Consider the following 141,393-nt stretch of genomic DNA (forward strand, 5'->3'; position numbering starts at 1 on the left):
GGTGACTGGCAAGGACTAAAATGTTAGCCTCCCTGAGTCTCTGATGTGAATTGCAATTCTTTTTTGCTTCCATCCCCATGGGATATTGTTTCACTCTGGCTGGGGTCGTGGTAGTAGTAGCTGAACTACTATTGGGGCTTGGTGTTTTGCCAGTCCAGGTGGATTTGTTTCTGCCCACACCCCTGGAATCACTGCTTGTAATTCAGCCAGATGTGAGATGGATCCCAGTTGGGCTAGGGATGGCTTGGACAGTAACTGGTATTCTTCTACAATTGGACAAGTAACTAGAATTCTAGTGGGGAGTTTGTAATCTAATTCTGACCTGTCTTCCTTAAAAGTGATAGTGGCCTGTGGTTTGTGTAATGGTCTTGGCCTAGTATGGGGTAGAGGCAGCCTGGCATAACCAGGGACATATGGGTGATGATGCCCCTTCCAAAGTCCACAACCTGATTACTTGTCCCAGAGTAATCCCTGGATCCCCCATCATACCTTGGACTTTTATTTAATTTCTTTTTGCCAGGGGTCCATTGGGTTTCTTTAGGACTGAAAAAGTTGTCCCAGTGTCTACCAGGAAGTTGACTGACTGGCTTGCCCTCCCCCACTCTCAAGGTAAGCCTGGGCTCATGGGGGCTTAATGGGACCAAGCCCTGGCTCCATCAGGCGGTTTCAGTTTCTAATTGGAGCATTTTTGCCTCAGGCGTGCCAACCCCCTGGTTTGGACATCATTTTTCCAATACCCTTCTTTTTTACAATATGCACATTGATTTAGGGGTAGAGTGGGTCTGAGTGGTCTTGATGCATCTCCAGTCACCTCTGTAGGCTTCATTCATTACCTTCTGGCAGATCATCCATCCCTGTTTCTCAGCAGTAGCACGGTTGCCTTTGCTAACCCTCTGCCTGCCTATCTTCTGGCAAGTTTCTGGTATTAAAGACTCTACTCTGACAACACCTCTCCTTCAAATCCCCCTAGCCTCTGGAGAGTGCTTCTTCTACCAGGGCTGACAGGTGACAGAGGCTGTGATAGCCATGCAGCTGTTCTCTGGGGCTTCCAGATCAGTGGGTGTACAGGTCGGGAGGCATCCAGCAGCGATTGTAGAAACTTGGCAGAGGTTCCAGCCTTGCAAAACTTCACTTACCTTAGAAAATCTGTCACCTTCTGTGCAGCATCCCAGAGACCCTCAGAGTATGGCGACAGGTATCAAGAGCCCCCTTACCTTGTTCAGTGATGGGGTCCCATTGAGATCTGGTAGACTTGTTTATCCAAGATAATGTTAGCACCTAAGTTTTTCCTAAGAATGCCTTCATGAGATGGTGTTAAGGGCAGTTCAGTGGCCCACTACAGTTGTGATGCTGAAGCCTGGATTTTGTTGAAGACCCTAAGATACTGGAGATGCCAGAGCTGTGGGATATCTGAAGACAGGGTATGGAGCCAGCCCAAGAGAGAAAAGTGTGTTGCAGTGAGCAAAGCTGGAAGGAGCTGGAGGTCTTGAGAGCCCTTTAATATGGGACGTGGAGATGCCGAGTTTGGAGTTTGCACTGCTGGGTTTTGGTCTTGTTTGACCCAGTATTTCCTAACTACCCCCCTTTGCTTCCTTTGGGAATGGTAATATATATTCTGTGCCATTCCATATTTAAGGTATGTGCCTTACAGTAGAGACTGCCTTGAGTCTCAGAAGAGACCCTGGACTTTTAAACGGTTTGAGACTGATAGACTATGGGGACTCTTGAAGTTGGACTCAATGCATTTTGCTTTGTGATGTAACTACAAGCCTATGGGGAGCAGGGAGTAGAATATGGTGGTTTGAATAGGAATGGCCCCCAAAGGCTCATATCTTTGAATATTTGGTTTCCTGTTGGTGGATGCGGCCTTGTTGGACGAGGTGTGTCACTGGGAGTGGGCTTTGGAGTTTTAAAAGCCTGGGCCAAGCCCATCTTCCCCCCTCCTCTCCTTGCTGCTTTCAGATCAGGCTGTGAGCTCGCAGCCACTGTCCAGCGCCATGCCTGCCTGCCTGCCTGCTTCCATGTCCCCACCATGATGGTTAGGGACTAACCCTCTGAAACTGTAAGCAAGCACCAATTAACTGTTTTCTTCCATAAGTTTCTTGGCTATGGTGTCTCTCCATAGCACTAGAACAGTAAATAAGACACAAACACTAAACGTTCATTTGTGAATCCCTTCCCACCCCACACCATCCTTACTAAAGCCTACACTGGACTATCTTCCATCTCTCCATTGCTCAGAAGGTGATGGGCCCAGGCCATAGTGAAAGCCCTTCCTAAGACAGCCAAGTTTACACAACACCAGCACAGCACAGCATGTGCTATGATGCTACACCTGCAGGTGCTATACCTGTATGACTGAGAGAGCTTTTTACCAAACGTCAGTGATGTGCCAGGCACCTTAACACACCAACAAACTCTCCCCCAGTTACTCTGCTATTATTCACACTTCACAACCATGGGCTCAGTGGAAGAGCACTTGTCCAGTGTGTGTGAGGCTCTGGGTTTGATCTCCAGCAAAACGAAATTTTAAAAAATGTTTAAAAGAAAGAAAAATCATGAAGGTGAAGTAGCTTGTCCAGATTCCTCCAGAAAGAGAATTTGAGCCCAGGTCTCCACCTCTTCCTACTCACCCAGTACTCTACCAACCCAGGGCCTGGCACTGCCCCTTCCCTCCCCCTCCAGTCCCCTCACGCTCCCCTGACCATCTTCTCCACCACAGGACACCTGACTGTGCTGCCAGCTGCAGCGCCCTTCCTCCTGTGGCCTCTGCCGCACATGGGAACCCACTGTCCTCAAAACTTGCACTGAGACCTCCTCCCCGACACCCACCTCCTCCTAGGTACCCAGCTACCTGGAGCTTTGTTTGCCCTCCTCCCCACACTACCCACTGGCACACAGTTTTGAGTGACACTCTGTTTACTGCACACAGACCCATCATGGACCCAAACAGGATGCAAGCATGATAAAGTACCTCTACCATGTCACCATACCACCTGCTCTGCCTGGGTGTGATGGCTGAGCCTTCTCCATAGCACCTGCCCGAGTGATCAATGTGGCCCAACAAGCTGAAGGACAGGGAGGGACACGTGACAGGTCTCTGTAGCCAGCCCTGTGCTCTCCCTGGGAGCTGCCCCACCTCACTCCAGAGAAGGGATTTGATAAGCATGACCCTGTGCCAGGTGCTGCATGAGACACTGTACGTCACTTCCCTCTCCACACAGCCCAGGAAAAGGGGACTCATTAGCCCACAGCTTCGTGATCAGAGTGGTTCCGGTCCATCACTACTGGCAGGTTCCGAGTAAGAGGCGTCACTTGGACCGTGCAGTGCCAGGGGAGAAGAGGCAGGAGCTCTGCACGTAGGTATGCCGAGTCTGCAGTGCGCTCCAGTGTGTGTATCCCAGCTGCTCCCTGGTCTTTGAGACAGGGCGTGCCCTTCTACTGTGAGGGTTTTTTCCTTGCACAGAGGGTCAACATTCCATGACTAAAAGAATATGCCTCTGGCAATAGAATTTGCCTTTCAGACTGTTAGGCAACTCTAGGACAAACCTACCACTTTTATTTTTTTACTATTATAATTTTTTTGTAAAAAAAAATTTTTTTTTTGAGATAGGGTTTCTCTGTGTAGCTCTGGCTGTTCTGGAACTCACTCTGTAGACCAGGCTGGCCTCAAACGCAGAGATCCACCTGCCTCTACCTCCTGAGTGCTGGGATTAAAGGTACGAGCCACTACTGCTGGCTTCCCTAGCCACTTTTTAAACTGAGCCTATTTACACATCACATTACACGTCTGTCTCTTAGTAGACTCGCATGTGCCCACATTCTGGAGCTGGCCCTTCCTAATCCTCTCTGGTGTTTCCTAATCCACACCTCAGCCTGAAGAGAGCTTAATCTCCACAGGGCATGAATGCACCTACTGCAGTCAGGACTCCCTCCTGCATATTCCTATTCCTCCATACAGTGTCCTCAAGTAGGACCCATGCACCACAACTCTATCAGCTCAAAGGCTGGAGAGGGAATAGTCAGCACAAGGCACACATCCACCTGACTCGCTTCCCATTTGATGTGGTAAACGGCGTCCCCCTCACCCCACTTCACATGCTCCAGAGACACCTGCAAAACAACAACAAGGAACCAGTTTGTAGCAGAGGCCTGTTGTCCTTTGGGTTACACTATAATCTTAACTGTTTTTTAGAATGGTTTGTACTTGATTTGGATATTATTCTCCAAGCCATGTGTTGAAAACTTGGTACCCAGACAAAAAAAAGAAAGAAAGGAAGAAAGAAAGAAAGAAAGAAAGAAAGAAAGAAAGAAAGAAAGAAAGAAAGAAAGAAAGAAAGAAAGAAAGAAAGAAAGAAAGAAAGAAAAAAGAAAAAAGAAAAAGAAACACTTGATGCCCATATGGCAATGTTAAGAGATGGTGGACCCTAAAGATGAGTGTTGTTGTATATCAGGTGTGGGTGTTCACGTGGGTCCATGGAATCATAAGACACAGGCACTTCAAGGATGATTTTAGCCTTTCCCAGCTGCATTGTCTATGGACTGACCTGCTGCTGTAGCTTAGCAAAGGGCCCTTTTATTGTTATACAGTTCACAACTTTAGCAAGTCAATTCTGTAACCAAAACTTCTTATCTGAGCCCCTCAGAGGGACAATGCCAAATGCAAGTTCTCAGAAAAGGAATACCCCAGTGTCCTGGGTTGTCCCTAACTAAGTTTGCATGGGAAACTCAGATAAGACCTCAAACAGAAGGCAGCAATCACAAAAGGCAGATCAAAGCTAGGTGCTAACACTCTGTAATCAAACCAGCTGTAGCTCTGTGGGAATTCTCCCATCAGGTGTGGTGACACCAGCCTACAATTCCAGCCTTTAGGAGATAGAGGCAGGAGGGTCAGGGATTCAAGGTCATCCTATGCTACATAGTATGCTTGAGGCCAACCTGGGATATATGTCTCAATCCTTTTTCCCAATCAAAGTAAATAGTGGGCCTTTCAAAAGTAGGGCTTAAGCTGAGTAGAGTGACCAACATCAGTAATGCCAGGACTCAAGGAGGCCAAAAAAGGAAGACTCTGAGTTGGAGGCTACTCCAGGCTGTATAGTAAGACCCTGATGCAAAAATAAAAAGTGTGGCGTAGTAGAAGGTCACTGGGGGACAGCATCCTCAGAGGAAACTGATGTAGAACAGCCCTGGTCAGTTCTTCCAAGATTAAAGAACCCTAGTCCCTGAGTCCTTCCATGGCCTCTGGTCTCACCACGTGGTCCTTGTTGCAGTCACTGCCACCAAGTCGCCTCTGTGGTGGGACGATGCAGGCTCCTCAGTGGAGCTAGTGCTGTGCCATCAGTTTGGGCTCTCCATCCCAGAAGTGTGAGCTAAAACCCCTCTTCTTTATAAGTTACTGGGTAAGTCCGTTATTTCATTATGGCAATGGAAAATGTGCTGATACAGATCTCCCTATAATCAACAGTGATACAACTTGGCACAGCCTGGGCTTTGGCCATTCCAACTCAATTACTGGTCCATAACTGACCTCTCCCTCCTGCCTTGCTTACTACCTACCAGTTAAGAAGAACTGCACAATACATCTGCACTGATAAATTAATAATTGACCAAACTATGAAGCTGTGAGTCCCAATCACTACATGTCACTTCCCTGGCATAGCTTCAAAGCTCATTTTCCTGGCCCTTTCCAGTGGGGCTGACTGGCCAGTGAGCCCCATGGTCCTTTCTTCTCAGGTCTTGCTCCCCAGCACTTAGGTTACAGGCATGCCCTGCCATGCTCAGCTTTTATGTGGGTAGTAGGGATCCGAGCTCAAGTCCTCCCACCTGTGCAGTACGCCTGCTCACCCACTGAACCAATCCCCAGCCTGTGTTTATCTTCTTAAGAATTAGCTGACTTGTCTCTGTCTTCACTTTGCCACCAAGTTCAATTGGGTAAGTTTCACTGGGGTGACTTACAGAAGTATAGGTGAGGGGAACTCACAGGAGTGGGGGTGACCCAAAGGCAGCTGCATCACCAAGGCCCACCCCAGCAAGGTGACAGTTCACAAAGCTGAGAACCATGGAGCACACTGCACAGCCTTCTGAACACCCCTGTTCAAAGCCAAAGTTTCAATTCAAGCATTGAATTATGCCTTAAGTCTTGCAAAGGTCTCTCCAGTCTCTTCTCTGGTACCAGTTTGTGTATCTAGTCTAACTTGTATCTGTCTTGTCTTGATTTTGTCTTGTTTACATATATCCATTTTTGCAGCGTTTTATCCTACATTTCACAGATTTCTTGATTACTACAGGGATGATAGAATTATAGTCTTGAAACTATATTGATGAGATTTTTTTTCCCCATGCAAAAAAACAATATCGCCTTGGAATTCTCTCTCTCTCTCTCTCTCTCTCTCTCTCTCTCTCTCTCTCTCTCTCTCTCTCTCTCTCACTCTGTGTGTGTGTGTGTGTGGTGTAGAGAGAGAGATGATAGATAGATAGATAGATAGATAGATAGATAGATAGATAGATAGATAGATAGATGATAATTATGTGACTTTTGGTGGGATATGTAAAATTAATATCAGCTCCCTTTCTGGGATGGTACCAATGGCTGAAGGAATAATTTATTCAGGTTCATCTTGATGAATAAAGTGAACTTCTTATACTTATGGATGCTGAATAACTACAGCCACTTGTATTTTCCCAAAGTCACCAACCTTCTGCCTACCAAGCTGTTTTGTAACATTATATTAGTTAGGGTTCTCTAGAAGAACAAAATTTAAAGGTGTGTGTGTGTGTGTGTGTGTGTGTGTGTGTGTGTGTGTGTGTGTGTGTATGTGTGTGTGTGTGTGTAAAATTTATTAGAATGGCTTATAGGCTGTGGTCCACCTAGTCTAACAATGGCTATCTACTAACATAAAGTCCAAGAATCCAGTGATTTTGTTCAATCCATTAGGCTGAATGTCTCAGTACACTCCAGACTCCCAAAGAAGCAGGCTCTAATGCCAATGAAGGAATGGATTTTCTAGTAGAGCAAGAGCAAGTACAAAGACAGAACAAGCTTCCTCTTCTATGTCTTTTACATAGGCTGTAGAAGGTGTGGTCTAAACTAAAAGTGGCTCTTCCCACCTCAAAAAATCTGGATTAAAGGTGGCTCTTCCCACCCCAAAGATCCAGATTAGAAGTGGGTCTTCCTCAGAAAAATCTCTCACAAGGGTGTCCAGTCCTTTGGGTTTTAGTTAATTCTAGATGCAGTTAAGTTCACATCCGAGAATAGCCATCATAGCTTCCTCTGAGACATTGAATGGGAAGGTCAACAACTCAGAACAACTTCAGCAAGTCCTTGAAACTGACCAGATTTACTAGGCCCTTCCTGCTAGAGTAAGCAAAAAATCTGAGTGCCTCCCCGGAGGGCAGAGCTGAGCTGCAAAGAAGACTCTAGAAGAAGTGGAAACCACTTAGAAAGGACACTCTCCAACCTGTTGATCTGTCTGAAGGCTGTGCAGTGTGCTCTGCATTTCCCAGCTTTGTGAGCTGTCACCATGCTGGGGTGGGCCTTGGTGATACAGCTGCCTTTGAGTCACCCCCGCTCCTGTAAGTTCCCCTCACCCATTCTCCTGTAAGTCACTGGCTTACGAAATTCAACTTGGTGGTATCCATACTCTGGTTTGTCAAGGGATCCCTCTCTGAGGTGAGTAAACGTGTGTTGAGTCTCCCCAGGAAGATTTTTGTCACATAGCACAAGCTCCTATTTACATGGCTCTACATCTACAACAGACTTGACGTAAACCTGGTTTTAGAGCACGCCTAGTGTTACAGCAGCCAGGGTGACAACAGCTCAGATATCAGAGCACAGACACAACTGGCCTTTACCCTACTGGGTACCATGCTGCTCATCAACACAGACCAAACATGACTTACAACAAAGGAATGGTACAGAGACAAATAAACAGTAGCTTGCTGCAAGGTGAATTACTCTGGTAAGATTTGGAAGTTCTCTCCCTCTCTCCTCTCTCCCTCTCTCCTCCTCTCCTCCCTCCCCCCCCCCCTCTCTCTCTCTTTCTCTTTCTCTCTCTCTCTCTCTCTCCTGTGTATGTGCATACATACCACAGTTATATATTTTTTTTGTTTGTTGAGACAGGTTCTCTCTACATAGCTCTGGCTGTCCTGGAACTCATCATGTAGACCAAACTGGCTTTGAATTCACAGAGATCCACCTGCCTCTGCCTCCCCCCAGTACTGTGATTTTTAAAAGTGTATACAACCACACCTGGCCACACAATTATATACATTTTAACTATTAAAATCTCCACCATCTTGGGGCTGGAGAGATGCCTCAAAGGTTAAGAGCATTGGCTGCTCTTACAGAGGACCCAGATTATAGAGTCCCAGCACCCGAATTACAGCTCACAACTCCAGCTCCAGGGGACCTGATGCCCTCTTCTGGCTTCAGGGGATCTGATGCCCTCTTCTGGCTTCTGAGAGCACTTCACTCATGCGGTGCAAAACTGTAGGCAAAACCTTTTTACTACTCCACTGAATTTTGATAGTGCATCAGCAGGATCAAAAAGCTTGTCAAAAACTGCAGAGGAAAAGGCATGTGACTGACATTATCCACAACATGGTATCTTATGGCTGCCCGGGAATCTGTAGTTGTGATGTGGACTCTCTGGAAAGCAGATGGAGCCACAAAGCTTTATACAGATCATAAATTCCTGTGGGAAGAGATTAGAGGAACTGACAAAGCAATCTCACAGAGCCCTGGGGCAAAACCTCAAAGGCCCTCAAGCAGCCAGAGAATCAATTGCTAAAGCTAGAGTAGATTTTTTTCTGGCGTTCCTAAGGGCGGGGGAGGGTATGGGGGGGGGGTCATGAATGATTAGGGCTTCCTCAGCCTTGGAGGAATGGAAGGCTATGGTTTCCTATTGTTGGAAATCATAGTCAAACAGTCAATTTACAAATCTCCGTGAGGCTCACCACCTCCCAGAAGAGAGACCTCAGCAATCACAGGAAGCTGGCTTCTGCCGCCTCTCCCTACATTAGGTCTGCTTCCCATCATTCTCTTTTTTGTCATCTTGGTCAGCAGAAGCAGGCGTCAACAGAGGCCTTCAGATGTGACAACTCATGCTAAGGTCAGGGATTCCCCTCTCTCCAGGCTGTCTTCACAGAAACCAATACTGTCCTTCACGGCATGATGACACTGCTTTCCGTGGTGGGACCTTGCACAACTGTGGCTGTACCGCACAGCATAGGAAGGAGAAGCAGCAGAAGGTTTTGAAGCAAATGGGTTCAACTTGGCTCAGAAGCCATGCACTCCCACCCTGATGCCCAGGAGCCTTGGCAGTGTTGGTAAGTTAACAAACTCCTCTTGCTAATGTCCTCAAAGTTTGTGTGATCCAATGAATGGGAACTCTCATTCTTGGATGCCTGACCAGGAAGTAATGCACTGGTTTACGAAAACAATGGGGGAGTCAGGCAGTGGTGGCACACGCCTTTAATTTAATCCCGGCACCACTCAGGAGGTAGAGGCAGGTGGATCTCTGTGAGTTCAAAGATCAGCCTTGTCTACACAGTGAGTTCCAGGACAGCCAGGGCAATAATAATAATAATGAGACTATGTCTCAAAATAACAAAAACCCATATATGTTAAGTGAAATGAGTATTAACAGATCAAACACCTAGCTGTCCTGTTACTGCAAGTCTCTAAGACTGATGTGCATACAGTGGAGACAGAACTCCGTCATTTGTGGAGGAGCTTTTGTTTTGGAAAGAAGAAACAAATCAATTGACATTTCACATGATTGAAAACAAACCAGCTGACAGCAAATGTTTGCCTACTTTGTTTTGCCTGTCAGTAATGTGGATGAAAGAAATGACCGTTTGGGTAATTATGTTTGCAAGATAGTGTTCATAACTTCAATCCTCAGTTAACTCAAGGCACACCTCCTGCTGCTCAAAACTGCCCCAAGTGTTCTTGAAATGTCAAGTTGAATACAATGTCATCTTCAATAAATCATGTCGAACAAAAAAGTGGCTTTGTGGTCATTAGTGCAATTGGCCCTGAATTGGCATCCAAATTCATTACTATTCAGATCAGAAATGCAAAACTATTTTACTCTGTATTTCATACTGTACTCAAATACAAAGAAATGTGAGTAGTCTAGCCTCCTCCAAATCAGCCTAAATTCTTTTAGTTTAATGTATTGTTTTGTGTACAGGTTCTTTAGAGCTCTGCTCACTGACTTGAGTCCCTAAGTGGCTCAATGCTGGAATTACATGGCCAACAAATACTCCACAATTTGGACCATTACTCATATAATATTGTTTTAAAGTATAAGTAACTCAACTTCAAATTAGTATTTATTTCTACCTCTAAAAATCTAATTTGAAGGATGGCAAGAAAAACCAATATACTTAAATGATTTAGAATGGGTTTATCATAGTTTTAATACCAACATCCTCTTGAAATTGTCTTTTTCTTTTAAACCTATAGTTTACATACAGACTGGGGGGTGGGGTGGGTGTTAAGTGCTCAAATGGAGAAGATGATTTGGGACTTTATCATCAGTTAGCCTGCTAGTTCTCCCACTCAAAAATGATTGGCTTTGTGGTTAGGAACAACTGTTTACTTCCTCTTTATTATAGGCTACACCCCAATTTGGACCATTACCCCATCTAGATAAATAATTAAACTTCAAATTAGTATTTATGCCCACCTCTAAAAATCTAATTTGAGATATTCGCCCATGGTGGAAAGAAAGCCCAGTACACTTACAGCTGCACAGTACTCCTGTAAACCAGTGTTTGTTATATGGTGACTATTGAATAAGTTATCTAAGCAACATAATACTTTCTTTAATACCTGCTAGCTAGTCACATAAATGCCATTGATTGTTACTGGAAAGGGTCATTAGCCTGGGGAGCAGTATCTATGAAAGCTGCAAAGAAAAAACTACAGATGACAGTGCATGTTTAAAAGCACTTCTTCCTCACCCATAGTAAAGCAGATGTGAGTCAGAACAAGATGCCAGACTTTATTACTTGACTGGAACTAGAGAACGAGATAACCGTCATGTGGGGGCTGGAAAATGGAGCACTCTCAAACTTTTTTGTTGGAATACTATTTGGCACAGACTTTATGGATGACAATTTGGAATTTATCAACAAGGATGACATACACATATCCTCTAGCCTGGTTGCCAAGTTGTAGGAACTTCCCAGTGGCTGCACTGGCAAGACTTAGTAAGAAAAGCACAGTTTTGTGGGAGCCCACACCTTTGATCCTAGCACTCAGGGGACAGAGGCAGGCAGATTTCTGTGAATTTGAAAGCATATTGGTCTACAATGTAGACTCTACATAGTGAGTTCCAGGCCAATCTGGACTATACAGTGAATTCCAGGCTAGTCTGGCTTACATAGTAAGTTCATGCCCAGGACTACATAGTGAATACCTGTGCCTGTCAGGTCCAAAGAAACTCCTTTTCCCAAATTCTGGCAATTAGACAAAAGCCAGCATTCGCTCAGGGATTTGGGAAACTAGTACCCACTTGCCAAAAGGAGTCATTCTCCTTATTGCTAACAAAAGGGACATATGGCTCTCCCATTAGCACGTGCCTGTGGTGCCTATGAGCATATCTAGGTCCGAGCTGGCTCACAGGCCCCCTCAGTTTGGACTCACAAGTTATACACTTCAAATCCCTGACCCCAGTTCACTGGCTCTCTTCCTGCCAGGTACCCATTCCTTTATAACCCTGAAGATCCAGCCCCCCACACCACCACCACCCACTGCCCTTGCCTTGGCTGTTTAGAATAAACTTTTCCCTTTTCATCTACAGACTGGCATTTCAGTTTCTTTACCACACCCCTCACATTCAGTCTCAAAAAAAAAAAAAAGTTCTTGAAACATTATTGGCAATAGTAAAAAACTAAACAAATAAACACACAAAAGCCAAAAATGTAGAAACAAACAGAATACCTACCACAGGAACTGCTTAAATAAATTGCGAAGCGTCCTTTTACAGTGACTTTTGAATATAGTCATCAAAAAGAGAAAGATCAGCCAATGTAAACACTACCCGATGGATAATAGTACACTTTTTGTATTTACATTGGGGGGGGCAGACAGGTGGAAGTCAGGGAACAACTTCTGGGAGTTGACTCTCGCTTTCACCTTGTGGGTTCAGAGAACTGAACTCAGGTTGCCAGGCAGCAATTGTCTTTACTCACTGACCTACCTTGCCAGACAACTATCTACAGCTTTTAACTACCAGTCTTTCCCTTTTGTAACTGGGTGAAGCAAGCCTTTTCTGGTCTCATAGACATGTTTCTTTAAACTTTAAAGACTTCTGCAGGACTTTTCTGGGAGACATGAACACACATGACTTCACACCAGGTAAGGAACAAAGAGACAGAAGAAAAATTCCGCCAAGTGCAGCTTTGGGTGAATGATGAGTGTCACTGGGGTTACTTACAGGCTATGGGCAGCTTAAAAGCAGCTATACCACTGAAGAGTCTCCCCACCAGCAACCGTGAAGGGCTTAAATGTTCTGAGGAGGGGCAGGGCATGTTAGCCTAGTTAGCCCACGCCTCCTCGTCTTCCATGAGGGGATGTTAGTGGATCAGTCTTGTAAGGACTCTGGTGTAAAAAATCAGCAGCCATGTCAGTCATGTCAAGACCAGACAACAGAGTTCTATAACACTGTTCAATTTCAGATACGGGGGATGGGAGAAGTGCTCATTGGTGTTTTTGTGTGGCTTATTTTGCTTAGCCCAATGACTTCAAAGTTCATCCATTTGTTGCATACATCAGAACTTTATTACTTTTTATAGCGGAATTATCTGTTATATGCACATCTGCAATACCAGAATTCCTGGGATTAAGATGGGGTGATTATAAGCTGGAGGCCATTCTGAGCTACATAACAAGTTCAAGGTTAGCTTGGTTTATGAAGGAATAATATCTCTCAAAAAAAAAAAAAAAACTTAGCTACGTAGTGGTGGCACACAGCTTTGATCCCAGCACTCAGGAGGCAGAGGCACTCGGATCTCTGAGTTTGAGGCCAGCCTGGTCTACAGAGTGAATTCCAGGACAGCCAGCAGGACTACACAGGGAAGCACTGTCTCAAAAAAATAAATAAACAAAACAAACAATAATCTTAATGGGTATTAAGTAGTATCTAATTGTGGTTTCAATTTGAATTTTATAGTTTTTCCAAGTTTAATTTTCAACTTAATTAAGACTTATTACTATATTTTTAGACCTATTTATTTATTATGTATACAGTGTTCTGTCTGCATATATCCCTGCAGGCCAGAAGAGGGCACCAGATCTCATTACAGATGGTTGTGAGCCACCATGTGGTTGCTGGGAATTGAACTCAGGACCTTTGGAAGAACAAGCAGTACTCTTAACCTCTGAGCCATCTCTCCAGCCCTTATTACTATATTTTAAAGTACAGGAATGGAACATTTTTTTTGGTAGGGGGAGGGGTAGGTTTGAGACAGTGTTTCTCTCTGTGTAGCCCTGGCTGTCCAGGAACCAGCTCTCTAGACCAGGCTGACCTTGAACTCACAGAGATCTGCCAGCCTCTGCCGGGATTAAGGCGTGTGCCACCAGCACCCAGCATTGGGGGAGAGGGTTTCTTTTCTTCATTACAAACCAAGGATACCGCCTCAGCTGCAATGCTTTGGATAAGGCAATAGCTGCCTTACTGCCTACATGTTTCAGTTTGTTTGTTTGTTGTTGAGACAGGGTGTCACCATGTAGCACTGACTGGCTTGGGACTACCCTTGTAGACCAGGATGGCCTCAAATTTATAGTGATCTTCCTACCCCAGCCACCTGTGTACTAGGATGACAGATTACATCGCTACACCCCAATTGCTTATTGCTTTGGCCCTGGCTTCTTCCATGGTACTTGGCACACAACAGGTACTCAATAAAGAATATATAAATAATGCCGGGCGGCAGTGGTGCAAACCTTAAATTCCAGCACTCAGGAGGCAGAGGCAGGTAGATCTCTAAGACCAATCTGGTCTTCAGAGTAGTTCAGGGATAGCCAGGGCTACACAGAGAAACCCTGTCTTGAAAACAATACAACAACAAGAAAAAGAATATATAAATATTCTTACTAAGTACAAAAGACTACACTGGCTGCTATGAGATTATTTTACTATCTAAGGGAGTAAATCTATGTAGAAGTGACACAGAGTGTATGCAAGTACACACATACACACTTCTGAAAAGACTCATCGTTTTTGAAGTCTTAGTTAAACAAGTTGTTTCAGGACTAACCCAGGATGACCAAGAAACCATTAGTCATGTGACTTACAGTTAAGGGAAGTAACTCCAGGGCCGATATTCATCCCATCTGGTTGACAAGGTGTTCTTCAGAAATTCTCAGATGATGTAGTCAGGGACTCTGTGTTTACCAAGTTTTAGGCAGGATCGCTGAAGAGAAAGATATATACAATCAGAACACTGCTGTACCCCTACAGTTATATGACCAATTTCATGCTTGAAAGTCATCTATTAATAGTAATTTTATCATAAACTCTTTAGCAAAACTGGACATTTGAAATTTTCCAATTAGTTGTTCCTTACCAGATGACAAGCCATTACTTCCTCCCAGCTGAAGGAAATGGGGGCTGTTCTGCCTTTTCCATTCACTTCCCACAGAGTAAGGCTAAACAAGGTGTTCCTCACTCCTTTCCCCAAGCTAAGAACTTGTCTGAATTTACTGACTCGTCGATTGACCTGAACGAGTCTCTGATACTCACGAGAGTAAAGGGCTGGTAATAAAGAGGGGCACTAAGGTGGGAGCTTCCTGCATTCCCATCCTCCTTGAACTATGCTAAGTTCTCCGTGTTTGTGAGTCCCTTGCACAGCTCAGAAGGTGGCTGGCATTTCTTGAGAAGCTCCTCTGGATCCCTCAACAATAAAAGATTGTTAGATGTCCCTGGAAGACATTGGTGGGAGTATCCAGGAGAAAGAGGCTGAGCCTGCAATCTCTTAACTTGGGAGCCCCAGAAGGCAACAGTGTTCACACAACACAGGTGACAGAGCCAACATTACACAATGGGAGAGCTGTTACTCAAGAAAGCAGAGTGACAACTGCCACTTCTTCAAGGACAGTCTTGCAAAGAACATTCTTTCTCCTTTGTTTTTCTTACTTGAGAAGAGAAGGGGGAGAGAAAAGTAGGAGACATCATCAACCCTTCTAGAGAGAGCAACTGTAGGCACAAATTAACCTGTACTAGAACAGAAAAAGCTGTGCATTAAATAGAAGATGAAATATTTTAAGGGGTCAGGCTGAAGTTTTAACACCTGGAACATGAATCACTCCTTTGAAAGTGGCTACAGTACTCTCCTTGGGAAAGTCGCTACCCAGAAAGCAAAAGGATTCCAGAGACAGTGGTAGTGGCTATTGGGGGAAAATTAAACTGTTTTATATTATGATTCACAGGTTGACACCTCTCACCATGACTGTAGTCTTACCAGGATTTTCTAATCTGTTCCCCTTAAAGTGAAACCAGGTCCAAGGCACTCTGTTGGCATAGCTTTTGAGTGAGTAAATACATTTACTCTATCTAGCTTAAGAAGTACTAAATATTTATATGAACTAAAAACATATAGTAAGATATGTTTGTCTTTATATTTAGTTCACAATGTGTTTGGGGACTGAATGTTTGCATTTTCTCCAGACTCAGACATTGAATCCTTAACCCTCAGTGTTCTGGTCTTTGGAGCTGGAGCACTTGGGAGGTGACCTAGTTTGCTTTCTGCTGCTTTGGTAAATACCATAACCCAAAGCAACTTGGGGAGGGAAGGGTTTATTTTATCTTACAATTTCCAGGTAACAGTCCATCCCTGAGAGAATTCAGGGCAGGGATTCAAGGAAGCAACCTGGAGTCAGGGACTGAAGCAGAGGCCATGGAGGAGTGCTGCTTACTGACTTGCTCTCTATGGCTTGCTCAAGCTGCTTTCTTATACAGCCCAGAACCACCCACCCAGAGGTAGCACTGTCCACAGTAAAGTCCTCCTACAGCAATTATTAAACAATAAAATACCGTCGTTCCCCGCCCCCCCCCGACGGATGTGCTACAGGAAGGGACAATTCCTCTGCTGAGGTTCCCCTCTTCCTCGGGGGCTCTAGTTTGTGTCAAGTTGTCAAAAACTGAGCAGCACAGGAGGCCTGATTTAGTGGGATTGGCGGCTTTGCAAAGGAAAAGGGGGGAGCTCTTTCTCCTCCCAGGAGACCCAAATAGGCCATGTGAGGACATAGTGATAAGTTCGCCATGTGCAACACAAGAGAGAAAATCCTCACCAGGAACCGAACCTTCATCTTGGAGAAATAAATGTCTGCTTAAACCAGACAGTCTGAGGTATTTTATTATGGCAGGTAGAGTTAAGACCAAGTTGAAAGAAAGTGGCTGAAGGAAAAATGATGTATTCATCCTGTTTGTTTGTTTGGGACAGAGTCTTGCTGTGGCGCCCAGACTCGTCTCAGACTGTGGTCCTGCCTCCGTTTCCCCAGCACCAGCTATGTGACACCCTTTCTGAGAGACTCCTTTGGCTGAGTGAGCAAAAAGGAGTGGAAGGCAAGAAGCTTTAGGAAGACTGGGCCAGCGGTGACAGTAACCTGGCTAGAATCACATTAGCAGAAGCCAAAAAAAAAAAGTGAATGAATGCAAAAGATAGTTAGGAATTAAAATAAGACTTGAAGTAGAAATCAAGCAGGTTGCTCATGTGAACAATTGCTGGCTGATGATTTCACCATCCACTCATACTAAATACTAATATTTAGAAAATACTTAAAGAAAGCAAGTAGGGTTTTTTGGGTTTTTTGTTGTTGTTTTGTTTTTAAGAGAAAATAGCTTCTGTGGGGAGAACAGAGGTGGGTTCAGATGCCTAGAAATGTCAATATCCATTTGGAGATTTGCAAATGGAACTTTAAGGACAGGCTGGGCTAGGGATACACATGTTGGGTGTTACTAGCATTAAGATGGTCACTGAAGTCACAGGAATAGTTGAGGAGAAAGTGACGTTCAGAAGTGGCCCATGTCAAAACACTAAGGAGCATTAAGATTTAAGGACTGGAAGCTGGAGAGATTGCTCAGCGGTGAAGAGAATTTGTTGTTATTGCAAAGGACCCACGTTCAGTTCCTAGCACCCACATGACTCAAAACCATCCACAACTCCAGTTCCAGGGGATTCAATGCCTGCTTCTGACCTCTTGAAGCCACCAGGCGTCCATGTAGTGCACATACATACATACATACACACATACAAGCAAAATGCTCATAGAAATTAAAATTAAAAATCTAAAAAAACTTTTTAAAAACAAGAAACTTAAAATTTTTTTTAAGCTGGGCAGTGGTAGCACACACCTTGATCCCAGCACTCAGGAGGCAGAGGCAGGTGGATCTCTGAGTTTGAGGCCAGCCTGATGTATAGAGCAAGTTCTGTAATGGCCAAGGTTACACACAGAGAAACCCTGTCTCGAAAAACCAAAAGAAAAAAAAATTAAGGTCTGAGTAAAGGGACAGGAGTCAGCAAGAGACAGAAAGAAGTGATAAGAGAAATGCAGCCACAAAGCCTAAAAAACACAATGTTTCAAAAAAAGGGACTTTAGCCAGAGAGCCAGGGATATAGCTTCACCTGTACAGCATCCTAGATTCGATCCCCAGTGTGCAGGTGTGTGTGAGTTAAGATGATGTTTGATAGCAATACAGGGAACTCAACTTACTGATCCCTTTAACAATTCACCTACTGGACCAAAACAACTGAAATCTGTGGGTCCTAAAGTACTTGCCCACCTGTAGGGGCCCACAGAGGTTTCCTAGTGAGACCTGAGCTTGCTTTACCCAGCAGGGCTGCTTAAGGGGATGGCTTGACCACGTGTGTGGGTACCAAGTGTTTGGGAGGGTCTGCACTTGGCTGTGCTAGGGGGAGGTCATTGGCACCACCCCTTGGCATTCCTTTAAAAAGTCCTTTAGAAGAGACAGGAGGGGCGGGTAGATAAGGATCCAGGCCCTCCTGAGGCGATCTTGTGTTTCTATCTCTCTCCTCCATATTTCTATCTAAATCTCTAGTCCCTCTCTCCTCAAGAGTACCTTGGGGGAAAAAGTGGGGGCGGGTCCCCCACACCCACCAGGCCAGTGATCTGTCTCCTTCATTTCCCTCTGTCTCATTTTCTTCCTCTTCCTCCTTTTTGGTCTTTTTTTTTTTTTTTCTTAAGATTTATTTATTTATTATGTATACAATGTTTTGCCTGCATGTATGCCTGCAGGCCAGGAGAGGGCACCAGATCTGGTTACAGATGGTTGTGAGCACCATGTGGATGCTGGGAATTGAACTCAGGACCTCTGGAAGAACAGCCAGTGTTCTTAACCACTGAGCCACCACTCAAGCCCCCCCCCCCTTTTTTTTTTTCTCTTTTCTCTCACCCTGGCTGACCTCAGCCTTCAAGTACTAGGATTTAAGGCATGTCTGGCTCAGACCAGCAAGTCTCAAAGTGTGTTTACCAGACTTTAAGCAATGTCAGAATCACCTAGGAGCCTGAAAGAAATACCAATTTGGGGGCCTCACTCACAAAAATTCAGTTTCTCAGTTGAACATGCTGGTGTGTGGTCTTGCAGTCTTTATTATCACCTCCTCTGGCTGATTCAGAAGTTCACCTAAGGATTAAAAACCACTGCACTGGACACTGCTTACAGCACCCAACAGCTATTCCTGTAGGAAAAACCTCTGTTGGCTAAAGACATTTTAATTTGAATGTATTACTCTATTTTTCAAAGTTATTTTAGCCCAAGCAGCAGGATTTTGTCAATACCCGACATTTTAAAAATAACCATGGGCCCTGTTTTTATTTTAATACCCCTGCCATACAACGAACCAACCAAAGATCCACTACTTACCAACATTTCCCTCTGTTGGGGATACAGTTTTTTTCCTTATAGCGTCTGCTTGGTCACAGCAGCGGAGTGTACATGTACTGTGGGACCTCACAGCTCTACGTGTGTGCCTCTTCGGCGTTTCAGTCAGCCAGCAACTCAGTAACTTACCTATGACAGTTTAAATTCCTGAGACGCATGTTGTTGGTGAGACTCAAATTGGTACAACTTAGGGTAATTTTGACAGTGTTTGCCAAAGAACAACAACAAAAAAACCCACATAGATTTGATCCAATAATCCCACCTCTGGAATTTAACATACGCATCTACCTGCACATACGAAGACGTGGGGCTTCTCCCCTGCCTCAGCCAGCAGTCAGGCCCCCTTCTAATCAGCTGGCTCTGCTGCCCCAGTCAGTAAGACACCAAGTTCAGGTAAGAACCCTTCGGAGCCCCTCGCGGCCTCCTCAGCCTGTGGAGTCACCCACCGTCAGGCAGGTGGAGGCCCCGTCAGAGGCCAGGTCAGCCCACCTCCCGGGCCCGCTCCCGCTGTGAATTAGGCTGGCTGGTCACACTCCTCACACCTGCCCCGGGGCCCGGGGTCAGTTGAGAGCCGCGGCGGACACCCCCTCAGCACCAACGTCTTCCTTGGCCCGCGAACCGCACGGCCCAGCCTCTCGGGTCTCTCCCTCCCCTCCCCCGCCCCCTCCCTCCCTCCTTTCCCTCCTTTCCCTCCCTTTCTCGGAGGAAAAGGGAGCCGGGCGCCTCCGGGGCTCCACGACAGCGCCCTTGCCCTCGCGCCGCGGCCCCGTGGTGGGCGGGGCCCGGGGCGGGGCGGGGCAATGGAGGGGGCGGGGCCGGCGGGGTACTAACCCCAGTGTGGGCGACGCGGTCGCTGCAGTCGCTTCAGCAGCTGGAACCGGAGTCGCAGTCGCCGGGGGTCGGTCGCTGGCCGCCGCCGGCGCGTGGCTCGGCCGGGCCCGTAGCCATGGAGGACTTCATCGTGATCTCCGACGACAGCGGCTCCGAGAGCTCGGCCGGGACCCGCTCGGGCAGGGCGCGGAGGCTGCGCCGGGCCCTGTCCCGGACCCCCGGCGCGCTGCCCCGCCGAACCGTGGTGAGTGAGCGGGCTGCCGCTCGCCACGCCCCACGGGCGCCGGGCGTTGCGACCCCGGTTCCCCGCCGCCGTGTCTTCCCGCCTTTGGCGGCCTCGGGCCTCGAGGAGCGCGGCGGCGCCGCCGGGACGGCAGGCCTCGGGCTGGCCAGCGCACAGCCCCACCAGGGCTGCGCCGCCGAGCGGGCCGAGCACATGGGCGGGCGACACACGGAGCACCAGGGCGGACTGCCATGCAGCGGCCGCCGGTGGCCTCCGGCCCGGGGTGGCACCAGAGCTTTTGGCAGCGGGGAGGAGGTGGGGATCCCGGCCAGGCCGCAGCCGCCACCGGACCTCGAGGCGGGCGCGCGGGAGCGCGTAATTGTTCGGCTGGTGATGGGCACAGATGTGTGCAGGGAGGTAACAGGAGCCCCGGCTGCGAGCGAGGGGAGCGCCGCCCTTGGCACGGAGGCGGCTGCGCTCCAGGGCCTACTTTCCGAGCCAGGGGCCCGATTTTTGAGTTGTGGGGAAGGACGGTTTATTTCGCTTTGCAGATACGAATCACGTACAAAGCCCGGGGGCGGGGCACTTACACCTTTGTTTTTCCTCAAGATCCTTCATCTTTGTCCTTACTCCTGAAGTGGTGAATAAAAAGAGCTCTGCCTTTCTAGAACCCTCCACAGAAATCTAGTGAACCCCTACCATGCTCCAGATGCTGTGGCTTCTATTAGTCCAGGAGTCGTTCTCTGTTCTTCCTAATATATGTACTAAATCAAGGTCAGCTACTACATAAGCCTGTAAATCACTTGTGGAGTGCTCATTCATTCTAGGTTGCCTTTGGAGGTTCTTCCTACACCCAAAGGTAGGTGTCTGAGTTAGGGATACCATTGCTGTGAAGAAACACCATGACTAACAGCAACTTCGGGAGGAAAGGGCTTATTTAGCTTACACTTCCACATCACTGTTTATCATCGAAAGAAGATGGGACAGGACTCCAATGGGGCAGGAACCTGGAGGCAGGCGCTGATGCAGAGGCCGTGAGGAGTGACGCATTCCGGTTTGCTCAGCCTGCTTTCTTTCTTTTTTCAAGATTTATTTATTTATTACGAATACAGGGTTCTGTCTGCATATATTCCTGCATGCTGGAAGAGGGCACCAGATCTCATTATAGATGGTTGTGAGCCACTATGTGGTTGCTGGGAATTGAACTCAGGACCTCTGGAAGAGCAATCAGTGCTCTTATCCTCTGAGCCATCTCTCCAGCCCATCAGTTTCTTACAGAACCCAGGACCACCAGCCCAGGTGTGGCCCCACTCACAATGGACTGGGCTTCCCCCATCAATCACCAATTAAGAAAATACCCTACAGTCTTGCCTACAGCCTGATCTTATATATTTTCTCAATTGAAGTTCCTTTCTCGCAGATCACTCTAGAGTGACAAGTTGACATAAAACTAGCCAGCACAGTAGGTGTTCTCTCTCTTAGGAGAGGAACTTAATTTGTATTTTTGTATTATCCAGATTACAAATATGTCTTTATTCTAGTGCATCTTTTAAAAATACCTTTATGATATGATCCCACATAATAAAATCCATCCATACAATACCTTGGATTGAACAGCCATCATAGCTAATAAATAATTTACTTCACCGTAAAGGGAAAACTTATTGCTGTTCTTAAGGTCCACAATCATCTTTGGAAAAATGAATTTTCACCACTTTAGATTATAAATATAATTTTAAGGAGAGGTAAGAAATTCAAGATTGTAAGCAATGATAAACCATTTCCACTGTCTGGAGAGCTACAGTTTTTTGTGTGTATTACTTACAGAAAAATTTCCCTATATGGATGCACAGATGTTTTTAAGTATCTAATTCTTTTCTAATAGACTTTTGAGGCAGGGTCTCCTTTAGCTCAGGCTAGCCTCAAATTTCCTGTGTAGCTGAGGATGACCTTCTGCTTCCCCCATTACACTTCCTGAATATTGAGCTTGTAGGCGTGTATGACTGTACTTGGTTTATGGGGTGCTGGGGATCAAACCTAGGGCTTCATGTCTCTTAGGCAGACATGATACAAACTGGGATATATCCCCAGCTCTGAGATTGTAGTAACTTTTTAAAAGCTCATAATAATTTTAGGCATTTAAATTGAACTTCTCTACCTCATTCAGATTATAGACAATATTGTTGATATTGTTATTCCCTGTATATAATATGGATCCTGGTACACAGTTCTTTATCAGCTTATGCTATTCTGACATAAAAATGATTCAACTGGGCCAGGCGGTGGTGTTGCACACCTTTAATTCCAGCACTCGGGAGGCAGAGGCAGGTGGATCTCTGTGAGTTTGAGGCCAGCCTGGTCTACAGAGCGAGATCCAGGACAGGCACCAAAACTACACAGAGAATCTCTTACTTTTGCTATTGAAGACTATGATAGGATGTTTGTAGGATGAGTTCTTTACAGTGGAATGTATGCTACCCATTTTTTTTTATTGGATTGTTTTCTTGATATCTAGTTTTTTTAGTTTTTTATGTATTGTGGATATTAGCCCTCTATTGGATATGTAGTTGGTAAAAATCTTTTCCCATTCTGTTGGCTGCCACTTTGTCTGAATGGTGATGTCTTGCTGTGCAGAAGCTTTTCAGTTTCATGAGGTCTCAATTATTAATTATTGATCTTAGTGCCTGTGCTAACGGTGTTCTGTTCAAAGTCTTTTCCTATGCCAATGAGTTCAAGGCTATTTCCTACTTTCTCTTCTATTAGGTTCAGTGTATCTGGTTTTATATTGAGATCTTTGATCCATTTGGAGTTGAGTTTTGTGCAAGGTGATAAGTGTGAATGGATCTATTTGGATTCTTCTACATGCAGTCGTCCAGTTTGACCAGCACCATATGTTGAAGAGGCTGTCTTTTTTCCAGTATGTATTTCTGGTGTCTTTGTCAAAAACCAGGTGTCCATAGTATGTGGATTTATGTCTGGGTCTTCAGTTCAGTTACACTGATCAATGTGTGTCTGTTTCTGTATCAAAGCCATGTGGCTTTTATTACCATAGCTCTGAAATATAACTTGAAATCAGGGATGGTGACACCTCCAGCAGTTCTTTTATCGTTCAGGATTGTTTTAGCTATCTTTGGTTTTTGTTTTTCCATATGAAGTTGAGAATTGTCCTTTCAAGGTCTGTAAAGAATTGTGTTGAAATTGTGAAAGGAATTGCACTGAATCTGTAGATTGCTTTTAGTAGGTTGTCCAGTTTTACTATGTTAAACCTACTGATCCATGAGCATGGAAGATCTTTCCATCTTTTGATAGCTTCTGATACGTGTTGGAGTTGGGGGCTGCTTCTCTGGCTGGAGATGCCTACAGGTTCCCAGGGGGTGCCTGCTGGGGTTGGAGGCTGGGATGAAGCAATGAGTGGGGGAGGGAATTTAGGAGGGAAGATCTGTAGGATCCACTGGAGATGGGGGCATGGTGGGTAGGAAGCTGAAGCAGGTTGTCTGCTACAAAACTGAGGGGCTGGATTTGGAGGAGGGGAGGGAGAGGTAAAGATCTGCCATAACTGAATGTTTTTTAAATATACTAAATGAGCTCATCAGAAAATGGAAAATAGTGACAGAGCAAACAGGGAAGTTCAAGACAAATATAGAAATCACCAAGTTCAAAAACAGAATGGACAGGGAGATTAATAAAACTCAATAACTACATAGTTATGCAGGGTACCAAAATGTGTATAAAGGAGTCTTAAAGGAGCAGGGATAGATGAGAGAAATGTTTTTGAAAAAACAACTGATGAAATTGATCAGATTTGATTGGGGGAGACCAATGTACAGACCCAAAAAATAAGAAACATGGAAGAATAAACAAAGAGAACTTTTTTTAAATCTACACAGAGAAAATTTACATGTTACACATAGAAAACAGTTATACATCTTGTAATTGTGGAGGCCAAAAGACTCAGATTGACATGTTCAAATAATGGAAGAAAGAAACTTTTCAGTTGAGAATTCTGTGTCTACAGAATTACCTCCAAGAGTGAAAGCAAAATAAAAACATTTTTAAATATAAACTGAACTTTTCACTAGAACCCCTGCACTACAAGATATTTAGGCTGAAAATAAATGACATCAAGTGGAAATGCATATTTCCACAAAGAAATGAAGAGCATCAGAAATTCTAAATATAGGCTTAAAAACTAACACTTTAAGAGATAGGAGTTGGAACGATGGTTCTGTGGTTAAGAGCACTGCCTTCTTTTCCAGATGTCCCACCTGGCAGCTCATAACCATCTGTAACCACAATCCCAGGGGATCCGAGGGCATCAGGACACACATGCATACAGAACACTCACACAATAATATAACTTTTTTTGTTGTTGTTGTTTGTTTGTTTGTTTGTTTGTTTGTTTTTCGAGACAGGGTTTCTCTGTGTAGTTTTCGTGCCTGTCCTGGGTCTTGCTCTGTAGACCAGGCTGGCCTCAAACTCACAGAGATCCTCCTGGCTCTGCCTCCCGAGTGCTGGGATTAAAGGTGTATGCCACCACTGCCCGGCTATAACTTTTTCTAAGATACTAGAACATAGTGAATTTCCAGACTCTAGTCCCCAAGTCAGCCACTGAAAATATAATTAAAAGATGTATAACTAAAAAAACAAAAGGAATTCAAGAGAGATAGTTAGAAAATCAATAAAGTGACCATAGTCACTGCAGGTAAGAGAAAGAACAGACACAAACAAAAGATTCTTGAGAAATTTAGCACATTTGGGGGTGCACCATGTGTTAAGGAATAGACAGTACTAGGCTTATGATGTAGAACCTTTATGAATCTTGCTAAGGCATTTGACTTTAATCCTGAAGTTCATGTCAAACTGATGATGGTTGAAAATGGGAGTGACATGTGATGTGTATGTATGTATGTGTCTGTTGCTGGGGATTGAGTCCAGGGTCTTTTGCAAGGAAGTACTCTAACACTGAGCTATACCCCCCAACCTGGTAATGTTGCATTTTAGCAGTTGGCTGTGGGAGGCGAGTTAAATTCAGACCTTTGGAGTAGACTTTTAGCTCTGTATGTTCAACTGGCTGTTGAGTATTATCAAAGGTACCAATGCAGTGTGGTCCTTTCCTAGAAACTGAGGCTTTTGATTTTGCCAAACAATTCCTATTCCAGGACTAGATACATACCAGACTTGTACTTGACCCACTCAGAACTCCTTATCTTTGAATCTGTTGACAATGGTGACCTTCATATCTATTAGGAGAAACAGCGTGAAAGCAGAGGGAAAGGAGTGGGGGAGATGAAGAAAGCCATTCATGACCACCAAGAAGGCAAACATTTGTAAAGAAGTATCATAAACACTTTGTATGCTAACTAAAATAACAATAATAACATTTAAAAGTGAGAGAAATTGTATGCTGGCTATGGTGGCAATAGTTAGCATGGCCAGACCATAATATGCCAATGGTGATGGTACCCAGTCAGGTGAGAAGACACCTGGAGACTAACACAGTGTTATTTCAGGCTCATGGCACAACAGGTGGTGACAGTATCTCTGGCTGGCATCATCAACTCTATAATTTGTTTGATCAACCTGCTGAGGAATGGGATTGAAGATTAGTGTGTAGCTAGAGTTTTCCTGCCTTGCCCACAGTCAGGACAAATCTTTGTCACCCGCCAGTCCCACAGCCGCTCAGACCCAACCAAGTAAACACAGAACATCCCACAGTATTGGTGGTTTTCCATTAGTTAAAATTCAGACCATTGCTTTTATACCTACCCCTTATTGTTTTAAAAACAATCTTTAAACCTGATTACAGGGTAGGTGTAGTGGCGCATACCTTTAATCCCAGCACTCAGGAGGATGAAGCAAGTGGATGTCTGTCAGTTCAAGACCAGCCTGGTCTGCATAGTGAGTTCCAGGACAGCCAGAGCTACAAAGTGAGATCCTGTCTCCAAAAAGGAAAGATGGGGTCTGGAGAGATGGTTTAGAGTAGTTAAAAGCACTGACTGTTCTTCCAGAGGACCCAGGTTCAATTTCTAGCACCCACATGGCAGCTCACAACTGTCTAGAACTCCAGTTCTAGGGGATATGACATTCTCACACAGACAGATGAGCAGGCAAAATACCAATGCATAAAATAAATAAGTCACTTAAAAAGAAAAGACAAAGACAATAAAGCTGATTGCATATTGGAAAAAGTTATGCATCCCTAGGCCCTCAACAGGAAAGGCAGACAGTTGGATTTGAATGTCTGCTCCTATTACTTAGCTGTATAATCCTTAGTAAGTAACCTGGTCCCGCAAAACTAATTTTTGCATGTATATAATGGAGATGGCAATACTATCCTGCAGTATCATTGTGAAAATTTAAGAAATCAGAAAAAATGACATGAGTAATCAGGGAGACAAGATAATGGGATGTAAATATTTTTAATTTTATTTTATATGTATGAGTGTTTTGCCTGTGTCTGTGTCTGTTTATCAGCTATGTGTCTTACATCCATGGAGACCAGAAGAGGGTATCCAGTCCCCTGGGACTGAAGCTACAGATGCTTGTAAACCATCTTATGGATGCTGGGAGTCTAACCCAGTCCTCTGAGAAGAGTAGCCAATGCTCTTAACTACTGAGCCATCTCTCTAGCCCCATTGGATGTAAATTTAACCTGTGATGGTCATGGCTTCATCCAGATACAGACTGCACAGCATCCTGCTATTATAGTTAGCTGTGCTCTATTGGAGATTCAGAGACCCCAAAGCCCCGTCATTTCTTTAGCATTTCATTATAACTGTACTTTCACATAGATGCTGCCTTTGACATTTTGTGTTTAGTCAAACCTCTCCTCTGAGTCTCAAAATGTCCTCCCAATTTCCAGAAAAAATTTACACTTGCATATGCATAATGTTATGGAGGATTTTCCTCTAGCCCTTAAAAGCTCAATTATCCAGTTGCCTATTATCTAAGTTGCCTACTTTTCTCTCCCTTTTAAGAGTGTACTTTTGAAATTTTCCCCTAATAAATTTTTTCCTATTTACATATCCATCCTCAAGAGCCTTCTCTGGTGAGACTAGGAATCTTTGGGAATCCTGAATGCAGTAACAAACACTTAATGTGTTCTTAGTACTTAGTACTCATATTAACTTACCATCTTGCTTAGCTTCTGTTGCAGATTATCCTGGAAATTTGCTTTTCAAGCAAAGGTTGCTTTCTCTTTGTGAAGAATGCAATATTCTCTACTATTTATCTGTCTTTCTTGGATCAGAAAAACAAAACAAAACAAAACAACCCATTGCATTCTCACATACATCTGGCATTTAGATAGTTTATAAATGTATAGAAATTGACAGCTTTGGGCTGGGCGGTGGTGGCGCACGCCTTTAATCCCAGCACTCGGGAGACAGAGGCAGGCTGATCTCTGTGAGTTCGAGGCCAGCCTGGGCTACCAAGTGAGTCCCAGGAAAGGCGCAAAACTACACAGAGAAACCCTGTCTCGGGGGAGGAAAAAAAAAAAAAAAAGAAGTTGTTGACAGCTTTTACTAGGCTTTCTTTTCGGGCCACCAGCCGGCTCCCAAGTCATGACACAGAGACTTATTAGTTATGAATGCTCAGCCTTATCTTAGCTCTTATTTTAATCCGTTTCTCTTATATATATTTGGCTTCAGGGCTTTTTATCTTCCTCCCTCCCTCCCTCCCTCCCTCCCTCCCTCCCTCCCTCCCTCCCTCCCTCCCTCCCTCCCTCCCTCCTTTCTTTCTTTCTTTCTTTCTTTCTTTCTTTCTATATATCTTACTTTCCTGCTGTCTCCATGTCTGGCTGTTGGCTGCCTGACTTCTGGCCCTGGGCATGTCCCTCTCTTTTTCCCTCCTTCTCTTCCCCTTCTTCTCTCTGGAGCCTAGATTCTCCTCCTACTTATTCTCTCTGCCCGCCAGCCCCGCCTATCCCTCTCCTGCTTAGCTATTGGCTGTTCAGCTTTTTATTAGACCCATCAGGTGCAAACAAGGTAAAACAAATGAAACATACTTTACGTAGTTAAACATGCAGCACAAACGTAACACACCTTTACACAATTAAAGTAATATTCTGCAGCATAAACAACGTTAACACATCTTTGCCTAGTTAAAATAATATTCTACCACACATTAGCAAAATGTTAACTAAAGAAAATAAAACTAATACTTATGTTATAGAAGATATATAGGAAGCTAGAGAGATAGCTCAGAGGTAGAGCATTTACCCAGCATGTACAAGGCTCTGGGTTCAATCACTAGCACTGCAGATATGTATAGAATATCAATGAGATTTAAAAAAAAAAGTAAAGAGATGTTTATCTTTAAGAGCTAAAACCTCAGCCCTCTCAAAGTTAATGTGCCCTTCTCTATTCTTGTCATAATCTTTAATAGGACTTCATTGACCTAACTAGAGAGACCAGAACAAGGGCAAAAGATCGTAATGGACTCTGTGTGATTGATCTGACAAGAAGTGAGGAAGAAAATAGACCTATTGCCACTCTTGATTTGACTTTGGAACCTGTCGCTTCCTCTCAGAAGGAGCCACCCAGTCTTCAGACATGTCCCAGTCTTTCAGGCAAAGAGGTGATGGAAGCCCAGGGAGATAGAGGCTCTCAGCCTACAGCACAGAGAATGGTCAACAATGATCCTGTGGATTTGGATTTGTTGGAGGAAAACATGTTTGAAGGTTCTCGACCCCCTACAGCTATCAGCCAGGACTCTGTTTATCCATCAGAGCCAAACTGTAGCTCAATCACGTACAAAGGTGGCCTCAGCTTCTTGACAAGCCTACATCTCTCTTCAGATGTTAGCTCCTTCTCCTCAACAAGCAATAACAGTAGCAGCAGCAATCAGAGGGCCTCTTTGCCATGCCCACAGCAAGATGTGCCTTGCCAACCACAAGGCTTGCTATGCCCGCTACAAGCCTTATCATGCCCACTAAGAGCTTCACCATGTCCACCACGCGCTTCCTCGTGTCCACCACAAGCCTTGTCAGGTCCACCACAAGCCTTGTCATGTCCATCACAAACTTTGTCATGTCCATCAAAAACTGTGCAGTGCCAACTCCAAGCTTTGCCTCATCCACCTCAAGAAGTGCCATGCCCTCCTCAAGATGTGCCATGCCCTCAGCAGAATATACCAAGCACACGTCAAAATTTATCATGGCATCCTCATCAACACCCACTATACCCACCCCAAGACACTCTGGGCCTACCTCAAGATGCGCCAGGTCGACCTCAAAACCTGTCCTATCCACAAGATGTGACACAACTGCAAGACATGCCATGGTCACTGCAAGACATGCCACTGTCACTACAGGATGTGCTGCAGTCACTGCAAGATGTGCCACCACTGCTGAGAGATGTGCCACAGTCATCAGAAGTGATGCAGTTACCCGGTGGTGTGATACGGTCATCAGGAGGTGTAACACAGTCACTAGGAGGTGTGATGCAGTCATCAGGAGATGCAATACACTCACTAGGAGGTGTAACACAGTCACTGGGAGGTGTGATGCAGTCACCAGGAAGTGTGATGAAGTCACCAGGTGTGCCACAGTCATCAGGAGATGTGATGCAGTCACCAGGTGTGCCACAGTTACCAGATGTGATGCAGTCACCAGGTGTGTCACAGTCATCAGGAGATGTGATGCAGTCACCAGATGTGCCACAGTTACCAGATGTGATGCAGTCACCAGGTGTGCCACAGTCATCAGATGTGATGCAGTCACCAGGTGTGCCACAGTTACCAGATGTGATGCAGTCACCAGGTGTGCCACAGTCATCAGGAGATGTGATACAGTCACCAGGTGTGCCACAGTCATCAGGAGATGTGATGCAGTCACCAGGTGTGCCACAGTCATCAGGAGATGTGATACAGTCACCAGGTGTGCCACAGTCATCAGGAGATGTGATGCAGTCACCAGGTGTGCCACAGTCATCAGGAGATGTGATGCAGTCACCAGGTGTGCCACAGTCATCAGGAGATGTGATGCAGTCACCAGATGTGCCACAGTTATCAGATGTGATACAGTCACCAGGTGTGCCACAGTCAGTTAGAGATGCACCACACTTACCAGGAGATGTGTCGCACTCACCACAAGGGTTATTGGACTTAGCAAGAGACAAGCCAAAATCTGCCCCAGATAATGTGCAGAATCGTGACACTCCTATGGATATCTCAGCTCCGTCCTCTCCAAGTTGCTCTGCCAGCCCACTGTCTCCACAGTCTGAATTTTCCTTAGAAAAAGTTCCTTGGCTCTCTGTCACAGACAGCTTAGCCAGAAAAGAGAGATCATTTCCACAGCTTACCAACCCTGGGTCTGCCCAGATACAAGGACAAATACCACAAGTTGGGGTGTACAATAGACCTTGCCTGCATAGACTGAAATACTTCTTACGACCACCAGTACATCATCTCTTCTTCCAGACATTAATACCAGATAAAGACACACGGGAGGTAAGCTAAGTATACTCACCCCTTGGGGATTATGTCTCCTTCCTATAGGTCCTGGATAAAGTTACATTGACTTGTGTGATATTTTGTTTGTGTTCTAACAAATAATTTTGCCTGAAGATCAGAGGGCAGAGCTGCCACTAGTTAATCATAGAGGCCAGGCGGTGGTAGCTCACACCTTTAGTCCCAGCACACAGGAGGCAGAGAGAGGAAGTAATAAGGTGGTGGAGCAGAGACAGGCTCTTGGCCCCATTTGGTCTGAGGATTTGTAGAGGTAAGAAGTCACTGGTGGCTACTCCTTTGCTTCTCTGATCTTTCAGGTTATTACCCCAATATCTGACTCCTGGTTTTTATTGATAAGATTAATTAGATTTGTGCTACAATGACTAGAGTCCATGCATTAGAGAATGGACCAAATATAAATGAAATTTTTATCTTTCTCCCACTTGAAGGTGGAGTTAGGTCTGTGTTCAGATCTCAGCCCACACTTTAAAAACCAGCACTGTGCATTGTCATTTCCTTTGTGAGCCTCATCATTGGCCTTCGTCAGTTCTTGTCTTCCATTCCTTTATTCTCTCTTCCTGATACCCACACAGTCCCTATATCACAGAAGACTCGTCAATTAGTGCCTCAAATCATCCTTAGACTTTGGGAGTAGAAACTAAATTTTAAAACTTTAATGTGAATATTATTTCCCATTTGTCTTCATTGACCTATGAGAACTAAATTAGATATATATGGACAAAAATGTGACAATCTCACAGCATGAAACCTTTTTGTTATCCAAAACCACACCCTCAACCTTAAGAGAAGTTTCAAGTACTCAGTGGTGGTGGGGGGCATGCCTTTAATCGCAATACTCAGGAGGTAGAGGCACGCAGATCTCTGAGTTTGAGGACAGCCAGGGCTATACAGAGAAACCCTGTCTTGAAAAAACAAACAAAGTCAAAAGGTAGGCAGTCTGGCAAAATGGCTCAGTAGGTAAAGGCACTTGCTGCCAAACCTGGCAACTTGTATTCTATATATAGACTGAACCCACATGGTAGAAGTAGAGGACTGGCTCCTATAAATTGTCCTCTGACCCCCACATTTGCACTGTGGTATACACTTGTGCTCATAAACACATGTGCATGCACACATGTGTGCGCGTACACACACACACACACACACACAGATAGACAGACAGACAGATAAATGAAATGTGATTTTTAAAAGTCAAAAAGGCAGGGCTGGAAGATAGCTCAGTGCTTAATAATGTCTACTACTTTTCCAGAGGAACAGGTTCAGTTCCTAGCACCCATATAGGGTGGGTCAGAACCTCCTGAACTTCCAGCTCCAGGGCACTCACGTGTACAAATCCACACCTAGACATACATGCATATATAAAATTGAAAATAAAAATAAATCTTTTTTAAAAAAATTTTTTAAAAAGTATTTTTTAAAAAACAATGTGTTTAAACTCACTCATAGTGTTATCAGACATTTATTATGAATAATTCCATGTATTCCCTTCCCAGTTAACTTTTATACGTAACCATTTCAATTTTTAAAGTAATTGGTATTTTTTTTAAACATATGTATTTGTGCCAGGTGATTGTGGCGCACACCTTTAATCCCAGCACTTAGGAGGCAGAGGCAGGCAGATCTCTATGAGTTCAAGGCCAGCCTGGTCTACAGAATGAGTTCCAGGACAGGCTCCAAAGCTACACAGAAAACGCTATTTCAAAAAAACAAAAACAAACAAAAAACAAACAATATATATATGCATTTGTTATTGTTTTGTTTATAGAATGTAATGGTTAAAAACCATGCATGGTGATACAGGCCTGTAATGCTAGTACTTGGGAGATAGAGGCAGGAGGATCAGGAGTTCAAGGCCAGTACTGATGCAAACCTGGGCCCTCTCAAAAAGAAAAGAGAAAGATTGGGAGGAGGAGGAAGAAAGTGGTATTCATTCTTCTAGCAACACAATGGGCTCAAGTCTTTTTATGTCTTTTTCATGTATATGAGTGCTCTATCTGCATGTACAACTTTATGCCAGAAGAAGGCATCAGATCCCACTATAGATGGTTGTGAGCCACCATGTGGGTGCTGGGAATTGATCTCAGGACCTCTGGAAGAACAGCCAGTGCTCTTTATTTTCTTTTAATTTATTTATTTTTATTATTTTATGTGCATTGGTGTTTTGCCTACATCTATGTCTGTGTACAGACAGTTGTTAGCTGCCATGTGGTGCTGGGAACTGAACCCGGGTCCTCTGGAAGAGCAGTCAGTGCTCTTAACCGCTAAGCCATCTCTCCAGCCCCACTCAAGTCTTATCTATCTCTCTTTTTTTTTTTTTTTTTTTTTTTTTTCTTTTTTTTTTTTCAGAGCTGAGGACCGAACTCAGGGCCTTGCACTTGGTAGGCAAGTGCTCTACCACTGAGCTGAATCTCCAACCTCCTTCTTATCTCTATTAAAGTGTCTACTATACCTTTGTCACTACCCTATAATCTTAGCACTTAGAAGATGGAGGCAGGAAGATTAGGAACTCAAAGCCAGTCTCTGACTGCTCGTGGCTCTTTGGTATTTGTGTTTCTGTTACTTCTGTTGTTTTTTGTTTTTTGAGACAGGGCTTCTCTGTGTAGCCTTGGCTATCCTGGAACTCACTCTATAGACCAGGCTGGCTTCAAACTCAGAGATCCACCTGCCTCTGCCTCCCGAGTGCTGGGATTAAAGGCATGCACCATACCCAGCTTTCTGTTACATTTTAATATAGATGAAATCATGTTGTATTTAGAATTCTTGTCTTTTAACTTCTCTACATCCATCATTAAGAGGTTTTTTTTTTGTTTTGTTTTTTAAATAGAGCTTTCTTGTCTCTTTAATAAAATATTTCAAATGCATAGAAAACTTTGCTGTTTTCAACCTGTTGCAGAACCTCTTGCTTTTAGGAAGTGTAGAGTCCATCCTGATGTCTGTCTATCTCTTTGTCTCTACAGAGCAAGGGTCAGAAATTAGAGCCCATCCCTCATCGAAGACTAAGAATGGTGACAAACACTATTGAAGAAAACTTTCCTTTGGGGACTGTGCAGTTCTTAATGGACTTTGTTTCACCCCAGCATTACCCACCCAGAGAAATTGTGGCTCACATCATCCAGAAAATCCTGCTCAGTGGCTCTGAGACTGTGGATGTCCTCAAGGAGGCCTACATGCTTCTCATGAAAATTCAACAGTATGAATCATTACCACTGGCTGACCAAGTCTTCTAGGGATTGTACACTCAGGGCATAGCTTCCCTTATCTAAGCTTTATTCAGCTGACCTGGGGAGGGTTCTTAATAATGTTGGTTGTAAGGGACAGGAAACCCACTCAAAACTGGCTTCAATTGCTGGTAAAGGAATTTAATAACTTATTTTCACTGGAAACCTGGGAATAAGATGTTATTTGATACTGTTTTCCTAAGTGGCTGCTGGGACCCAGCTTTTAACTCTGCCTTGGTTCTAGCTTTGGGGCTCTACACTGTAGTCTTCAGCTTTAGATTTTTATGGTACTTTGAGTTAGAAAATCAACTTCCGTAATTACATAACAATTCTGAAACTGAGTCATTATAGTTGGCTTAACATAACACGAGTCCATTTTTGAGACAATCACAGTGAATGATAGAATATTGTAATTAACTCAGCAAATCACATACTTCTTGTAGTCCTGGTAGGTAAAGCTCAATGGCTATGAGCTGGCCAGAGACTGACACAGTGTGGTACTGGAGGGTAGGCCAGAGTGCTCAGGGTGAGAAGATGCTTTGTCTCCTGTCCTCGTACAGACCCTATCCCTTCTGCCACTAAATTCCCCAGAATTCTGATTGATGTCACTTGACTTTCAGGCTGCATCCAGCCAATGCCAAGACCGTGGAATGGGACTGGAAACTGCTCACCTATGTCATGGAAGAAGAGGTAACATAAATTATGAAGATACATCTTTTGCAGAGGAATTTTTTTTTAAGATTTATATATTTATTATGTATACAGTGTTCTGTCTGCATATACACCTGCAGGCCAGAAGAAGGCACCAGATCTGGTTACAGATGGTTGTGAGCCACCATGTGGTTGCTGGGAATTGAACTGAGTACCTCTGGAAGAGCAGCCAGTGCTCTTAACCGCTGAGCCATCTCTCCAGCCCTTGCAGAGGAATTTTTAAATTACATTTATTTGTGAGTGTGTGTGTGTGTGTGTGTGTGTGTGTGTGTGTGTGTGTGTGTGTGTGTGTATTTGAAAACACCATGTTGTGTGTGGAAGTCAGAAAACAGCTTGCAGGAATTGGTTCTCTCCTTCCATCCTGTGGGTCTTGGGGATTGAACTCATTGTCAGGTTTGGCAGCAATTGCCTTTACCCACTGAGCCATTATTTCCTGCTGACAGTCCTACCCTACCAAAAAATTACTGTTAAAAAAAATGTGGTCTTGCCGGGCGGTGGTGGCGCATGCCTTTAATCCCAGCACTCAGGAGGCAGAGCCAGGCGGATCTCTGTGAGTTCGAGGCCAGCCTGGGCTACCAAGTGAGTTCCAGGAAAAGCACAAAGCTACACAAGAGAAACCCTGTCTCGAAAAACCAAAAAAAAAAAAAAAAAGTGGTCTCCCAACTCAGATATTAATATATTCATGTCTTCTCTCCTTGAAACCAAACTGAGAATATTACTGGGAGGGTTGGTGACACAGCTCAGTGGTGGAGCACTTGCCTGCCATGCATGAGACCCTGAATCTAGTCCCTAGTACTGCAGACAAGTAAACATTAATGCTAGTAAATAAATGGATAAAGGAAGCCGGGCACCGTTGACGCACGCCTTTAATCCCACCACTGGGAGGCAGAGGCAGGCGGATCTCTGAGAGTTTGAGGCTAGCCTAGTCTACAGAGTGAGTCCCAGGAAAGGCGCAAAGCTACACAGAGAAACTCTGTCTTGAAAAACCAAAAGAAAGAATGAAAGAAGAAAGTCATACTCCATAGCTGTGAAAAATAGAGGAAAGTGAGTCAAGATTCAAGCAGTCTAAGGAAGAAGACATTAGGGTGATGAGTCATGAGGCTGGTCAGAGACAGCCAGGAGCTAGAACACTTGTAGAAGAGACCGTAGCCAGGGAAGAAAATCTTCACTTTAGAGCACCAAAGGAGTTTCCCACTCAGAAATGCAATATATATGCTGAGCAGGATGAATGAATCCAGTACAGGAATAGTGAGTATCTGCTGAAAATCATTACATGGAGCTGTCAGCTACTACATTCTGAAACATAGTAGGCAAAAAAGTCTAACGAAACGGCATGAACCATCTGTAATAAGCAAAAGCAGATGCTATAAAGTTAGTAATAAAAAAAAAATTCCATGTTCTCTCTTTAATGACATCCAACTTTAACTGCTGGAGTTTTTAATCTCCTCATGTCTTTCACACAAGCTAGCTCCAACATTTAAATTTCCTGGGATGCTGCTCTTGTCAAACTGGACATTTTGTATTTCTTCCTGCCCCCACTTGCCTTTCATCATTGTAGACTTAAATAGAGTAATAACCACAACATAGAGTGAATATTGGACTGTCTTGGAATGTTTTCCAAGGAAACTAATACTTCATAACTTGACCTTAGGCAAATTCTTAGGACAAGGTCAAAAAGCAGCCATGTTCTTTGCCAGAATATCACAAGAACAGTCTTTAGCCCAGCTGCAAATATTGTTCCCCTGAAACCTCTGAATGGGCCTCCAAAGTCCACATGGCTCTGCACTATCTGCCAGGCTCCTACTAGGTTGGCCCATTAAATTTACAGCATTTAGTCACTTTTTTAGTTGAAAATTTCAAAGTTGTCCACATTCATCTAAAAACACTACATAGTCAGAGTCGGGGAGAGGTCTCTGCATACACCAAGGCCAGCAGAATGTGGATCCAGGGGAGGCAAGAAGGAAATTTGGTTCAACATGACTCAATTTCTGGCATTGTTTCAAACTTTGAGAGTCTGGCACCTGGTAGTTAGGCATATTTAAGCAGAACACAACCTTGGAGGAAAGTTTCCTGGTGATAATTAACTCAATCCCATGTGCACAATAAAGCTTAAGACATGACCACATCAAAACTCTTGTAAGGTACGAGTGACTTTTGGTTCCAGAGAGTTAGAGTCCATGATAACCGAGCAAAGTCATGATGGCAGGAACATCTGATAGCTCACATCTTGAAAACCTCAAGTCCACCCCTAGTGACACACCTCCTCCAAGGCCTTCCCAAACAACCACCAACTAGGGACCAAGTATCCAAATGCCTGAGACTTACGGGGACATCTCATTCAAACCACCAGACAACATATGGACTACAAGACTTGTGAGGACTTCAGAGACTGTAGAGTAGCTGCAGAGTACAGTCTAACTCATGACCATGAAGGTGCTCCATCAATAGAGGTAGCCATTTCCTAGTGTTTACCATGCTCAGGTACTTCCCTTTACTCAATGTAACAAGCTACATCCAGAAAGAAACCACTCATTCCCAGCTCCTCCTTAGAAACAGATTTACCATACCCCAAGTGTGCCGGTTTGTCTGGGAGCTGCTAGAGATTAGTTTTTGTCCTGCCTGCGTCAGAGCGTGGCGAAAACAATAGAATGGTTTGAAAACAGGCAGTAATGTCAAGTATTAGAACTACTGATAGTGTCTGCAATTCCATAGACAGACACCAGGGGAAGCAAGAGAGCGCTGAGAGAAGCAAGCCACTTGGGGAGATTAGGACAGTCAAAAGTACACTACTTGGAGGCTAGCAAAATAGTTCAGCGGGTAACATCGTGACGTCCTGAACCTATGTTAAAAATTCATTGCGGTTTGCAAATCTGTAATCCCAGCACTCCTGTAGTGAGCATAGTGAGTTGAGAGAAGGAGACCGCATCCCCTAAGAGATGGCAGGTTAGGTATGCTGGAATAAACAGTAAAACAGATCAACAAGAAAGAACCCATTTCAGGCTGAGTGTGGTGGTGAAAGCCTTTAATCCCAGCACTCGGGAGGCACAGACAGGCAGATTTCTGTAAGTTCGAGGCCAGCCTGGCCTACAAAGAGAATTCTAGGACAGCCAGGGCCGTTACACAGCGAAATCCTGTCTTGAAAAACCAAAAAGAGAGAACCTGTTTCAACAAAGTGGAAGAGAAGAAAGGACTCTTAAGTTATCCTCTGACCTTTAACTGCCACATATAGATCATGGAATGCTAAATATGCACTTAAAAGCATGGTATATGGGGACCAGCGTGATGGCTCACCAGGGAAAGGGACTTGGTGTCAAGGCTGACAGCCTGAGTTTAATCCCCTGAACCCACACGGCAGAAGAGAACTAATTTCCACAGATGTGTAGATATGTGCATGTGTGCATGCATAGACACTCATATAAATATGATTAATATTTAAACAATAAGGTTTGGTTTGGCTGTCCTGGAACTGGCTCCATAGACCAGGCTGACCTTGAACTCAGAAATCTGCCTGCCTCTGCCTCCTGAGTGCTTGGATCAAAGGCGTGCACCACCACCACCCAGCACAAAAATTTTTTTAAATATAGTGCAAGAGGCTGGGAAGAAGGCTCAGTCAGTAAGAGTACTTACTGTGCAAGCTTGAGTCCCTGAATTCAAATCCCCTGAATCCATGTAAAAAGATGGGTGTACTATATAAACCTGTAACCCTGGCACTGTGGGGGCAGAGACAAGAGGATTACTGTGACTTATATGCCATCAGCCTGCTTCTAAGTTAAGTGAGAGACCATGGGGATCAGACAACGTGATAGAGCAAGGCACCTGATGTCTTCCTCTGCCCTCCCTGCAAGTGCATGGGTACACATACAAACACCACATATACAAAACAGAATGCCTAAAGTGGGTATTACTAGAAAAGGGACAGGTCCAGAATTTCAAGCCATACTGATTGCTAAATGTCTTACCTTAAATAAATCCAATCTGTACATACTAGAAAAGGTACTTTCTTCAAATACCTAATTCCAAAAAAAGGTCACAACCTAAGAGTTCATTCTCTAAAAATTACAAAAATAAAGCTGTTAGCTAGACTTAAGAAAAAGGAGATAAACAGAGATCATTAGAGGAGCCGGGGATGGTGGCACACACCTTTGATCCCAACATTGGGGGGGGGGGGGGGCGGAGAGGCAGAAGCAAGCTGGTCTCTGTGAATTCGAGGACATCCTAGTCTACTGTAGGAGACCAGCCCCCACATTTATTTACCCCAGAAACTCTTGAAAAATGAGGGATAAGAGACTTAGTTTAAAATAGAGAGAGAAAACACAGGATAGACTTGGGTGGGCCTGGATCCTTATCCAAATGGGCCCAGAACTTTATTCCAAAGATCTGTTTATAACAATGCCAGGGGATGGATCAAAAGACCTCCCTCTTGCTGGTTAGACCTTGGAAACACCTGGTACCCAGGCCCATGGTCCAACAGTTTACAAAGTGATTTCAAGGACAACCAGGGCTGTTACACAGAGAAACCCTGTCTCAACAAACCAAAAAAAAAAGAACGAAAGATTAGAGATTAAACAACTGTATACAAAAAAAAGATAATATATAAGAAATGGATAAATTTTTAGACATGTATATCTTGCCATGAGTAAATCATGAAAATTTATGTGTGTGTGTGTGTGTGTGTGTGTGTGTGTATAAAACTACCACCTCCTCACATGTTAAAGGCTTTGTCCCCAGCTTGTAGATAAAAGGTGACTGAATAGAGGACAGAGGTGGTGTGTATCTTTAATCCCAGCATTGGGGAGGCAGGTGGATCTTTGAGTTCAAGGCTAGCCTGGTCTACAGAGTGAGTTCCAGGACAGCAATACACAGAAACCCTGTATCAAAACAAAACAAAGGGTGACTGAATGAGGGCTTTTAGTCCATTGGTGGTTTCATAGTGGATGGCATTAGAGGAGGTTGGTACTAGTTGGAGGAAGTTGGATACTAAAGGCATTCTGGGACATTCCATTGAAGAATTTTTATCTCAGTGCAGCTCCATTTTGCAGGATGACCGATTTTTGGATCCTTGTGCATGACTATGAATAAGCTGCTAGTGTATCAGGATTGTCCTCACAGTGACAAATACTTGAAAGAATTTTAAAGGGCAGATTTATTTGGGCTTTTGGTCTCAAATTTCAGTCCAAACTGTAATGAGTCAAACATCCCAGTAGAAGGGTGGCAGTGAAGGGAAATCATTTCACTTAAAAGCATTCAAACAGCAGGAGAAAGGGCTGGGTCAAGATGCGTCCTTTCAAGGCATGCTCCCAGTGACCTGTTTCAATCCACCTAGGCCTCATCTCCTAAGGTGCCAAAGCTCCTAAAAGAACACCAGCTGAGGTGTTATCCTCCAAAACATGAGCCTGTAGAGGACACACATTCAAACTCTAGCACTATTTTAAAAGGGCTAAGATAGAAATTTGATATAGTATCTATTTTACATTTTTAGGCAAGACTGTGAGGAATGAGTCTGTGTCGTTGCTGGTGAGAATGCAAATGGTCCAGCACTCTACAAAGCAGTTGGTAGTTTCTATTGCTGTGACTCAGAGTACCTGCTGTCTCCCACAACCCTCTCTTTGATAGACAGACTTTCTGACTCATGGCATTTTCTTGGACTTTGGGTTATGACAGCCTATGGTTTCCTTTCTTCAAGAGACTGAGAAGCAAGCCTGACTTACTCATTCTTCCACAGGGACAGACTCTGCCAGGACGAATCCTCTTTCTACGTTATGTAGTACAAACCCTGGAAGATGACTTCCAGCAGATCTTGAGGAGACAGCGGCAGCACCTCCAGCAATCCATTGCAAACACTGTTCTTTCGTGTGACAAACAGCCCCACAATGTCAGGTAATGAGCTGTTAGCCCTCTGATATGACAAGAACAGGGACTGTAGTGTGTGACAGATGTGTTAGTTCATCACTGACAGTGTGTGAAAAGTCAAGGAAAGGGGATTTATTTAAGGTCATCACTTTGGGGGTTTTCATCTGTCGTAGCAGGAGCTATTCAACTCATGGCAGCCAGGAAGCAAAGGAGATTAGTAAAGGAAGGGGCCAAAGCAGCATGCATTCCCAAGTCCCTATCCCCAGTGATGCACTTTTCCAGCTAGGCTCTCCCCTTCCACAGTTTGACTTTCTCCCAACAGTCTACTCAGATTTTGAATTCATCAGTAGATTGGACCAACATTAGAGAAGAGCTTTTGTGACGGTGAGGCATAGTTGTTTTAGGAAGTTCTCTCTACTAGTGTTCTCAGTCACTCATGAACCCAGAGACTACAAGGGCATGAGATTTTCCTCATTGCTAAATACCATAAATTGGATCAATAACAAAACTGTGGACAATCAAAAGAACTGGACTGAACATGTGTCTAAGTAGTGGGGATTACTCCCTTATTCTGAAGATTATATGGAAAGTAAAAGTTTTGAGATCTCATATGTCTGAAAATCTTTTTTCTCTTGTGTATTGACTAATAAGTAGGCTGATTACTTTTAGTTTAGTTTAGATATTTAGAAATAAATTTTGTGCAGAACTTTGCAGAAACTGTCTTCTAGCTGTCAGAAGTGCTGTTAAGAAATCAGAAGCAGGGCTGGAGAGATGTCTCAGAGGTTAAGAGCACTGGCTGTTCTTCCCAGAGGTCCTGAGTTCAATTCCCAGCAACCACATGGTGGCTCACAACCATCTATAATGGGATCTGATGCCCTCTTCTGTCACAAAGGTATACATGCAAAGCACATATATAAAAATCAAAAGCAGGGCTGGAGACATGGCTCAGTGGTTAGGAACACACTGGCTACCCTTCTAAAGGGCCTGGGTTCAATTCCTGGTATCCACATGGCAACTGAAAAACATAAATAACTCCAGTTCTAGAAGATAGGACACCACCTTCTAGCCTCCATGGATACCAGGCACATACATATGTGGTACACAGACATACATACAGATAAAATGAGCAAACACCTAAGATTAAAAAAATAAAGCTGTCAGTAATAATTTATAGAGAAAAATAAAAGAGGGGCTAGTGCTCATACATCTCTTATCTTTGGTAATTGTTATCTGATTTTCTGCATAACATCATAACATCTGTTTTCCCTAAGTTAGTTGCCTTTGGCAGGGGAGTGGGGGGGGGTTGTTTTGGTTATTTGGGTCTCTGATTCCTTTTTTTTTTTTTTTTTTGGTTTTTCGAGACAGGGTTTCTCTGTGTAGTTTTGCACCTTTCCTGGATCTTGCTCTGTAGCCCAGGCTGGCCTCAAACTCACAGAGATCCACCTGCCTCTGCCTCCCAAGTGCTGGGATTAAAGGCATGCACCACCACCGCCTGGCTGTTGTTGGTTTGTTTTTTTTTTTTAAAGATTTATTTATTTATTATGTATACAGTGTTCTGCCTGCATGTATGGCTGCAGGCCAGAAGAGGGCACCAGATCTCATTACAGATGGTTGTGAGCCACCATGTGGTTGCTGGGAATTGAACTCAGGACCTTTGGAAGAGCAATCAGTGCTCTTAACCTTTGAGCCATCTCTCCAGCCCCTGTTGTTGGTTTTTTAAGACATGGTTTCTCTATGTAGCCCTGGCTGGCCTGGAACTCACTGTGTAGACCAGCTGGATCTGCCTGCCTCTACCTCCTGAGTGCTGGGATTAAACGTGTGTGCCACTGCACCCAAATCAGTACTTTACAATTTTATTTTCTCTAGTATTATTGTGGTTTTAGGAGGGAAACAATTAAGTGTGTGTATTCAATACAACTTTTTTAAACTTGGTTACTTAAGCAATTAGTAATCATCAAAATAAATTTTAGGGCTGAGCAGTGGTGGAGCATGCCTTTAAGCACTTGGGAGGCAGAGGCAGGTAGATCTCTGAGTTTGAGGCCAGCCTGGTCTACAAAGCAAGTTCCAGGACAGCCAGGGCTACCAAGAAAAACCCTGTCTGGAAAACAGAAACAAAAAAAACAACAAAATAAATCTTAAAGATATGAGCTGTTTCTGCCTTACTGATAGCGCCTGAGCCCCATGTGAAGTATGTCCAACTGCACATCCTTCAGTCCTAGTTCTTGCCTTCATAGATGACCCACCTCTCACCTAGTCCTGCTTTCCACCTCTAGGTAGGATGGCTGGTCAGAAAGTCATCTTTGCCCCAGAGGTGCTTTTCTGTAATTACTATTTATGGTAGCCACTTTTGATTGTCCAGTTGAATGGACTAGTAAAGCACACCTCAGTGGGCTGTGATGGTGTTTCCAGAGATAGTTATCTTGGGGGCTCTGCCCTAATGAATGTGTTAATTCCTTTATGAATTCATAGTATACTGATTGGGGGAAGCAGGGTCACATACTCATACTGGCCACTTCCTACATTCCCCTTTTCTGTTTTTTATCTACTAAGAAGTGAAGAACAGCCTCTGCCCCATGCTCCCCTTCCAGGATGTTCTGCCTGACTACACAGGTCCAAGCACCCATTGGCTGAACCCTCTAAAACTGTGAGCTGAGATAAAGCCTTCCTCCCTTAAGGTATTTCTGTCCGAAATTTACCACACAATGGTAAAACGCAACTAATATATAATAACTTCAAGGAAAGTGTTGAAGGCTAGAGGTACAGCCCTGTAGTAGAATGCTTGGCTGGCATGCATACACAAGGTCCTAGGCTCAGTCTCCAGTACCACAAAAGAAGAAAAAAGAAAAATGTTTGTATGTCAGTTTGCTTTTATAATCAGGCTGCAGTTAAATGTGTGATTTTCATTAGACTTATTTAAATTTTGAAAATAGCCGAGCAGTGGTGGTGCACACTTTTAGTCCCAGTGCTCGGGAGGCAGAGCAGGAAGATCTCTGTGAGTTAGAGGTCAGCCTGGTCTACAGAGAGAGTTTCAGGCTACACAGAGAAACCCTGTCTCAAAAAACCAAAAATTAAAAAAAAAAAAACAAAAAAAAAAACACACCTGAAGGTCCTTGGCTGCCTTTGGAGGGACCTCCTGGTCTGGGAGTCCAGTGTAAGATGCAGGTCTGAACACTATAGGTGCAAGAGCAGTGCAAACCTTTTCTTTCTCGCCTCTTCTGTGTTCCAGAGATGTTATCAAGTGGCTGGTCAAAGCAGTGACTGAAAATGAATTAACACAGCCCCCAGATGGGACTCAGACCTCTTCAGGAGCAGGAGTCTTGAAAGCTAGCAGTGACCACTTGTCTCCCCAGCCTAACCTGACCAGGAACACCAATCAGCTGTAAGGAGCAAACAAGGAGCTGTCTTCCAGGGCTGCGAAGAGTTGGTATTTAAAGAGTAGGACCAGTCCCAAAGAGCAGCTTGCCCCAGATTACCAACCTCTGTAACACAGGCTGATTCTCACTAAGGACTTAGTCTGGACTAGGAGTGTAATGATGATAGGATCCTTGTGTGGCGTGCTTTAGGACCTGGATTTCACCAGCAGAAAGGGAGGGAGGGCTGCTGCTTACAGGTCCTCACTGCTAAGCCTCCATGCCTGCACCTTCCAGTTCTCATTCAGTGTCACTTCCCCCTTTCCAGCTCCCTTTTGTGGACACTAACCAAAGTCCTGAGCCTGCTTTGCCCGACACCGGGCACCTGCTCCCTTTGGGGACACCCCCTTCCTGCTCCTTGACTTCTAGTCTGATCCATCTCCTACCTCCCAGCTGCTCAAGACTTCTAGCTTGCCTGTCCTGTTGTTTTCTCTCAAACTCTAATAAAACTGTCCTCATGTTTAAAAAAAACAAACGTGATTAGACTTGGACAGAGACAACATAGTAACTTATAAACCTCTCATTGTAGGCCAGAATCTGTCCATTATTTGCCACTGTCTGCCGTTTCCTCTGAAAAAAATGCCCTTCCATCAAATACCTATTTAAATGACTAGTAAGCCAGACTCACCCTTCTGAAGTGTTGCCCTAGCTTCCCAGCCACGTCTCTGCCTCTCTCCCATATTTGTGTCTGAAGGGAGAGAAGGTGAAAGTCCAATGGTGGACATTCTGAAAGTAGTCTTGGTAAGAACTACTGTGTCATAAAGAAACCAGGAATAGGAAAATTACCTGGTAGGGCTAGAGAGATGGCTCAGCAGTCAAGAGCACTGGCTGCTCTTCCAGAGTACCCACCCAGTTCAATTCCCAGCACCCACATGGTGGCTTACAACCACTTGTAACTCCAGTTGCAGGGGATTTAGAGCCCTCTTGACCTGTAAGGATACCAGGCAGTATGTGGCATGTAGACATACTTGCCTGAAAAATATTCATACATAAAAGTAATTAATTTAAAATTTTTGAAAATTTAATGGCAGATGCTTGTCTTCTCCCATAACAAAGAAATTAAAATAAAGTTAGTCACTTTGGACCTGTTTCTTCATTTACAAAGTAGGGACATTACAGTGTCTTAAGTTCTCTAGACCCTTAAGATTGTGTGCTTCTGCTTATGTAGTTCACCCTCAAATTATGACAGGTTCACATATGATCTGGCAAAGGGATTCAGATGGATGAATTCTCAGTGAGCTAATAACTTGATTACTCTCCTTGCCTGGCCTGTTGTGTGTTTGCTGACCCTCTAATAGTCTCTGTCCTTGTGTTGTTGCTGTTTGCTTGTTGGTTTTGTTTTGTTTTGTTTTGTTTGTGAGAGAGTCTAACCATGTAACCCTGGTTGGCCTGAAATTCACTGTGTAGACCAGGCTGGCTTTGAACTTAGAGGTTTTCTGAGTGCTGGAATTAAAGGCATGCACCTGCACACCCAGCAGTCTGTTCTTGGGATACACTGGTGGGGACCCCCAGCTTCAGGAAGCCTCTTACCAAGTCTTCCCACTCACTTGTATCCTGTGCTCTGGATCCAGAGTTGTGTGTCAGCTTCAGAGGATGTTGTCCATTGCTGTGGAGGTGGACAGGACTCCTACCTGCAGCTCCAATAAAATAGCTGAGATGATGTTTGGGTTTGTGCTGGACATCCCTGAGAGAAGTCAGAGGTAAGTTTAGTGGGATTGGTTTGTTTTAGTTTGGGTTGATTTCTCCATTAAAAGGAGAACTAAAAAGCTATTTTTTTTAAATTAACTTTTTTTTTGAAATCTCTGCCTGCCAGAAACAGAATTTTAAGAAAAAAAAAAAAAAAAAAAACACAAACTAATTGAAAAAGGATAAAAGGGGTAGGAGAACTACTTATGTCTTTGAGATGAAAGGAGGAGGTTCCCAAATAATCGATGTGCAGTCAAGGCATAATTCCTTGGGAAGAAGCAGGACACTGTCAAGGCATCCTGAATCTCCCATAGCAATTTGATTAACAAGTCATCCTTCAAGCTTAGACTTGGAATAAACAAAAATAAATAAAAGCTAACACTAAGTTTTTCTCAGAAGGGGTAAATTGGCCACCCACCCAAATTATACTACAAGATACATGAAGTACCGTTTACTTTGATTCATTATTAATTCAGGTATAATTTGCAGTTATCTTTTTTTTAACTGTTAAACTCCACAGGTTTACACAGGTAGTACTCATGAGTCCTGACAAATGCTGACCTGTCATTTCCCAGTGGCTTGCTGGTAGTATGAGATCCTGCAGCCTTGGGGGGATGGCTCAGTAGGTAAAGAAAGGTACCTGCTGCCAAGCCTGCCAGTGTGAGTTCAATTACTGGGGCCCGCACAGAGGAAGGAAAGAACTGAGTCCCAACACGATGTCCTATGACTTCCACCCACATGCCATGGCATGAAGACAGACACAGACAAAATTAATAAGAAATGTAAAAAAAAAATTAAGATGGAAGATGGTTTCCTTAATGTTTAAAAAAGAAAATCTTGCAAACTTGACAAGTTCACCTATTCAATAGGACTTTTTGTCTCTTTGCGATTTTCTTAGTCCTCTCTCCATACACTCACGTCAGCAGACGGAGGTTGACATCCTCCCTTCCAGTCTGTAGGACTTTGCCTGTTTCTCTTGCCTTACTCCACCAAGACTTCCAAGTAGAGTGTTAGAGAGATGGTGAGAGCAGACATCCTTGCCTCATTCCTCATCTCAGGGAACCATTTAGTCTTGAGCATTCCATGTAAGTTAGAGATGTCTGTAGGCATCTGTTGTCAGACTGAGAAGTTCTGTTTCTACTTGACTAGTACTTTTCTAAAGAATAAATATGGAGGATTTCAGCATTTATTAAAGATAATCATAATTTTTCCTCTTCTCTTCATGTGGGGAATTATACTAATTAATTTCTTAAAGTCTAATTAGGGGCTGGCTGGAGGGATAGCTCAGAGGTTAAGAGCACTGACTGCTCTTCCAGAGGTCCTGAGTTCAATTCCCAGCACCCACATGTGTAGATGTAACCAACAGTCTTATTAAATAAGAAACACAGAACCAATGCAAAGAAGAAAGCCAAGAGGTCAGAGCTAAGAGCTAAAACCTTACCCTTCCTCCTGCGGTGGTCCTAACTCTCCAAACCAAAGCTACTTCCTGTGTTAAAGTCTTTATATAGACTTTCTGTTCTGCCTTCTCATTGGTTGTAAACCCAACCACATGACTGCCTCGTCACGGCCTGTCTGTACAGACCTCCAGTTTTTCTCAGGTTGGTATTGAGATTAAAGGCATGTGTATCCAATACTGGCTGTATCCCTGAACACACAAAGACTTACCTAGCTCTGCCTACCAAGTGCTGGGATTACAAGCGTACGCCACCACTGCCCTGCTTTCCTATGGCTTGCTAATAGCTCTGACCCCTGGGCAACTTTATTTATTAACATACAAATAACATTTTAATACAAATAAAATATCACCATACACATGATGGCTCACAATCATCTCTAATGAGATCTGGTACCCTCTTCTGTATACATAATAAATAAATAAATCTTTAAAAAAAATAAATAAATAAAAATAAAGTTTAATTAGCTTTACATGCCAGGAATCAAAACCCTACTTGGTTGCATGCTGTCATTTCTTTCGGTTGGTTGGTTGGGTTTTTTTGGTTTGGTTTGGTTTGGTTTGGGTTTTGTTTTTTGTTTTTTGTTTTTTGTTTTTGTTTTTTTTTGTTTTTTTTTTTTTGAGGTGGGGTGGTTAGATAGGATTTCTCTGTATAGCCCTGGCTGTCTTAGAACTAGCACTGTAGACTAGGTGGGCCTCAAACTCAAAGGAATTTGTCTGCCTCTGCCTCCCAAGTGCTGGAATTAAAAGTGTGCACCACAACCCAGTGCATGCTATCCTTTTAATATGTTGATACTGATGAATTCATGTTGCTAATATTTAAGGTTTTTACATCTATGTTTATAAAGGATAATAATCTGTAATTTTATTCTCCTTTGATGTTCAATTTCATATTTTTAAAAAGTAAAAACTACACCAAGATGCCATTTCTTACCTACCCACACAGTAAAAAACTTAAAGACCAATAATATTCTCTATTAAGGAGGTTATGAGAAAACAGGTGTTTGTTCATTGCTTATGAGGATACAAATGATGTGAGCCTTAGAGAGAAATGTAGGCATATTTGGCAGTGTCTGACAGAACTACATGTGCATTCTAGAGTTTACCTTTTTTTGTTGGTTTGTTTTTCGAGACAGGGTTTCTCTGTGTATCCCTAGAGACCAGCCTGGCCTTGAACTCAGAGATCTGCTGGCCTCTGCCTCCTGAGTGCTGGGATAAATAATGAAACATGTGCATGAGGATATTTACTACAGTGATATTTACAATTGCAAAATATTGGGAACAACCAATGCCCATACACAGGCTAGGATAAATACCTATTATATGAAGGAACATTATGTAGCTATGTAAATAAGGAAATTTCTATTAACTGATTTCCAGGATATATTGTGAAATAAAAAACAAATGAGAGCTGGGCCTGGTGTTTGAAGCCAGTGATCTCAACTCTCAAGCCTGAGGCAAGAGAAGCAACCTAGCTACACTGTTGTTGTTTGGAGTGGGGTGAAACGGGGTTTCTGTGCATAACCGCTCTGACTGTCCTGGAACTAGATTTGTAGACCAGGCTGGCCTTAAACTCACAGAGCTCCTCCTGCCTCTGACTCGAGTGCTAGGATTAAAGGTGTACGCCACCATGCCTGGCTTGCTATATTGTTTTATTTATCTTGATTTTGTTTTTATTTCACTATTTTTGCTGAATACAGTTCCTAATTTGCTAAGTACTTTATGTATTTTAAAGATGTTCTGCTTACCTCGAGTATATCATCTCTGATGAAAAGCCTTAGGAACTTTAGGTCAAAGGGTCCATCTCAGTGGTAGACAACATACTGAAGCACAGGCCCTGAGTTCAGTCCATGACTGGCCGGCCTCTAGCTCCTCCCTTGCCTCCCTCCCTGGGTGTACACCAGGATACCTTTTATTTTTCAAATGTCAGACTGTCCCCTCATCCTGTAAGTTACTACTTCATGAACAAATGCATTTCTGTCTACAGCATGTGGTTTTGTAGACCTCCATTGTTGTATTTTAAAAAGGGTAGGAAGGAGTCATACCATACAACAGGGCCCGTGTAGGAGGTTTATTGAGGGGAAGGGGAAAGAGAAGGGCAGAGAAGGGGGCAGGGACAAGGACAGACGCACGCTCGCGCGCGCACACGCACACACACACACACACACACACACACACACACACACACACACACACACACGAGGTGTACAAGGCCCACCTTTTATGAGGAAACATAGCAAGGTTATATTCTGTTAGGACCCACAGGGCAGGCCAGTGCAGATGCCTGAATGCTAGCATCCATTATGTCAGAACACTCAGGGCACACCGTGCCATGTGCTTTTTGAATGGACTTCTGTCTAACTCCCTCCTCTCCACACAGGGAGATGTTCTTTACTACTATGGAAAGCCATCTTCTGCGCTGCAAAGTGTTAGAGATCATATTCCTCCACAGTTGTGAGACACCTACCCGGCTTCCCTTGTCTCTGGCCCAGGCCCTCTACTTTCTGAACAACTCCACATCACTGCTCAAGTGTCAGGTACTTTCCTTTCTGCTTCAGTTCCTCGCCCAGAGCACTTTCCCTAATCCTGCTGTTTGGGCATCATGGAAGAGCTTTGGAAACTGTGCTGTAACTGGGACCTTTAACTGGGCAAGCATTCATTACCTGCTGCTTTTACTATCTCTGCAGTCAGATAAAGCCCAGTGGCAGACATGGGATGAGCTGGTTGAGCATCTGCAGTTCCTGCTGTCCAGTTATCAGCATGTGCTGAGAGGTAAGGGGCACTTGCTCACAAGAGGAGGTCCTGTGAGAAGTCTCACAGTGACGTTACATAAAGGACAGTTTCCCAGATCATTCTCACTTGTTGGTGACACTGGTGTAATCCCAGCACCCAGGAAAATGAGGCAGAAGGATGAAGAGTTGAAGGCTACATAGTAATAGTGTGTCTCAAAAAAAGTAATAAGCCATCTTTCCAGCTGATATTATTTTTTTTCCAGCTGATATTATTAACGATTAAGAGCACTTGCTGTTCCTATAGAGGACCCAGGTTCGATTCCTAGCTCCCACGTGGTAACTAACAACTGTAACTCCAATTCCAGGACACCCAGTGCCCTCTTCTGTCTTCTATAGGCATAGCAATATGTGCTAATAGAGATGCAAGCAAAACATCAATGCATAAAATAAAAATAAGTAAATTTAACTTTTAAAAATAGAAACGAGCTGAGCGGTGGTGGTGCACGCCTTTAACACCAGCACTCGGGAGGCAGAGCCAGGCGGATCTCTGTGAGTTGGAGGCCATCCTGAGATACAGAGTGATATCCAGGACAGGCACCAAAACTACACAGAGAAACCCTGCCTCAGGGAGGGGTGGGGAATAGAAACAAGAAGACAGGTGGTATAATCGGACATTCCTTGTCCTGACCTCCTGCTCCCAAATACCCGGCAGCTGCTTCCCAAATTACCACACAGAGGCTTATATTAAATAAATGCTCGGCAGATAGCTCAGGCTTGTTACTAACTAGCTCTTACAACTTAAATTAACCCATTTCTATTAATCTTTGTATTGCCACGTGGCTCATGGCTTTCCTGTCCTCTAGCATGTCTTGCTTCCTGGGCAGCTGGCTGGCATCTTCCCTGACTCTGCCCTCCTTCCCATCCTTCTCAGTTTGGCTTTCCTGCCTAACTTCCTGCCCAGCTACCAGCCTGTCAACTTTTTATTAACCAATGAGAGTAATACATATTCATAGTGTAGAAAGGGTTGTTCCACACCAGGTGGTGCATACCTTTAATCCCACACTCAGGAGGCAGAGGCAGGTGGATCTCTGTGAATTAGAGGCTAGCCTGGTCTACAGAGTATGTTCTAGGACAGTTAGGGCTACACAGTGAAACCCTCTCTCAAAAAAACCAATAATAATAACAAAATCAAAAATTTAAAGCATCATTCCTTGATTACAAGTACAGGGAGCATAGCTAGAATCACTGTGATGAGAAAATGTTCTTATTTTGTTACAGCTGATGGTAATACAGTGGTCCTCCTAGTTATGAGGTTCTGTGGATAAGCAAAAAACATCCTATCATAAGAACCCTGACTTCTCTAGCACCTTTGTTGAGTCAGATGTTCACAGACTAGCAATATTAGAAACAGCTGTCAGTAAAGTACAACTCTAGAGCATATCTGCAGCAAGATGGACATCTTTAAAATGGATAGGATTGTAGCTCAGGGTTAGAGCATTTGCCTTGAATGTGTGAGTCCCTGAGTTCAATCCCCAGTGCTGCGGACAGGGAAACCTTCAAGTCTATGAAATAGTGCTGTTCAGAGTTGCTGGGAGAGTTAGACTGGGTAGCATGCAGGCTGCACATGCTGGCAAAAATCATGGTTGAATAACTTCATCAAGTAAGAATGATTTCACTAGGGATTATTGAGGACCTTGGTAAATCTGAAGAAATGACAAATTAATAAATGATTAGAAAGACTAGGACGATAGCTCAGTTGGCTGAGTACTTTCCAAGCATTCATGAAGCCCTGGATTCAGTCCCAGCACAGCATAAACTAGCATTCAGTTGGAGAATTCTAGGAGAATCAGAAATTCAAGGTCACCTTTGGCTACTTAGCAAGTTAAGGCCAGCCTGCAATACAGACCTTGTCACTAAGGAAGTTTGTAAACACAGTACTAAGTACATTTTTTTTTCTTTTTTGAGATTGGACTTTGTTTTGTATTTCAGGATGGTCTGAGACCTACTATGAATCCCAGGTTCTCCGACCTCAAGCTCCCCGGTTGCTAGGTTTACAGGAGTACACCACCACGACTGACCAAAAATAGTAACATCACGGGGGAAAAACGGGGCATTTCCCCTGGACATGTTGGATGGAGAACACAGCCTCAAATGCTGTTGTTTCCATAGCTTGGCTGTCCTAGTCAGGGTTTCTGTTGCTGGGATAGGATAGAACTCCATGACCAATAGCAGCTTGGGGAGGAAAGGGCTGATTTCACTTATGCCTCCTATCACAGTCCATCATCCAGGGGAACTGGGAAACAGGAACTGAAGCAGAGGCCATGGAGGAGTGCTGCTGCTGCCGCCGCCGACATGCTTCCCCTACCTTACTCAGCCTCCCCCAACCACCAGAGTTTCTCTGTGTAACAGCCCTGGCTGTCCTGGAACTCTGCTTTGTAGACTGGACTGGACTCTAATTTAGAGATCCACCTGCAAGGGCTGGGATTAGAGGTGTGTGACACCATGCCTGGCTTCACCCTGTGTCCTCACAACACCCAGGAGCCTGCCCATACCGTCCAATCTTACAGAGGCATTTTCTCAATTCAGAGTTCCTCCTCCCAAATCAAGTTGATTTTAAACTTGCTGGGACAGAAACCATTTATAAATGAATGGTCTGTCCCTTTCTTTCAAAAGTACTGTTCTCAACTAAAGAGCAGCTAAAGCATGTAAGTGCTAAATATAACGTGTGATCCTAGACAGGATTCTAAATTAGAAAAAAAGGTGGCATTGGAGGGCTGAGGATCAGCAATAAAGCGCTGGCCTAGCACATGCAAGGCCACGTGTTTAGTCCCAGGACTACAAAAATGAAAGGCACAGCTGGGAATCTGAAGTGTGATACATTGTGTTGATATTGTTCTCATTAATTACACCAGGTTACAATAGTAAATGTCCTTGATCTTGGGAAATACATGCTGCGTTATTGATCATGGTATCTGTAGATTATCCTCACATAGTAATGAGGAAATTTTACTTGCCCATGCTTATGTTGAGAGTGACTTTAACTCAGTGATGTCACATAGAAAGTAAAGAGACCTCATGACCTGCTCAGCCCTGGAAACAAGAATGTTGTGCAGGACATTCTTTAAATACTAGCACTAACTTAGTCTGTCTCTAGCCTAAGCTGGCCCTGAACTCATGGCCATCCTCCTGCCTTGGCCTCCTAAATCCTGGACTATAGGGTGAGCTACACATAGGCTTCTAGGTTCACTTCTTCACTACAATGCTGGTGATCTGTAACTTAGAATTGATTATTCTTGTATGAGAAAAAGTAGTAAATTTTCTCACCAGTATCTAAATTTCAGCCTGCCTGTCTGGGGGCAGACAAGTCTTTTCTGTTTCATACTCTTACATCTAAAACTTCAGGGGTCTGGGGTTGTAGTGCTAGAGAGTGAACCCAAGCCTCCTGCATGCTAGACATGCACCTTCCACTTAACTGTACCCCAGTCCTTATAACTAGATGTCAAAGGGTGCAGTTTCAGGCCATAAGTACACAGCTGCATAGAGTGTGCATTTTTTAGCACCCTCAATGAAAAGGACACCCAAACACACACACTAAGTAGTTTTTTAAAAAATAAAAAAATCACATGAATTTTTCCCTAAGTGGTTTTTTGTTTTTTTTCCTTTTCAGAGCTGAGGACTGAACCCAGGGCCTTGTGATTGCTAGGCAAGCGCTCTGCCACTGAGCTAAATTCCCCACCCCCCTAAGTGGTTATTATAGTTTTATTTAGTACAGTTATTACTGTTTAAGTCAAATGAAAGAAACTAGAATGTTTTTAATATGTAAAGTTTCTTGGAGAGGTTGCTCAGTAGGTCATTTACTGCTCTTCCAGAACCACAGGTTCAGTTCACAGCACCTCCATCAGGCAGCTCAAAACTGTCTGTAACTCCACTTGAATCTGATGTCCTTCTGGCCTCTGGGCACCTGCACACACATGGCACACATACAATAAATATCTTTTAGGGTTTGGGTTTTGTTTTTTTGGAGACAGGGTCTATTTAGTCATGACTGCTTTACCCAGCAACATTTTTCTTGACAGTGTTGAGACAAGAACACAAATCTTCAGGAAATGGAGTTCCCATAGTAACTCACGACCTTTTGACTTGTCTCCTAGTAGCCAGGAGCCAGGCCTTGCTTATAAAATTGGACTTTAACTTTTAAATCCCCAGGAACAAAGGCACTTGTTTGACCCCTTCCCTCTTGCAGAGCACCTACGGAGTTCAGTGATTGATCGGAAAGATCTGATCATCAAAAGAATCAAGCCCAAGCCCCAGCAAGGAGATGACATCACAGTGGTGGACGTGGAAAAGCAGATTGAGGCCTTCCGCAGTCGCCTGGTCCACATACTGGGAGAACCTCTAGTCCCCCAGCTCCAAGACAAAGTGCATTTGTTGAAGCTGCTGCTCTTCTATGCTGCCGACTTGAACCCCGACACAGAGCCTGCACCACAGCCTGCCCCACAGCCTGCCCCACAGCACTGAGGCAGCCAGACTTCTAAGCATTGAGTACCAAGAATACCTCCTGACTGTCGCCAGCTACTTAGAAGCTCTGAAGTACAAACAGTAGTTAAGAATATCATAGGACCAAACCTATCTTATTTATCTGTAGGCTGTAATCACTTTGAAACTCTTCAGTATATCTTTTTTTATAATCCTTATCCTAGCCTATTCAAATGTGGCTTAAATATACAGTGTGTGTATATATTTTTTATTAAATTATTTATCTATGCTTTGGAAACAGGCAATACGATATGCACTATATGTCCAACATTTCCATTCAAGATGTGAAAGACCCCCTTCTGCTGAACAATCTCCATCAGTGTTACATCAGTCAAGGTACTGATCGCCTGTTTCTGGAAAGACAGTTTTTCCTGAATAGAGCATATTCTATATTAGACTTTTCATATTGCCTATGAATATGACTGTGGCCAGTTATTTAAAGATAAGATAAAGCAGGCAAAGAAAGAAAGGATAGAGCCTGTTAATGAAATGCATGATGTCAGAAAGATACAACAAAAGGCACTAAGTTTACAATGCTCTGGCTCTACTACAGGGCAGGCAGAATGGACAAGAGACCCGGGTTTGAGAAAGTAGTAAAGATTTTTATTGTCAATACAAGATAACACAAATAAATTAATTTTTACAACAATCTTAGACTCCAGAGCTTCTCTGTGAGGTTAGCTCATTATGTAAACAGACTAATTTCTAAAATGATCTAGCAAGCGAATGTGACAGTGTGCAAGACCAACAGACCTGTGAACAATGAGAATCCTTTCCTCAGTAAGATGTGTTACTGAACATATGAGGCTAACTTGGTGGAAAATGCTGTCAAGGTTATCACAATAAGGTGAAACCAAGTTCAGATGAACCTGAAGACTATAATCCAATTGTACCTATCTTTAACAAAAGCTTGAGCTGGGAGTGGTGGTATAGGCCTTTAATCTCAGCACTGGAAGGCAGGGGCAGGTAGATCTTCTCTTTGAGTCTACTGAGTGAATTCCAGCCTAGCCAAGGCTGCATAGTAAGACCCTATCTCAAAAAACAAAACACACACAACTAAAAAAAACTTAGGATTTAGGAACTAGGGGTGAAAATCAGTGGTAGAGCACTTGCCTAGCATGAGCAAGACCCAGTAAGGGAAGGGGGAAAAGGAGTTATTTATCATCATGAAACCAGTAGACTCAATTAGGAGCTCAATTAATTTCATGTTAAAGTGCAAAAGAGGCCATGCGAGACTAGTGTTTGTTCTGTGACACAGCAGATAGACAGCCCTCCAACTGCAGGGTCAGGACAAAGTGTACACTGGACTAATCAGGAAAAAGAACCCGTGATTCAACTTAAGAGAGCCAGGTTCCTGCCAAGTGTGGTCATGAGCTGTACCCAGCTCTCAGACAAGTCCAGGCCCATTCACAAGGCATGTCAAGAAGCCATGGCTGTCCAAATGAGTTGGTGGGCACCTCTATCATGATTTGTAACTGCTCATGTTGATAGTTTTGGAAGCACAACAGCACTATTTACCTAAGAAAGCAAAGGTCAAATCCTCCTCTGGGATAAATGATTTTAAAAAAAAAAGTTGAGGTCCCCACTCAGCACCACTGACATTTTCCACCAACCTGAAAGCAGTGCAAAATGGTTTCTCTCACACAAGGACAATCTGAACAATGTCACTCCAGCCTCCAGTTAACTACATCACTATGTCAGAGCCCAGGGAAAGTTGCAGACCCTGGACAGAAAGCATTCTAGAAGCCAGTGGGTGTGAGCACATTCAGGTCACGGGGTTTGAGATTATGGGTTCGAGGTGGTGGTTTCTTCACTTCTACCACTGGGATATCCATCTTAGGCGGCTTGAAGGTTGCTGGATCGTCACCTACTCGTGTGGCTTGAGCACGCATTAGCTCCATAGGAGAGGGTTTCGGGGCACCTTTGTAAGCCTGGATGGCAAAACCTGCCAAGGAAAAGCAAATGATTACAGCCCCCAGCCCACATAGCAGCCAGGGCCTCGCTACTCTTTCTGAAGGAGCTGCCTTACCAGAGTCAGACCTCTGCAGGGGCCTGGATCCAAAGAGGCTCCACTTTTCTGCTGAGTTCTTGTCATTCCCACTCCCAGGATCCATGGTGTGAGAATTTGGGCCAGGTAAGGCTGTGGAGGAACCAGAGGGGAACCAGCCTCTGGAACAGAGAAGTAAATAGATATTTCTGAATGGCCTCTTCCTGTGTCACAAGAAGTGTCTTCCACCAAAGCAACAAGAAACCACAGGCTGGAGGCCAGCGCCATCTCAGCACTGGCTTTCCTGAAGGAAGGGCTCACCTGGACTTCTGCTTGGGGGAGGAGTGGGGGGTGCTGCCTGGAGTGGACTGGGCTGATGCAGGATGCTTCTCTTCTTTTGTTGTCTCGCCACTCTGCAGCTTTAGTTTCTGTTCAGATGCAAGAAGCGACTTCAGAGGACAGCAGACACAAAGCAGTGCAGTCGGGGCAGAAGCACTCGGACGCACATCCTAACTTCAGGGATTTTGTTTCTCCTACACTGGATGGACACCACGTTCCTATGGAGCTGTGCTCTAGAGCACCTCACACTCCTGCACTAGAACTTATGTGTCCAAAAAGGCCAAGTCGTTCAGGGGAAGAGGCACCAAGCTGCAAACCTCTTAGATCTGGCCTTCAATTCTGCTCCTGACTTTCAGTACAACACCTGCCCTGCTCAGACTTTCAAATTAAGACTCAGACTTGCTGTCCTCTTTAGCGAAATGTTTCCTCCAAGAAACCTACCTCATTCTCCCTCCTCTCCCATAACCAACCACCTCCACAGCATTGTTAAAATGCTATAGGTCTAAGACTATACTATAGAGCTATAGGTCTAAGCTGAAGCTCCAGAGTAGCAAGCAGGTCTGTTCTCCATGAGGGCTATGCCTCTCTCTGCTGGACCCAAGCTGACTTTCAACACATCAATTTGTGTAAGCTGACAATCTGTTATACGATGAATGGCAAAAACTGAGCACAAGAAGCATCTCTCTTGTCTAAGCTCAAATGGACACCAGTTCAACACTGACTTCTCACAGCAGTGGCTTTTAAACTTAGCCTGCAGATTCTTCTGGAATACTCCTTCCACATGCAGCCCATCCATGGTGTCCTGCATCTTCCCCGCCCCCACATACACACATGTACACCATCTCCTGGTGCTTTTTATGTTCTTCCTATGCCCAAAGGAACTTGCCATGGCTACTTGGATTTTTGTTTGTTCATTTGTTTTTGGTTTTTTTGAGACAGGATTTCTCTGTGTAGCCCTGGCTGTCCTCAAACTCAGAGATCCACCTGCCTCTGCCTCCTGAGTTCTGGGATTAAAGGCATGTGCCACCACTGCCCAGCCTTTTCTTTCTTTAAAAAAAAATAAATAAATGCATGCTAGGCGGTGGTAGCGCACGCCTTTAATCCAAGCGCTCAGGAGGCAGAGCCAGGCGGATCTTTGTAAGTTCCAGGCCAGCCTGGCCTACAGAGCGAGATTCAGGAAAGGCACAAAGCTACACAGAGAAACCCTGTCTCGAAAAACCAAAAAAAAGTGTGTGTGTATATAGGTTGTTTTAGGGTTTCTCTGTGTAACAGCCCAGGTTGTCCTGGAATTCTCTAGACCAGGCTGGCCTCGAACCCACAGAGATCCGCCTGTCTCTGCCTCCTGCGTGCTAGGATTAAAGGCGTGCACCACCACTGCCCTGCTTTATTTTTATTTTTTATGTGCATGAGTGTTTGCCTGCATGTGTGTGTATATATATATATATATATATATATATATATATATATACTGTGGGGGGAGGGTGTGCACACAGGGTAGGAATGCATAAGGAGATCATCTTCCCATCACTAATCAAAAGCCACTCACTGGAGTTGGGGATTTAGCTAAGTGGTAGAGCGCTTGCCTAGGAAGCACAAGGCCCTGGGTTCGGTCCTCAGCTCCAGGAAAAAAAAAAAAAAAAAAAAAAAAAAAAAAAAAAAAAAACAGCCACTCACCTTGTTGGTTTGGGCTTTTTTTTTTTTTTTTTTTTTTTTCTTTTAAAGAAAGGTCTCCCTATATAAGCTCTGGCTGTCCTGGAACTCACTATGTAAATCAGGCTAGCCTTGATCTCACAGAAACCTGCCTGCCTTCCTCTGCCTCTGAGTGCTGGAAGTAAAGGCATGAATCACTATGTCTGTCACCACTTTAGTTTTTTTGTTTGTTTGTTTGTTTGTTTGTTTGTTTGTTGAGATCATATCACTGGAATCTGGAGCTGATTAGATTAGGCTGGCTAGCAGCCAACTCTAGGAATACGCCTATCTTTATTTACCTCCCTAGCACTGAGGCAGCCAGCATGGACCACTATATGTGGCTTTAAACATGGTTTCTAGGGACTGATACTCATGCTTCTGTAACAAGCACCTTACTGACTGATTTATCTCTCCAGTATCTCCTTTATTTACAAAACAGAACATAGTATCTACCACCAAGGATCAATGTTAAGATTATGTGAATTTGTAAGTCACAGAACACCATTCCATATGAAGTGGCCTCTCTAAAAGAACCATGTGAACCACAGTGAGAAGGCTCAGTGTGTAAAGACACTTGCTGCCAGGCTGACAACGATGTCTGATCCCTAGACCTACAGGGTGGAAGGAAAGAATCAACTTCTGCAAGTTTTTTCTGACCTCCACATGTTCCATGGCATGAACTAACCGCACGCACGCACAAAATAAATGAATAAATAAATGTTAAAAAAACATTTTTTAAGAAGTCATTGAAACATTTCAACACAGCCAGGCATAGCGACATACCAGGAATTCCAGCATTTGAGAGGCTGAGACAGGAAAACCATAACTTTGAGGCCCGCCTTAACTACACAGAAAGATGCATCTTAAAAAAGGTAGAGGAAGGTGCTAGAGAAATGGCTCAGCAGTTAAGAGTACTGGCTGCTCTTCCCGAGGATCCAAGTTTGGTTCCCAGCACCCACATGGCAGCTCACAACTGTCTGTAACTCCAGTTCCAGATCTGATGCCCTTTTAGCCTCTGCAGATACCAGATTCAAAAGTGGTACACAGACACACATGTAGACAAGTCACCCATACACAGAAAAATCCATAAAACAAAAAACAAGGGGGTGAGGGGCTGGAAATGTATCTCAGTGGTAGAACACTTCGAAGTGTGCATGAAGCTCTGGGTTCAAGATATGGTAGCACAAAGAAAAAAATTGTTTGTTTGGTTTGGTTTTTGTGACTTTCTGAGACAGGGTTTCAGTTTCTCTGTGTAACAGCCTTGGCTGTCCTGGAACTTGCTTTGTAGACTGTGGGAGCCCACAAAGGTTTTCTAGTGAGATCTGAGCTTGCTTTACACAGCAGGACTATATCAGGGGATGGACTGACCATGTGCATGGTTACCAGGTGTTTGGGATGGTCTGCACTTGGCTGTGCTGAGGGGAGGTCTTTTGCTTCACCCCTTGGCATTCCTTTAAAAGCCCCTTAGTAGAGACCCGTGGGCTTTGACCCAGGCCCTCCTGAGGCTATCTTGTGTTTGTCTGTCTCTCTCCTCTATATTTCTATCTACATCTCTTATCCCTCACTCCTCAAGAGTCCTTGGGATAAATGAATGTGGGAGCTGGCCCCCCACAGTAGACCAGGCTGGCCTCAAACTCAAAGATCCACCTGCCACTACCTCCTGGGTTCTAGGATTAAAGGTGTGCACCACTATGCCTGGCCACAAAGAAAAATTTTAACCATCATTAAATAAACCCTCATCAAAATAATCTCTGCACCCCCCAAGACAGGGTTTTTCAATGTAGTCCTAGCTGGCCTGGAACTCAATATGCAGACCAAGCTGGCCTCAAACCCACAGACTGCCTGCCTCTGTCTCCCAAACCCTGGGATTAAAGATGTGTGCCACTACACCTAGCTCCTGAAATTAATTTTTAAAAAGTTAAGTATAATCTGGGCATGATGGCACATACCTATAACCTCAATACTTGGGAGGCAGAGGCAAGAGGATCACAAGTTCAAGGCTAGTCTGAGTTTTTGAGTTTTTTGTTTGTGTGAAATAGGATCTCACTATGTAGCCCTGGCTAGCCTGGAAAGCCCCACACTCACACATACACTGTGATTAAAAGAATATGCTAATATACTAACCTAGGCTTATATGTAAAGACCCTATCTCTAAGTAAACAGAATGATGTTATCCAGCTGAACTATTAACTCTTGGAACTGGGATTCTCCTCTCACTTGTCATAGCCAACCACTCTGGCATATAAAATAGTCCACAGTTCAGAGTTTTCATACATGTCACATATAAGCAAAACATGCCCTCAATTTACAGACAAGCAAGCAAAATATCTGCAGCTAAGACCTCCGGGCTTTAGGAGGACAGTCCTGATCCCTTTGCCATTATCTTCTTGTCACTTGTCTCAGCTGCCCAATAGCTAGCTAAGCTGTAAACTTCTACACTGTAGCCGTATTTCAAGCCATGAACAGTTGTGGTTACTTACATGGAGTGCTTCTGCCACTCGGAGGTACTTGGTCTCCTCAGTGGTGAGGCCCTTATGAGGTGTGTAGCCAGCATCTCTCAGTCCTGCTTGTTGCTCAAAACGCTGGATGCTCTCCTGAGTCTGTTCTGAAAAGAAAGAACAGTCATGCTCAACTCCTAACCAGTCACAAACCAGCCGGGACAAAGTATCTGCTGTTCTTCCCAGAAGCAAGAGGCCACACTGACTAGTGGAGAATAAGGGTGCCCCAAACAGGCACTGACATGGTAATTCTGATCCTGACAAAAAGGTTCCCTCGGAAGCCAGCCTTCCCTCACAGCACACTAAAAGCAAGTTGCCCTAAAGGGATGCTGGATGCGTTACCTCCCCTCACTTAGACTCCGTAACACCTTCATATTCAGCAACAGCAAGCAGAGGCACCTGGCATCCAGAATTCCCAAATCACTAAGCTCCCTAAGAGACTTACCACTTGCACAGAAGCTTTGCCAAAGGACAGCAGGTCATGCTCCTGCCAGCTGGCACCAAGGTACCAGTCGGATTCATAGCACAACCTGCCTTGAACTAGCCCGGGCCTACAGACGCCATGTTTCTTATGTATGATCTGCCTGTTGCTGTTCCTGGCCTAGCCAACAATATTCTTTCAGCTTGGTTTATTATTTCACAAGTCACTTACTGTGAAATGAACAAGAGATGATCTTTTTTCTTAAGCTACAAACCTTGAACACTACACCTGAGCATGGCAGCTGGTTTAGGATCTAGACATTCCACTCCTTTTTATGTTACAGGTGTGTTGCCTGCCTGTATATCTGTGTACACCGAGCATGCCTGGTGCCCTCGGAAGCCACAACAGCTATGCTTCCTAATGCCAGAATAGTCAAGCTACAGAATACAACTAGCTGCTACTGCTTCAGACGGTGCAGTCACGGAGAAACAGTGGGTTTGGACTCTGAGGCAACTTTCCAGAAGTGACAAAAACAAACTGATGCCCTCCTGGAGAAGAAAGTAAAGAGCTTTGACATAAAAAAGAGCCAACCAAGGAGAACCTCTGCGCACCTCAGCCCTGGGACAGGTATTATTGCTGACATGCAGAGCCAAGTACTGAATAATTAACTTCCCACAACAACTAGAATGGCCCTTGAGAAGGAAGAAGCTTAGGTAACTTGTGATAGAAGTTTAAAAAGAGGAGCTGGAGAGATGGCTCAGTGATTAAAAGCACTTCCAGAGGACACAAATTCAGATTTCAGCACCCACATTGGATGGCTCACAACTGTCCATAACTCTAGCTCCAGGGGATCTGATACCTTCTGGCCTCCTCACCACCTCCAAACACTCTCAAGCACACATACTATACACATAAATAAAAAAAATTTTAAGAAAAATAAGTTAAAAAAAAAAAAAAAAAAAGCTCTCATCAAGCCTCATTAGGGCTATCAATAACACATTCTAAAAACTAAAGAAACTGAAGCATGAGGCTGGAGAGATGACTCAGAGATTAAGAGAACTGACTGTTCTTCCAGAGGTCCTGAGTTCAATTACCAGCAACCACACGGTGGCTCACAACCATCTGTAATGAGATCTGGTGCCCTCCTCTGGCCTGCAGTAATACATGCTATATATATAATAAATAAACCTTTAAAAAAAAAAAAAAGAAACTGAAGCACCAAACCTGGTCTTCTTCCTGGTGGACCTACATGTACAAGGTCTTGGTCAGCACTATCACAAATTTGTGAAAATATGTATAAATTATTTATAAATGCATATGTAAAATTTTTTAAAGTAGTTGGGTACAGTAGTGCATGACCAAGACCAGCCCTCACAAACACTAAGGCAGGAGGACTGCTTTGAGTTTGAAGCCAATGAGTACATAGTAAGATCCTGTCTCAAAACCAAACAAACATGTGTAGCAGTGCAGAGGGCTGCCCTCCAGTGTGCCACCTTCTCTAGCAACACACCTAGGCCAGGAATAGCAGTGGATCCAAAGCTCCTGCTAATGAACTCTAACCTTAACATCAACCTGCCAGCTAGATCCCCGACTTCAGAAGAAAGTGAGGTGCCCACTGGTCACTACAGGAAAACCAGACTACATCAAGCAACCGCAGGGCTCTATCTAAGGCAATAGGTGCTTAACAGTCAGTACATCTTCCTCCTTGACGAAATTCAGAGCCAGTCGGATGTAGGCCCCATGAAAGCAGGTCTGAGCATCATCTGCAGCTGAGGCTCAAGCTCTCCCTCCCTCAATTTACTCTGCTGAGACTGAAGGGTGGGTGCTTGTAGCAGAATCTTAAAGGTACTTATTAATAAAAATCAAACCTGAGGCCAGTTATTGGGGTAAATGCTGGAAGATCAGAGAAGCAGAACAAGTCACAGCTTTCTCACCTCGCCAATTCCTCAGGTGATCCTGTTTCCTCAGACTGGATGCCTCTCAGCTGAACTGCTGCTCAAAAGCCTGAATGCTTAACCAGCCAAATGCTTCTAGTTTCTGGTCTTCACGCCTTATATATCTTTCTGTTTTTGCCATCACTGCCTGGGATTAAAGGCTCACTTCTTGGGATTAAAGGTGTGAGTCACCATGCCTGGCTGTTTCCAATGTGGCCTTGAACTCACAGAGATCCAGACAGATTTCTGCCTCTGGAGTGCTAGGATTAAAGGCGTGTGCTACCACTGCCTAACCTCTATGTTTAATATTGTGGCTTATTCTTACCCAGATAAGTTTATTAGGGTGCACAATACTGGGGAACACAATACCACCACAGGCGCTTACTTGTGATCAGGGAATTCATGATGACATGGGTAGCTTTAGCCTTCACCACAGGAGCCTTCTCTGAATTGTCAGTGGCTGTTGATGGAATCACAGCAAGGGAAGAGACACTGGCCACTCCTTCCTCTGTCTGTTCAAGAGAGGCAAGGAAGTAGGTGAGGGGGGGCGGGGGAGGGGGGGCCGCCACACACCTACACTTACTTCTTTAGAGAAAGAGTTACAGAATATGTAACCTCTAAGGGAAGACACAGTTGAAAGGGACAGTGGCAACCTCCACTGGCCACAGTGTCAACAGGAAAGGACCCTATGAGAAGAGCCTGGAATCACACAAGGAAAGGCCGAACTTTCTAGTCTGTCTGCCCCTAAGACTGCAGATGCAGACTGGGCTTGATGGCACACACATGGAATCCCAGTGCTGGAGGCTGAAGCAGGATTGGTGTGGGTTCAAGTCTAGTCTGGGCTACACAGTGAGTTCAAGGCAAGGATGGAATATCTATCACAACCCTCCAAAAACCCTCAAGTTTCCTCCAAAACTGAGGAAAAATTAATGAGGGGTAGAGGAAAGAAAGGACACACAAGGGAACATAAACAAAATGGAGACACCTCTTACAAAGCACTAACCATATGCCAAGTACTGAGCCTTAGTCAGCCTGAACAGATCACTCCCTCAGGCTTGGCCACTTATCAGTGACCTGAGTACTGACCAAATACATTTCAGGCTGCTTGGCTGTCAGAGGTGAGACACAAGGACGCCATCTCCAGGACCAAAGAAACAGCACGGTGACGCCCATCTGTAGCCCCAGCACGGAGGTTAAAGACTGCCGTGAGGTCAAGACCAACCTGGACTACATAATGAGATCCGATGTCAAAAGAAAAAAGAATTTGTTTCTAGCCCAGCATGTGTGAAACCCTGGGCTCTATCCCCAGCACCACAGAAAATAATAATAATAATAATAATTTTAAATAAAACTTGTGTTTCTAACTTGTGTGCCATACCGCCTGGCTTCCCAGTCTTTAGAACACTTTCTCTTCAACAGCTACCTGATTCAGACTACAGCTGACACCTGACTAAGGAGCTCTCCAGAGCAGTAGGGGATGGGTCTTGGAAAGAAGTCCCCTGTTCTGCAAGAATAACAAGGTAGCACTCATCAGAAAGGAGAGCACAGACAGCCCTTGGCTCAGCTCAGCCACACACCGACCAAGTCTTTAAGACTATTACTCCCTCACCACCTCTAAGACAAAGAATTCCCTGCTCTCAGACAGAGGCACTGCACTTGGGGGTTAAACAGTCCAAGTGAAGCCACTTGGGATCCATTCCAGGTCTGCTTTGAGCAGATCCTCACTGCATGCTTCCTCTGAGGCCTCCAGCTGAAGCTGCAGGTAAAATGGCTTTCTCTGAGCTTCTAGGAGGCCTGGTTCACTCAGGCAGTAGGATGATCTCTCTTGTAGTCCGGGGATGGAATCAGAGGTGAGAGGCACAGGCTTCAGCAGCACAGTGCACACAGTGGCCTGGGGCCGACCTGCCCTGAGTGCAGATGGAGCTGTGTAGGAAGGAGCTTGAGGAGAGGTGCTGTGCTCCCTGCCAGCAAGGGAAAGGCACACAAGCACAAGCAAGAACACAGCAGCTGTTCAAGAGACCTGTGCTATGCCAATCACAAAACCAACCTGTTAAGGCTTTTTTGGACTCTATGACAAACCTTGGACTGCAACAGATTACAGGCTGAGCATCACTATTCAAAAACTAAACTCTCAAAGTGACCAAAAATCTGAGGCCGTTTGCACACTGCCATGACACCACAAGAGGAAGTAAAACATCCCACAAACTTCATTTTGTACATAAAAAAATGACTATATAAGCGTAATCAGGCTATGAGTAGGAGGTATACATACAACATAAATTAATTTCATATTTAGACTTGGGTCCTATTCCCTCAACTAGCTCATTATGTCTATGCAAATAGCCTAATAATTCTATGGCTAGATAATAGACGGTACAAAGAGGAAAGCAGGATTCATCAGAATTCAGGCATTGAGAGGTTCTGGAGTTTGGCTTTTTAGTTGGGGAAGTAGAGTCCAGAAGACTCTCAAGCAAGTGACACTACTGTTCAAGTTTTGAATTTTTTAAAAACCACAAAAAATATACAAAGAGAACAATTGCTGCCCAATTTTGTAGGAACAGAGAATCACTGAAGGCTTCTGAAACAGGAGGAGAACAAAGGGGGTAAGTTTGCCAGAAGCCGTCAGCAGGGTAAGATACCTTGTCAAGATGCTGATACTTGCGCTCTGGAATCACTGGCTTCCAGGGGATGCTGCCCATGTCCGATGGAGGAGGAGTCATGGGCGCAGGGTCCTCTAGGGCATCATCATAGCTGAATGCCCGGCGGCACATCCCGATGGGCAGGGACATCTTGCCTAGAGGCCCACTGGGCGCAAGAGCTAAGAACAGAGACACCTGTCAATATGGGATACCAACTGCACATACTAGTGGCTTTAAGTTAATCTGTGGACAAGAAAGTTGTGAAACTTCAGGACAGTTTGTCTGCAACAACTAATCCATTGCAAGGAGGGGATGCAGGCAGGCGGACTGCCTTCCTCCTCACTCCACCCAGCAGCGCTCGTCTCCCCTCCTTTCTCGGGCAGGGCCTTGCCATGGAGTCCTGACTGGCTGGGACTCGCTGTGTAGTTTGCACAGCTGGCCTCAAATTCTGTCAGTCCTCCTACCTCAGCTCTTTCCAAGTGCGGGACACAGGCACACACCACCACCCCAGGCCCTGCTCCACTTTTATAGACTGAAGAACCTTAGGCTCAACTTCAATTGACCGGTGCGAAGTCTCAACTTCAAAGCACAATTTCCAGTCAAAATGCAAACCTGTCTCATTTCAAAACCTGGATTCTAAACTCTCAGTCACACAGGACTAAGGAGACTATAAAGAGACTAAAGGTATCTTCTCTCATTTTTCCTCACTCCACAGCCTGTCACTGTCTCATCTGATGAGGCAACTAAACCATAGTGGTGAACGGATTTGCCTCAGTTCATAGAGAAAACGGCTAGCTGAGGTCTGACCACACCTATGACAAGCCCTACTCCGGCCTTTCGTGTCTCCTTCACAAAGAGAACTACAAGCTTCAGTGCTCTGTGGTCTGGCACCACCTCTAGTCTCTAGTGTTCTGATGACTTAAACATTTCCATCAAAGACAATACGGACAGGCACTCTCTTTAACACTACCAGCTTGATCCTGCCATTCCTGTCCCCAGGACTGACTGCCAGAATGTCCAGCTGTGACGCAGACATCATGCTTCAAGGGCACTCTCAGCTGTGCCAAAGCAGAGAGCAAGGTTCATTTTGTTTGGTTTACTGATCCAGAACCTTACTCAAAGTGAGTTTCCTGTTATATCATCATATCCTTCAAGATACCAACCTGCCTGGCAGCCACTTAAACAGCAAAGGGACCCAGAGCTACCGTGTGACTATTACTAATATTAAGAACTACTAACAAACCCAAGAGGTTACTGGTTGCCAAAGGCCAGGAAGAGAGGGCAATGAGGTATAACTCTTAATGGGAACAAAGTCTTTCTGAGAGAATGAAAATGCTCTGTAAGTAGATTAATCTGATGGATGCACAAACCTTAAGAACACACCAACCATTAAATTACCTACTTTAGGTGGGTGAATTTACAGTATATGCATTGTATCTCAACTAAAACAGACACACAAATAAAATTACCAGGCACTAACAGCAGCCCTCCTTGTAGCTTAATCCTCAGCAAACACGTTTTCTCCCTATTCCCAGACTGGGAAACTGGTACAGGACATAAGCAGTATCATACAGGCGGCGAGTGTGCAGGGGACACCGGAGCCAGGGCCCCCAGGCTCGCATGCTCAGAAGCACTGGCCTAAGAGTGCACCGCCACAGCTCCGCATGGTTGCAGCGAGTGCACAGCAATGTGGTATGAATGGAAGACACGCGTAATGGGAGAGACAAAGATGTTAGGACACACAGAGGGGGGAGCTTCCATTAACCCACCTAACTGGGGAGCAATTTCAAAACCATGTTTAAGACTTCTCCCAATGGCTTCATAAAAACAAAGACATAAAGCCAGCTAACCTCTACTAGGAAAAATGTTCCTACAAAGAGATCAAAAACTTTTTGAGCCAGAAGTGGTGCACATGCATTTAATCCCAGCACTCAAAAGGCAGAGGCAGTAGCATCTCTGTGAGTTCCAGGACAGCCAGGCCTAAATAGAGAGTTCCAAAACAGCAAGAACTACAAACTACACAGAGAAAAAAACAAAAACAAAAAAAAAAAATTGTTTAATCTTCACAGTAGATGGGCAGGCAAGACCATCTACACTCCTGAGAATCAGGGACTTGGCGATTCAGATTGATTTAAAAATCACCTTCCTTTCTGGTAACAGTCCAAGGAGAAATCAATGACGTCAGCAACCCAGACAGCACTGTGCAACACAAACCAAGTACATACTAAATGTTGATGCAAACATTTTTACAACTATGGTAGATGTAACAAGTGATAGTACCTTTTGCCCAGCCCTCCATCCTAGGGTAATTTAATCATGCTGATATACCCTACAAACACACTGTTAATTCTTCTCCTTTGGCATAAATAATGTATCTGTCATACACTTAAGGGCAGTGGCTCTAAGTCTAGATCTGGGCATGGCTGGGAGGGTAATGAGCTAATACTAAAATGGTAACAACCTATTTCCCTAGCCGCAAAAAGGAACCATTAATATGTGATTTGGAGAAAATAAGTTTAGATCAGTAAGTGCGAAACAGATTTAACCAAAAAGAACTAAGTTTACCAGGCACTTCTGGTTGTCTTGAAGCCATTGAAAGACTAGGATCCAGGCGCTTTCTCTATACAGAATTCGGAGCTGAGTCCCTGCCACCTAATAAAAACAACAAAGGGCATTTTCTTATGCTGAACAGCAGAGGATCACTCCAGTGCTGTTCTGTTGACAGACACACAGCGATTTATGGCTTGTTAACAAGGTTGAAACATAGATATACTATAACCAATGTGTGACAAACACACCCCAAAAGGGTAAAGTTCAAGGTTCACCGTATCCATTGGCTCATCTTAACACCTGAGAGGGTAAAGACAAGGCACAGTGAAGACACCTTACCACAGTGAAATGACGCGGGACTATACTGACAGACAGATGGTAATGAGGAGCATTGCCCAGCTGCTGCAAATTAGCAAAGCTTCCGAGGAAGAGTCCATCCAGAGGTTCTAATAACAATAAACAACCGGGGTTGGTACAGCGCTCCCAGGTCCACCAAATGATGCCCTGTACATGCCCAACTATCGGCCTCACAAGCTATGTTAGCATTTCCGCTAGACAGAAATGGGCTATGAAAGAGAGAAGAACAATTCACTATTACTAACGCCGGCTAACAGTAATCGCACCTTACAGAAAACTCGTCTTTAAAAACCCTTGCGACGCACTGCACAGCAGGCATTACTGACCCGAATTTTTGTTCAAGTTCACAGGGGCCACTCACCGCAGCCCAGAGGGCATCCGCAAGACAAACACAAGCTCTTCCCCCTCCCTCAGAGACCCCAAGCCCACGTCTCTCCTTCAGGGGGTACAAAACAAAGCCTCTCGGATGTATACGCCTGGCCAGACCCTTCCACGGTTCCACCCCTCGAGGCCAAGCCCGTGGGAGCGCGGCGCGCGTACACGGAGGCTCCCACCCGGCCGGAGGCCGCGGCGCCCGGAGGCTGACTGTCCCCAGCGGCGCCAGGCCGTGATCTGTCACCTGCTCGCCCGCCGCCTGCGGCCCGAACTCCGGCACTAAAGAGGTTCCGAGGCTCCAGATGGCCCAAGAGGCTGCGGAGCTGAGCAGCGAAGAGCCATCGTGAAAGCTCCCCGACCGAGGACTGCCGGCGGCCGGCAGCCGAACCACTGCCCAGAGCAAGACCGCAGCACGTCACGCGAGACTTGACTCGCAGATTCGCAGGGCATGCCGGAAGTTGTAGTCCACGATCTGGGTTCATCACCACCTTCATCTGCCCCTCTAGATTGGACTCTAAAGGGAAATTCCACGGGGTTCCCGGAGGGAGGGTCACCTGTTACCAGCACTTTCTCTGCTCCTGTAATCCCAGCACTTGGAGGCTGAGACAGAAGCGTGGTGGGAGGTGGGATAAGAGGAGAGGAGGAAAGAATGGAAGATAGATGGAGATGGTTCAGCAGTTAAAGAGTTAAATCCTGCACTTGTGACGGACCTGTGTTCGTTTCTAGCACCCACTTTCGGTATCTCACTACCTCCTGTAACTACAGATCTGCCGCCCTCTTCTGGCTTCCGAGGACACTACATTCACACGCACATTTCCACACAACGTAATGCATATAAAAATAAAATCAATCTTTTAAAAAAGGAGATGGAGACGACACAGTAAATATACCATGAAATCAAAGCCAAAAAGCTCACAACGAATTTCCCTGGGCTTGTGGCCCTGTCACCATTTCCCGTCCTCTCTCTGTCTTGTCGAGGTCTGTCCATAAACCGTACACACACACACACCCCACCCATCCCACACACAGTGGATCTTATAATGTTAATCACTTCAGTTAATAAGCAGTGGAGTGGCCAAACTCTTCCAGAAGCCTCTGAAGCAGGGAGGCTCCACACTAGTACTGGACCAAATACAGGAGCATACCACGACCTTGCCTCCCCAGCGCCATTCAGAAATCTAAAAAAAAAAAAAAAAAAAAAAAAAAAAAAAAAACCTGTGCTCCTGAGAAAAAGCTGAAAACATCTACCTTCAATTCTGCTCCAAGTTCAAGGTTTGCAGTCACCTCTGGGGGCAGTAATGGTTGTTGAAGGAAGGGAAATCTTACATCCAGAGTCCAGCATTAGACTTTGCCTGCCTTCTGTTAGGACCATGAGTGCACCAGGAATTAAGGTCTTCTGTAAATTCTATACTTGGTTTGTGAATAGCACAATTGAGTTGCACTGTGATTTTGGGAAAATATGCCCAATTTTTTAACTCTTGTAAATTTTTTAACTCTTGCCCTTTTCTACTACTAGGGAGGAGTACACATCACTATTAAGTTTCAAACCCGGAACAAAAGGCTGAGGTGCCTATTTAAAGTATCCAAGGGGACCTGGCCTCCAGTTTCTCCCAACATCCCTCAGTCCCTACCCGTTAAAGGGTATTATAGCAGGGATCTTTTTGTTTTGTTTTGTTTTGTTTTGTTGTTGTTTGGTTGGTTGGTTTTTTGAGACAGGTTTCTCTGTAGCTTTGGAGCCTGTCCTGGACTAGCTCTGTAGACCAGGCTGGCCTCAAACTCACAGAGATACACCTGCCTCTGCCTCCCGAGTGCTGAGATTACAGGTGTACGCCACCACCGCCCGGCCTATAGCAGGAATCTTAAAGAGTCTTATTAATAAAATCAAACCCGGAGCCAAGTATTGGGGTGAACACTGGAAGATCAGAGAGACAGAACAAGCCACAGCTCACCTCACCTGGCCAACTTCTCAGCTGGTCTTGTTTCCTCAGACTGGAAGCCTCTGTGTCCTCATCTCCGAATGGTTCTCAGCTGAACTGTGCTGCTCAAAACCTAAAAGCTTAACCAGCCAAATGCTTCTAGTTTCTGGTCCTCACGCCTTATATATGTTTCTGCTTTCTACCACCACTCCCTGGGATTAAAGGATCACTGTCTGGGATTAAAGGCATGAGTCACCATGCTTGGCTGTATCCTTGAACACATGGATTTCTGCTTCTGGAATGCTAGGATTAAAAGCATGTGTGCCACCATTTTCTAGTCTTTGTATCTAGTGGCTGTTCTGTCTCTGACCCCAGATAAGTTTATTAGGGTGCACAATATTTCGGGGAACACAATACCACTACAGGGTATGGCCTCTAGTCCGGGGGCTGGGCTGCCCTTTCCCCAGAGGCTCTTCCCTATATAATCCAGACATTTTTATTACCCGCCTCTTTTGTACCTTTGGCCTCCAGGCTGCTACACCCCTCTCCACCTGACCCAGCTCAGCCTGGCTGTGTCCACTCTGAACATCCCAGGTGTCTCTGCCTCTACGTATGCTCTTGCTTTTATCTGCAGTCAACTTTCTCCTCAACCATACCTAAGAGCAGTCATGTCCTTTTCTTTCCTTTTTATTTCTTTTTTTCATTCAATCACAAATCACAGAAAGTTAAAATGGGGACCTGGGAGAAGGCTTGGTGATTAAGAGTCCTTCCAGAGGACCCAGGTTCAATTCCCAGCACCCACATGGCAGCTCACAAGTGTCTGTAACTCCAATTCAAAGGGATCTGACACCCTCTTATGGCCTCAGCATGAGAATGGCATACAGACATACATTAAGGCAAAAACACCCACACACATTTTAAAAATAAGTATTTTTTTAATTTTAAAATGTCCTAAAATCTACCTTATCTCTAATAGTCATATCTTAGATATGCATATTTTGTAATAAGTATTACTTAATGCTGTGGAGAAAATAATCAGATCAGCAGAAATAACTTAAAATTAACAAATGAAAACTAAATGAAAAGATACAAAATCCTTTGGTTCAACTTCATGTAGTCTGCAGGTGTTTATGCATGGTCTGCACGGGTGATCGGGTTTGCCACGTCCTGTACATGGTACCAAGTTGATTTCTAAGGTAGTGCTGACATAAAGTGAGAGTGTTTAGTCCCGATTCTGTTTACTTCACACTATAACAGGAGTTTCAAAACAAAGGTCCATGTTTCCACAGCCCCAGTAACTATGCTCAGCGCTCGCCCGAACACACCGTTTAAAGACGCAGTAGTGAGACAGGAAAACCTGCTCGGGGTAGCCACATTGGGAGGAACAAACTGATCAAACAAAGCCTGAGCACCAGGGTCACCTGTGCGGCTCTGAGGTAAACTCAATTTTAATACAAAATTCAAAGGGAGGCAGGAGATATAGCAGCTGAGAGTATACTGCTCTTGCAGAGGACAGGGCTTGGTTCCCAGCACCCACATCAGGCTAATTACCACCTGCAAACTCTGGCTCCAGGGGATCTGATGTCCACTTCTGGACTTTGCAAGTACCTGCATTCATGTGCACTTATCCATATACTCATACACATAATTTTTTGAAATTTTATAAACTTTTTTCCAAGACAGTGCCTTATGATGTAGCCCAGGCTGATCTGGAACTCTCTGTGTATACTAAGCTGGCTTCCAACTCAGAGATCTATCTGCCTTTGCCGCCCAAATGCTGGGGTTAAAAATGTGCACCACCACACCCAGCTTTATTTTTGTTTAATGTATATGTGTGAGTGTATGTATGTATGTATGTATGTATGTATGTATGTATGTATCTGCAGCACATGAGTGCCTGGTGTCCCAAGAGGTCATAGAGGGCATTGGATCCCCTGGAACTGTAATACAAGCACTTGTGAGGTGCCACGTGGGTGTCTGGAATTGAACTTGGGTCCTCTGGAAGAGCAGCTAATGCGGGATTCAGCCTCAGCTCTAGGTTCAGATCTTGAGATGGGGAAGGAGGGTCAGCACAAGGAAAGAGTCTGACCACAGGTGGATTTGTACTCAAGTGGCCCAATTAGCTCAAGCTGTCTTTATACTTTAACAGAGTTTTTTCTACCAGGCTTACACAAACAGTTATATTATTGGCTCCTTTTTTGTTTTGTTTGTTTTTTCGAGACAGGGTTTCTCTGTGTAGTTTTGGTGCCTGTCCTGGATCTTGCTCTGTAGACCAGGCTGGCCTTGAACTCACAGAGATCCGCCTGCCTCTGCCTCCTGAGTGCTGAGATTAACGGTGTGGGCCACCACCTCTTGGCTGTATTTCTTAAAATATGATATATTTCTTAAAAGTCAAAAATAGGCCGGGCGGTGGTGGCGCACGCCTTTAATCCCAGCACTCGGGAGGCAGAGCCAGGCAGATCTCTGTGAGTTCGAGGCCAGCCTGGGCTACCAAGTGAGTCCCAGGAAAGGCGCAAAGCTACACAGAGAAACCCTGTCTCGAAAAACCAAAAAAAAAAAAAAAAAAAAAAAAAAAAAAAAAAAAAAGTCAAAAATAGTAGCCAGGCGGTGGTGGCACACGCCTTTAATTTCAGCACTCAGGCGGCAGAGCCAGGTGGTTCTCTGAGTTCAAGGCCAGCCTGGGCTACAGAGTGAGTTCCAGGAAAGGCGCCAAAGGTACACAGAGAAACCCTGTCTCAAAAAACCAAAAAGAAAAAAAAAAAAAGAAAAAGAAAGAAATAGAAAAGAAAAAATATATTGCAATTATTATAAAAGTCCCATTGTTCCTCTTTATGTGTCCCCAAATACACTTTCTCATCCCTTATATAACCTTCCTCTAGACACAGAGGTCAGCACTTTTGCAGACTTAACTAAATACCACACCAGACACATCCGGCTCCACAGCACTTATGTCAGCCGCAGCTACTGTGGTTACAAAGTTAAAAAGTATTAGAGATGGGTACAATGTTTAAAGGACACCAATATTTAACCCCTGACAAGTCTTTCATGTCTGCAAGATATGCTTTTATCCAGTTCCTTTTTCTACAAGAGGGTCCCATGTCTCAGTCTCTCTGTAAAGGCAGACTTTGATAAGGCACTCTCTTCTCAGCCCACTATACCATGCTTCTTCCACCAATATAAGCTCCTGTGTGTGGTAGAGATGAATCTCTCCATCCCATACTTTACACTGCATTTTCTCCATTGGATCATCACAATCATTGACTCTACATGCTCGGTGTCCAGGGAACTTACTCTCAACAGTTGGCACTATGTGTACTCCTGAGGCTTTCCCCTATTCTGTGTATGCATACCTTACTCTCCTTTCCAGAACTGTGAGACACAGTTAATGTTCCAAGTGCTGTTTTCTCATATGTACCTAACTGTCTCTATTGAGTCAGAAAAGTTCCCAGGATTAGACATTGTAGTTCGTAATTCCAGATAAGAGATTTGAGAAACATTAGCCCCTAGCTGAATCTTAGGGGAAAATATTCAAGAAAGAACAGAATTTCCAGGGCAAATTACAGCTGTTCCATGTGTGACGGACAAAACAAAACTGAAAACTGTAACACGAATCTTAAAGTGTCTTATTAATAAAAATATGGGAGCCAGATATTGGGGTGAACACTGAAAGATCAGAGAAACAGAACCAGCCACAGCGAACCTCACCTTGCCAACTTCTCAGCTGATCCTGTTTCCTCAAACTGGAAGCCTGTGAGTCCTCAGCCTCTAACAGAATGGATCTCAATGAATTGTTGCTCAAAAGCCTGAAAGCTTCACCAGGGTCTAGGTCCTCAAGCCTTATATACCTTTCCACTTCCTGCCATCACTTCCTGGGATTAAAAGCGTGTGTCACCATACCTGGCTGTTTCCAGTGTGGCTTTGAACTCACAGAGATCCGGATGCATCTCTGCCTTCCGGAATGCTAGGATTAAAGATGTGTGTGCCACTATTTTCTGGCCTCTGTATCTAGTGGCTGTTCTATTCTCTGACCCCAGATAAGTTTATTAGGGTGCACAATATATTGGGGAACACATTATCACCACCAAAAAAAAAAAAAAACACCAAAGGAATCAATGAGAAAGACAAGAGCCTGCAAACTGCATGAATTTTGCAAATTCCTACACTGTCCCCTGGACTACTGGTCCTTGCCAATTGAGAATCCGTTTCCACAGGTGCCTTGTCCCGAGGAAACCCATTGGACAGGTAGTCAGTCGTATGCTGATCCAAGACAAGGCTGCATGGCTTCCAACAAGCCAGTCCTCTTAATCACAGAATCATCTCTCCAACCCCCAATAAACATTTTAAATTTTTGTTTTATTTTATATGTATTGGTGCTTGGCCCACATATATACATATGTGCATATGTGTGCCTGGTAACCATGGAGGCCAGAGAAGGCTATTGGAATCCCTGAAACTGGAGTTACAGCAGCTGCAAGCCATTTCGAGGTGCAGGGAACCAAACTGGGTCAACTGGAAGAGCATCCAATGTTATCAATGGTGAGCTATCTCTCCATCCCCACAAAACAAATCTTTTTTAAAATAATTTATTTGTATTTTATGTGCATTGGTGTTTTGCTGCATGTATGACTGTGTGAGGATGTCAGATCTTGGAGTTACTAGGACCTTATCTTCCAGTCAGTGACAAACAGCTAGTGGGTACCAAGATGGATGCCTAGTATAAAATGGAGCTTCTTAAGCCACAACAAGGTGAGGTCAGAGAGAGGGGATGTCACCAGTGGCTGGAGGCCAAGATAGCTCCTGAAAGTCTTCAGTCTCAGGTCCAGGTTTTTTTGGTTTGGTTTGGTTTTGATTTTGATTTTTTGAGAAGTTTCTCTGTATAGCCCTGGCTAAACAGGCTGGCCTTGAACTCAGAGATCCGCCGGCCTCTGCCCCCTGAATGCTGGGATTAAAGGCGTGCGCCATCACCCAGCTTCAGGTCTAGTTTGCTTCTCATTTCATACTATAAAACCATAAGGTGGGGCAAGCAGGCAAGCAAACAGAAGCACAAAGTGTTGTGGAACATCCCTTCACACTGTGACTGGTTTAATAAAGAGCTGAATGGCCATTAGCCAGCCATTCAGGAAGAGGTTGGGTGGGACGTCTGGAAAGAAGAAAGGTGGAGTCACCAGCTGGAATCAGAGAGCACAGCATGCAAGAGGAGAGGGAAAAGCCATGAGTCATGTGGCAACACAGAGATGAACAGAAATTGGTTAATTAAGTTTTAAGAGCTAATGGGACAAGCCTAAGCTATAGGCTGAGCTTTCATAATTAATAATAAGTCTCTTGTCATTGCTGGGGAGCCAACGGTCCTGATGAAAAAGTCCGACTACAAGGTGGCAGTTAGCTTTGAGGTTTCAAAGGTCTATGTTACCTGGACAGGCATGAGATTTTGTTTGTGATCTAACAAATAAAGCTTGCCTGAGGATCACAGTGTGGAGCTAAGCCACTAGTTAGCCATAGGAGCCAGGCAGTGGTAGCACATACCTTTGATCCCAGCACTTGGGATCTTATACATTTAATCCCAGCACTGGGGAGATGGAGATAGGAAGTGATAAGGCTGGGCAGAGAGAGGAATGTAAGGCGGGAGGAGACAGGAACTCAGTCCCCTTTCAGGCAGAGGATTTCATAGAATAAGAACTAGTGGCTGGCTGCTCTGCTTCTCTGATCTTTCACCTTTTTATTAAGACCCATTAGGATTTGTGCTACAGACAGGTCTAAGCATTTGTTGTTAGGTAAATATGGGCTACAACTTACTGTGTTTTAGATATTGCTTCAGGTCATTCTGTTTCTGGTAGCCAAATGAAGTCATGTTTGGCAACAAACGGTACAAGCGGGTGCTTTAAGTAAATCTAATAATTGATCTTTTCTCCCTTATTCTGCTTCATAATGACCCCCTGGAATACATCTTCAGGGTCCTGGAAAGATCCTTGTTAAAATAACAGACAAGCTGTCAGGCATGATGGTGCGTGCCTTTAATCCCAGCACCAAGGAGGCATATGCATGTGTTTGCAGAAGACAGATAAGAGGGTTGGATCCCCTAGAACTGGAGTTACAGTTGTGAGCACCAATTAGGTGATAAGAACAGAACTCGGACCAGGCAGTGGTGGTGGTGCACGCCTATAATACCAGCACTCGGGAGGCAGAGGCAGGCAGATCTCTGTGAGTTCAAGGCCAGCCTGGTCTCCAAAGAGAGTTCCAGGAAAGGCAAAAAGCTACAACAGAGAAACCTTGTCTTGGAAAAAAAAAGGAGGGGGGGTGGGTATTTAGCTCAGTGGTAGAGCACTTGCCTAGCAAGCAAAGGCCCTGGGTTCGGTCCTCAGCTCTGGGAAAAAAAAGAAAAAAAAAAAAAAAAGAACCGAACTTGGGTTCTCTGGAAGAGCAGTCCACACTCTTAACCAGTAGGCCATCTCTCTACCTCCTATAGAAAAAAAAAAAAAAAAACTATTTTTTAAATAAGAGATAAGAACTTAAGATTTAGCTCAGTGGTAGAGCGCTTGCCTAGCAATCGCAAGGCCCTGAGTTCGATCCTCAGCTAAAAAAAAAACCAAAAACCTTAAGATAGAGGGGGAGCGGGGCTGGAGAGATGGCTCAGTGATTAAGAGCTCTGGCCACTGTTCCAGAGGACCCAGGTTCAATTTCCAGCACCCACATGTCAGCTCTCAACCGCCTGTATCTCTCGTTCCTGGGGATCTGACACCCTCACATCAATGCACATAAAAAAATAATTTAAAAAGAAGGGGAGCAGCACAGATACGTAGTCAGAAGGAAAGGGGATCCAACAAGGACAGAGCCTGGGACACAGAGAAATTGGCACTGCAAGGAGTGTGTAGTGTGGGTAACTTTTAAAGAGAAAGGCGGGCACAGGGGTACACTAGGAGTAACTCACTGGCTCTTTCCCATTATCCTGCAGCCACAGTGAAGGGCTAAGGGACCGCTGTAGCTTGGATCATCTTTTCCACTCTCTCTTTCTAATTCGGGACCTGGAAATCTTGCTGTCTCTGGAAGTGACTTACAAGATGATTGCTCTAAACTTTGATTCCACATACCTCACCATGCACAGCACCGCAAGAAGCCTTGGCCTCTAGGAGGCAACCAAAGGAGGGTTAGAAGCTGCTTCGAATTGGGAACTCCGGTTCTAGTTCCCTCTGCCACCCTACTGGCGTATGATTCCCTATGAAGAGCTTCAATTTTTCTCTGTGGTTCCGAGTGATACCAGCTTGGGTTTGAACGTAAAATTAGATCACTGTACTAAGGTGCGTCCTTAACACCTAAGTCTCAGTGTTTCTTTCTCTGAAGTACTTGGGGTGGGGGGATCAACAGACCCACACAGCCTCGTGCCTCCCATACAGGGCAAAGGGAGCAGAAGATCCACCCGGGGCTGAACCTACTAACCCAAAGATCAGACCATGCCCCCTACCCGGAAGGCCCGCCCCACGCGAACCCCCCATCCCCGCTGCAAGAAGCTGCGCTGCCGTGGCAGGGAGCGGTGCATTGTGGGGCTTGTAGTCTGGCGGGGTCGGGCGGGTGGGCGCGGCCACAGCACCATCTTCTGCGGCTGGCTGGTCGGCTTTGCGCTGGCCCCCGAGACGTTCCCTGGCCAGATGGCGCCGCGGCCGCTGGGCCCCTTGATGCTGGCTGTGGGTGGCGCCGCGGCGGTGCTGGGCTCGGTGCTCTTTATCCTCTGGAAAGCTTACTTCGGCCGCGGTCGGGAGCGGCGCTGGGACCAGGGCGAGGCCTGGTGGGGCGCGGAAGCCGCCCGCCTCCCTCAGTGGGACGAGTGGGAGGTGAGTGTGGCGAGCGGCCGAAGGCTGGGCGGCCTGCGCATGCCGGGAGCGCGGAGCGCGACGGCGAGGGCCTGGGCCGTGCCCGACACGCGTCGGGTTTCGGGAGCTCGGAGGGCGCGGCCGGAGCCTGCCTGGCACCTGCGCAGTGGCGCCGCCCTGGGGGATGCCGGGTAGAGCCCTCAGGCCTGGTGCGACTGACCCTGAGGTCTCGGGAATGGCATAGGGTGACAGAACGAGGAAGCCAAGGATCTGCGATGGGACGAATGTGCCCGAGATCACTAGGAGTCAAACAGAAAAGTGAGGTTGGTTTTGTTTTTTTTCAGTTCAGAACTCGAAAGGCAGCTCCTGCCCTGCTATTCCAGGCCATACCTGCCTGCCGTGGGATGCGTGGAGGGCGGGCATGGGCACCGCCGGGCCTTGGTTGAGCCTAGGGAAGGAAGGGTCGGGAGGGATGTTGGAGACTGCAGCCTTGATCTCTGTCCCGCAGCCCGAGGGCGAGGAAGATGAGCCGACATTGGAGGAACTGGAGCAGCGGGAAGTGCTGGTGCTAGGCTTAGATGGCTCCGGGAAGAGCACGTTCCTGCGCATGCTGTCTGGGAAGCCACCCCTGGAAGGCCACGTCCCCACCTGGGGCTTCAACTCTGTGAGGCTGCCCACCAAGAATTTCAAGGTGGACCTGTTAGAGAGTGAGCAAGGGACCCCTTCTCCTCATCATCACTGTTGGCCGGGCCTAGACTCTTTGGAGGAGTCTGTAAAATGCATATCTAAGCAGGACATTTATTTCCCCTTTATGAAGTCCTTCCTGTTCTTCTCCAGGGCACAAGATACAGAACATTCTGGCATTTAGGATTCTTTCTTTTCCGGTGTCTCTAAATGGACCTCCTACCCTTCACCACACCTGCCTTACATTGACAGACTCACAGCTAAGGGTTCATATGCCAAGCACTTGACAGGCATTTCTGATAAAATACCCCAGACAACCTCATAAGACTGCTCAGTTAATCTGCTTAGAGGCTACTTGTAGAAATGGGTAAATCACAAAAGGTCCCCAACTTTCCTGTGTTCTAATGCAGAAGGGCCTCCTCCAGGCCCTTAGGAAGGGACTTGTTTCTTACCTCCTCTGCTTGGCATGCGCTGTCCCCTCTGCTTGGAATGCTTGATAAACTACTGTTACTCATTCTTTAAACTGTGGTTTCTTTTCCTCCATTATTTAAGCGTTTGTTTGTTTGTTTTATTTTTGTTGTTGTTGGAATGCTTAATAACTACTGTTACTCATTCTTTAAACTGTGGTTCCTTTTCTTCCATTATTTAAGGTTTTTTGTTTTGTTGTTGTTGGAATGCTTGATAACTACAGTTACTCATTCTTTAAATTGTAGTTTCTTCCATTATTTAGTGTTTTTGTAGTTTTGTTTGTTAGATATGGTCTCATAGTGTTGAGGCTGTTCTTGAACTCTTGGGGGACCCCCTCTCCACCTTCTGGGTTACAGGTCCATATTACCATGACCAGTTCTCAAGTGCAGTTTGTGAAGACATACTCTGGAGCTTTCCCTGGCTCTGTCCTGACTCTGGGTCCCCTTCTGCCACAGTGTTTGTCCCATCACCCTCTGTCCCTGATGAGGCTGTGAGCGCCCTGGTCACAGCCACTGTGCTGGTCACAGGTTGATGCCATCCACTCTGGCCCAAAGCCTTCACTAGGTGTCTGAGGGCTTCCTGAGTGAGTGATCAGAGAGAGGGTTGAGGAGCCTCCCATCAGTCCTAGACTTCTTGGGATTTTGGAAGGGGGTGAGTATGGAGAAGGCAGCAGTTCTTGGCAACCTAGGTCTAGCCTCAGTCTTTGAGGAAGCAGTGAGGGGACTTCCAACCACAGGACTAAACCATGAGGAGCATATGTGTTCATGAAGTGCTGGGTGACAGAATTGAGCTTTGGGAGCCATACTCTTGGCCTGAGTGGACTTCTTCCTCTGGTCTTCCGCACTGTCATCTGGCCAGCCCTGGCCACACCTTTCTCCCTGGTTGTAGCAAACGTTGATGTTTACTTAGGGCTTTGGATCTCCCTGATACCGAATTTCCTCTGTCTCTTCTTGTGCCAAGGACGTGAGTTCAGTAAGGGCACTACCTGACAGAACCCATGTGAGAAGGTCTTTTCGTGTGCCTGTATTCTGACAGCTAACCTTCCAGGCTCAGTGGAGTTCCTCATCTGGGATTCAAACAGATTGCCGTCAGGCATGGTGGTTCACACCTCTAATCCTAGCACGTGGGAGGCCATGGCAGGAAGCTTGCCACAAATTTCAGTCCCGCCTGGTCTGTATAGTGAGATCCAGTCTCAACTCAACAACAGTAAAAAAATCCCACATTTCTAATTATGTCCTAGAGCTTTTCTCCCCCACAGCAGTCCCTTCACATGGTCTCAGCATTCTGGCCTGGGGTCCGGCTGAGAACACACGCTTTGGGCAGAATGGGTAAGGGGACAAACTCAATACCAACGACCCTTTCCTTAACTCACCTACGAAGTCTGGTGTGCAGGTCCTGCAGCTGTGCCGGTGCTGCAGCTGTGCCGGTTTTGCAGCTGTGCAGGTCCTGCAGCTGTGCCCGTTCTGCAGCTGTGCCCGTTCTGCAGCTGTGCAGGTCCTGCAGCTGTGCCGGTGCTGCAGCTGTGCTGGTCCTGCAGCTGTGCTGGTCCTGCAGCTGTGCTTGGGCAGCCTGTCTCTGCTACTCCCTCTGTTGCTGCCTGGCTCAAGCACCTCCACCTGCCCCCGTCAGGTCTGCAGTTGCTTCCTCATAGCTCTTCCTACTTCTGTCCTTTCTCTTTCTCTGGAGGTACCTTGCCACATTGCTTTCTCTTTCTCACATACATGGAACTCGTTCTTTGCTCTGCCTGAGATGCTTTCTTTTGCTTCTTCCATGGCTAGCTCTTCCTCAGCCTCTGCTCAGCTCACATCCAGCCTCCTTGAGACATTCCCAGACCACCAACAGCCACTAGCCACTTTCCCATGTTGTGATTGCTTGCTTTCTAGAGTGTCCCGGTCCACTCTGGTAAGGGAGGGAGTTCCTCGAGAGCAGGACCCCAGCCTCGTCGTCGTCGTCGTCCTGTATCCCCAGCACCCAGGTCAGTGCTTGGCACCTGGTAAGCACTCAGTAAATACTTGATGAGTGCCTGCTGTGTGCCAAGGCACTGTGCTGAGGCTTCGGGGGATTTAGTGTGGACAGAATAATAGAAGCAGAACCAGAGTGGGATGCAGAGTAGCCAAGGGAAGCTGAGCAGAGGGGCAGAAAGGCAGCCCAGGCACAGACACTATGTGGGTAACCTTGTTCAGTGTGACTCCAGACCGTGTATCCAGGGAAAGAGAAAAGGAGGACAAGAGTGAATGGGGACTGAGTTGAGAATGGCAGTATACTAGCAAGGCTTCTCGACATCGCGACCCCTGACTTCTTATCATAGTTATCACTGACAGCGAGGAAGCTAGGAACTGGTAAGAGGCCAGGCAGCCCACGACAAGACAGCCAGTGACTGCCACTTGTAGAGCACTGTGCCGGTCCTGTGAAGGGACTATCACAGACAGTGCCTTTGGGGTCTGCTGAAACCTCTTGGCTCAGTAAAGAGACCAACACACAAAGGTCGTGGTCTCTCTTAAGAGTGCTGGCTGGCTCTGGATTATAGTGCTTTCTTTGTCTCTGGCAGACTAGTGGACCCTTAGGAGCTGGAGGTGGGGTGGGGTGTGTGGTGGCCGTGGATAGAGACAGGCAGGCCACAGGGAGCTCGGGCTCTGAGCCGGCCCTTGGCCTCTCTTCAGTCGGCGGCAGCCAGAACCTGCGCTTCTACTGGAAGGAGTTTGTGAACGAGGTGGACGTGCTGGTGTTCATGGTGGACTCGTCTGACCGGCCACGCTTGCCCTGGGCTCGGCAGGAACTACAGAAACTGCTGGACAGGGACCCTGATCTGCCTGTTGTCATAGTGGCCAACAAGCAGGTGAGAATTATGGGAGATGGGCTGAAGCCAGTTGGACTTCTCACAAATACCTGGGCCTGGTGAGGGGGTGCATAGAAGGCCTGGAGCCTAAGCTCCATGTCCAGAGAATGCCTGAAACCCTGTCCCCACCCCTTCCACCTCTCATCTTTCCCAGCCTCACTTGTGTCGTTTCTCCTTGTCTCCCTCTTCTGTAACTCAGGAGAGATGCAAAAATAGTTATTAAGAACTTACTATATACCAGGTGTAGTTTCGAATACTTTGTTTTTCTGGATTTTCAAGACAGGGTTTCCAACACTTAGATAGGTGCTTTATGCAGCCCAGGCTGGCCTGGGATTCATAAATCTGTCCCTACCCGAGTGCTACCACCACACCTGGCTCAAATGGCATTTATTGGCCTTATCCAAGACAGAAGACTGTTTCCACTTCACAAGTGGGGCCTCAACAGCTGGGGGGTAGGAGTAATCTCCACAAGGACACACAGGGTGGTGGAGCTGGAACGATCCTGCTCCTGCACTAAGCTGAAAGGTGACAAGAAGTGGGGTACATTAAGTAATAGGAGTGCACAATGTTGGGACACAATGTGAACACCTGGATACACCCCATGACAGGCTCTGCTGTCTCTAAATGCCCGAAGTTACTAGAGATCTTCCTCAGAGTTTGTGTTGTTGAGCTGGAGTAGAACTCAGTGGTTAAGATGCTTGTTTAGTATGCATGAATCCCTGGGTTCTCAACTCCCAACCCACACAGCTCCTCTGTAAGAAAAGATTTGTCCTTGATACTATATCTGTCTTGGGTCCAGCAGCCTTCAGGATTACAGACAGACTTTATGTGCCATCCTACACTCCAAGTCAACTGCCACAGTCATTGTTCCTTGGGGCTTGTGCCAACGTTTCTGACTTGTCTCTTTGAGCTCAGATTTACCCTGCCTATCGTGGGACACTTGATAATTATATATAAATATGGCTACCATTTGTCCTGGTGTACCTGGGACAGTTCCCATTTATGCCTGTACTGGTCTAGCTTTTTTGTTTGTTTTTGTATTTTTGAGACATCGTCTTGATATGTAGCCCTGGCTGTCATGGGGCTTGATATATAGACCAGGCTGGTCTCAAACCTAGGGAGATGCACCAGCCTCTGTCTCCCAAGTGCCTGGCCCTAGTGCCACTATTAATGGTGTTTTGGGGCCTTAGAAATACTTTGTTGTCTTTTAAAAAATATTTTATAGCATTTTGAACCCACTGGAGGTACTTTAGTTACTTTTCTGTTTCTGTGAAGAGACACTGTGATCAAGGTGACTTAAGAGTGGTATATTGGTGGCTTTGCTTACAGTTTCGCTTTTGAAATCTTGAAGATTACCACCACACTTTCTCCTAACAAGCCATACCACCTAATCTGTCCCAAACAGTTTTACTAACCTTGGACCAAGCATTCAAATATATGAGTCTATGGGAGCCATTTTCATTCAAACCACCACAGAAGGCAACAAGTGAGGACCTTATGTACTGATTGCTCCAAGATTCTTGAGCCGGCCAGGCGGTGGTGGCGCACACCTTTAATCCCAGCACTCGGGAGGTAGAGTCAGGCAGATCTCTGGGAGTTTGAGGCCAGCCTGGTCTACAGAGCAAGATCCAGGAAAGGCGCAAAGCTACACAGAGAAACCCTGTCTCAAAAAACCATAAATAAATAAATAAATAAATAAATAAATAAATAAATAAATAAAATAAAATAAAATAAAATAAAAAAGGGAAAAGGGAAAAAACAAAGCTCTCTTAAAAAAAAAAAAAAAAAAAGAATCTTGAGCCAGTGATGAAACTCAAAGGTATCATCGCCAACTACAGTATTTTAAGTAGCCTTTTCCCTCACCTCCGCCCTAGCTAGATTGTCTGGAAGTTACCCTACCATATGATCTTACATAATAGGTATAACACGAAATTGTTAAATGGTCTTTTAACAAAAAACCTGGTACCAGATACTGGTGTAAATGCTGAAAGATTGAAGAGACAAAGGAACAAGCCGCAGCCACCACCTTTTACCTCACCAGCTCCTCACCCTGAAAAACCTCTAGTTCCTGTCTCCTCACACTTTTCTCGGTCCAGCCATCACTTCCCGGGATTAAGGGCATGTGTGTTTCCCAAGCAAAGGCAAGAGATCTCAAGTGCTGGCATTAAAGGCATGTGATTCCCAAGTACTGGGATTAAAGGTGTGTGGCAGCCACTACTCTGTTTCTCTCCTAGGCTGAGTCAATCTCATGTGGTCCAGGGTTGCTTTGAACTCACAGAGATAAGTGCTAGGATTAAAGGTGTGTACCATAACTGCCTGACCTCTGTGTTTAATATAGTGGCTTGTTCTGTTCTCTGATCTTCTGGCAAATTATATTAGGATACACAATATATCATCAACACATTTCCCCTTTTTTGTCTAAAATAATAAAAGAAGGTTATAACTAATCTAAGAGAAACCATATATGCTAAATGGCGGTGGTGCATGCCTTTAATCCCAGCACTCAGGAGGCAGAGCCAGGCGGATCTCTGTGAGTTTGAGGCCAGCCTGGTCTACAAAGCGAGATCTAGGACAGGTACCAAAACTACACAGAGAAACTCTGTCTCATAAAAACAGAAAGAGTCCGTAATCGATCTCTCCTAATTTGCACCTTTTAGGGTCTGATTTTTTGTAGACCTATTTTATATCCTAAATAATTAATAGAATCTCCTCTGTGTGTCTTTTTGGGAGCAATTTGTTATCCCCAACATGGCAAATTTTTCTTTACTTCTTCAAACATTCTTTCTAAAGTATCTACATTTGAATCAGCTAGCAAAATGTCATCCATGGAGCTGGGTGGTTGTGGTGCATGCCTTTAATCCCAGCACTCAGGAAGCAGAGGCAGGTGGATATCTGAGTTTGAGGCCAGCCTGGTCTACAGAGCGAGTTCCAGGACAGCCTCCAAAGCTACACAGAGAAACCCTGTCTTGAAACCCCCCCCCCCCATATAATGGTAAACTATAGTTTGAGGAAATTGTTTATGTGTTCCAACAGCATCATACAAAATATTGGCACAGGGTTGGGCTATTTAACATTCTCTGTTTGAGATCTTTCCATTGATATCTCTTAACAGGCTGAGAATTATTTTAAGTAGGCACCATGAAGGTAATCTTTTCTCCATCTTTTTCTTCTAAGGGTATTGAAAAGAAACAGTCTTTTAAATCGATAACTGTAAGAGGCCATAACTTAGGTAACAGAGAAAGCAAAGGAATTCCAGATTGTAGAGCCCATTGGCTGAATTACCTTGTTAACAGCTCTGTTACCATTCTCCACTTACCAGATTTCTTTTTAATAACAAATACAGGAGAATTCCAAGGGCTGGTTGATTCTTCCATATGCTGAGCATTTAACTGCTCTTGTACCAGCTGTTCTAAGGCCTGTAGTTTCTCTGTTGGTAAAGGCCATTGCTGAATAGCTTTTCTGTTAACCTAAAGGTAGGGCTGTTGGTGTCTTTGAAAGATCAGCAGCTGTTGTGCCCTGTTCTTGTACTGTCTGAATGGTCGGTGACTGTTCTTTATAATACCTTCTAATATTTTTCTCAGAAACATATGTTAGTTTATGGTTTGTTTCTGAGATTGGAGGGATGTTAATCTCGGTATTCCATTGTTGTAATAAATCATCCCCATAAATTCATAGCTATATTAGCCATATATGACTTTAATTTTCCTCTCTGTCCTTCTGGCCCTATACATTGGAGCCATCTTGCACTCTGTTTTACTTGAGATAATGTTCCAATCCCTAAAAGCTGAACATTTACTTCCTGAAGAGGCCAATTTTGATGCCAAGATTCTGGTGCAATTATTACATCTGTACCTGTGTCTACAAGACCTTCAATGTGAACGTCATTTATTTTATTTTATTTTATTTTTTCAGAGCTGAGGACTGAACTCAGGGCCTTGAGCTTGCTAGGCAAGCGCTCTACCATTGAGCTAAATCCCCAACCCCTATTTGTATTTTTAATTTTGGTCTTTGTTCATTTATATTAGTTTGCCAAAAAATTCACTTTATGGTTCTCCTGAATTTTCTGTTCTGTCTGCTATAGCTGTTCTATCACCCTAAGCAGTATGGTTTTTTATAATGGGCATTAGGTTCTTCAATTGCTCTGGGAAGGAGTTTCTTCTTGGCCACGGTGACAGTAAAGGACTGAACCTAATTTGACATGGGGTCTGCAAGAGGCCTCTCGGAGTTTCCCGACGACAAAGGATCACCTTGACTGTTCCTTGTTGGTCTACATTTGCTAGTACAATGTCTGCCTTTACAACACATTCTGTGTACTCCAGAAGGGAGGGTCATTTTATTGGGATTATTTCTAGCAAAAACACTGTTTCTAGGGATGGCCTAGAAACAGTCCCTTTTTAGGTAATCTTGTTTGCTGCAATTGAAATATCTGACATTACTATTTTTCTTCAAATTCTGGAAATCATTTCTCCTATCCAAGCATCATCATGATCATGAGATTGAATATTTATTGTATCTTAGATCCACTCCTCCAAGGGTGTTGAACTTGCCTTTAATGGCCTAATTATCCTTTTGTATTGTGTATTGGCATTTTAAAGAGCCAGAGATTCAGAGGCAGGCAGATCTCTGTGAGTTCGAAGCCAGTCTGGTCTACAAAGCGAGTTCCAGGAAAGGCACAAAGCTACACAGAAAAACCCTGTCTCGAAAAACAAACAAACAGACAAAAAAAAAAAAGCCAGAGATTCAGCTGGGTAGTAATGGTGCATGCCTTTAATGCCATCACTCAGGAGGCAGAGCCAGGCAGATCTCAGTGAGTTTGAGGCCAGCCTGGTCTATAGAGCAAAACTACACAGAGAAACCCTGTCTCCAAAAAAAAAAAAAAAAAAAAAAAAAAAAAAAAAAGAGCCAGAGATTCAATTATTAGTATCATTCTATTTACTGCTGAAGTCAGTCTTTATAAGAAATCAGTGCGTTTCTTTTGGACCCTGTATAACTTTGTAAATGACTCAATTTTCTTCAATTCTGTCCCAAGCAGTCAAGGCTGCCATGCAGCATAAAGATAGGGTGTGATCATCATATAAAAATTGTCTTTGTATATCAGCATAATCGCCGTCTCCAAGAAGTCGGTATAAAAAATGGACAGTGGTGGTACATGCCTTTAGTCTCAGCACTTGAGAGGTAAAGACAGGCAGATCACTGAGTTCAAGGCCAGCCTGGTCTACAGTTAGTTCCAGGACAGTCAGGGCTACACAGAGAAACAGTGTCTCAGGAAAAAAAGAAAGAAAGAAAAGTTAAAAAAAAAAAAAGGAAGAAAAGAAATGGAGAGATTCCAAAAGGATCAAAAGTTTGGTCATCAACATGAATTTGGAACCTAACTCTGCCATTTATCACTTTTACTGGAACTAAATGACTGAACTAACTTCCTTATCACTTAACTGGGCTGTGCGAATCAGAGACTTGATAGGCAGACACCCTTCATTTCATGGTGCCTAACAAGTAGGAAGGGCTCTACTTCTTACCACACTGGTGGATGGTTCCATGAAAAGGGGGTGCCACAGAGTCAGGATGAAGGAGGGCACTGAGTTTCTTCCATAGGATCTAGAGGTTCCTCCTGGAATGTAGTGTCTTGCTCCCCCCCCCCCCCCCCCCCCCCGTAATAGCTGAACATGTATGTCTTTCATGGCTGACAAGGGTGGTCTCACACCGCAAGCATTGTCTGACAGCCCTGTTGCACTTGTGTTCATTGCAGGACCTGAGCGGGGCCATGAGTATGGGGGAGCTGCGGCAGGAGCTGGGCCTGCTTTCCAGTTACAACCAGAGGGAGGTTTTCCTCTTGGGAGCCAGCATCGCCCCTGCAGAATCTGGCTTCGGGGAACCCGGCACTGTGCACATCTGGAAACTGCTCTTGCAGCTTCTCTCCTAAGCTGGAGCCACCTCCCGCTGCCCAGCCATGGAGACCACAGTTCTGCTTCCTCCTGCATCTTCATTGCCAGCCCTGGCCTTGGGCAGGAGCATCATAGCAACACCTCCTTTGTCCCCTCAAGAGCAAGGCCAGAACCATGCAGAAGCCTTCCTGATGAGGCACACATGGGCAGGAGGTGTAAGGCAGAGGAGAGATGGTGACTGCCTCACCTAAGGCCATAGTGTAGCTCCAGCTCCCCTTGCCTTCCTACACAATGTGATGCTCATCGGCTTAGTGTTCCCTCCCTCCCTGCAGCTCCCACTAGTTGACAAACCTGTGTGGGCTTCACAGGTCTCCCATGTCACTGTTCACTCCTGGTGACATCATACGTTTTCCACATGGGAAGGTTCTGGGTGGAGCAGTAAATCCTTGCTCCCAGGCCCTCATCCTCCAGCCCCTACTTTGTCTGTGGCCTTGTGTTTCTGCCTTTCTGGCCCCAGGGCGATCATTTTTAAGGGGAGGTAATTTCCTAGCTTTTTTCTAAATGCCAGCCCTGGCAATGCCAAATGAGGATCACCCTGAACACTTTATTAAAGAATACTGACCACCTCCCTACTGTCAAGGCCTGGCCTGCCAGCCTTTATTGACCACAAAGTACCGTTCACCACACAGGTGAAGGACGCTTTTCCCCAGGTCTGGAGACAACCTGCTGCTTTTTGTACTCACTGTGCCAATGCTCATGTTTACATAAGTCTAGAGAAGGAAGCAACCTGAGTACTGGAACAAGACTGCAGTTGGGGGAGGGGGCATTTATTTATTTATTTATGTTTGTTTATTTATTTATCAAAGGAATAGGCCAAAGTTTAAGGTTCTGTTTCTAGGTGCTGAAATCAAAATGCTAGACTGTCATAGAAAATTTGAGAACTGTCTGGAATCATGATGGACAGTGAGGAAACCTACGGGTATCAATGGAGACAGAACTGTAGCTTCCCATCCCCCAACCTGGCCTTGAGACCATAATTGGAGACAAGTACTTGAAGGGAACCTAGTACTTAGATTCTAACATATGGCCTAGGACACAGAACAGGACTAGTAGAGCCATCAGAGTGGCCTTGGGCACATCATCAAGCCTTCTGGGACCTTTATTTGCCAGCAAAGCAGAGAATGAGGTTCTGTGTCTCTGCAATGAACATTCCATGACTGTGGTGATTACCGGCGCGGATGGTCTGTGTTGACACTGGTGCAGGCAAAGGGGCCTTCGTTCTGCCAGGGCTGTTGAGAGAACACCAGCGGACTGCTTGCCTTCCAGGCTGTATCCCGTGCTGTTTTCTTTTTGAGACATGGTGTTGCTCTAGCCCATGCTGCCTTGAATTCATGGCATTCATCTTTCCTCAGCCTTCCATTTGTTGGGGTTACAGGATGCATTGGGCCATCATGCCTAGCTTTTCGGTTTGCATTTTGAGAATAGGCTGTGTGCTGTTTGCCAATTGCCCAACATAAAACCTGGGAAGTGGAAAGCTTCCAAGTTGAAGTGAGCAAAGTCATCAGAAGAGGGGACCACTGTGCCCTTGGACTCCCGCCCATGAGAATGGAATCGCCACAAGACAAATCAGTCTCTCTGTGCCATTGACTCCCTCCCATGAGAATGGAATCGCCACAAGACAAATCAGTCTCTCTGTGCCATTGACTCCCACCCACGAGAATGGAATCGCCACAAGACAAATCAGTCTCTCTGTGCCATTGACTCCCACCCACGAGAATGGAATTGCCACAAGACAAATCAGTCTTGCTAGAAGTGTTTTCTGCTTTTGTATTAAATATTCAAGGAATGACTCTGAGTTTAGAGTATTTGAAATTTTGTTGGCAACTTTTCATCTTGTCATTAGAAAGGTGAGAAACTTGTATCATTGTTCTAAGGATTCTACCTTACTTTCCAGTGCTTAAAGTTTACCTTGGAATCAGACTTGTTGAGAGGGATCTTTTTTCCTGATTTAAAGTCCTTTGTCTAATGAGTATCATCATGTACAGTTGTCATATTCCCCAGGTGGAGGGGATGAATTTCAGAATAAAGAGTTTCACTGTGTCTGTTTACCCGAGGCCAGGCCTAGTGGTCCCAGTTACTTGGGAGAAGGCACAGTTGAGGTCTGCCTGGTTTACAGAGTGATTTCAGAGACAGCCTGGACATTAGCTGAGATCTTGACTCAAAGTAAAAAGACAGGCCTATGAAGTGGCAACTTGACGTGAAAGCCTGATGGTGACCTGAGTTTGGTAGAGTGCTTGCCTAGCAGGTACTAGGTTCAAATCCCCAGTACTAGAAAAAACCAGCAAACCACATAACTACTTTCTGGACATTCTGTACTTACTAGTTTGGGAGGAATTGCCAACATTACAAGCCACCTGCAGGCTGTCTGTAGCACCTGCCATGGGTCCAGATCTCAGACCAGATTCAAGACACTTTGACCTTCCAGCCTCAGAGGGCAAAGACCTTTCTAGGTGCTATGATGAGGGAATCTCCAACTTTCCCCCACTCCTGTCCCTGGAAGATGACACAAGGGACCAGGGGTGGAGTTCCTCTGTGTGAAAAGGGTCTTTCTGTCCACTCCATGAACCCAGATGCACAGGGCCACAAAGGACAACTGCATAAAGTAGAGGGTCACCAGCTTTCTGAGGTACACAATGCCAAAATGGGTATATTCCGTGAGTCCCCATCCTGAGGAGTGGGCTGAGTGCTTACAGCTCCTGTTGGGCAGTTCTGGGAAAGGAGTTATCAGACAGCAAGTTCCAGTCACTTAACCCTTCTACCTTTGGGACAGACAGACAGTGACCCAAAGCTACCTTTTGTTATTTTGTTGTTTTTTTCTTTCTTGATCCAAAGCATTCAAACCCTTGGGAGGGGATCTACCTGCTGGAGCCAGATCAAGAGGGATAGAAACCAGCTCAGAAGCCTTCTGCCAGCTGGGCATAGTGGAGCACACCCTTAATCCCAGCACTCAGAAGGAGGAGGCATATGGATCCCTGTGAGTTGGAGGGCAGCCTGGTCTACATATTTTGAGATAAGCGAGAGCTAAAAAAAGTCGTCTCCTTCCATGCTCAGAGCAAGGAGGGAGAACACACACAGAGAACATTCTGGAAGCATGTCCTAAGCACATGCCAGGGGCAGACACTAGAGTCTCAAGCAGAGTCCTTGTCCAGAAGCTCAGTTTGGCAAGGGACACCAGGCAAAATGAAAGGCATCATGAGTGAGTGTGCACCTCGACAAGAATGCTTGCACAGTGGTCTCATCTTCCGCTACTGCAAAAACAGGCACCACCAGCCATGACACAGGAAGCCAACATGCCCTGGGAGCAAGGAACATAGCAGAGGTGGCTTCAGGAAGCAGGCACCCAAACCACAGAGTTACGGAGACCTAGTCAATGACAGATTTAAATTCTGTAGAGGGTAGAAGATGCAAAGCCAAATGACAGGAGCTCTGTACACTCTAGGTCCTAAGGACTGTTCTAGGCACCAGATAAGATTCTAGGGCTTGATACTGTGGGAAGGATGGACTGCTGCCTTCAGAACAGACTTGATGTCATATCCCACCCTCACTTTGGATACTTCTGACCTGTTTCCTTCCCTATAACAAAGACAAAAATGCATCTTAGCCGGGTGGTGGCACATGCCTTTAATCCCAGCATTCAGGAGGCAAAGACAGGCGGATCTCTGAGTTTGAGGCCAGCCTTGTCTACAAAGCAGGTTCCAGGATAGCCAGGACTACACAAAGAAACCCTGTCTGGGGGAGGAAATGGTAAAAACCCTGGCAGGGAGAGTATATGATAAGAAGTGCATCTTGCTGGGCGGTGGTGGCACATGCCTTTAATCCCTGCACTCGGGAGGCAGAGCCAGGCGGATCTCTACGAGTTCGAGGCCAGCCTGGTCTCCAAAGCGAGTTCCAGGAAAGACACAAAGCTACACAGAGAAACCCTGTCTCAAAAAACAAAAAAAATAAAAATAAAAAGAAGTGCATGTTACCAAATGCCATAGGCAATGTATAAAGCCATGCTTTTTAAGAATGCTGAAGACAAACTCTAGGTGCTCCCAAGAGGAATTCTTGGCAATTGAAGTTTTTACATGATTCATAGTTGGGGGCAGTTAGGTCTTCAAACACCCACCTTGCCCATGGTCCTGTTGTGAAACAGGCATCACCTTCTCAGGCCAATGCAGGTAGCAGGCCTGGGCCCAGAGGATGGCCACACTGTGGAGAGCCACACAATGGAGTGGAACCTAGTGGTCTGCCAGTCCCAGAAGGCAGCTTTGATCCCTGATGTTTTCTTTAAGCCATAGCCATCGCCGGGCAGTGGTGGCGCACGCCTTTAATCCCAGCACTTGGGAGGCAGAGCCAGGCGGATCTCTGTGAGTTCGAGGCCAGCCTGGGCTACCAAGTGAGTTCCAGGAAAGGTGCAAAGCTACACAAGAGAAACCCTGTCTCGAAAAAAACCAAAAAAAAAAAAATAAGCCATAGCCATCAAAAGTGAGCAAACAGGACCTGGCTCCTTACCCTTCCATGGTAGCCCAGGCTTCCTGGCAAGTTTCTGGAGGAAAACTAAAGTTAGTTTTCCCTGGGACAGAGCTTAGCTGGGCACAGTAAACACAAAACCATTACACAAGTAGTAACACATGCCTTTAATCCCAGCCAGGGCTACACAGAGAAACCCCATTGCACAGGTAAAATGCTTTTCTCATGTACAGATCACATTCAAATAATGCATCACCTCTGGACACTGAACAGCGAGCCCTGGCTCTTCTGTGAGCCCCCCAAGAAAGCATAAACCATGGCTTCTAAAGAGTTCCTTCTCCAGCCAGGTATGGGAGCACACACCTTCCCCTTTAATCCCGGCACTCGGAGCAGAAGCAGGTGGGTTTGAGGCCAGCCTGGTCTACAAAGCCAAGTTCTAGGACATCTAGGGCTATTAGATTGACTCTCTCTCTCTCAAAAAAAAAGTTTCTTCTCGTGAAAGAAAGAGAGAGAGAGAGAGAGAGAGAGAGAGAGAGAGAGAGAGAGAGAGAGAGAGAGAGAGAGAGATCTGATTCTACAGGACTTTGCCAGCATCATCTGAAACTATACACTCCTTGCCTTAAAACCTGGCTTTGGTTTCTTTGGTCCAGTAGACCTAAGTCTGGGGGTATATATACACCACTCAGTCAACCTCCATCTTCTTTTTCTGCAAAGAATCGATGAAGGCTTGCCACTCTGTTGGGTAAAAGCGCTTATAGACATTGACCTTATTTCGAATCTGTTTTGGGGTATCTTGATAATAATTCTTCTCATCCCGGGCCATAGCCTAGAAAGAAAGACAACATGAGGGCCACATCTAAATCCTGGATTGCCTAAATTGAGCATGTCACCTCCTAACCTTGAGGTCCAGATTTCTCACCTCAAAAGCCATTAGAGATCTGGAGAGTTGGATCAGAGGTTAAGAGCAACTGGCTGTTCTTAGAGGACCCAGCATGGTTCACAGCCGTCTATAACTCCAGTCCTACGAGATCCGATGCCCTCTTCTGACTCTCATAGGCACCAGACACACATGTGGTGCACATACATACATGCAGGCAAAACACTCACATACATAAAATAATAAAGGAAAAAAAAAAGAAAGGAGGCAGATCTCTGTGAGTTTGAGGCCAGCCTGGTCTATTTTGAGTTCCAGGACAGCCAGGGCTATATAGAGAGACCCTGTCTTTTTTTTCCTTTTTCTTTTTTTTTTTAGATAGGGTTTCACTGTGTATCCCTGGCCGGCCTTGAACTCACAGATATCTACCTGCCTCTGCCTCCCAAGTGCTGCGATTAAAGGCACCACCGCCCTGATGAAAGACTTTGTCTTAAAAACAAACAGCCAGAGACATGGAGCCCTCCTGCACTGCAGGGCTGGGAAAGGGTTCCCTTCTTAGAGAGGGACCAGGCAAGCCTGAAAGAGCAGTGAGGAGTTCACACCCCATCATAATCAATTACTTCCATTTAAGTGCAGAGGTCCAGCATACCAGATCTAGGGTCTCTAATAGTCCTGTCTATCCTGGTGCACGCCTTTAATCCCAGCACTCAAGAGGCAGAGGCAGATGGATCTCTGTGAGTTCGAGGCCAGCCTGGACTACAGATCGAGATCCGAGATCCAGGACAACCAAGGCTGTTACACAGTGAAGCCCTGTGTCAAAAAACAAACAAATGTGTGCAAGCAGGCTGGGTAAACAGATCTTTTTAAAAAGCCAGGGAAATTCCTACCACATGTGCTTTTGTATAGGAGGCTGGAATTTAATCAAATGAATTTGCAAAATGAAGCAAAAGTTAGCACTCAAAACCAAACAAAAAACAAGGAAATGGTTCAGCAAGTAAAAGCACTTGCTACATGTCTTGGTTATGTTTTCTATGGCTGTAACAAAACATCATGACCAAAAACAACTTGGGGAGGAAAGAGTTTACTTGGCTTATACATTCTGAGTCATGGTCCTTGGAGGCAGGAGCTGATGCAGAGGCCACAGGAGTGCTGCTTACTGGCTTGCTCAGCCTGCTTTCTTATAGAACCCAGGGCCACTAAGAAAATTGGAGCCTGGTGTGGTGGTACACGCCTTTAATCCCAGCACTTGGGAGGCAGAGGCAGGTGGATCTCTGTGAGTTCGAGGCCAGCCTGGTCTACTGAGCAAGTTCTAAGACAGCTAGAGCTACACAGAGAAGCCCTGTCTAAAACAAACAAACAAAACGAAAGGAAAAAGAAAAGAAAGAAAGAAAATCCCCTCTAGGCTTGCCTTCAGCCTAATAAATATTTTCTCAACTGAGGCTCCCTCCTCTCCAGTGACTCTAGCTTGTGTCAAGTTGACATAAACCTAGCCAGCACATTATGTAAGCCTCATTTTCTGAGTTCATTCCCCAGAACCTATATAAAAAGACAAATTTAGTGGTGTGCATTCATAATCCCAGTACTTCCACAGGGTGATGGGAGACAGAAAAAGAAGAATGGAATACAAGGCCAGCTAACCTGGATTACGCAGCACAGCAGCAAAAATGGGAAACCCTGCCTCAGTAAGATGGATGTCAAGAATTTTCCTCTGAAAATTGTCTTCTGACACACACACCCCCCACACACACACAATCCAAAGAAGGACCAAAGGGCTGGAGAGAGAGCTCACAGGTTAAGAGTTCTCATTCACATGGCATCTCGTTACAAAGGATCCAATACCTTCTGAGCCCCACAGGTACCAAGCGTGCATGTGATGCACATACACATACATACAGCAAAACACTCACACATAAAAACCTCTAAACAATGGGATGCTTTCTTAGACTCCTCTTTCATTCTATTTAATTGCAGAACAGGCTGAAACAGTCCAGTGTATTTTCCCAATAAGCCCAAGCGGTTCTTCCCAGTATGCCTCACCTTATAGTCTTCCCCATGATTTTCCACCATATAATGAACATATTCAATGAGGTCCCGAGACAAGGTATTTCCTTTCTTCTCTGGGAGGCTGGCTTCTGCCTCCAGCTCTGGGGTAAAAGAAGCCAGAAATGGAATAAGGCACTACCTTCTGCTTTATTTGAGCTGACCAAACACCCCTCCATCCAATCCCACGACACAAGACCTATACTAACAGCACATTCCCATATTCAAAGCTAGAGCTCTCTTTTTCAAGCCCTAAAATCCCAAAGTCAGTCTCCCACCACTACTCATCCACCAGTGTGGCAACTCCCTGAAAAGTAATTCTTAAGTTATGATTTAACATGAAATACACTAAGCTTCCCAGTCTTAATCAGTACCAGGCCTGAGGGCACAGACAAGGAAAGCTGGGCTCCTTTCCAGCTCTGTTACCACCAGAAGAGCTCTTCCTGGTGTATTTGGCCAGTATTTGAAATGGGAAGGTCTGAATTGCTGAACACTAGGGCTGCAAGGCTAGACCCAGATACCTCACTGCTCCACAGGAAGGGATAATCGGGGCCATGGAGCTAAACCAAAGTGGCCTCCAGTTCATGGAGAGCTTCAGCTGTATAACTACACTCTGTCCAAGCAAACAAAATCCACAAATAAAAGCAGAGTGTGCTTTCCCAGCATGAACAAGACCGTGAATTCAATCTCAGCACAGCTAGGAGAAAAGAAAAGCTAGGCAAATGGGCAAAATATAGAAATGATATAGTCAAATCTGATCTAAGTGTAAGGCACTAAAATTTCTTACAGTCAAAATCATCTTTGACCTGGTTGTCAAAGGCAGCCTCAGCTTTGCAAAACCAAAGTTCAGGAGAGCTGATATATAGCAGAATATATTCAACATGATTGAACTATACATTTTATTTATTTGTTTTTTGCTTTTTCAAGACAGGGTTTCTTGTGTAGCTCTGGCCATCCTTGAACTCTGTAAACCAGGTTGGCTTCGAACTCAAGAGATTTAACTATCTCTGCCTCTCAAGTGCTGGGACTAAAGGCATGTGCCACCACCACCCAGCCAAACTGTACATTTTTAAAAGGCCAAGAAGGTAAACTTTATGTAATTTTTTAGCTACAATTTAAAAATTAAAAAAAAAATTAATTCTTACAGGGGTGGCATATACCTTTAATTCCAGAACTTATGAAACAGAGAGAGGCAGGAGGATCTCTGTGAGTTCAAGGCCAGCCAGGGCAACACAGACCCTGTCTAGAGAAAAAACAAAAACAATTATAAATAATACTACATTAAGTGAATGTAGTTTTGTATATACAGTCAGGTGTAGTAATTCTTCTTTTCCCCCATATTGAACTGTGTAAAATTCTTATGTGAATCACAAAGATAAGCTAAAGACAGGACTTAAGTAATTTCATATCAAACATGTCTATTCAAATCAGGAGATGTGGTAAGAAAAACAAAAAGCAAAAACAAGGCCGGGCGGTGGTGGCGCACGCCTTTAATCCCAGCACTTGGGAGGCAGAGCCAGGCGGATCTCTGTGAGTTCGAGGCCAGCCTTGGCTACCAAGTGAGTTCCAGGAAAGGTGCAAAGCTACACAGAGAAACCCTGTCTCGAAAAACAAAAAAAAAAAAAAAAAAAAAAAAACCAAAAAAAAAAAAAAAGCAAAAACAAACAAAAAATCCCCACCTGAATGGAGGTATGTATAGGTAAAAGGTTGAGTATATACTTAGCATTCATGAGGCCCTGGGTTCAATTCCCAACTCACATATACAAAAATAAAAATAAGCCCACAATAAGCAAGGGAAAGGGTAGGTAAGAATTGCAGAATATTCTTTCTTTCCTGCAGGGTCAAACACACAGGGAAATTAGATTTGTCACTGGAAAGATTAAATGACAGCAGAATCTCTACAAATAGTTCATCTTTAAGTTCCTGAGAAACTGGGGACAAACCTGATACCGCTTTCTTCTTCATCCTTTCAGACACCTAATTTTATCTTCTGTGAATGTCTCTGTCTTACCTTAGTTCATACATTTAAATCTCATCAATATTAGAAAATGTCTCAGCTATGACACAGTACTACTTCTGAGCCCTGGATCAGATTGTTTCTCCTCTCTGAATCTTGGTCTCTCCCACTGTAGTGAAGAGACTGAGTGCCTTTCCAGCTTTGATAGGGCAGCATGGTGGCCTAGAACACAGCCCACACTCACCATTTACCACATAGGGCTTCCGCACAAGATCCTTGGGTCTCTCCTCCATGTCTACCTCCATGGCCTTTACCTGTAAAGAACAAAGCCTATGAGACCAATAGACAAGCACTTTGAACAGAGAAAGTTTGACCAGGATTAAAGAAGGACGCTGACAACCACAACACAACTATACTTGATATAAGAAAATCCCTGCCAGAGGTCAGGCAGAACTAGATAACAAGAACTAGTCCCCTGAAGTCCCAACAACTAACTCTACCAAGAGAAGCACAGGCAGAGCTATCAAGATGGACCGCCGGAGTTCAACCCCTAGAGCCCACAGGGGAAAGAGAACCAACTCCTGTCCTCTGACCTTCACCCAAGCACCACAGTATGCTCATATCCATGCTCATAGATATCACACCCATTTTTTTTTTTTAAAGAAACAAGCAATTCATCTTTCTATGACTACATATTTCTTACTCTGCTGTGTGGTAAGAGTGAAACAATGCACATGAAAAGTGCTTTATAAGTTACAAGAGAGTGATGTCAGATGTCTTCTCCATGTCAGTTACCTGGCAGTACTTAGATACAGCTTTACGTTTGTTTAAAAAAACTGGTGTGGGGCTGGAAAGATGGCTCAGAGGTTAAGAGCACTGACTGCTCTTCCAGAGGTCCTGAGTTCAATTCCCAGCAACCACATGGTGGCTCAGAACCATCTGTAATGAGATCTGGCACCCTCCTCTGTATACATAATAAATAAATAAATCTTAGAAAAAAAAAAAGAAATTAAAGATGCTATTGTATGAATCGTTTAAAAAAAAAAAAAAAAAAAAAAACTGGTGTGCCACTTTCCACTTCCAGGAAGGACTAGAGAAAAGCCTGCCCAAAGTCAATGGACCAAATTCAGTCAGCAAGCCCATCTATTAGGTTAACTAACCTGCCACAACTTATGATTCCTGGGAATTTAGTAAAGAACAAAACACAAGATTATGTTAAAGGATTAAGAGGCACATTCAATATACAGCTGTGCAAATGAATAATATACCATCATGTACTTAAAATTACTATGAATTGAAATAAAGCAGGAAAGAGGCTAGTGGATGAAGTGGGGTGCTATTTTTGAAAGGTGCAAAGGTGGTCCAGATAGATTTGTTGGGAAGTAAGCAGATGTCTCAGGTGAAGAATAACCGAAGGCAGTATAGGAAACAAAGATCTCTGGCTCTGAACAGTCAAGGACAGAAAAAAAAGACACATTCTAGAAGATTCCACCGAGCTCCCAAACAGGCCCGAGAAGAAATGGTGAGTGGGGGAGGAATGATACTACAAACCAAGCCCATATGTGTGCTGAGGAGGGAGTGTGAGTCGTTACGGGGCTTTGACCAGAATTAGTGAAAGCAAAATAACTTTGTCGAAAATATGGGAAGGGTGTGTGTGGGAGATCAAATTCTGAAACTCAGCTCAATGTAGGATGGTGGAGAAGGAAAAGAGGAAAGGCTTAGGGTGGAGAGGAGGAAAATGCCTGAACCTTGCTTTATCAGTACCTTCCTCTTACGGAGGGGAACCGCCTTGTTGGGGTCCATGGCCAACCCCATCTCCGCCAGGTTCTGCCGCACGGATTTGGTGTGGTCCCAGGCATGTCGGATGTGGGAGCTAACGGCAAAGAAAGAGAGACCGAGATTCTGTCACCTCGCCGTCGATCCTGCCAGCCGAGGCCCCTGCCTCCGAACTGGCCCCTCACCACTCGATCCGTGGCGCTGCCTTCCGACGAGCATTCCGGTTCAAACGCTTTCGGTTGACATTGTAACCGAACTTCTGCCTCCTGGTCTTTCCCTTGGCCTTGGGCATCGCGCAGTCGGCCGCACCAGAAGCTCAAACTCCGAAGCAGCAGCACAAACTCTGGAGCACACTCTCGGAGCCGCGTGTTAACACGCTCCGTCCCCCAGCGCGCGCAGGGATTCCCGGGAAATGTAGTCTTTTTAGTGGCGCCGCCACATGGATTTACTACAACTCCTAGAATGCACCTGGCAGTGGCGCCTGCGTACTACCCTCAGCAGGCTATTCCCCCGCCCTCGTGGTGACCTCATCAGAAGGCGGAGTTCGGTGTCCGGATTTTTGTCCTACCTGTTCCTGTGCCGGCGGGTATGGCGGCTCCCGGTCCTGTGAATCCAGAGGCGCCATTCGATCCGTCCAAGACCCCAGTCATCGAGGGCTTCAGCCCCACGGTGTACAGCAACTCAGAGAGCTTCAAGGAGAAATTTATTCGCAAGACCCGTGAGAACCCAATGGTCCCCATAGGTAAGTGTGTGCTTTAGGAACGGAAGACCGAGGCGATAGTGGTTTCCTGGGGGAATGAAATAGGGAAGGACCAGGTACGCTTTGGGTATGGGAAGGGGAGCGGACCGAGATGTGACGAGAGGATGGGGCGGGGAGGACTAAAACGGATCGGAACGTGTTGCGGGGCTTGATGAAACCAACTCTAGAACAACCCGCTCCCGCCCTCCTGTTGTCGTCTCTAAATAGTGGCTCTGGGAAAGCGGGGGCGGGCTACATCCTCAAGGAACCTGCGGGACCCAACCTGTTGCCCCTGTGTGTGTTGTCCTCCCCCCAGGCTGTCTGGGTACGGCGGCTGCCCTCTCCTATGGCCTTTACTGCTTCCACCGCGGCCAGAGCCATCGCTCCCAGATAATGATGCGCACCCGGATCGCTGCCCAGGGTTTCACGGTCGTAGCCATCTTGTTGGGATTAGCGGCCTCTGCTATGAAGTCTCGACCCTGAGTGTATGGTCGGGCCCTGAAAGCTCCATGGAAATCATTATAAAACCCAGGAGCAACAAACAGCCCTGTCAGATTTATCCCGTCCTTTTCTGACAGTACCCTATTGTCATTTGGGTGAGGGAGTGGCTGGTTTTTGTGACTGATTTCTGCCTCCTCTCCATCCCCTCCCGAAATCCCAGGTTCACTTCAGTTGGGTTGCATACTAAAAATTTGTGATGCGTCCCCTTAACTACTTACTTAATAAAAACTTAATACACTTGTAATGTGATGAATTCTTTCTTAATCTCACTCCCATGGTTAAAACCATGATTTTTGGTCTATGGTTTTTTTGTTTTGTTTTTTTCGAGACAGGGATTTTCCGTGTAGTTTTGGTACCTGTCCTGGATCTCGCGCTGTAGACCAGGCTGGCTTCGAACTCACAGAGATCCACCTGGCTCTGCCTCCCGAGTACTGGGAAAAAAGGCGTGCGCCACCGCCGCCTGGCCTGGTCTATGTTTTTAGGAAAGAACAGGATATTGGTAGGATTGGCCTCTAGAAATCAGCGCGGCCTGATAGTACCTATAGCCTCAACTATTCTGAAGGTTGAGGGAGAAGAATCTTGCCTGTGAGTAAATTCAAGAGTTCAAGGTCAGCTAGTAGAGTAACTTAGTGAGACCCTATATCAAAATTTAAAATGGCCTGGAGCTACAGCTCTGGTACAGAATGTGGTCCTTGTGAGGCCCTAGGTTCAATCTCCAGTTGTGAGAGAGGAACACTGAGCCTAGTGCCACTCAAACATTCCTGGTAACAGTCAAATCACATGGCCACAAGTTAAAAGGAGAGATTCCCAAATGTCCATCCTTGGGATTCTAGTTTAGTGAGCCAAAATTGGTTTGGTGGAATAGGGGGAACTTTGCCAGCAACTTTCAAGTTTCTATAGCCTTTGGATAAGGGCTGTCATAGTCCTGTTGGATGGAGTCGGTATTCAACACTCAGACCACCACCATTCTCTGTCTACTTCTTACTCCAGTTCTGCCTCCTTTGAGACCCTCAGGCTCTGCCCATCTGTATCATCCAGCTTTTGACACTGAGTCTCAACAGGCATTTGTGGCCTGTGGTCATCAAAGTGTTGACTTGAGGAGCTGAACTCCTCCGGTGTGTGACTCTGACCCTCTCAACACCTGCTTCAAGCTGGGAAAAGGAAAGAAAATGAAGATCCATTTCTTGTGCCTGCCATGTCTTAGATCTCTGAGTGGAAGGTCCATGACTAGAGCCAGGTGTTTGTACCTCCATCATGATCTTAGCTGTGAAGCAGAATACAGTGATGAACACTGCATCCTAAAGCCCACCAGATGCAAGGACAGGGCATAAAGAGCTGAAGATGTCGCCACTTTTAAAGGTCATGTCCACTGTGTTAGTGTTTTGATGCCCACCCCTAAAATATATTTGAGAGTTGAATTCCAACTCTCAATTCTTTAGGTATTATTTTGGCAATAGGGACTTTATATCCATTAATAGTTAAAATACAGTCTTTAAGATGGGCTTTAATCCTAGCCGGGCGGTGGTGGCGCACGCCTTTAATCCCAGCACTCGGGAGGCAGAGCCAGGCGGATCTCTGTGAGTTCGAGGCCAGCCTGGGCTACCAAGTGAGTTCCAGGAAAAAGGCGCAAAGCTACACAGAGAAACCCTGTCTCGAAAAAGCCAAAAAAAAAAAAAAAAAAAAAAGATGGGCTTTAATCCAGTAAGACTAGTATCCATATTTTTTAAAAACTGGACACACAAGACATACATGGAAGGAAGATGGAGACAACTAGAGGGCTGTATCTACAAGCCCAGGAAGGCCTGAACTACTGGAAGCTAGAAAAGAGGCACGGGTCTTAGCTTAGCATCCACAGAAGGAGTGGCTTGGTGGTTCCCTGATTGGGGAATTTAGCCTCCAGAACTGTGAGACAATAAATTTCTGATGCTCTAAGACACCTGGTTTTTGGTACTTTGTTATGGCAGACTTAGGGAACTTATACTGTTGGCAGTTACTCAAATCTTTTTAAACACATGTAGATCATAATGGCTTAAATGTTCTGTTTTACAGCCTCTGCTGAAGGGGAAGGAGGTGTGGTCATTGTTGTTTATCCCAAGTCCACAGGAAGGAAGGGCGAGGAGGGGAGGTACATCTGCAATGCAGCAGGCCCTGCCACATCTTAGAGGGCCCTGGTCACTCCCAAGAAAGAAAGTCTGGCAGGTGATGTACTCAGTCTTAGACACCACCGTAGAGGCCACTGGCCTCAGCTGCTCTCTACACTGCAGGCTGATTCTGTTCTGGGAGCCTGTTTTCCTAGCAGAAACCCTACCTTCAGGCTTGTTAAATAATCACAAAGAGCAAGGCTGCAAAAGTGTTCTGTGAGAGCTTGTCTTTCCTCTTTTTGGAGGAGACAGCAGACATAGTTTGGGGTTCCTACTTTCAGTTGGGAGCTCCAGAGTTTCCAAAAACACATCATTACCTCTTAAGGGCACAAAGCTGGGAAAGTTCTAAGCACAAACTGAGCCCTGACACCAGTTGCAGCTTCCAGAGAAATGAGGATAATAATAAATAAGTGTAAAAAGAGTTAACATACCCTTTAAGCCAAGAAAAAATACATCAGGAGGGACAGTCACAAAGGAGTCATGAGGGGCTGGAACGTGGGGCCAGGAGGGAGTTGGGGTTGAAAGGGGTAAGGGTCCCACTTCCCAGCTCCCGGAGATGCAGAGGAACAGAACAGGCTGTGTGTGGCAGCTGCCAGAGGAAGTTCCACCCTGGCTGAAGCAGCTGTTCCTCTGCCCCAGCAAGGCCCATGCTTTGTGGCCATCCTTATGGCAGGCACCTAGCGGGACAGCGGTGTCTGCTTTAGGGACATGAGCACCGAGCGCAGGCGGGACACATCTTTGCACTGCTTGCTGCTCTTGGGATTGAAGTCACACAGCTGGGCCACCTTCTCCCACTCTGTGCCTGGGGTCTCCTCCTTGGATTCCTTCACAAACGCCTCTTCAGATGCCCTGAAGGTGGAGAGAGGACAGAGGTTTTCATGGTTGTCTTCTCTTGGGTTACCATTGTTCTGCTCTCATCAGTCTGTGGTGTACAGCCTACTCTGGGACGTGAGCCGAAGTCTCCCCAGCCCTGTGTCCTTTCACTCCAGCCACCAGGAACGTCTTGACATAAGAAACCTAGGCCTAAGTGTGGAAGCCTAAGTCCTCTAGACTCAGGGCTTTTGAGGTGTCACCCTCCTCAGAGGGTCCTCACCGCCTCGTGGCCTGTCGCTTTTGGTTTGAGCCTGGGTTCACTCTAGCCCAAGCTGCTCTTGAGCTCAAGAGATCCTCTTGTTCAGCCTCCCCCGGGGCTGAGATGACAGCTGTGCACCACTGCACCTGCTAGCTTGTTCTTGTCATTCCGTTCCCAGAGTGGGCTTCACTTCCTCAGCAAGGCCTTCCTAGCCTGGGCACTCTGTTCCAAAGTCTCTCCCCTCCCACCTTCCCTTTGTGTTTGTTTGTTTGTTAAATGGGGTTTCACATAGGCCAGGCTAGGTGCCTAGCCTAGGTCATAGCCAAGGCTGACCTTGAACTCCTTATCTTGCTGAGATTACAGGTGTGTGCTATCACACCTGGCTAGCTCAGTATCCTTCCATCATGAGTTCCCACAGTGGGGTTCCTGGTACAAAAAAAGCCACCAGCTTTTTTTTTTTTTTTTTTTCCTTTCCCCTCTTATTTTTCAGTACTAGGGATTGAACCTGGGCCTCAGACATTCTGGGTAAGTCTACCACTGAGCTGTGTCTCTACCTCAACTATTTTCAGTACTTCCAAGACCTTGACCAAGAGGACCTGCCTAACCACCTAGGCAACCATGTAGTGGATGTAGGATTCTCTACAAGCATGTCTGACTACAGAAACCTTCTGCGCTCAGAACAGTCCTGTCTGGATGGAGCCACAGCCTGGGGAAGGTGCTATTGGAAGCTTTGCTGTAGTTGGCATCATGTTAGGATAAAAGCTGGGGTGGTCTCTGCTTCAGGAGTCTGCTTATGTTGATGATACTGGGTGTTGAATCTCTGTCTGTATGACAGGCAAGAGCTCTACTACACTTAAGAATTTCTGGTTGACGGTTTTGAAACTCACTGATTTAGAGTGCTCAGCCATAAATGGGACATCTATAACACACACCAGGGTTCAGTGACCATAGTGGAAATAGGGCAGAAAGATATTATAGAGCCAGAGGTCAGGAGGAATGGAGAGAGACAGTGTCTTCTGGACATGACAGGCCCCTTGCGGTCATGAACTCACAGTAGCTGTGGTTACCTGTACAAGATCAAACCAGTCAACATTCTAGCATGGAATGGGAGAGGTTCACAAGCTATATAGACAGCCTTCTGGGGGAGGGAAAGTCAGTTCTGTTTAAGGGTGTGGCTCCCGATAAGTCCACACTGAGGCGTTTATGAACAGCACAGGTTGGACTCAGTTATTTGGGAGGGGGAAAAAGGATACAAAGTTGGATGAGTTGGGAGGTGGATCCAGGTGATCTCACTGTGCTGTGCTACTATATGAACTGGCCCAGGCTGAATGATGTGACCGTCTGTCGTGATCTTGGCTTCCTGCAGTATGCTCAGCTGGCCTGTGAGGAGAGGCATGGCTCCCACTCTTCTGATCTGTTCTCTGACCTGAGCAGCCAGTGTGGTGACAAGTCTATGTGTGTGGGGCTGGACAGTGAGTGTGGATGCAGGCTTTATCCTTAGAGCTGCCCGTCAGGGTCAGGAGGCTCCCATCTGTCTTTACTGCCAATCCGTGGGCTATGCCTCGCAGCACGGGCATCACCCTGGAGCTTGTTAGGAACAGGCTGAGCCTCACCTCAGTCCTGCGGAACCAGAATCTGCAGTGCTCAAGCCCCCTTGGAAATGCGTGGGCAGGTGGAAGGCTGAGAAGTCTCGATTCCAATTCTGTCTCCTTCGGAGCCTTCTTGGGTTCTCTGGACCAGTTCCGTGGGTCCAATAGGAGCACTGAACCCAGCAGTGTTCTACAGCACCCACACCTGCCAGGTACCCCTTTCCCGTTAGAAGCCTCCGTGGCTCCCCACTGCCTTGAGGGTCAAATCTAAGTCTCTGAGCCTAGCACAAAGGAGAGGGAGGCTGGGGCCTCCCACTTCAGGTTCCATCCATCCTACAAACCCAGCCCCTCGGTCCTCTCTCGACTTCCGCCCCAGCTGCTTCTCCACCTAGAGTGTCCTTCTCAACCCTCACTACCCAGCAACTCATTTTTAAATCTTAAGGTGCAGCTGGGGGTCATGAGTCTGAATCATGCATTGCGTCCCCAGTGGAGAAGGTGGCTTCCAGAGCTCCTAATATAATGTATTCCAACCCATGAGCAACTTGCAGGGGGAGGGCTGTGTGTCTTCTCTCTGTTCGAGCAGTGACTGGCACCAGCAGGTAAGGGCCAGATGGGAGAAGGAGGGGCTGGCGGAAGGCAAGGAAGGCTGCTGCCTGCTGTGCCCCGTGCTGTGCCCCGTGCTGTGTAGGAGGGCCAGTGCAGTTGGCTGTAGAGGCTGCAGTGGCATGTGGTTCAGCAAGGCCAGCTCCAGCGGGAACAGTAAGGGAATGTATGAAATGAGTAAACAGCCCTCAGAAATCACTCTTCACTGTCGCTTCCCCAATACGGCTGTCCAGAACACACCACCTGTCACCTGGGGCTGGCATAAGAGGAAACCTGCTCGCCATTCCAAATCCAGAGCAGCACAGTTCCAGCCAGTTCAAACCCAGACGCATAGGAGAGGAGCTGCTGTGGAGTGGGTGAGGGTTCATGGTCAAGTCAGTGTGCCTAGGGGTCGGGGCAGGGGTCGACACGTGAAGACATCTCTTACTGTTTATGCCTCCAGCACTCTATGCGTGGTGTTGGACCAATACAAGTCCCCGTCTCACCTCCCCATCCCCAAGAAGCATCTCAGAGAGGAGCTAGCCTGGGTGTCCTCTGCCCCTCCCGGGAGGCTGGGTAGTGCATCCCCTCCTCCGCCCCTACTTGGGAACTCTAATGGGCAAAGCTGCCTCCAGTTTGCTGGAGGGACAGACAGAAGAATAGAAGGCAAGGACTGCAGCAGTACTGGAGTTTGCCTCCTGCTCTGACCATTGCTCTAAGCCCAGCCACATTCATTGATACCACACAGACAAGAGACTGCAAGGCCGCTGGGCTGCCCTCCACAGCTGCCCCTGCTGAGAGCAAAGGAGACACGTACACATAGCCAATGATGTGCGCATCTGGCTGCTGGTAGAACGCTTTGTCAGCGACCCTTGAGGAGAGAGTTAGGAGGAGGAGTTAGGTGGGGGAAGACAGACAGCAAGACAGGCAGGCACAGGGTTAAAGAGAAAGAGAAACAGTGTGTTAGTACCTCTGTAGGAGACATGTTAGGAAGTACAATTTAAAAGCTAACAATTACCCATAAGAGAGTGGGCGGCCTGTACCTTTGATGGCTCCCTACTGCTCATGAGGTCTCTTCCCAGGGCCCTTCCAGTGTCACTCCCATGTGCCACCTACTTCCTAAAACCATTCCTTCCACATTTTGACTCCCTGTAGACCAACACACTACATCTCCCAGGTCTAGATTGTTCTCCCGTATATCAATCCTTCTTTCCTAATTAATGAACCATAGTCATCCTTTGAAGACCAGTCTCTAGGCCAGTGGTTCTCAATCTTCCTAATGCTGGAACCCTTTAATAGAGTTCCTCATATGGTGACCCCCAACCATAAATTATTCCATTGCTGCTTCATAACTAATTTTGCTACTGTTATGAATGGTAATGTAAATATCTGATATGCAGGATAGCCGATATCCTGGGGGTGGGGGGAGGTTTGCGATCCACAGGTTGAGAAACACTGGTCTAGACACTGATTCTCCTCTAGCATGCTAATTACTTCTTTGCTCCTATGGTCTTCATGCACGAGGCTCCGGTGGATCCAAGTCTGGCTGTACATGTGTGATTCTCTCCTCTGAACTCCTCAAGGACACAGAGGGTCCTTGTGTGACAGCCAGTGTCCAGCTTGGCATGCAGGTTTTGGCTGCCTTTCCCTCCCAGGAAGATCTTGCACAGCATCCAAAGCAGGAGAACATCCGTTTCCACAAATGTTCTCAGGTTTGCACCCGTGCCCCTGCCAGGCTTGTGCTCTGCAGGATCAGCTGCTCCGCCTGCGGTCCCTGTGGTTAGATGCAACTTCCACCCTTGCTGGGTCCCAGCATAGCGAGCAGCAGCCTGAAGCTGCTGTTCCCGTACAGGGGTGTGTGTCCAATAGTACAGCCAGGACGGAAGGAAGCAGAGCTGAGTGGCGGGGAGGTGAGTGCTGATTGACTTCGTTTGTGCTCCAAGCCACTGCCCCGGCTTTTCATTTATACAGGCCACTAATGTCCTTTCATCCCTAAGTCACACTGGTTTGAAGTACTGTCTCTGTCATTTCTCTAAGAAATGGCATCTAATTCTCAGGCTGGCTTTCCACTCCCTGCCAGGCCTGGGCCCTCTCTAAGTTACTTACAGAGGGCTCAGGGTCCTGGAGAGTCTAGTCACACTCCAGTCCGTGGCACCCATTCTGCTTCCTCTCGGTCATGGAGAGGGGTGAGGGCTTAGGAGTGGGTGTGCTATGAGGAACCCTAGGCTTCTAGCAGCTTCTCCATGTCACTACTACATCACCCATCTCAAAACAGTCCCCAGCTCCACTCCCTTCAGTGCCTCCGTGGCTCCCCTCATCTTCTCATGGCTCCCCTCATCTTCTCACGGCTCCCCTCATCTTCTCATGGCTCCCCTCATCTTCTCACGGCTCCCCTCACGTTCTCACGGCTCCCCTCATCTCATGACTCCCCTCACGTTCTCACGGCTCCCCTCATCTTCTCACGGCTCCCCTCATCTTCTCACGGCTCCCCTCATCTCATGACTCCCCTCACGTTCTCACGGCTCCCCTCATCTTCTCACGGCTCCCCTCATCTTCTCACGGCTCCCCTCATCTTCTCACGGCTCCCCTCATCTTCTCACGGCTCCCCTCATCTTCTCACGGCTCCCCTCATCTTCTCATGGCTCCCCTCTTCTCACGGCTCCCCTCATCTTCTCACGGCTCCCCTCATCTCACGGCTCCCCTCATCTTCTCACGGCTCCCCTCATCTTCTCACGGCTCCCCTCATCTTCTCATGGCTCCCCTCTTCTCACGGCTCCCCTCATCTTCTCACGGCTCCCCTCATCTCACGGCTCCCCTCATCTTCTCACGGCTCCCCTCATCTTCTCACGGCTCCCCTCATCTTCTCACGGCTCCCCTCATCTCATGACTCCCCTCACGTTCTCACGGCTCCCCTCATCTTCTCACGGCTCCCCTCATCTTCTCACGGCTCCCCTCATCTTCTCACGGCTCCCCTCATCTTCTCACGGCTCCCCTCATCTTCTCACGGCTCCCCTCATCTTCTCACGGCTCCCCTCATCTCATGACTCCCCTCACGTTCTCACGGCTCCCCTCACGTTCTCACGGCTCCCCTCATCTTCTCACGGCTCCCCTCATCTTCTCACAGCTCCCCTCACGTTCTCACGGCTCCCCTCACGTTCTCACGGCTCCCCTCACGTTCTCACGGCTCCCCTCATCTTCTCACGGCTCCCCTCATCTTCTCACGGCTCCCCTCACCTTCTCACGGCTCCCCTCATCTTCTCACGGCTCCCCTCATCTTCTCACGGCTCCCCTCACATTCTCACGGCTCCCCTCACATTCTCACGGCTCCCCTCATCTTCTCACGACTCCCCTCACGTCCTCACGGCTCCCCTCATCTTCTCATGGCTCCCCTCACGTCCTCGTGGCTCCCCTCACGTCCTCACGGCTCCCCTCACGTCCTCACGGCTCCCCTCATCTTCTCACGGCTCCCCTCACGTCCTCACGGCTCCCCTCACGTCCTCACGGCTCCCCTCACATTTTCACGGCTCCCCTCATCTTCTCATGACTCATGTTTCCATGGCTTCCCATAGTCTCCTTAGCTCCCCTCAAGTCCCCTCGTCACTCACCTGTTGTTGATCTTGTTCTTCTCAACCTGTTCACTTTGACGCTGGTTCCACTCCTCTAGGTCCTTTTTGGCTTTCTCTCGCCATTCCTGTTCAGTCACCTTGGAGGCAGCGTCTGTAAGCCCGGCGGGAGAATGAGTACAACAACTTTTCTGTGGAGAGCAGCCGCCCCAGATGTTCCACCCCTGGCCCCCAGACAGTAGCCCCAGGACCCACCCTCAGCCAAGTGGGCCTGCCTGCACAGCCCCCAAGGCATGCCACTCCCCGTGTCCCAGAAGCCATCCCTGCTGGAATCAGCTCTTCCCCAGCTCTGCCCTCACCCAGCTCTGCCCTCACCCAGCTCTGCCCTCACCCAGCTCTGCCCTCACCCAGCTCCTGCAGCCGCTTCTTCTGCTCCTCCCTCCACTTTCGGATGCTCTCGGGTTCCTGAGTCAGCCTGTCCGCCTGGGCAATCGCAGCATAGCCGTCGGCAGGCCCGTTAGCCTCCTACAACATAAGCACAGTGTTCCCAGGCCGTCACGTCTGCCCTGCCGTTGGTGCCGCTCTTACTGCAACCAAGGCAGCCCGCAAATCAGGCCATCCACCCCCCACTCTGCCGCCACAAGCGACTGTACCTTTACACTCTGTGTTCCCTCTGCCAGCACCACTGCTCCCACGTGGCCTCAGGCAGGTCACCCACCTCTCAGTGCCTGATCATTGTCTCAAGCCCAGACAATTCATTTATACTCCCTTTTGTTCATCATAAAACAGGATACATCATAACACCCACTCCCATAGAGTTGACTCAAGAATGAAATGAGTTCTAAAACTAAATTTGGGGCTGAAGAGATGGCTCCATGGTTAAGAGCACTTGCTGCTCTTTCAGAGGACCCAGGTTCAGTTCCCAGCACTGAAAAGGGGGCTTACAACTGTCTTAACTCCAGTTCCAATGGATCACATTGCATGCTGGTGGTGCACATACACACATGCAAGCAAAACACTCATACACATAAAATAAACTTTTTTTTTTTTTTTTTTTTTTTTTGGTTTTTTTTCGAGACAGGGTTTCTCTGTGTAGCTTTGCGCCTTTCCTGGAACTCGCTTTGGAGACCAGGCTGGCCTCAAACTCACAGAGATCCGCCTGCCTCTGCCTCCCGAGTGCTGGGATTAAAGGCGTGCGCCACCACCGCCCGGCTAAAATAAACTTTTTTAAAAGCTGTAGATGGCATCTGTCTTGCAGACAATGAGCCCTTGTGCTAATACCATCATTAAAATCTGTTACATTGTGCTACATGATACAACTTACTTTACACAGTCTAACATGACCTCATTACTGATGTGCTCATTTGTCCATCAGCATGTCACCTTTGTGACAGCAGGGACCTTGTCTGTTATGTTGTATACAGGGCCCACCCCGATGCCTGGCACGCAGTAAACAACAGACACTGCTGAGTGAACGTGCAGCCCAGAGACAGGCAGAGGAAGCTTTGCCATGGCAGTGGGGAGGGAACGGCTGCAGTTAAGTGTTGTGGGATATTTGTACACTGTGCGAAGATGTACTTGTTGTGATTGGTGTGATAAAAAGCTGGATGGCCAATATCTCGGCAGGATGTCCAGGAAGAGAAAGTAAGAGCAGGAGGAATTGAGGCGTGCAGGAGAAGCCAGGAGACATGGAGAAGAGACAGGAGGTGCAAGATGGAAGAGAGGAAGCACCACGTCATAGAACATAGATTAATGTAAATGGGTTAATTTAAGTTATAAGAGCTAGTTAGGAACAAGCCTAAGCTTGTTGCATAATTAATAAGAAGTCTCCATGTCATTATTTGGGAGCGGGTTGGTGGGACAGAAAAAGACTCACTACAGTTAAGAGCATGACTGCTTTGTCAGGGGACCCAGGTTTGGTTCCCAGCACCCACATGGCAGCTCGCAACCTTTTGTCACGCCAGCTCCAGAGGACCTGACACCCTCTTTTGGCCCCTGTAGGCTCTGGGCACGACTTGCATGCAGGCTGTGGTGGTTTGAATGAGAACAACCCCTATATTATCATATATTTAATGCTTGGTCCCCAGTGGGTAGAACTGTTTAGGAAGGGTTAGAAGGTGTGGCCTTGTTGGAGGAGCTGTGTCACTGGGGGCTGGCTTGGAGATTTCAGAGCCCACCTCATTGCTAGTTAGTTCTCTCTGTCTCATGCTAGTGGCCCAAGATGTAAGCTCTCTGCTGCTGCTCCAGCACCATGCCTGCCTGCATGCTGCCATACTCATTACCATGATGGTCACGGACTCTGACCCTCTGAAGCTGTAAACCCCAAATAAATTCTTCTCTAAGTTGCCTTGGCCATGGTATCTTATTACAACAATAGAAAAATAACAAGACACAGGCACAATACTCATAAACATAAAATAATAAAACCTTGCTGCGGTAAACTTGGGCTCTAAAGCCATACAGTCCCATTGCTGAAAGCTGGAAGATGTGTGTTTGGCTGGGTGAATTCCTGAACATATCAGGCCTCACAGAAAATGGGACTCATAGTAAGATGGCCTCTCAGACCTGATGCTGGAATTGGATGCAACAGTATTTGCAAAGTATTTTTTCCTTTGTGTAAGTAGAGACAGGCCCTCATGTAGCCCAGGATGGCCTAAAACTTGTTCTAACTGAAGATAACCTTGAACTTCTGGTTATTCTGTCTCTACCTCAAGAGTGCAGGATTCAGGACTGTGCCACTCTGCCAGGTTTCTTCAGTGTTGTGGATGAAACTCAAAGCGAGTTTGTGCACACTAAGCAAGCACTCACCACAGAATGATGGCTGGGGGGGGGTCGCATTAGGATCTTTTTTTTTTTTTCTTTTTCTTTTTTTTCTTTTTTGGTTTTTCGAGACAGGGTTTCTCTGTGTAGTTTTGGAGCCTGTCCTGGGTCTTGCTCTGTAGCCCAGGCTGGCCTTGAACTCACAGAGATCCACCAGGCTCTGCCTCCCTCAAGTGCTGGGATTAAAGGCGTGCACCACTGCCGCCCGGCACATTCTATTTATTTATTTGTTTGTGCCAGAGAGAACCTGAGTGTGGGGTCAGAGAGCAGCTTGAGGGAGTTGGTCCTCTTCTTCCACGGTGTGAGTTCTGGGATTGAACTTGGGCCCTCGGGCTTGGCAACAAGTGCCTTTGCTGCTTTGCCACCTCACCAGCCCATCACTGTCATTTTTCATTCCCATTGTACAGAAGAGAACACCAAGGCCAAGAGAGCTGGGTAGATGTAGTGGGGTTCAGACCTGGTGACAGTTGCTACAGCTTGGGACAGAAGTGTTGGGGGTTGTGCCCTTTGGGTCAGTATGAGTGGGGCACCTCCAGTCTGGGAGACCCTTTCTTCCTGAAGGATGGGAGTGTAGATCCTGCCACCATGCCTGGCTGGTGCTCTGCCCTCCACTGTTCCTGTGGACACTGACCCCACAGGGCTCCTGCGGTGCGTCCCGCCTCCTTCCTCCACCATAGGCATTTCCACCTCGGGATCCCCTCCTCCCAGCGTGTTCCAGGCCCTCCATTCCAGGATCCCCTCCTCCCAGCATGTTCCAGGCCCCCCATTCCAGGCTCCTCCAGCACAGCGGCCCCATCACAGTCTCTACCTCTACCATCCACCCAAAGCTCCCACTGTGCGGGGCAGGACCTACTTACATTACAGCTCCCTCTCTCCCCAGATCGTGCTTCCCTGTCCTCCTTCCAGCATTACCCAGCTGTCAGTATCACTGTTGTTTACTGTCTTTCCCCCCCAGGACAGCATCTGGGGGCCCTCTGTCCCACCACTCTCCTGAGCACACAGTAGGTGCTCAATGAGCTGTGGCTGAATGCGCCAAGACCCCAGAGCCAGCAGTATGTGGCTGTGAGACGGAAGGAGCTTGGTAAGCAGTTCTGGGAAGCAGCAGGGCTCCATGGCAGGTGTGGAAGCAGAGAGGGCAGGGCCAGCCCTGGGCCAAGTGCCCAGGTCCAAACATGCCCAGCCCTTGCACCTAGGACTGGCTGATGCCTCTTTCCTACACAGAACCACACCTCATCAGACCGTGTTGTTGAAGCCAGAACCTTGTGTGTGTCCTTGATTTTTTCCCTTATCTGTCCCATGTTCAGTCTAATAGGAAACTCTGTTGGCACTCTCTAAAATGTGTCCCCAGGCAGATTACCTCCCTTTCTTCCCTTTCAGCCCATGGTGACTTTGTCTTGTTCAATCCCCATATGCAAAATGACCCATGCAAAGGCTAACTAAAATAATGTCCTGTCCAGTTTTAAACTGTCCCAAAAGCCAGGCATGGTGGCACATGCCTTTAATCCCAGCACTCAGGAGGATCTCTGAGTTTGAGGCCAGCCTGGTCTACAGAGTGAGTTCCAAGACAGCCAGGGCTGCACAGAGAAAGCCTGTCTCAAAAAACCAAAACACACACACACACACACACCACCACCACCACCACCAACAACAACAACAACAACGAAACCCAAAGCTTTCCACTGTAATTTGAATAAAAATCCAAAGTGTCTGCTCTCTCCTGCTCCCTGATTTCTGTTTTGGTCAGTGTACTCGACACACTGTCCTTGAACAACTCATCTGGTACCTCCCCACCCCTAAGTGTCCTAGTCTGGAGCTCTCTTCCCCTTAGGTCTAGGGCTCCATCTCCACTCATCTTCTCTGTCTAATTCAACCCAATGCTGGGAGAGAGGTCTCCCACTCACCATGGCAGCCACTGTTTCTTTTGTTTCTTAGTAACAGAATAAACTCAGGTCCACTGAGCTACATCCCAGGCCTGCCCCTCCCACTTACTTTTTAAATTACATTGATTTATTTTATGTATGTATGCACACACCATGGTGTAAGTATGAAAGTCAGAGGATAACTTGCAGGAATTCTCTCCTTCCACCACATAGGTCCCAGGGATCAAACTCAGGTCATCAGGATTGAGGACAAGTTCCTTATGGTGAGCCATACCGCTTCGTTTTCCCTTCCTTCCTTCCTCCCTCCCTCCTTCCCTTCATCTCTCCCTCCCTCCCTTCCTTCCTGTTTTGAGACAGGATCATGCTAAGTTATCCAGTTTGGCCTTGAATTGTTGATCCTCCTGCCTCAGCCTCCAAGTAGCTGAGATTACAGGCATTTGCCACCACCCTGGGCTGAGCACTTTTCTAAGCACTTTCTCTACAGTTAGCCTGCCTTCTGTGTCTCCTCATCAGTCACTGATCCTGAACTAGGAAGTTATTTCCACAACGGTGGCCTCTGTGTTGAGCATATGCAGGATTTTGTTTCTTGTCATTACTTCCTAAACAGTATCAGGTAACAACGACTTACAAAGCAGTTACATTGTATTAGGGATTATTCATAATCTAGAGATAACTTAAAGGACACGAGAGGATGAGTGGAAGATAGATGCAAACACAATGCCATTTCCCTCACACACTGCTGGAGATTGGACCTGGAGCCTTGGAAGTGTTCTCCTAAGCCACACCACAACCCCAATACTTCACCATTTTATTACAATTACTTGAATCATTGGATTTTTTATATCTCCAGAGTTCTGGACGAATTCCATTTGGATCTCAGGGGACAACTGTATCTTATTGTCCTCAGAGCACTTGTTACTGTCTGAAATGGCTCGCTTGTTTACATGGTTACTTTGTGCCCTTCCCCCAGCCCTCTAGCCCCCTAAAAACGTATGCTTCACCGGACTGGAGAGATGGTTCAGTGGTTAAGAGCACTGACTACTTTTCCAGAGGATTCAGGTTCAATTCCCAGCACCCACATGGCAGCTCACAACTGTCTGTAACTACAGCTCTGGGGTTTTTGACACCCTCACACCGACATACATACAGACAAAATACCAATACACATAAAAATAAATAAATCATGTTTAAAAAAGTATGCTCCATAAAACTAGAGACTGACTGCCTTCATACAGCATCCAGAGCAGAGGGGCCTAGATGAGGATTTATTGAGGCCAGGGACATAGCTCAATGGTAGAGTGCATCCCTGACAGTCACAAGACCCTGGGTTCAAGTTCAATCCCCAGTTCAACCAAAAGAACAAGGAGAAGGAAGGGAAGGAGTGGAAAGCAGAGATAACTTATTAAATCATATGTGTAGGTACTTATGGACAGGAATGAACAAGATAACCGGTCTTCTGGCAGCTTAAGATGGGGAGTCCCTCCGAGATGAGGGCCACAGCTGATGGGGTGTACTGTAGTACAGGACAGGTAAGAGATCAGACAAAAAATGGCACGGCCATTCTTGTCTGAGGGAGAGAAGATGAAAGGATAGGGAAAGGCATTGTAGGCTAAGATCCAGCTAAAGGACCAAGGAGGGCCGGTGCCTTCGGGAAACCCTTAAGCCTGTGTAGGTGCTAGCCTATGCTAAGCCTGTGTAGGTGCTAGCCTAGGCTAAGCCTGTGTAGGTGCTAGCCTAGGCTAAGCCTGTGTAGGTGCTAGCCTATGCTAAGCCTGTGTAGGAGCTAGCCTAGGCTAAGCCTGTGTAGGTGCTAACAGGTGTGGGGAGAAGAGCGAGGAGGCACTGGAGAAGCGCCCTGGGCAGATCTCCTTCTGTCTGTGTTATTACACTTCCATCATCCCCGGAAACCTCACCTAAAGTTAGGATTCCAGAGCACTTGTGACTAAACGGATGTCTCCGATCGTTACAATTCCCCTTAGAAAGTTTTATTGCCCTTGTTTTATAGGTAAGGGAACTCTAGTTCCAAAGTGCCACGGTCACCCTTGGCAAGCCAGGTTCACACTGAGTAACTGGGTGTGAACATGCTTGCCGCAGGACAGCTGACAGGAGCACTGCTGCTTCCGTCTGACGGCTCCTACGCTGCCCTTTGTCCCCTTGGTTCCCTCTGCCCTCCATCACCCCTGCCTGTGCTGGGGATTGAGTCCAGGCCCTATGCATGCTAGACAAATACCCCACCACCCCGCCACACACCCCGGCCCCAGTCTAGCTGCTGGGAAGTGATCTTCACAAGATTAGACTTTGTTCCTTTATGGTCCCTGCCTATGAATGTGCGCGTGCGCGTGCACACAGACACACAGACACACACACACAAACACACACACACACTTTGCCACCTCCAGGCCACTCCTTAGCTCACTTAGTGAACAAGTCAGTAACGTATAAGAAGCTGCCATGGGCCGGACGGTGGTGGTGCATGCCTTTAATCCCAGCACTCAGGAGGCAGAGGCAGGCAGATCTCTGTGAGTTCGAGGCCAGCCTGGTCTACAGAGTGAGTTCCAGGAAAGGCACGAAGCTACACAGAGAAACCCTGTCTAAAGAGACAAAAAAAAAAAAAAAAAAAAAGAAGCTGCCATGGTTACAGAGTACTTTTCCCAACAACCCTGTGGGGACAGCAGGCCAAGGGCCTTGAATTCCCCTTTTACAAATGAGAAACCAGGCTCAGAAAGGTTAAGTCACTAACCCAAGGTCATCCAGCTGGGAAAGGCAGAATATGAATTGTAGGCTTCCGCTGCTGTCTGTGGTGTGGGTATGAAGCCTGGGCAGCCCCTGGAGCAGGTCTACTACACACCCAGGGCACAGCGCTCTACAGCACCTCCCAGACCTGGAGGTAGATGTGGCCTGTTCCAGGGCCAGGATACTTTCTACACCACACAAGAGGCCACTGATGTGCTATGGTTGGGAGTTAGGTGTGACTCCTGTTTAAGCAATCACATCAGCCCCGTATCTGTTGCCTCTTGGGGCGTTGCTGGCACATCCCTCTACACAGCAGACTCCACGGGCACTCTGGATGAGCCCTGAGCCAAATGTCCTATCTTCCATTCCCTCAGCCAGGACCAGCAGTTCCTCCCTAGGCAGCCTTGAAGCCCACTTCTGCGTCACCTCCTTGTTGGGCTCCCAGACTTCAGCTCCTGAAGTTACTGACGCCTTGTAACTGGAACAGCCATTAAGCCTCCTTGAGAAGAATTGGGGATAATAGAAGAAAGTGCGTAATGGGGTATTGGGAGGATTAAGTAGGTTAATCCCTGTAAAGCTCTCAGTTGGTTTTGGATACAAAAACACTCAAGCTGTTAGATTTTATTTTTAAGGGCCTCAAAATGTGCCCCATGCTAGCCTTGAACTTATGACCCTCCTATCTCAGCATTACCCTCAAATCCAAGCTCCTGGGCTATCGTGACTTCTCTCCAGGTTTCTGTACTCCATTAGAAATGAACTCTGGGGACAAACACTCCATTGCCTTTGTCTTTACGTCCACCACCACAGCCCAGGCCTGGCCCACAAAGAATGCGAGCCGAGAAGTGAATGAACAAATGGCTGATTATAAAGCCGGGGGAGGGCCCAGGAAAGGCGCTGGACAGTGTGTCAGGGAGGCCTGGCCTAACGAGCCTGATCTGCCATGCACTGGGTGATGACTGTTGAGAAAAATCTCTTCCCTGGGCAACTTGGATTTCAAAACTGTGAAATGAGAGTGACGGTATCCCACTCGAGGAAACTAGTGAGGCTCATATAAAGCAACAGCCATGGAATCATCCTATGGCCCACTCACATAAAAAAAAAAAAAAGCATGACTACTGAGCCACACTGTCATGTGGCTAGGGCCCTCGCTACCTGACAGTGTGAGAATAGCAGGGTTGCTGGCAGGCAGGTCCTGAGAAATATGTCACTGGCTTTTCTCCTGGTTGCTTTGGATTTATTTTCCTGTCTGTGCCAGAGGCCACACTGAGGCTCATCCATATCCATTTGAGCCTCCTAGGTAGGAGATGGGGTCACTTCCAGAAGGTGTAGCAACCCAGGGCTCTAGAGGCCATGCTAGTGTCAGAAGAAGTAAGAAGTACTCTGAACTCCTCCAGAGCTCCATTGAGGAAGAGGCTAGGCATGGCCAGGAGCTGAAAGCAGGAGGCCACAGACAGGCCAGCTGCTCTCCACCCAGCCTCCTGCCACACACCCCGCCCCTTCTGAGGGACTTCTTGCTGGCCAAGTGCATGCTAAAACTCCAGGGATGGCCAGGATGATGAGGTCTATCCGCCTTTAGGCTTGAGCAGCTCAGGCTAAGCCGGGCTGAGCTGTTGATTCCTCTAAGTAGCTCACAGGAGAGGAGCAGAGATGCAAGGGTTGGGGGGAGGAGGACTGAGGGTGGAAAGGAGACCAGTTCTACAGGGGCCCTCCATCCCTGGCCCTGGCCCCCATGGGGCCAGAGGAGCTGGAATAGGTGCTGGTAGGCTTCCCTTCAGACTGTTGGGCCTGAGGTTTGTAGCTGGTCACCCACATAGTCCACCAGGAAAGACTGAGACACAAAGGCTCTTGGATGTGCTGGGTTTGCACAGGCCAAGGCTTCCACCCTGCAATTGCATGCCAAATACTGCTGTGCTCGTCCTAAAGATAGTTTTCTGGGTCCAGCAGCAGAGTGAAGGACAGTTCAGAGTGTACGCCCATGCAGGTAGGAAGGAGCTTTGCTACTAAACTAAGAGAATGTCTCTTCCATGATTCTCCCTTGCCCAGGGGGATTCTAGGGCAGCGTGGATGTAATTCACAAATCAATGTGCCTTATAACAGCAGAGAATAAGAATTGCTGCTGAGACTGTGCTCTTCAGATCCCCAAATGGAAAGTGATGTTGGGGTGGGGGCTGGGGGGTTCAGGGTCAGGAGAGCCAGATCATCCAAGTGAGGAAAACTCCAGCAATGACTGATGTCACTCTGACATCTGCGAATCTCAAGCTGCTGTCAGCTGAAAAGTGAAAGTATGTTGCTCAGAATGTTCTAGAGACTCTTGCAGCTCCAAGTGCTGCTCCAGCATGTCTACTTTAGAACAAAGACCGTGTGAGTCATTAAAATCCTTATAAGCATTCTTAGAGCCCAGAAATGGCCTGTCAAAAGTCCTAACAGTACAAGAATAACACTTAGTCCTTAGCTCTGCCATACTCAACGGGACATGAAGCTGAGGGGTCCTGGGGAGAGACTTTTCTAACTCCCTGATGTTGAGTCATTTTCCAGAAATGGGGCTAGGCCAGTTTTCCTGTCTAAGGACATGCCCATCCCACTTACATAAGAAGTATTGTTTATTCTTCAGGACTCAAGAGGCCAACTCCTCCACAGGGTGGGGCTCAGGAGATCAGGAAGCTGCAGGCCTCAACATCGGTGTCTTACCGAAGTTCACACAGTGGAGGGGGCCCCACCTAACGTCTGGGGTTCTGGGGTGCCGCTGGTGTCTGCACTCTCTCAGTCTGTGTGTTTTCGTTTTGTTCTCTTCTGTTTTTGGGGAGATTTAACTTGGAGCTTCTCCACTGAGCTCCATCCCCAGACTATCTTTAACTACAACACCTCTACCCTCATCCACATTTCCCTGTGGTGGAACTAGGAAGCCAGGGCCTCCCAGTCTCAGGACTACCATCGTTTACAACTGGAATGCCTTTCCCAAATATTGTGTGCAAACAGTTAAAGAAATGAAAGTGATGTGCCACGATGTTCTATCATTCATTCTGCACAGTGGTTTAATCAGGGCATGTATGCCTGTGGGGACAGGAAGCTCGGGTAGCCCTTTGTGACAGGAGCTTTGATTACCAGTCTACTGAGGCCACTGATTCGGGACATTTGGGCTGTTTCTAGTTTGTCTCTGTTAGAAATCACCCTGCAGAGGATCTGGGGATCCTTTCCCAGTTATCCACTTAGGAGAGACTCCGAATGTAATCTCCAGTTGAAGAGCCCAGCCAGCTAAAGTGCTCGGTTCCAGTCAGGCCAGCCTCCACCAGAAGCACCGGCTTGGGCAGAGCTCTGATTCCTTCGTCCCATGCCACTCCTTCCTGAAGCTAGCTACCCCCGAGGACAACCTGAGCGGCTCCTCGGTCCCTGTCTGCAGTGGTTCCCTCCCCAACAGGACAGGAACGCAGCAACACAGCGAGCCCTAAATGACCTCCGATGGAGCCCGGGGCAGCCCGTCTCACCTCTGCTTACCTGAAACACATCTCCATTGACTGTAGTCCCCATGTCCTCGGAACCAGCTGCAAAGAGCAAGGAGACAGGATCATTCATGGTCCAGCTGACAAGCACAGGGTGCCCTATGGTGGCCCCTGGCCAGCCTGTGCATACGCCTGTGGGTATACGGACACCCTCCCCCACAAACATAATGGATATGTAAACAGCGGAGACCCAGACCCTGACTGCTTCCTGTGCACCCACCGTCATACTTAATGTTTACTACAGCCCTATGTTTAAACTCAGTGACCCATTTTACAGATTCTCAAGTGGAGGCTCAGAAAGCCTATTGTGATTGCTCAAGATTACCTAGCCAGGGCACTGTTCCTTACCTACCCGAAGTCAGCTGTGGAGCTGGGACCTGGTAAGTAGACAGGGGGTACTGCAGGCTTAGGGAGAGGCCACCAGGGATGCGGAAGAGAAGGGTCTGTGTCTCTGCATGTCCTGGTGGAACCTTGAGCAACCGCTCTGCCTGGGAGAGCAGGACTCACAGCTCCCCCTGGGCACACTTGGCCTATTTTCCTCTCTGTGCCCCTCCCAGGGCTTCATTTTGCCTTCGCAGTGACTCCTCCCAACCGCTCTGCCCAGCATCTAGTTAGTCACAAATTACCTGGAGCTCCTGCTGCAACAGTGACCCTCGAAGTGGCCTGCCCTCTCACTCCTGGACCAGGCCAGCCTGTGCCCTCACCAGCTCATCCCTACACCTGCTTTGGTTGCTCTGTCCTGCTAGTGGCCAACACCTAGAGGAGCTCCATGGCGTCTTCTTCAGAGCCATGCCCATGCAGGGGACCTGGGCCTCTGTACAAGTTGTCACTAGATGCTGAATAAACAAATGAATTCTTTTTTTCTTTTTTAAATGGTGTGAAACTTATTTAATGCATATTTTCCCCCAGCTAAGGGCTCCTGCATAGAGTGGGCGAACAGAGACATTTGGCCAACTGAGAGCTGAACTGCTCTTTGGGGCTCATTGTAATTGGTAAGGCTTTCTCTGAAAACTGTCATGCTTCCTAGCTGTGAGCCGAAGCAGGCCTTATGTAGTCACCACAGGAGGACAGGGCTGTGAAGAACAACAGTGCTTCCGGCCTGAGCCTGGAAGGACTGAAGGGGGGTACTCAACCTAAAGTCAGTCATCTGCCACTGATATCAGTTAGAACTTATTTACAGAGTCTAGCCGTGATTAATCCAGATTTCTAGGACAGCTCTCCCCTCGCCCACTCAGGGTTTCTACTGTACAGGAGGCCTGCTCTCTAAATGAGGGTGAGCCCAAAAGGGGATGAGTGGCGGTAGCCTCCTCAGGGGGACTTCTGGGCAACTAACTTCTCTACCTAGCCTTACTTGCCAGGGTCCCTCCTGATGCTGTGTGCCTGTGGGAACAGCCTTTAGAGAAGTTGCACTACCTCTCTTGGCAAGGCCACATGAGTTTCCTGGTGCCCACCTTGGCCTCCAGAAAGATGGAGCATGGTCAGCCTCTTTGGGACCACACACACACCCACTCACAGAATCACCAGAGTCTAATCCACAGAGTTCTCTGGCTCTTACACATTTATGGTCAGGAGTCTACAACAGAGCCCACAGAACAAATACAGCAATGCAAGCCCCAAGGATAAGCTGTTCCCTGTGGGGCCTCCTCAGATGCCTGGCCCGTTTGGGAGTCCAGAACATTCCCGTGACCTTCTGAGGCCCAGCAGGGGCAACAGGATTACACAGAGCTGGCCCATAAGTCAGTCAGGCTAAGAGCCCAGAGAACTGGGTGTGAAAGTGTAGACCATTTGGGCCCTACCCAAGGCTGATGAATGGAAACAAAGTGTCCATGGCTAAAACCCGCTGCAGATCTGCTCAGAGGGAAGGCTCCCTGGGGCTCCGGGGTCAGGCCTACACCAGACAGGGCTTTCCCCAGGGCCTACTCAGAGCCAGCACTAGTGAACTCGGCATGGGCGCTGCTCATCAGGAGACCCCATTGTCTAAGGGGAGGTCACTCGGAGGTGTGCCTTGGTGGCTGCTGTGGGAGCCAGCTTCTTCCCAGCTCCCAGAAGGCCTAGGCCATCTCCCTCAGAGCACCAAGGCTCCTGCCACTCCCTGCAGCATCGGGTCCATTCTGTTTGTGCCTGAACACCCGCTGAGCTCCACTCCTGAAGCCTGCCACTCAGGAGGGCAGCTGGGTACCTGCAACATCAAATGCAGGAGTCTGGAAGACGCTCAGAGGGCCGTGTTCCTGGCAGCTTCCCCAAGGATCATCACCCACTGTTTCTCTCCACATCCTCTCATATCTAGGGCCAGGCAGTGCTACCGTCCAGGTTGTAAGTCCCTGGAAAGACCACAGCTTGCTACATCCCAGGCCCGTATGGCCATCCTCAGCCTGAACTCCATCTGCCTTTCTCATGAGTTTCTAAGGACCTGGGACCTCCTGATAAGGGAAGTATGTTCTGAAGGGGTAACTGGACAACTGAGTTCCATGGCAGGAACCTGAGCAGGTTCCCTGGGAAAACAAGGGCCCATGCTGAGCAACTGAGAGCTGCTACTTTAGACCTGTACAGCTGGCTTGGATAGGCCCCTGCTTCTCCTTGTCACGTCCAATCATCTCCTAGGCAGACCTCCACAGTTAGTCTTTGGAATAACATAGTATGGAGCTAAGAGACCTGAAATCAAGCCCCAGACCTCACTCATGGCTCTGTGTGACCCTAGGCAAGATACTCAAACTCCAGGTTCTTCTTTTTAATTGTTATTATTTACACTTTATTTACTCATTGTGTGTGTGTGTGTGGTTTGGGTGCACACATGCATGTGAGGTATCTCTTATCTGCGGGTTCCAGGAGCCAAACTCAGGTGTCACCAGGCGGATCCACCTTTACCCACTAAGCCATCCTGAGAACCCCTCAACTGGGGGTGGCAACACAGCAAAATGCTGAATGGAAGAAACTTGACTGTTAACGAACCTTGTGAACATATACACATAATATTTACTTGCAACAAGGCCATTGAACCTCCCTAAAATTACAACCAAAAAAATGAGAAACAAGGTCTATTAGGACTGTACCCAGGAAAGTCCATGTTTTTTACTAAATATTTATAAGAAATTGTTTCTTGAGGAAGAAGTATAAACGATAAACATAACATTGCAGGAAACAGGTCCTGAACCCTTATGTCTGAAGCCATCCACAAAGGGCCTGGACCACCTTTGTGAATCCACTAAACAGTTAACCAACAGGAAGGGCCCTTTGTGCCCCTGTCCAGACTTAGAGCCCGGCACATGGAAGACTGTGCGGTCAGGGGACGAAGGACTCAGAATCGGACAGAAGGCGTTCAATTCTTGGTTGCTACTTCCTAGTTGTTTTAGTGGTATGCCTTTTGAGGCTTCCCGTGGCCAGTTCTGAAATGGGTTCGGTAACGTCTGTGAAATTATTAAATGTAATTAACATGTCTCCTCCACTGCTGCAGGTCAGCAGGTGGTCCCCAAGGAAGAGCTGCGAGTTCCTGGAGTGCCCCCTGCTCCCCAGCAGAATGCAGGCTAAGCCCTGGGTCAGGAGGACTGCGTTCGTCCCACACCTGTACCACTGAGCTAGGACACTGGGACAGAGAATGGCTCTCAGAACTGAGCAGGGGGAGGATTCCAGAGCCAGACAGTGGAGGAGCTGGCCTGGGCATAAAATGTCACGACTAAATTCCTGTCCCCAGAGTCAGCGGATCCAGTCTCAGCTCAGACTCCAACTCATTTCCCGGCTCCTCCCTGTCTCCCCAGGCCCCACCGACACACACAGCCCCCGGGGTGCCCCTGGTCAGCCCAGATAGCCTGGCTCCAGACTACTGCAGGGACCCAGGCCGGGGCTGCCCGAGACTGGGCCTCCTGCCCGCGATGCTGGCCTCAGCCCCCGGTTCCAGGCCGCTGCGCTGACTCACCCCCGCTCGCGAGTCCCGGCTGCGCAGAAGCCACCTGGTTGCCGGCAGGTGCCCCGAAACCCGGGTCATTCTCGATGCCAGCAATCTCGCTCTCCTGCTGGGCCAGAAAGGCGGCCGCCGGGTCCTCCTCTGCGGCCTCGGGGGCCCCGCTCTCCGACGACGAGAAGAAGCCGAAGTCCTCAGCCATCTTCCCCGCGTGGCTGCTGTCACCTCCCGCCCGCGCCCGCGGCCCGCACTTCCCGTCACCCGCCCGGCTCGCCTGTCACTGCGGCTGCAGCGGCGGCGGGAGGAGCCGCGGCGGGAATGTGGTGACGTCAGCGGCCGAGGGCGGGGCCCGCGAGGCTCGGTGGGCGCCCCGCCCGCGGCGCAGGCCCCCGCTGCCCGTGGCTCGCCTCGCCCCCTCCAGAGCGCGGGGGTGGCGCGGGGCTGGCTCCGGGTCCGTTCACCGAAAGTTTCTTCTGGAGCCTGTTTTATGAGCTGCGTGACACGACCGTCCTCTTGCTGCGTGAGAGGAGGGAACCGAGGCTGGGAAAGGCTTGCGAACCCGGTCCGTGCAGCTGAGCCTTGTTCACTTGGCTCCGGACTGCGTGTAGCATCCCGCCGCCCTATCTGTGTGATGATCCCCTGAAATCAGGATGGTTCCTCTTTCTCTGTGTCTTGGTGTTCATGAAGGCAACTGGCCCATTGTTTTGTCTCTGGACTTGAGCTCTTACATTTCTTTATAGTTATTCAGATTTAAAGTGACCCTGAGTTCTTAGCGCAGAATGTCAATTTGTTCCTTTATTGGTTAGGTTCACGTTGATTACTCTGTTCAGGTGGAGCCTGCTTTCTCCACAGTAAAATTGTTATTTTCCTAAGTAATTAATATATGCATTGAGACGGTGCAGATTCTGTCATGCCCCAGACTCCCACCTCAATCATTTTCTTTTTCTTTTTTTCTTTTTCTTTTTTTTTTTTTTTGAGATAGGCTGACCTCGAACTCTTATATAGCCAAGGCTGGTATCAAACTAGTGACCTTCCTGCCTAGTCCTCCCAGATGCTGGTCTCACAGGCATGTGTGCATCATGCCTGACTTTTTTTTTTTTTTTTTTAGAGTGTCCTTTTTTATTCTTTGACTATTTCATACATGCAAGTAATGCATCTTGATCATTTGCACCCCCTCTCCTATATCTCACGCCTCCCAGGTACAACACATCGCCCTCTCCCTTATATCCTCTCCTTTTCGTGTTAATAACCCACTGAGTTCAATTAATGCTGCCCGATGGGATGCTAATCGATCGTATTGATCTTGGGCAGGTAATCATCGCTGCAGTGAGTTCATGGTCTGTGTCAGCCCCAGAACAGCATTTCACAGCATGCATCCCCATCCTCCGGTTCCTGCATTCTTTCTTCCTCCTCTTCTGCAATGTTTCCTGGCCCCGGTGGGTGGGTGGTGTTGACAGGAATGTCCGTGTAGGCTCGGCATTCAGCAGTCACTTACTGTCAGCACTTTGACTAGTTATAAGTCTGCATCAACTGCTGACCACAGCAGAGAAAAGACGATCTGGCCAAAGTTGAGAGCAACACTAATTTATGCGTTTAAACAGAAGTACTTAGAAGGCAGTTGGACAACAGCAGTAGATTCCCTTTAGAGCCGGTGACCTCTTGAACCATGGGGCTTTTGACTAGTTTACACCACCAGGTATGAATTCTGTCCTGTGGCGCGGGCCTCAAATCCAACCCCAAAGCAACTGGTCCTCCCCACAGCCTTCCTGCCACTATTACACCAGTGGGACCATGCCTGGCTGCTCTCTCTCGCTCTCTCTCTCTCTCTCTCTCTCTCTCTCTCTCTCTCTCTCTCTCTCTCTCTCTCTTGAGTCAAGGTCTCACTATGCAGCCCTGGCTTGCCTTGAGCCTGCTCTGTAGACCAGGCTGCCTCAGACTCACAGAGATCTACCTGCTTCTGCCTCCTGAATGGTTTTTTTAAATTATCTTTTTAAAGTTTTGTGTATGCGTGTGAAGGTGCCTGCAGAGACCAGAGGTGTAAGATCCAGATGCATAGGAACTGGAGTTACAGGAGAATGTGAACTGTCAGATGTGGGTGCTGAGAACTGAACTCAGGTCCCGAAAGAGTAGCATGTGCTCTTAATTACCATCTCTCCAGCCCCAGTGGGAAAAATGACTATAGGAATCAACTGTTACTGTTGATGTCTTTTCCTCCCCAGAAGCCTGAACAGCACTTGAAATATCACATGAAAGCTCTATGACGTGAATGTAACTACTAGCTCAATGAATAAATGAAGCATGCCTTCACCCAAAAGTTTTCTTATGTCCTTTCTCAGTCAGTTTTAATCTACCTCAGCCCATTCCCAGGACACTAGTGATCTCCTTTCTGTTACTAGAGATGCTTTCTTTATCAACTCTGTGAAATATTCCTTTACACTGTGTGAGTATATGTCACTGGGATTGGTTTAATAAAGTAGCTGACTGGCCTATAGCTAGGCAGGAGAAGGCTAGGTGGGAGAGCCAGACTAATAGAATGCTGGGAAAAAGAAGGGAGAGGAGTCTCAGAGTTGCCAGGTAGATACAGAGGGAAGCAAAATGGACATGGTGCATTGAAGGTGGCGCATGCATTTAATCCCAGCACTCGGGAGGCAGAGCCAGGTGGATCTCTGTGAGTTCGAGGCCAGCCTGGACTACCAAGTGAGTTCCAGGAAAGGCGCAAAGCTACACAGAGAAACCCTGTCTCGGAAAAAAAAAAAGAAGAAGAAGAAGAAGAAGAAGAAGAAGAAGAAGAAGAAGAAGAAGAAGAAGAAGAAGAAGAAGGTACTGCCATGTGACAGAGGATAAAAAAGAAATATGGGTTAATTTAAAATGTAAGAGTTAGCTAGTAACAATCCTGAGCTATTGGCCTAGCATTAATTATTAATAAATAGTCTCTGAATGGTTATTTGGGAGCAGCTGCTGGGACACAGAAAAACTCTACCTACAGAACTCATCTGTGCTATTTTTATTTTATTTATTTATTTATTTATTTAGGTTTTTCGAGACAGAGTTTCTCTGTGTACCTTTGGTGCTTGTCCTGGATTTTGCTCTGTAGACCAGGCTGGCCTCAAACTCACAGAGCTCCGCCTTGTTCTGCCTCCCGAGTGCTGGGATTAAAGGGTTGTGCCACCACCACCTGGCTGGAAAAAAAATGTTTTTAAAGATTTTTTTTTAATTTATGTGGATTGGTATTTTGCCTATGTGTATGTGTGTGTGAGGATACCAGAACTGGAGTAACAGAAAGTTGTGAACTCCGTGTGGTTGCTGGGAATTGAACCCTGGTCCTCTGGAAGAGCAGTCAGTGCTCTTAACTGCTGAGCCATCTCTCCAGGCCCTAAATAATTTTTTTAAGATTTATTTATTTATTATGTATACAGTGTTCTGCCTGCATATATGCCTGCATTCCAGAAGAGGGCATCAGATCTTCATTATAGATGGTTGTGAGCCACCATGTAATTGCTGGGAATTGAACTCAGGACCTCTGGAAAAGCAGCCAGTGCTCTTAACCTCTGAACCATCTCTCCAGCCCCTAAATAAAAAAAATTTTAAAGCATTATTTAGCTGGGCAGTGGTGGTGCATGCCTTTAATCCCAGCACTCGGGAGGCAGAGGCAGGTGGATCTCTGAGCTTGAGGCCAGCCTGGTCTACACATAGAGTTCCAGGACAGGCTCCAAAGCTACACAGAGAAACCCTGTCTTGAAAAACCAGGGGGCGGGGGAAGCATTATTTATTTATGTGTGTGCATTTGTGTGTATGTGTGTGTGTGTTCACATGTGTATGAAGAGACCAGAAGAGGCCAGTGTTTTCTATCACCTTCTATTCCTTTGAAACATGCTTACTCACTGAACCTGAGATATGCACAAGTCTTCACCTCTTTCTTGATCACTTTTTGCCACTGTGATAAAATACTCAGAAAACAACTTACAAAGACTGAAGATTGCTTTTGGTCCATGACTCCATTGCTTTGGGGCCTCTGCCCAGTGAGGTCAGCATCATGGCAGAGTGTGTGATGAAGGTCACTTCACGGTGGGCAGGAGGCAGAAGGACAGAGAGGAACAGTCTCCATTACCTACCTTTTCTATCCAGACCAGTCTGCTGCTCACCATGAGATCTTGTTTGACTTGAACTCATGGCAGTCCCCTGCTCCGGGATTCTGTGCACCACTCTGCCTGACTTCTTGGTTGATTTCTATGTGCTGGACCATCCTTGAATTCCAGGAATAAACCCCACCTGTTTCTGGTATATAATCCTTTTGTTGTACTGCTAAATTTGGTTAGTTGGTGTTTTTTGTGGAAGATTTTTTTCATGTTGATTTTATTTATTTATTTTTGTGTTTTGAGGCCCAGATCTCACTATGTAGCCATGGTTGGCCTGGAACTTGCTATATAGACCAAGCTGGCCTTGAATCATAAAGATCTGCTTGCCTCCATTTCCTGAATGCCATGATTAGAGGCATATACCACTATACCCTGCTCACATTGATTTTAATAAGGCATATTGGTTTAGAGTTTTATTTTCTCTTTTAAAATTACTTTATTTCCTGTTGAATTGATTAGTTGGTTGAAAAAAGTCCTTACTAGGTAGCTCTGACTGGCATCAAATTCACAGAGATCTGCCTGCCTCTGCCCGCTGAGTGCTGGGATTAAAGGCGTGCGCCACCACTGCCTGGCTCCCCCCTGGTTACCACGTGGAAAGGACACAGTCACAACAGAACCCAGTATTAGTCTTAGAGCTTTATTAGGAGGAGGGGGAGACAAGAGAACCAGGCCTGGGGATGAAAGCACGTGCAGAGGGAGGGGAGATGGGGGGGGAGCAGAACAGAGAGAGGGGGTGGGGTCTGAGTCACGGCTCCTTAAGGGGCAGATGTAAGCTACAGAGCTACGCCACGCATGCACAGATTGTGCAGCCATGCCACCAGCGCACACTGATGACACGAGACCCTTTGCTTAACTCCTGGAACTGCGCATGTGCAGTCATGCAGCTGGAGTGAGGGCAGACTTCTAACACCACCCCCCCCCAAAAAAAAAAGATTTTAATTTATCTTTTTCTCCCAAAAGATAAATACAAATGAGGTGGGCATAGAAGTATATAGCTATAATCCCAGCAGCAGGAACAAGGGCAGTATGGGAACAAATTGAAGACCAGCCTGGACTACATGGTGTGACCTTGTCTTAAAAACAAAACAAAATGTACAAATGGCCAGCAGTCACATGAAGAGAAGCCCAGCATCATTAGTCATTACAGAAATGCAAATCAAAACCTCAATTAGATACCACTTCACACACTTTCAGTAGCACACACTTTTTTTTAAAAGGGAAAGTGTTAACAAGGACACAGTAAACTTGGATCCACTACAGACTGTAGAATGTAAAAATGCAGCTGGTGTTTCTTCAAAAATGTTAAAAATAGAGTTACCAGATGACCCAGCAATTTCAGTCCTGGGTATATCAAAACAACTATTCAAAACAAAATTAAATACAAATATCCACAGCAGGGCTGTTAATGATAGTCAACATGAGCAAGGCACAGTGGCATGCACCTCTACAGCCAGCACTGGGAGGTCTGAGGCAACAGGATCAGGGGTTTAAAGCTAGGTTGGTTAATAACAATAAAGACCCTGTTGTCTCAGAGAAGAAAAAAACAAAACACAACAAAGTAATCCAAATATGAAAATAATCCAAATGTTATTAACTTTTTAATGGGTGAAAACTGATCCCATCATATAGTACAATACTATTCAGTCATAAAAACTATGACATATGCTTCGACATAGTTGAACTTTGAAAACATTATGGTAAGTGTAAGAAGCTGCACAAAGCCAGCACATTGCATTATTCCACTTACATCAAATATCCAGGATAGGCAAATTCGCACAGACAAAGTGTAGGTTACTGTTTCCTAGTGGCTAAGGAAGCCGGAAATGGTGGATAAAAGGTTTACATCCAGGGGGACCGGACAGTAGGATTCCAATTTGCTTGCTGTTGCTCTGACAAACCCCATGGCCAAAAGCAACTTAGAGGAGGACAGGGCTTGTTTCAGCTCACAGATTACAATCCACGATTGAGGGAAGTCGAGGCAAGAACTCAGGAGGGATGAGGAACACCGTTGCTGCCTGGCTTTCTTATACAGCTCAGGACTACCCACAGTGCACTGTGCCCTCCCACATCGGTTAACTACAGAGACAGTTTTCCCTGGACACACGTGTTAGGAGCCTCAAGAAGTCACATAAAAGGCCACTAGACCTTGCAATCAGCAAGAGCATTTCTTTACTACACCAGCATACGTGGGTTGTTCATCTGTACAAAACAGTGACGACCCTGACAGGAGCGTGCAGGCTCCTTTTAAGCACAGCTAAGGGGAATTTCAGGGACAGTGAGGTCATCTTAAACGTAGTTGGTTAAGCAAGCATCAGTTACATTAGTGTATTTCTGATTGGCTGAGGTTTTATCTTTGGGCATGTTTGTACAAGCTTGGGCAAGTCCTGACGTGACCTGGAAGGGGGGCTGTAGGACTTGTCCTTGAGACACTGTGGGGCTGACTGCGTCCTTGTTTGTGTTCTCTCCCTTGGCCCTGAATGTGATTTGTTGACAAATGGCCCTTTGTTGGGAGAAATACCTATTTGCCCCACTCCGAGAACAAACACCTAAATTCAGTTGTAAAAGTGGGAAGGTTTAACCCCTTCAATACCCACAGGCCAATCTGATCTGGGCTGTCCCTGAGTTGAGACTCTCTTTTCAAGTGACTCTAGGCTGTGTCAAATTGACAATTGAAACTAAGTAGGTCAGTAGAGACAGTCGGATATCAGTTTGCTAAATGTCATGGAAGAGTAGAGGATAAAATGGGCAAAATGGCCTGGAACTTGAGACCATCTTCTTGCCTTGTCTCCATGAAGCACATCAAACAGTACAGACTGTCGGGGGCTATGACAGAACAACAGACACCATCAAAGGGTCAGAAAAGTTGGAGATTATTCTCACAGCCCAAACCTGGAGAATGACTGGGTTACAGAGATCTAAATAAGGCAGTGTCCTGTGTGTCGGCCCCATTTCCCTGTGTCACTGTGCCCAGCATTGCTCACTTGACACAGACAACTCACGGTGATGAGATATTTGTAAGCTGGATCAGACATTCCTGGTGCATTTTTTCCGTATTCCTTTATATTGTTGGTTTTTTTTTTGTTTGTTTTTGTTTTTTTTTTGAGACAGGGTTTCTCTGTGTTGCTCTGGCTGTCCTGGAGCTTGCTCTGTAGACCAGGCTGACCTCAAACTCAGAGATCTGCTTGCCTCTGCCTCCTGAGTGCTGGGATTAAAGATGTGTGCCACCACTGCCTGGGCTTTTTTTTTTTAATAGATTTTATTATTTTTTTTATTTTTAAGATATATGAGTATTTGCCTGAAAGTATGTATGTGTCTGGTGCCCACAGAGGCCAGAAGAGGGTACTAGATACCCTGGAAGTGGAATTCCAGATGACTGTGAGCCATCATGCAGGTGCCAGGAATGAAATTCAGGTTCTCTTTAAGAGCAATAAAGTGCTTTTAACCATTGAACCTCTTAATATCTGCTGAGCTCCTGGATCCCAGGACCAGTTTGCATTCACTGGGAACTCACCAATGGACCTAAGTGCTCCTCTAAAATTACCTCCACAGTCCCTCTGTTTGTCACAGATGGTGGCTCAGGACCATGTTTTCTTATCCTGTTCACTTCTATAAAGAGATTTCATTACAGAGATGACAGTGTTAACTTCTGTTTCACAGGTTTAGAAAAGCTTCTAAAAGACACTAGTGTGCCTAAAGGAGTGTGGGAAAAGGGCAAGCACAGCTGTAAAATTCTTGAGAATATTATGGTCTGGTAAGACATGTATGATACCCAACAATTTTGGTATCATAGTTGAAAACATTGTACAAAAGTCTGTGCCTGTAAATCTAAAGGAGCTACTGGTATCCTTGGGGATCCCTTGGATAGAGGATTTTTTTTTACCCCGCCTAGTCCAAGTCTCCCTTTCTCCATACAACTTGATAAAGACTATTGTGTGAACCGAGACAAAAAGGCTCGAGGGTTTTTCTTCTTTATAGAACAGGCTAAATGACTAGTGTCCTATCACCCCAGTGTTGCCTGTATGTTAGAAGTCACCTGAAGCAGACTGGAGAGATGGCTCAGTGGTTAAGGGCACTAGCTGCCCTTCCAGAGGTCGGAGTTCAATTTCTAGCAACCACATAGTGGTTCACAACCATCTGTAATGAGATCTGGCGCCCTCTTCTGGCGTGCAACAGAACACTGTATACATAATAAATAAACCTTTAAGGGAAAAAAAAAAAAAAAAAAAAGAGTCACCTGAGGCTCTGAAGGCCATAGCTGGCAGCTGTGGCAGAAATAACCTGAGCAAACGATTCCAGTAGAATTTTGGTCTCAGGTATGGATCGGGCAAACACCAGAGCAGCAATTTCTGCCTGTAAGTGAAGCATTACTTGCTGTGGGATGTCTTTCTGTGTGCTGTGAGTATGTATTGCTCTCATTGGATGATAGATAAAGCTGTTTTGGCCAATGGCAAGGCAGAGTAAGTTTAGGCAGTACATTCAAACTGAAGATGGAGGCGAAGAAGGTTGGAGTCAGGGGAGATGCCAGTGAGCCACCTAAGATGCAAGATATGAAAGCTACCAGCTACATGGCAATACATAGATTAATAAAAATGAGTTAATTTAAGATATAAGAACTAGTTAATAATAAGTCTGAACCATAGGCCAAACAGCTTGTAATTAATTAATCAGTGACTAGTTATCCGGGAACCGGAAGGCAGGAGAGATTCGTCTACCTACATTTGGCACCCATCAAGGGGCACGTACATCCACATAAAGCCTAAAAAATGCTTTAAAAGAAAAGAAAAACACCCACAAAATCCGGATTCAAGCGCAGCTTCTTGGTAGCTGCATTTTTTTTTTTCAACTAGGCTCTATTTGCTGACAGCACAGACATGTGAAGGTCCTTTAAAAGATGACTTCCTGGTTCGTAGTGGCGGCACTGATGGCTCTTTTGAGAGGTCCTGCTATGGAGCACTTAAAGGGGGTTTGTGTGCAGCATGCTACAAGCCGCTTGATGGCAGCGTGGACCACTGCTTCCCAGAGCTGGGAAGATCAGCATGGCGCCCAGAGTTGGTGATGAACGTACCTCCACCATGTCGAAAAGCCAAACGGGGTGGAGCCAGCAGCCAAAGCTGCCACTTCGATCCTAGCCATGCCACTTAGCAATTTATTTTTTATTTTTTGCCACTTAGCAGTTTAAAACAATGGTCAAAAAAAGGATTACAGGTACTCAATAAAGACAAATTCAGATATAATAAAGACAAAAAATCTCTAAATGGTTCACAATATATTTAAAAAATATACATAGACTTGGAAGAGAGAAGAGAAAGGATATAGATAGTCTAGATAGTCATAAAAATAAAATAAAGTCTTAAAAGAAAAAATAAAATAATATATAAAAATAAGCTACATAAAGATGAAAAATACACAGAGTCTGGATTATGTATAGTATTATGTTTTCTTTGAGTTTTTTGACTGTTAATATGCTAACTACAGAGAGACATTTGATTATGAGGGCTACTAAGTTAAACCAACATATATATTTTAAAGGTATCTTGACTTAAAAATGTGGGTCTAAGGATATGTTGCTTTGGAAAAGAGGCTCTGCTTTTGTTTCCACAGGAAGCAAAGAGGTTATGGATTCATTCCAGCTTAAGATGGATCAGATTTGATCAAGGGAGACCTCTTGAACCTTGACAGATGGTATCTATCAACAAAGGTTATAGCTGGTCTTCCCAGGACTTGACCATTATTTCAAATTTCCTCAGGATCCCCATAGATTACCAGTGCCCCCAATCAGCAGGAAGTAGTATGGAAAACTATGCCCAAATTCCCAAAATATTGTTTATGAATGTTTGTTTTAATTTAAAGGGGGTTGGTTATAAATAATTAATAGTCATAGTCAATCTCTTTCTAAAAAGAAAAGGGGGGTATGATATAGAAATGATGGAAAAATGTAGATTATTGGGTTTACTTTAATCCAAAAAAACAATTGTTGGTCTCAAAATACTTTACATCAGTGTGGATTTTGGCTTATTAATACAAGTTTAGGGTCAATTTTTATACTATATGTATATTTCTGCTCTTGTTTGGGGTTTTATGTTTCTGCAGCTCATTTGAAATTGTAATGTATAATTAAGAAACAGATTAATAATTAGTCATCTGTAATAATCAAACTTATAGTCATGTTAGTTAAGTTTTCTAGGTATACATAGATATATTTCAATTAGGTAGGCAATCTTCAAACACTTCAAAGACCTACAGAATATGGAATTTAAATTTTTTTAAGAACTTAGACTTTTCTCAACAGTGAGACATGTCTGCTCCTGATAGCACCAATTACTTCAAAGAGGATAATAGGCATCAAAGAAACTCCATAGGCGATTGCTTTCATTATGGCAAGATTAGCCATTTGGGCAAGAAACGGCTTTTGCCTTGACTGCTTGACTGTATGCTATATAAACTGAACATGCAGGATCCACAGGAAAATGACTGCTGAACTTTATCAAAACATGGTGTGACGATCCTTCAGGGTTCCTGCTTCACAGAAGAAACTGCCAGATGTTTTGCACGACACAGAGGAAAGTGACTGATGAACTTTGTCAAAATAGGCAGGACAGTCCTTGAAATTTCCTGCTACACTAAAAAGTCTGCCATATACTCTAGGCCTATAGGCTGAAGATAGACGTCCCAATGTTGCAGAAGAACTTTGAGTGACTGTCCAGGCAGCCAGGTGTCTCTGTCATTTCTGGAATTTTGGAAGTTGCTTGCAATGCACTTCCTGTTCGCTCAGGTAATATATCCTTCTAGAGTCTTTGATGGAGTTGAAGACTAGATAGTTATAGTTTTCCTTAGTCATGATAAAAGGTAAATTAGATACGAAACTTTAGACTCACAAAGATAGGATAGATGATAGGATATTTTCTTAAATTTTGCCAAATAGACATTGTAACTGTAATTCTTGCTTGATAACTGTTTTGTTATATGTAATTTTACTGTATTAAAGTTAAAACCTTGGCCAGGCAGTGGTGTATGCCTTTAATCCCAGCACTCGAGAGGCAGAGGCAGCCAGATTTCTGTGAGTTTGAGGCCAGCCTGGTCTACAGAGCAAGATCCAGGATAGGCACCAAAACTATACACAGAGAAACCCTGTCTCAAAAAACCAAGATAGATAAATAAATAAATAAATAAATAAATAAATAAATAAATAAATAAATAAGTTTAAAACCTTCCTTTCTGATTAGACAGAAAACAGGAAATGCTGTGGGATGTCTTTCTGTATGCTGTGAATATGTGTTGTTCTCACTGGTTGACTAAAAAAAAAAGCTCTTTTGGCCAATGGTGAGGCAGAATAAGTTTAGGCAATACATTCAAACTGAAGACAGAGAGGTAAAAAAACAGAGTCAGGGGAGATGCCAGTGAGCCACCCAAGAAGCAAGATATGAAAGTACCAGTAAGACACCGGCCGTGTGGCAATGCATAGATTAACAAAAAATGAGTTAATTTAAGATGTAAGAACTAGCTAATAATAAGGCTGAGCTATAAACGAAACAGTTTGTAATTAATATTCAGCCTCTGACTAGTTATTCAGGTCAGGCAGGTGAAGAGATTCTTTTGTCTACAATTCCTAAGATGGACTCCATCATCTGCTCCACTTCAGTAACCCTAACAACAGCTTATGTGATTGAGGGTTGGAATGAAGGCTTTTGACAAAGTCTCTTTATGGTGTGGCACAGGATCAGCCCCTACAAAGGTGGCATGTGTAGTTACAGCAACATGGTATGGTATCTGCCACCCTACTCACCAATGCCATTTCAGATGTCTTCCCATTTAAGCCTTGTCACAGTCCTGAGTGACAGGTATAATATCAGAAAGATAAATGGTGGTGTTTGGTGGTGCTGGTTACTGGCAGAAAAGTTACTAGCCATGGCCATGATTACTAGAGTTACAGAGAGCTTTATTAGAAGGAAGGAGGGTGGTGGCTGGAGAGATGGCTCAGAGGTTAAGAGCACTAGCTGCTCTTCCAGAGGTCCTGAGTTCAATTCCCAGCAACCACATGGTGGCTCACAACCATCTGTAATGAGATCTGGTGCCCTCTTCTGGCTTGCAGTCATACATGCTATATACATAAATAAATAAATAAATATTAAAAAAAAAAAAGAAGGAAGGAGGGTATAGGAGGGAGGAGAGCCAGGCCTGGGGGAGGAAAAGATGGCAGGAGCAGAGCAGAGAGGGAACAGAGAGAGGGGGTGGGGTCCACCTCTGGCTTTTTTTTTTTTTTGGTTTTTCAAGACAGGGTTTCTCTGTGTAGCATTTGGAGCCTGTCTTGGATCTCACTCTGTAGACCAGGCTGGCCCCGAACTCATAGAGATTCACCTGCCTCTCGAGTGCTGGGATTAAAGGCGTGTGCCACCACCGGCCGGCACATCTGGCTTTTTTAAGGCACAGATTGCATGACTCAGCGCTCCTTGATGATGTAAGATGCAAGACCCCAAGCTGTGCCTGTAACATGACCCTAACATTCCGGACTTTTTGCTTATTATAAAAAGTGAGTTTCTCCTGGAAAAACTGCTTCCAGCTGACTTGGTTGGCACTGGTTGGCTCTTTGGGAGAATGGGGGGGGGGCTTTGGAGGTAGACAGGTGTCCTGGGTTGGTGGGCTGTCCTGCTGTCCTGGAGCCGTCCGTCCCTCTTGGCTTGGCACTCTGGCCGCTTCTGTGTCTGACAGGACGCTGGTGAGACAGAAAAAGCCTGAAGTAGATCCGACCTGTCCAGATGGATTGAAGCTGGTTTCTGGAGCTTGGGAAAAAATTTAAACATGTTAAGAAGCAGCCATGAGAAAACTGGTGAGCATTGTAGTGTTTAGTACTCTGCTTGTATTGGTTGGTGTTAATGGGAGAGACAGAGAGATTGCAACATGTGTTTAAGCTTTATCAGAGACAGACTATTTAAGGCACCTGTTTCCTTTACTAGTTTAGCATCCAGGAGACACAGGTAATCAATTGTTGAGAGCATTTAACAGTAATGGATGGTTATATTAAAGTCTGTTTTTGTAGAACCCAGACACTTTTGGGTCTGGGGGTGTAAATACCTTTTAGCTGTTACAGTTTCTTACTTGATGATCCCTGGACTCCAGTCCTGTGGTGGTCCGAAGCAGTCATTAGCTGAGCAGTTAATTAGAAGAGGGAACTGGGAAGAGAAAGGCTTGTGGTGCAGGAGAACTTATTTCTTTGGAATTAGGGACAAGGCAGAGATCAGGGCCCTGTCTGTGTGCATGAGGAGGAGAAGCAGTCCTGACTGGTCTGGAGTGAGGCACACAGAGGGAGCAATGAAATGAAAGCTCCTATCTCAACTGGAAAATCTCTTCCCATTAAGTAACCCTGAAAGTACAATTAAATCTGGTGAGGTGGGTAAAGCTGTCCTCCCTACCCCGACAATAGGGAAATGAGGAGAGGTGAGAACCCAAAACTCCAGGACTGGGTTAGTGGCTCCGGTGTCCAGCAGGAAAGAAATGGATCACTTCCATGCTGCATTCTGGGTTTCCTGCGAATGAGCCTGTAGATGTAACAGTCTTATTAAATAAGAAACACAGAGCCAAATGCAGAGTTAAAAGCCCAAGAGGTCAGAGCAGTAGCTAAGAGCCGATACTAAAAACCCTTTCTTACCCTTCACTGCCGCTGCTGTCCTTCCCCTCAGAAAGAGAACTACTTCCTGTGTATCTGTCTTTTTATTGACTTTCTGTTCTGCCTTCTCATTGGTTGTAAACCCAACCACATGACCTCCTTGTCACTGCCTGTCTATACAGACCACTCTATGGTCTCTATGGTTGGTATTGAGATTAAAGGCGTGTGTCTCCATGCTGGCTGTATCCCTGAACACACAGAGATCTGCCTGTCATGTGATCAGGATTAAAGGCGTGTACCACCACTGCCCGGCTTCTGCTATGGCTTGCTATTAGCTCTGACCCCCAGGCAACTTTATTTATTAACATACAAATAAAATCACATTTCAGTACAAATGAAATATCACCATATGAGCCTGTGGCCAAGCCTAGTTCTGCTGGTGGTCTTTGTCCCCCTGTTTCTTGGTGCCTGGGTGCAGTCAGCTGACTGGTTGTCTTTCTAGGTGGCACTTTGAACAAGGCTTAATTGATAGCCTGGCAGGGCACACACTAGCCCACATAGCCTTTTTTTTTTTTCACACTTTAAAAGGGACCCAGTGACTTTTGGGAGCCAGTCAGACAGCGTGTGCCAGCACTTGGCAATTCTGTTCTCAGTCTTTTTCATCTTTCCCCTGGTACACCTTGAATGCCACAGCTGAAACTTCTGCCTGTGGGGTCAGGAGCTTTGCTCTCCAGATGCTTACGTTTTAGCCCTATGTCAGGGAGCTCTAGGGGACAAGAGACGGATTTTACTCCGTGTCTTGATTTTTTTTTTTTTTTTATGTCTGCTGGCTTGAGGACAGCTTTAGGAAGACCCACCAGGAGGCAGGGTATGAACTGATCATAAACTTATTTGCATGGATCCTAGCCCGTTTTCAGACCCGTCTGTGCCTCTCACGGCAGCTTAAGAATCAGTGGGAGGAGTTAAGGGGAATTAAAGCCCACCCAATGCCAGAGAGCAGAAAGCAGAAGTCAGATAGGCAGAAGTGGTTACATGTGGCAGGGAAGGTTCAGAGCTTTGGTAGAAAGATTAGGGATAAGGTAACTCTCTTCATTTGCCTGTTCACTGGCAGAGGATAGATAATTCCGGTGAAGCCGTTATGTGGCCAAATTTACTGGTATCTGCCCCTATGTCCCATGGCTGCAGCACTGAGAGAGAAAAATAAGAAATTAAAATAACAAATGGGATCCCAGGCTCCTGTCTCAAGTGTCCTTGAGAATAGGCAGTCTGCAAATTGGCATTAACAGCACAGGATACCTGATCCATCCTCACAATAAGGGTAAGGGCTGGGGCATATGTACCCGAAAGACCCTCCCCCCCCAGGAGCCGGACAGCACCCTATACTTCGTCAAGATAGATTGTGCTGTGGTACGCAGCTGAGGACCTCCTCAGGGGTCCGGGGCAAGAAATATAGCTCAGGCTTCAGCTGCAGGAAACTGCAGGGGACTCAGGTGTGGTGGTGGGAGATGTGGCGACAGTGGTGTGAAAAAAACTTAGCGGGCAGGGTAGTCGCAGGTCCTTGGTTAGGTTTCTGACAACTTCAGCAGTGGATGCTGAGTGTGTGGAATTTCCTATTCAAGTCCACGGCACCAATGAAGGATAAATGGCGCTGGTTGTGGCGCTGGTTACCACGTGGAAAGGTCATGGTCAGACGGAACCCAGTGGTAGTTTTGAGAGCTTTATTAGGAGGGAAAAGGGGTGGGGGAGAGAGGGGAGCCAGGCCTGGGGGGAGGGAGCAGAGCAGAGCAGAGAGCAGAGAACAAAGAGAGAGCAGAGAGAGGGGGTGGGGCTGTTTTGAGGTGCAGATTGCATGACTACGTAGTCGCCAGTGCCCCCTGACAAGACGCAAGACCCCGAGCTACGCATGTACAGGATCCTAACAATACTTACAGGTAAAGGTGAGCAAACTGAGGTTCAGAGAATTAACTAACTGGCTGTAGTCACAGTCAATTGATGATTACATCAACAGTGCTCTCTCTCTCTCTCTCTCTCTCTCTCTCTCTCTGTATGTTTTTGTTTGTTTGTTTGTTTGTTTTCTTTTGTTTTGTTTTTCGAGACAGGGTTTCTCTGTGTAGCTTTGTGCCTTTTCCTGGAACTCACTTGGTAGTCCAGGCTGGCCTCGAACTCACAGAGATCCGCCTGCCTCTGCCTCCTGAGTGCTGGGATTAAAGGCGTGTGCCACCACCACCCGGCGTGTGTATGGATTTTTTTAAAAAAAAATTATTATCAGCTTGATAGAGTAGTGAAATGTTTCAGTGAAGCTTGCCCACTGATTGAGTAAAAGCAAAACTTATTATAAGCCACAGTCATCCTAGGGTCCCCCCTGCTGTGTAGCCTCCCTGGTTCTGTGGGTTGCAGTCTGATTGTCCTTTGCTTTATATCTAGTATTCACTTATGAGTGAGTATATACCATGTTTGTCCTTCTGGGTTTGAGTTATCTCACTCAGGATGATATTTTCTAGTTCCATCCATTTGCCTGCAAATTTCTAGCTGTCATTGTTTTTCTCTGCTGAGAGTACACCATTGTGTATATATACCACATTTTCTTAACCCATTCTGCTGCGGGCCGCAGGAATATCATAAGAACTCAGCTGGTTATGGCAAAGTCATTACCTGGAGGAATCAGGGAATTCCTCCAGAGGAAGCCAAATCCCAAGGAGTTTTTGGTGTTACTTGGATTGTTATATATCAGCTGTATTCTGTTATGAAAATCATGTGTGCCTTCATAGTTTTCCCAGTTGATTTTTCCCTAAGAAGGGCTAACAATGTGGACTGATCACTCTCTAGACATACACATTCCAGGCGTTTGGAGAACAGCCTCAGGAAAGGGTTTCTCTGGAATCAGATAACTCCCCTAGCCACTTTCAAGGACTAAAGGAGACATCACCCAGGTGGTCACCCAATTTCCGAGGATTAACAGTGATAACAACCCACAGGCGAGTCTCCTGACTTAAGGGAAATTCCACAAGGAGACACCACCTAGGTCAGGTGGACATTAAGTAATAGCTTTACACAATTTAGCTCAGACCCCTCCT

General features: G+C 46.0%; 6 protein-coding genes across 15 annotated transcripts; 3 read left to right on the forward strand and 3 right to left on the reverse strand.

The window, feature by feature from the left end:
• Positions 1-19,703: 19,703 nt before the first annotated feature.
• On the forward strand, positions 19,704-54,683 carry Simc1 (SUMO interacting motifs containing 1). Of its 5 annotated transcripts, none has more exons than XM_076573350.1 (11): positions 19,737-19,989; positions 28,354-29,845; positions 29,999-30,417; positions 33,396-33,628; positions 34,277-34,346; positions 40,090-40,244; positions 43,444-43,596; positions 45,199-45,327; positions 49,147-49,303; positions 49,454-49,538; positions 53,742-54,683. In XM_076573350.1, the coding sequence occupies exons 1-11, from the start codon at positions 19,861-19,863 to the stop codon at positions 54,014-54,016; spliced, it is 3,297 nt and encodes a 1,098-aa protein (XP_076429465.1). In that variant the 5' UTR covers positions 19,737-19,860; the 3' UTR covers positions 54,017-54,683. The 5 variants fall into 5 exon arrangements, with proteins under 5 accessions (XP_076429467.1, XP_076429468.1, XP_076429465.1 ...); XM_076573351.1 differs by having other exon boundaries at positions 19,738-19,989; positions 28,354-29,545; positions 29,729-30,417; XM_076573352.1 differs by having other exon boundaries at positions 19,704-19,989; positions 28,354-30,417.
• Kiaa1191 (KIAA1191 ortholog) lies at positions 54,616-69,266 on the reverse strand. Of its 5 annotated transcripts, none has more exons than XM_006976825.3 (9): positions 69,068-69,266; positions 68,431-68,537; positions 68,107-68,193; positions 65,542-65,720; positions 63,288-63,414; positions 60,530-60,654; positions 56,343-56,449; positions 56,064-56,203; positions 54,616-55,979 (listed from the first exon to the last, which is right to left on the reverse strand). In XM_006976825.3, the coding sequence occupies exons 3-9, from the start codon at positions 68,132-68,134 to the stop codon at positions 55,774-55,776; spliced, it is 912 nt and encodes a 303-aa protein (XP_006976887.1). In that variant the 5' UTR covers positions 68,135-68,193; positions 68,431-68,537; positions 69,068-69,266; the 3' UTR covers positions 54,616-55,773. The 5 variants fall into 5 exon arrangements, with proteins under 5 accessions (XP_006976887.1, XP_042134431.1, XP_006976889.1 ...); XM_042278497.2 differs by having other exon boundaries at positions 68,431-68,657; positions 69,068-69,230; XM_006976827.4 differs by lacking the exons at positions 68,107-68,193; positions 68,431-68,537 and having other exon boundaries at positions 69,068-69,251.
• A 9,005-nt stretch (positions 69,267-78,271) lies between these two features.
• Arl10 (ARF like GTPase 10) lies at positions 78,272-90,524 on the forward strand. The gene is made up of 4 exons (XM_006976823.4): positions 78,272-78,562; positions 79,050-79,248; positions 82,354-82,529; positions 88,276-90,524. Exons 1-4 carry the CDS (start codon positions 78,380-78,382, stop codon positions 88,447-88,449), a joined length of 732 nt encoding a protein of 243 aa, XP_006976885.1. The 5' UTR covers positions 78,272-78,379; the 3' UTR covers positions 88,450-90,524.
• A 2,551-nt stretch (positions 90,525-93,075) lies between these two features.
• On the reverse strand, positions 93,076-99,975 carry Nop16 (NOP16 nucleolar protein). The gene is made up of 5 exons (XM_006976821.4): positions 99,756-99,975; positions 99,559-99,667; positions 98,039-98,108; positions 95,835-95,941; positions 93,076-93,749 (listed from the first exon to the last, which is right to left on the reverse strand). Exons 1-5 carry the CDS (start codon positions 99,860-99,862, stop codon positions 93,606-93,608), a joined length of 537 nt encoding a protein of 178 aa, XP_006976883.1. The 5' UTR covers positions 99,863-99,975; the 3' UTR covers positions 93,076-93,605.
• Positions 99,976-100,092: 117 nt separating this feature from the next.
• Positions 100,093-101,054, forward strand: Higd2a (HIG1 hypoxia inducible domain family member 2A). The gene is made up of 2 exons (XM_006976822.4): positions 100,093-100,312; positions 100,626-101,054. Exons 1-2 carry the CDS (start codon positions 100,159-100,161, stop codon positions 100,790-100,792), a joined length of 321 nt encoding a protein of 106 aa, XP_006976884.1. The 5' UTR covers positions 100,093-100,158; the 3' UTR covers positions 100,793-101,054.
• Positions 101,055-103,358: 2,304 nt separating this feature from the next.
• Cltb (clathrin light chain B) lies at positions 103,359-124,879 on the reverse strand. Of its 2 annotated transcripts, XM_015995747.3 has the most exons (6): positions 124,598-124,879; positions 120,683-120,729; positions 110,165-110,282; positions 109,800-109,911; positions 107,012-107,065; positions 103,359-103,800 (listed from the first exon to the last, which is right to left on the reverse strand). In XM_015995747.3, exons 1-6 carry the CDS (start codon positions 124,782-124,784, stop codon positions 103,629-103,631), a joined length of 690 nt encoding a protein of 229 aa, XP_015851233.1. In that variant the 5' UTR covers positions 124,785-124,879; the 3' UTR covers positions 103,359-103,628. The 2 variants fall into 2 exon arrangements, with proteins under 2 accessions (XP_015851233.1, XP_006976882.1); XM_006976820.4 differs by lacking the exon at positions 107,012-107,065 and having other exon boundaries at positions 124,598-124,876.
• Between the last annotated feature and the right edge of the window lie 16,514 nt (positions 124,880-141,393).

Source organism: Peromyscus maniculatus, chromosome 5, assembly GCF_049852395.1.
Source record: "Peromyscus maniculatus bairdii isolate BWxNUB_F1_BW_parent chromosome 5, HU_Pman_BW_mat_3.1, whole genome shotgun sequence".
Classification (NCBI taxonomy): Eukaryota; Metazoa; Chordata; class Mammalia; order Rodentia; family Cricetidae; genus Peromyscus; species Peromyscus maniculatus.

Bases quoted from the DNA above. Each gene is read 5' to 3' on its own strand.
- Simc1 (XM_076573352.1), top strand. From the start codon at position 19,861: ATGGAGGACTTCATCGTGATCTCCGACGACAGCGGCTCCGAGAGCTCG. The intron at 30,418-33,395 runs GTAAGCTAAGTA...TTGTCTCTACAG, and splicing joins CAGATAAAGACACACGGGAG to AGCAAGGGTCAGAAATTAGA. The intron at 49,539-53,741 runs GTAAGGGGCACT...TCCCTCTTGCAG, and splicing joins TTATCAGCATGTGCTGAGAG to AGCACCTACGGAGTTCAGTG.
- Kiaa1191 (XM_006976825.3), bottom strand. From the start codon at position 68,134: ATGGCTTCAAGACAACCAGAAGTGCCTG. The intron at 56,450-60,529 runs GTAAGTAACCAC...GCATCTGAACAG, and splicing joins GAGTGGCAGAAGCACTCCAT to AAACTAAAGCTGCAGAGTGG. The intron at 56,204-56,342 runs GTGAGCCCTTCC...TCTCTGTTCCAG, and splicing joins TCCCCCAAGCAGAAGTCCAG to AGGCTGGTTCCCCTCTGGTT.
- Arl10 (XM_006976823.4), top strand. From the start codon at position 78,380: ATGGCGCCGCGGCCGCTGGGCCCCTTGATGCTGGCTGTGGGTGGCGCC. The intron at 78,563-79,049 runs GTGAGTGTGGCG...TCTGTCCCGCAG, and splicing joins CTCAGTGGGACGAGTGGGAG to CCCGAGGGCGAGGAAGATGA. The intron at 82,530-88,275 runs GTGAGAATTATG...TGTTCATTGCAG, and splicing joins TCATAGTGGCCAACAAGCAG to GACCTGAGCGGGGCCATGAG.
- Nop16 (XM_006976821.4), bottom strand. From the start codon at position 99,862: ATGCCCAAGGCCAAGGGAAAGACCAGGAGGCAGAAGTTCGGTTACAAT. The intron at 95,942-98,038 runs GTGAGTGTGGGC...CTTTTACCCCAG, and splicing joins GAAGCCCTATGTGGTAAATG to AGCTGGAGGCAGAAGCCAGC. The intron at 93,750-95,834 runs GTGAGGCATACT...CTTTCTTTCTAG, and splicing joins ATCATGGGGAAGACTATAAG to GCTATGGCCCGGGATGAGAA.
- Higd2a (XM_006976822.4), top strand. From the start codon at position 100,159: ATGGCGGCTCCCGGTCCTGTGAATCCAGAGGCGCCATTCGATCCGTCC. The intron at 100,313-100,625 runs GTAAGTGTGTGC...TCCTCCCCCCAG, and splicing joins GAACCCAATGGTCCCCATAG to GCTGTCTGGGTACGGCGGCT.
- Cltb (XM_015995747.3), bottom strand. From the start codon at position 124,784: ATGGCTGAGGACTTCGGCTTCTTCTCGTCGTCGGAGAGCGGGGCCCCC. The intron at 107,066-109,799 runs GTGAGTGACGAG...TCTCTCCTCAAG, and splicing joins AAGAACAAGATCAACAACAG to GGTCGCTGACAAAGCGTTCT. The intron at 103,801-107,011 runs GTACGTGTCTCC...CTCCACCTTCAG, and splicing joins GCGCACATCATTGGCTATGT to GGCATCTGAAGAGGCGTTTG.